This window comes from Mustela lutreola, chromosome 10 (genome assembly GCF_030435805.1).
Source record: "Mustela lutreola isolate mMusLut2 chromosome 10, mMusLut2.pri, whole genome shotgun sequence".
NCBI classification, from domain to species: Eukaryota; Metazoa; Chordata; class Mammalia; order Carnivora; family Mustelidae; genus Mustela; species Mustela lutreola.
Genome location: NC_081299.1, coordinates 82,333,883 through 82,478,061, shown reverse-complemented (window position 1 = coordinate 82,478,061; position 144,179 = coordinate 82,333,883).

The following is a 144,179-nucleotide window of genomic DNA, read 5'->3' as shown; positions in this document are numbered from 1 at the left end:
CAAATCCAATGAGACAATTGGGAGAATGAATTCTCTCTCAAAGTTTCCCTTCAAGTTTAAACATTTTAGACAAGATTCAATAAAAAAATGTTAATCTAAATTTGTGCCAGCAAAGCCCATATAAATCAGCACAAGCACTGAAAAAGTGAGGAGGCACTGTTTTTTATTGGATCCATAAATCTAAGAATTTATCACTTAACAATTTTAAGTGTTTAGTTATTTTTAAAAATAATTAGTGTAAGAAGAGACAGGGAATTGAGCTCAAAGGTCTAAGAGCCTTATTCAAATCCCAAAAGCAAGAAGTATTGGGGGAAAGCATATCACCTAAATAAAATTGGCCAAAAATCTCCAATTCCAAACCCAACAAATAAATGCCTTATTTTCAGGGGGTTTGGTTTCGATTTTGCCTCCTATATATGTGTCCTAATTTCCAGTGATTGTCATGGCAAGAAGAAGATGCTTTGAAATCCATTATTTTTTCAATTGGAACACTCAGAGAAATATTTTCAATTTGGCAAGGAGGTTGGCAGAAAGGCATAAAAAGGGAACTTTGAGGTAATATAATTTAGAAATTTCTCCTCACTAATGAATGTTTTGATCAAACTAATTTGGATTTATATACATAGAATTGCCATCTGACCTCTAATAACAAGCCAAGAATAGTATATATCGATATAAATTATATTCTTCCCTGCACATAAACCTTAGCATTGCATGTTTTATTTTATTCCAGATACCACCTCTTATTTGCTTCCATGGAAAGCTACCTAAAGTGTGGCACAGAAAGCACATTACATATCTAGAAATTCAGGTTCTAAAGTATATTACATATCTAGAAATTTAGGTTCTAAAGTATATTTTGCCATCAGAATCTCTGTCCTTGGAACTCCCAGTGTGGACTGCAGGACAGCAGCCTTGACCTCACATGAAAGCTTGTGAGAAATGCCAAGTTTCAGGTTTCACCCACATCTACAGAATCTATCAGAATCTGCGTTTTAACTAGATTGCCACATATGCATGTGTACATCAAAGTGTGAGCGGTGATGTTCTATATCATTTCAGTGCACTGATCCTTTTTGCATTATGTTTTCCTTGTTGATAAAATGAAACAGTTAGACTGAATAGTTATGAAGGTCTGTCCTAACTTATGATTTATAGCAAATGCAAGCTAGAAAACTTCCTTTCTTGGGTATTCTTTTGCATTTCCTGTATATCTTCCAAGTTCAGCACCATCCACATATGGAGACTGAGAGTAAATGAACATTTGCTTCCTCTAAGTTTACTTCATAGAAACAAATCAAGCCAAATGTTTAGTTTTATCTTACCCCAAAATAGAGCATGTTAAAGAATAAAGGGAAAAGAGAAAGAGAAGTATTAATGTATTTTGAACTTTAATAAACACTTTAGTTTCATTAAACTATATTACAGATGAGAAAGCAGTCTCAAAGTCTTAAGTAACTTGTCCTGGGTACAAACTCAAGTGTCACAATCAGGATTTAAGCTTCAGGATCTCTCAAGCCTGGTCAAGGGTATTAAGGAGGGCATGGATTGCATGGAGCACTGGGTGTTATACGCAAACAATGTATCTTGGAACATTGCTTCAAAAACTAATGATGTACTGTATGGTGACTAACATAACACAATAAAAAAAAATAAAGTAGGGAATCTAAGTAAATAAATAAATAAATAAATTTTATGCTTAAAAAAAAAAAAAAGTACCCTGAAAAGCAGAGCTGCTTAATAATGTGCTGACAAATTCAGTAGTATAAACAGCTTTTATTATTTCTAATTTTGTAAACTCTACTGAAGTCTTATAAATTCCAAATAACAAAAATGACACCGAAATTACCTATCTATTCTGCTTTGCCTTCCTCCAAATCATACTCTCTAATGATACATTGATAAATCTAGATACATTGATAAATCATATTTTTTATCAAGGTATAGTTGACACACAAGATTACATTTGTTTCAAGTGTACAACTTGTATATATTATGCTATATTCACCAAAAATGTCACCAGACAATGCTATTACAATATCATTGACTATATTCTCTATGCTGTACCTTTATCGCTGTGACATATTCATCCCATAAATGGAAATCTGTACCTCCCTCACATTTACTTATTTTGTGCCCCACAGCACACACATACAGCTACCTTCCCTCTGCCAGCCACCAGTTTGTTCTCTGTATTTAAGAATCTGGCTTTTGTTTGTTTGTATCCTTTTTTAGATTCCATATTTAAATGAAACCATATGCTATTTCTTTCTCTCTCTGAGTTATTTCACTTAGCATAAAACCCTCTAGGCCTTTCCATGTTGTCCAAATGGCAAGATCTCATTCTTTATTATGGCTGAGTAATATTCCATTATGTATAGTATATACCACATTTTCTTTATCCATTCATCTATCAAATGGACACAGATTACTTCCATATCTTGGCTATTGTCAATAATGCTTATAGGGATGTATATATCCTTTTGAATTAGTATTTTCATTTTCTTTGGGTAAATATCCAGTAGTGGAATTACTGGGTCTATTTTTAATTTTTTGAGGAACCTCCATACTGTTTCCCAGAGTGACTGCACCAATTTACAAAGAATGTAAATTGGTGCAGTCACTCTGGGAAACAGTATTTGGGGTTCCTTTTTCTCCTCATCTTTGTCAACATTTGTTATTTCTTGTCTTCTGATTTTAGCCATTCTGAGAGGTGTAAGGGGATAGCTCATTGTTTGCATTTCCCTCATGATAAGTGATGTTGAGCATCTTGCCATGTGGTTGGTTAGCTATCTGTATGTCTTTGGAAAAATATCTATTCGTGTCCTCTGCTCATTTTTAAAATTGGATTGTTTGGGTTTTTTGCTGTTGAGTTGTATAAGATCTTTATATATTTTGGATATGAATCCCTTACCAAATATATCATTTACAAATATCTTCTCCTACTCAGTATGTTGCCTTTTGGTTTTGTTAATGATTTCCTTTGCTATGCAAAAGCTTTGTATTTTGGTATAGTCCCAGTAGTTTATTTTTGCTTTTCCTACCCATGTCTGAGGAAACTTCATAAATCTATTGCCAAGGCCAATTTCAAAGAATTTACTGCTTACCTTTCCTTTCTTTCTAGGAGTTTTATGGTTTTTGATCTCACATTTAGGTGTTTATTCCATTTTGAGTTTGTTCATGTATGGCGTGAGAAAGTGGTCCAATTTCATTGTTTTGCATGTGGCTGTCCAGTTTTTCTAATAAAACTTTTTAAAAAGACTATTTTCCCCCATTTGGACTTCCCCAGGAAGTCCAAAGCTTTCTTTGCTATAGACAACTATATAGGATGGGTTTATTTCTGGGCTCCCTATTATATTCTATTGATCTATGTGTCATTTTTATGCAAGTACCATTCTATTGTGATACTGTATATTTGTAGAATATCTTGAAATTTGGGATAGTAACACTTTCAGTTTTGTTCTTCTTTTTCAAGATCGCTTTGGCTATTCAGAGTCATTCGAGTTGCCATACAAATTTTAGGATTGCTTTTTTTATTTGTGTGAAAAATGCTGTTGGTATTTCAATAGGGATTACATTAAATCTGTGATTGCTTTGGGCAGTATAGACATTTTAATAATTTTTTTCTTCTAATCCATAAGCATGGAATATCTTTCCATTTTTTTGTGTCATCTTCAGTTTCTCTCATCAATGTTTTATTGTTTTCAGAGTATAGGTCCTTTACTTCCTTAGTTAAGTTTATTCTTAGGGTTTTTATTTTTTGTGTAATTATAAATCAGATTGTTTCTTAATTTCACTTCTGCTCCATTATTAGTGTACAGAAAGCAATGGATTTCTATATATTGATTTTTGTGTTCTGTGACCTTACTGAATTTACTTTTTAGTTCAAGCAGATTTTTGTTGGAGTCTTTAGGTTTTCTAGATAGAGTATCATGTCATCTGCAAATAGTAAAAGTTTTACTTCTTGTTTACCAATTTTGATGCTTTCTAAAAATGCTATTGTTTTCTAATTTTAATTCCAGTATAGTTAACATACAGTGTTAATTAATTTCAGATGCACAATTTAGTACAATCTGACAATTCTAAACATTGCTCAGTGCTCATCATGGAGATGTATACTCTTTAATCTCCATCACCTATTCCACCCTTCCTTTTATTTCTTTTTTCTGATCACTGTGCCTAGGATTTCTGGTACTATGTTGTATAATAGTGGTGAGAGTGGACATCCTTGTCCTGTTCCTGATCTCAGGGAAAAACCTTTTAGTTTTTCACCGTTTAATATTATGTTAGCTGTGGAGTTTTTCATATGTGGCCTTTATACATTGAGGTATGTTCCCTCTAACCCTACTTTGTTGAAAGTTTGGTGTGTTTTTTTTTTGTTGTTGTTGTTTTTTGTTTCTTTTTTTAATCATGAATGGATGTTGTACTTAGGTGCTTTCTCTGCAACTGTTGAAATGATCCTATGGTTTTTATCCTTTCTGTTGTTAATGTGATGCATCACATTCATTAATTTTTAAATATTGAACCACCCTTACATCCTAGGAATAAATCCTGGTTCATTGTGGTGAATGATTTTTTTAAAAATATATTGTTGAGTTTAGTTTGCTCATATTTTGCTGAGGATTTTTGCATCTTGTTCATCAGTGATATTGGCCTATAGTTTTGTTTTTGTTGTTGTTGTTTTGTTTTGTTTATAGTGTATCTGGTTTTGGTATCAGGGTAATGCTGGCCTTATAGAATGAATTTGGAAACTTTCCTTCCTCTTCTATTTTTTGGAATAGTTTGAGAAGAATAGGTATTAAGTCTTCTTTAAATGTTTGGTAGAGTATACCTGTGAAGATGACTGGTCCTGGACTTTTGCTTGTTGGGAGTTTTTGATTACTGATTCAATTTCATTGCTGATAATCAATCTGATCAAATTTTCTGGTTCTTCCTTATTCAGTTTTGGGACGTTATGTTTCTAAAAATATATCAATTTTTCAGGGTTGTTCAACTTTTTGGCAACTTTCTGGCATATGCTTTTCCATAACATTTTCTTTTTCTTTTTCTTTTTTTTTTTTTTCATCATGACGAGTGTATTCTTTAATCCCCATCACCATTTCACCCGTCTAGTAACCTCAGTTTAGTTTGTTCTCTCAGGTTAAGAGTCCGTTTCTTGGTTTGTCACACTCTCTTTTTTTTCTTTGCTCATTGTTTTGTTTCTTAAATTCCACATATCAGTGAAATTATATGGTATTTGTTGTTCCCTAACTTATTTCACTTAGCAGTATACCCTCAAGGTTCATCTGTGTTGTTGCAAATGGCAAGATTTCATTCTTCTTTATGGTTGAATAATATTCCATTATATAATATATATACATCACCTCTTTATCCATTCATCTAGTAGTGGGTACTTGGGCTGCTTCCATAGTTTGGCTGTTGTAAATAATGCTGCTATATAGTGGTGCATATATCCCTTTGAATTAGTGTTTTTGTATTCCTTGGGTAAATACCTAGTAGTGTGATTACTGACTCATGAGGTAGTGCTACTTTTAATTTTTTGAGGAAACTCCATACTGTTTTCCACAGTAGCTGCATCCATTTGTATTCCTACCAACACTAGTTTTGTTTGTTTGTTTTTTGTCTTTTGTTTTAGCCATTCTGAGAGGTAGGAGGTGATATCTCATTGTAGTTTTGATTTGCATTTCCCTGATGATGACTGATGTTGAGTATCTTTTCATTTGTCTGTTGGTTATCTGTATGTCTTCTTTGGAGAAATGTCTGTTCATGTCTGCATATATTTTCTTACAGTCCTTTGTATCTCTGTGGTATTTGTTGTTATTGTCCCATGTTCATTTCTGATTTTTTTGAGTCTCCTTTCTTTCTTCCTTTCTTTTTTTTTTTTTTTTTAAGTGCATCTGGCTAAGTCTTATCAATTTTGTTGATCTTTTAAAAAAACTAGCTCCTGGTTTCATTGATCTGTTCTAACAATTTTTAGTTTCTATTTCATTTATTTCTGCTCTCATCTCCATTGTTTCCCTCCTTCTACTGGTTTGGGTTTTTGTTGTTGTTGTTGTTGTTTTCCCTAGCTCCGTTAAGTGTTTATTTGAGATTTTTCTTGTTTCTTGAGGTAGGCCTGTATTAATGTAAACCTCTCTCTTAGAGCAGTTTTTGCTGTATTCCAAAGATTTTGGACCATTGAGTTTTCATTTTCATTTGTCTCTGTGTATTATTTGCTTCCTCTTTTGATTTCTTGGTTGACCATTCATTGTTTAGTAACATGTTATGTAACCTCCATTTACTTGTGTTTTGTCCAGATTTTCCCTTGTGGTTGAATTGTAGTTTCATAGCATTGTGGTAAAAGAAAAAATAAATAAATAAAAGGCATGGTAAGACTGCAGTCTTTTTTAATTGTTAGACTTGTTTTGTGGCCCAATATGTGATCTAGTCTGGATAATGTTCCATGTGCACATGAAAAGGATGTGTATTCTGCTGCTTTAGGGTGGAATGTTCTAAATATATGTTAGATCCCATCTGGTCCAATGGGTCATTCACAGCCACTGTTTTTTGATTTTCTGTTCAGATGATCTACCCCTTGACGTAAGTAGGGTGCTAAAGTCCCCTACTATTATTATTTTTACTATGGATTACCTCCATTTTTTCTGTTAATACATGTTTTATGTATTTGGGTGCTCCAATGTTGGGTGCATAAATATTTACAGTTGTTATATCTTCTTGTTGGATTGTTCCCTTTATGATTAGTCTCTTGTTAATAGTCTTTTTTTTTTTTTTTTAAGTCCATTTCTCCCATATAAGTATTGCTACCCTGGCTTTCTTTTCACTTCTCTTTACTTTTCCATTTGCGTGTGTCTTTAAGTGTGAAATGAGCCTCTTATAGGCAGCATATAGATGATTCTTGCTTTTTTATGCATTCTGCCACCCTATGTCTTTTGATTGGAGCATTTCATCAACTTACATATAAAGTAATTATTGATAGGTAGTTACTTACTGCCATTGTTTGTTTTATGGTTGTTTTTGTAGTTCTTTTGTAGTTCTGTTTCTTCTTGCTCTCTTTCTTTCTTGCTCTTTCTTCTTCACTTGCTCTTATCTCTTACGTTTTGCTGGCTTTCTTTATTGATATACTTATATTTCTTTAGTTTTTGCATATCTCTTACTGTTTTTGTGTGTGTGTGTTTACCATTAAGTTTCTGTATAACATCATGTGCATATAACAATCTATAATAAGTTGATGGTCACTTAAGTTTGAACCCATTCTAAAAGCACTAAATTTTATTCCTTTCTCTACCACATTTTAGATATAGGGTGTCATACTTTATATCCTTTTATTTTGTGAATCCCTGGACTGATTTTTATAGATATACTTAATTTTACACTGCTTTTCTGCTTCTTACTTTTCTTGCTCCTACTTTTGCTCTTCTATTCAAAGAATCACTTATAACACTTGTGAGGCAGTTTAGCAATGATGAAACCTTTGACTTTTTTTTCCCCTGGGAAACTCATTCTCTCCTATTGAGTGATAGCTTATTAGATAAAGTGTCCTTGGCCACAGGTTTTTTTTTTTTCTTTCAGCACTTTGAATATATTGTGTCACTCTCCCGTGGGCTGAAGGTGTATGCTGAAAAACCAACCCATGACCTTATTGGGGTTTCTCTTGTACGTATCTGTTTTTTTTACTTTTGCTGCTTTTAAAATTCTCTCTTTATCACAACTTTTTGCCATTTTAGTTATTATGTGTCTTGTTGTGGACCAGTGTTGGTTGATTTTGTTGGGGTCTGTTTCTTAGATCTGGATTTCTGTTAACTTCCCAAGATTCAGGAAATTTTCACCTATTATTTCTTCAAATAAATTTGCTGCCTCCTTTTCTCTTTCTTCTGAGGATCCCTGTAATATGAATGTCATTATGCTTGATGCTTTGCTGAGTTCCCTTTAATCTATTCTCATTTTCTCTTAATCTTTTTCCTTTCATTTGTTCAGTTTTATTGTTTTTATTACTCTGTCCTCCAGGTTGTTGATCTTGTTCTTCTGCTTCTTCTATTCTACTATTTATTTCCTTGCATATTTTTAATCTCAATTATTGAGGTCTTCAGCTCTGATTTTTTTGTTTAATGTTTCCTATCTCTTTGTTGAGATCCTCCACTCTTCTCAAGTTGAGTATCTTTAAATTCTCTATCAGGTATATTACTTATCTCCATTTTGTTTAACTCTCTTGCTTTGATTTTGTCCTGTTCTTTCATGTGGGACATATTCCTCTGTATCATTATGTCTAACTCTGTATCTGCTGCTGTATATCAGGAAAACCAGTTACATTTCCTGTTCTGGCAAGTAGTGACCTATGAATAAGAGTTCCTATGGTGCCCTTTCTCCTGTTCGACAGAACCGGACACATCAGAAGTGTTTCCTACTGTTGTGTGTCCTACTGTTCCTGATCTGCATTTGCCTTCAGTGTAGTTAGCTGTAATGGCCCTCTTTGCCTGCTTGGGCTGAGTTTGCCAGAGTTGTGATGGCACCAAACTGGGGCATTATCTCCCTGTTTTGTCACCTGGGAGACTTTCATTGGTGGGCAGGGCCTGCAGTCAGAACAGATTTCTGCCTCCAGCCCACTCTGATCCCAAAGTCAAACTGATGTATGTGGTTATCTTCCCTTCTTTCTAAGTCAGAAGTCACTTTGTAGTGGTGCTGACTCTTTCAGGGCTGCTTGCACAATGCCACATTTTGGCACCACTTTGCATGGACTTTTGGTAAGGGCAGGTTGGAGAGGGTGAGTCCACAGAAGAATGCAGGGTGGGCACACTCTTATCATGTGAGGTGGAAAGTCTTTACAGTGTGCTGGTTCCTGTATGTGCCCTTTAGGTTAGGGAATTGAGGGGCAGGAGGAAGAGCATCTTCCACCTTTTTTGTTCTTAGAGAAGTCTTCTATTGATCCTTGTCCCTCTAGCACATGTTTGGGGACTAGTAAATTTATCTCCATATACACCAGGCATTTTTCAAACTCCTGCTTTTTTTGCTATATCTCAGTGGGGTTGTTTGTTATGCTGTCTCTTTAAGATCAGGGACTCCGTTTCCTCCCATACTTTGGGTCTTCCAGCACCAAAGCCACTGGTTAAAGTTCTAGGTGTTAAGCCCCACTGATTGTAAAAACTCAGGATGTTAAGTCCCTCTAGTTTTCAAAGCCGCATGTTATTGGGATGTGTCTTCCCAGTGTGGGTATCCTGTGCCTGGGTCACCCAGTGTGGAGTCTGCTCTTTTCCTTTCTCTGTGCTTGTGGCATCCCTCCCTCTCTCCCATAGACAGTCTTGCAGGTTATGATAACATTTCTGCCCTTGGTTCCTGATAACATTTCTGCCCTTCCTACTATTTTTTTTTAAAGAGTTTATTTGTTTGACAGAGAGAGATCACAAGTAGGCAGAGAGACATGCAGAGAGAAAAGAAGGAAAGCAGGCTCCCCGCGAAGCAGAGAGCCCCATGCGGGGCTCGATCCCAGGACTCTGGGATCATGACCTGAGCCCAAGGCAGAGACTTTAACCTACTGAGCACCCAGGCGCCCCCTTACTATTTTTAATATGGCCTCTTCTCTGTTTAGCTGTGGAGAGTTCTGCTAAACTTTGGATCAATTCCTGCGTTATTTACCCTGATGTGGGTGTTACTAGGTGTTCCATGGGAAAAGGTGAGCTTAGGGTCCTCCTTTTTCACCATCTTCATAATTCTAGTTTCATGTATATTCTGTCTCTTTGTTGAAGTTCTCATTGAGTTCGTTCAGTTTTCCCAAGGGTTTGTGACATCTTTATGACTATTACCTCAAACATATATTAGGTATATTACTTATCTCGGGATCATTATGATCTTTTTCTGAGATTTGGTCCTATTCCTTTATCTGGAACATATTTCACTGTTCCCTAATTGTACTTGACTTTCTGTGCTTGTTTCCAAAATAGCTACTTCTTTTTGTCTTGAAAGTGTTACCTTATGTAGGTGATGATTCTTCTCATTCACTTGTGCCCTAGTTATTGGTTATGTCTTAAATTTTTGTGATGGTCTAAACTGTCTGATTTATTATTGATAGCCCCCCCCCCCATTTTTGACTTTGTGCAAGACCTGTCTGTGATCCAAGAGAAGGAATCTCATTTAGCACTTCATTGAGGCTAATGGAAATCAGACCTTCAGGTGGCAGCTTCTTAAGTATGCAAATATATTCAGTCTTGTGGGGCCACAATGCCAAATGCTACTGACCTCCTGATTGGGAAATTTGGAGGTGTGATCTGGGCAACCATTGTGACAAATGGGGTTGTAGATGAGTATACAAGCTACTTTCTGGAAGGTCTCATTAAGCTGCAGCAAAGCCAATTGACTGCATAAGGATAATGCCCCCTGCTTACATTCCCTATCTATGTAATGCCCTAGAGGTGGTAGCTGGCCAAAAAAATGTCTTTCTGATTGTTATAGTCTCTTGGAGCTCATGTCCACCAGGCCTGGGAAAACAGAGTTTCCCTTTTGTGGTTTGCTTGCATCCACTTGTTTTAGCAGGGGAGTTGTAGAGGTAGGGATCAGGGCACATTCACCGGCTGCAGTAGGAAAATGCCTGGACTGTGCATGCTTGTAAGCTTCATCAGTGCTGCAGGAGAGTCCCCGGTATGCGCATGAATGCAGGCCCCAGGATGGGGATGGATATATGCTGTGACTACTCATGTTAGCCAGCCCCAGCCAGGGAGGAGAGGATTGATAAAATCACCCACATCCTCTGGCTTCAGCAAGGCAGCAGGAAGGTGCCATACACAAGCCTGTCTGTTTGTACTAATAGGGTAAGAGGAGAACACATAAATGGCTTCTGCCAGCATTTCCATGGGGGTATGGATGAGGATGCTTATCTGGGATACTCATGATTTTTATCCTTCATGTTGTTAGTGTGTTATATTGCATTGCTTGATTTGCCAATATTGAACTGTACTTGATTGTGGTGCACAATTCTTCTAGTGTGGTTTGATATTTTGCTGAGGGATTTGCATTTATGTTCAGTGATACTGGCCTATAGTTTTCTTTTTTATAGTATCTTTGCTATTGTTATCAGGATAATACTGACCTCACAGAATTGACTTGGAAGCTTTTCTTCCTTTTGGGGGGGGCGGGGAATACTGTGAAGAGAAGAGGTATTAACTCTTTTTTTTTTTTTTAAGTTTTTAATTCCAGTTACTTAACATAGTGTTATATTAGTTTCAGTGTACAATATGGTAATTCAACACTTCTGTGTGTCAGCCGATGTTCATCACAAGTATACTCCTTAATCCCCATCACCACTCCCCTCAGGTAACCATCAGTTTCATTCTATAATTAAGAGTATGCTTCTTGATTTCTCTCTCTCTCTCTCTCTCTCTCTCTCTCCCTCTCTTATTTTTTCCCTTTGCTTGTTTGTTTTGTTTCTTAAATTCCACATGTGAATGAAATCATATGGTATTTGTCTTTCCCTGACTGACTTATTTGCTTAGCATTGTACTCATTAGGTTTGTCCATGTCAAAACAAATTACAAAATACCATGTTGTATGGCTGAATAATATTCTACCATATATATGATCTTTTTATTTTGTGAGTTCTCTTAACTAATGCATTAAATATAGTTGAATTTACTATTTTTGTCTTTTAATCTTCACACTAGCTTTATAGGTGATTGTTCTACATTTATTGTATGTTTTCTTTTACTCATGAATTTTTTCACCTTCCTAATATTCTTCTAATTATGACCTTTTCTTTTCCATTATAGGAAGTTTCTTTTACACTCCTAAAAAAAAAAAAAAGATTTTGTTTATTTATTTGACAGAGACAGACAGAGAGAGAACACACAAACAGGGGGAGCAGGAGGCAGAGTGAGAAGGAGAAGGCGACTCCTCCCTGAGCAGACAGCCTGTGTCAAGCTCTCAGTTTCAAGTTTCTCAATTCTTTCTTGGCTGTACTCAATCTGCTGAGTTTATTTTAGTTATTACATATTTCATTCCCCAAATCCCTACATTAAAAAAACACAACTTTTTCCTTGACTTATACTCCTCTTTTGTTCACATTATCTTTTTCTTTATAGATGTATTTTTTCTTTATTTCTCTGAGAATTTTGAACATATACTTTTTAATGTCTCATTGAGAGATTTATACTCTTGGTAATCAGTTTTATCATGTATTGGATTTATTGACTATTAGTTTAATTTTCATTCATAAAATATTAATTGCAAGATAAAAGAAAAATTTTCTTGTGTTTATTTTGTCATTTTCCTTTCTATTCCATGCACTGCTCCAGATATGATTCTTTTTTTTATAGTTGCCTCTCTTTAGGTTATCCAAGTCCAGTCAGAAACAAGTCTTGTATTGGCAGTTCAGAATGACGATTCTGAGAGTTACAACCACTCAAGTATCCAAGACAATATATGGTATGAGTGATATCCAGCTATCTGTACTTCCTCCTGCCATGCTACCTAGCAATACACTATAGGATTTGGCCACTGAGAATGATTTTGGCTTTTTAAATTTTTTTCTTATTCTGACTCCTGACTTGAATATGGAAAATTTAGGTCCCATTTCCTGAAGAGACTGAACTCTTAGCTATCTCTTTATGTTTTTATCTTGTAGCATAGTTATCTCCAGCTCACTGATGTTTCTTTCCAGTTATTGGGTCATAAGAGATGTTCATCTTTTTTTTTTCCAAGAGCAACAATAACTCTCTAAATATAACTTATAGATATTATTGCTATATGTTTATGTCTGGGAGAAGGTAGTTTTATGCCAAAGCTTATAGCCCAATTTTGATCAGAATACCACCTCTCTAGTAATCTGAGCTTTTATCCCAAGGAGCAGAATGGCACCACAATTAGAATCATTTGAGAATTAATTCCTTTTTTTTGTCTGATCAGTCATGTTTAAACAAAAAAGTGTATACATTTTTCAGAAATCTTGGAAACTAGTGTGTCAAGAGTCATTGTTAACAAAACATTGAGTGCCTTCCACTCAATCACAATTTGTCGATGTCTAACTTGAGACAAAGTAAGCCAAACCAACTTTAACTCAAATTATGAGAATAGAAAAATTCATTTTCTTTCCCCCCAATTAGCTTTTTATTCCACCTTTCTTCACTTACCGCTTCCATGTCTACTATTTCTCTGGCTCAGATATTCCAAGCTATTATCTTCTCTTTGTTTCTTTTACTTTAGGAAACTGGAATAGATCTAATATTGGTAATTTGAATTTTTTGACTTATTGATAGGGCATATTTTAATGAGTGAATTTCAGACTTTGCATTAACTTACTTGATTAGGGAAAAGTTTGTAGCTAATAAGAAATCAAAGATTTTGTATTCTGTCAAGGAATATTAGTTAGTAAGCAAGTAAAGCTGTACTGTGTTCATTCAGGGCAGAAAGTTCTTAATGTCACATTAGACCAATTTATTAGACAAGCCATGAAAACACAGCATGGTAGAGGGAAGACTAGAAGGAATAGACTATGATCTGTATGCCTTAGATCAGGAGTCAAAAAATTATGCTTGAGCAAAGTTCACAACAGCCAAACTGTGGGAAGAGCTGAGTTGCCCTTCAACACAAATGAATAAAGAAGAGGTGGCCCTTATCTAAAATGGAATATTACTCAGCCATCAGAAAGGATGAACACCCATCTGCATTGACATGGATGGAACTAGAGGGGATTATGCTAAGTGAGATAAGTCAAGCAGAGAAAGGCAATTATCATATGGTTTCACTTGCTTGTGGAACATAAGGTGTAGTAGGGAGAACATTAGGAGAAGGAAGGGGAAAATAAAGTGGGGGCAATCAAAGGGGGAGAGGAACCATGAGAGACTATGGACTATGGGAAACAAATTGAGGGTATTAGAGGGGAGGAGGTGGGAGGATGGGCTAGCCTGGTGATGGGTTGTATTGGAAGGCATGTATTGTGTGGGGCACTGGGTGTTATACACAAACAATGAATCATGGAACACTATAATTAATGGTGTACTGTATGTTGAGTAACATACTAACATAACATAATAAAAGAAAAAGAAAAAGGAAAAAAAAAGAAAATTATGCTTTCTGGTCAAATCCAGTCCAATATCTGATTTTGTATATAAAGTTTAATTACGCCATTTTACATATAGTCTATGGCTATTTTCACAACAACAGAGTTGAGAATTTTTTACAGACTGTATGACCTACAAAGTGGAAAATAATTACTGTACAGCTCTTTATGGAAAATGGCTACTGACCCTACCCTAGATGGTTTCCCTACTTTGTTAAGAAGAAAAATTAGTACCTGGCCTAGCCACCAAAGAGAGGGCTGAGGGTCTTGCATAGAAGAATGTCCATTTTATACCAGCTTCTGAAAGTTATGGGTCTCACCTGCCCTAATTCTGACTTCCCAATCTTCCCTCTCTATAAGAGCATACCCACTTCCCCACAAAATTCTTTTTTTTCCCTCCAACCAGCTCCTCTTACCCTCCATATCAAGATCTTATGCCCAGTTGCGTACATTATATCATACTTTCCTTTCATTCATCATTTAATTATATTGCGCTCTAAAAACTTTTCATGTGCCACATACTTTTTTTTCATGTGCAGTCAGCCAGTCTCCCCCCGATAGGTCCTGTACTTACTGTATTTCTCTAGTTTCACAGCTTTTTAAATTCACTCATTCATCAATTCTTTCAAACGAAACAACATATTACTGCAGCATCTACTGTGTGCACCATGAATACTTCAAAGCACAAGGGAACAAAAGTGTACAGAAAGAAAGAAGTCCAGAAAAAGAGACAAACAGGTGAACTAGCACATATGATAAACTATTACAACTGGGTTTCATTTTGGAATGAAAATGTGGGACCAATTCTACCTTGGAAGAAGTGAGGAAATGTGTGAACAACAAAATCTGTGAAGATGCTTTTTTTGCTAATAAAAATGTTACAGTGAATGTCCTAAAAGTCCTGAGGAAACTAAAATTTTTATGATTTGGTGTAGTAAAATCCACACAAAATTCTGAGATAAGACTGTATCCCAAATATGCTTTAAAGTAGTTATAAAAGACAAGTGAGTCAACATGAAATTAATTAAATATAAATAGAACATGATTGATCTCCTGCCCTTAGGAATTCATTAGCTCTTACTGATTGGGTTTGAATAAATCAGAATATATAGCATTCCCTTTAGTGGAGGTGGTGCTGAAGTTAGGGCTCAAACAGCAGCTGACAAAAGAATTTTCCAATTAAAAAAAAAAAAACCCAAAACCCAAAAAGGAATTGTGGATAAAATAGAAAGGCAAATAGCTGGATAAGAAGTCTATGTTGGTTTCTGACAATAACAAAGAGAAAAAGATGAAGAGATAAGGAAAAGAAAGAGGGAGGATGAGAGATATAGCCTTCCAACTCATTTGGGAAATCTACTGGAAGATCAGCATTTTTATTTTTATTTTTATTTTTTTTTTTGTTTTGTTTTTTTTTTTGTTTTTTTTTTTGTTTTTTTTTTTTTTTAAAGATTTTATTTATTTATTTGACAGAGAGAAATCACAAGTAGACGGAGAGGCAGGCAGGCAGAGAGAGAGAGAGGGAAGCAGGCTCCCTGCTGAGCAGAGAGCCCGATGTGGGGCTCGATCCCAGGACCCTGAGATCATGACCTGAGCCGAAGGCAGCGGCTTAACCCACTGAGCCACCCAGGTGCCCCAGATCAGCATTTTTAAATAACAGTTCTCAGTTTGAAAAAGGAGACACAAACTATCTTCATTTTGAATTGATGAAGGCAATCAGAATTGCCAACCTGGTCTATCCACTTGGCCAGGAGCCAAATCAACTCTCTTCTCCAGCGGGTGGGGGGAAGAAAAAGGCTCTCCCTCTGGAGGCAGCTCTAGCAGAGCAGGGTTGATAAAATCTAGTTACAATGGACACTTTTTTTTTTTTTTAAAAATAAGATTAAAGCTGAGATTTGAGGAATGGGTTGCTTTGCAAAAACATAAATTCCTGATCCCAGAAAGTTTTCAAATAGGACTAAAACTATTTGCAATGTTGTAGCTTCTTCCCCCTCCCCCTCTTATATCTGGAGGAAGGCTACTACTTAGATAATGTTTTAGGTTTTTTTAACTCCATGTCTTTATATAATGGCTGCGTTTTAAGAGCCTATGAAAACCTGTAAGCCAGAATCTAGTGCATAAAAGGTATTCAGTATGGGTCTGCAAAAGTAAGTGATATACTGACAGTTGGTAGACAGAAGGAAGGGAGAAATAAGGAGGGACAGAAAGTACCCAGTTGGTCATTTCAACAAAGTGAGATCAATATGATCTAAATCAAACAGGTCTGCCTTGAATGGATGTGTATTTAATAGTGTGTAACTTTGAGGAAAATTTCTTAACCTCTCAGAGTTTTAATTTCTCATTTGTAAAATTGGAATAATAGTTACCTATCCCATTGGGGTGATTTGAGGAATAAGTGAATTGCATATAAAGTGTGTGTCATACTTCATAGTAATACCTTAAGGTATTCATTGGATGCCTACTGAATGTGTACTATCACTTGTTGACATTCTTGTCATTCCTGTTATCCATATCAAATGTGGTATTTGGAAGAATTCTGGAACTGTGAAGTTGTTATGTTCTGAATTCTGTCAACCAGCATGAGAGCTATGAGGACATCTCTAAGCAGAAGTCAGTATAGAAGTGTACACATCTAAGTAATTTTAAATGCAGTTAAATTCTATTACAAAAACTAGGTGGTGTCCCCTATCATATTTTCTTATTTTAACCACTTGAAGTTGTGGGATTTTAAGATGACTTAGAGCCAGGGAAGACTATTTTCTTTTGTTATTATTGGTATCTCTTCAGTCTGTTGGCAACTAAGGAAAGCAGTAAGTAAGCTCAGAGATGTCTGTGTGGAAAGATTTAAACCATATCAATTTCAAAAGTTTTCTATTGTAAGAAAATATTGCTTCTCTTAAAAAGATCAAGATAAATCAGATTAAGTTATTTAAATAGAAATAAACCTATAAAGGTTACTAAGGTGTTGATAATCTTTTATAATAGTTAGACAAAGAGGGGATATCTCTTATATTTAAAAAGGAGACTTACAGAGCCAGAATTTATTAAAGTAAAGAATACTAACCTAATGAAAAACCAAATGTGACACTCCCTGGAAGATATGTGACCTTTCCAAAGCTCTACAAGGGTACAAACTCTATGAAAATAGGTTTCTTAGCTCAGGCTCCTGCAGGATGTTTCCTTAGTCCCTGAACACTATCAATATCTCTTTCCTTTTCCTAGCAATCCACAAGGAAAGCTTTTGATTTTGTCAAAGATTTTTTTTTTAAACATCTGAATAGAAATATAAGCATTTATTCTCCAAATACCCTCCCTCATTGGGTTCAGGGTCACCCCTAAAGGTGTTAATTACTCCCCCACTTCAAGACTGATAGGCTCTGCCGGGTGCCATTGAGAAGGGAGGAAAGCTACTAACATAAGGATAGTCTGATGGACTCCCGTGGAACTGTCCAAACCTACTGTGACTGAAGTGAGAAATGGTTGTGAGGATGTGACACTGGGTCTCACAAATTTTTGCTACTGGACCCTCTGGGGTAGGGCGGCAGGATTTTTAGGAACAAACCTTTCTGCACTGAGGATATGCTATACATATATCTAGATAGGTAGAAAGGACTTTGAGTGCTTTGGGGCCCACCCATGAAACATGACCTACCACATCTTAATTAGCTTGGAAGGTAGAGGGGCAGAAAGGAGTATGTGCTCATTTGGCTACTGAAATGATAAAGCCAAAGTAGGCATTATGGAAACTGCCTCTGTGCATTCGCTTTTGCACTCTCTCCTTCATAAGGTTTACCTAACAAAATGTCCTGTGCCCCTCAACACATTGCTAAAACTCCTTTATAAGCTGCTTCTATTCACTAGAATTTTATTCTGCACTTTAAGACCATATGTGTGTTCCAGACAAATTTCTAGAACGCTCAGATCAAGCCTATACCGTGTTTGTCTTCTACAGTTTGAGTTTGTCTGTCCCTCTTCCTGGAATCCTTTCTGCTCATATCCTTATCCAAAGTCTTCTTTGTTTTATTCTAGGTATCTAGAGACATCTCTCTTGCAAAACCCTTGTTTGATTATTCTGTCTTGCAAAACCTTCCTAAATACAGTCTTCTATTTTGTGGTACTTTTCACTTTCAATATTACAGATATTTATGTGTCTATTTTATCTCCTCTCTTAGATAATAAAATGCTCAACATAAGGATCCAAATCTCATTAATCTGGTATGCCTCACACCATTTAGCATATGACATGGCTTATAGTAGATATTCAATAAATATATATTGGCTAAATAAACAAAGATTGAATTGCAACCTGCTTTTAAATATGAATTTTGGAAATCTCGTGTGTGCTTTCAACACAACCTTGTGCAGTATTAGATGAATGCCACGCATTTTTATATGTTTATTAAACTCCATTTCTGCTCCCTCATAGTACACTTTTAAACTATATGTCTAGTCTTCATTACAGTTACATTGGACATTGTGACTGAGTTTTGAATGCAAGGGTGTGGACCACTTCTAGGACTGCTTCCTACACCTTCAGCAGGGTCCTCAGTGCTCTCAGTCTTCCCTCTATTTAGAAAGTCAGCAGAGGATGCTACTACCCCAGTGAGTATGGAAAGATTATAGATAGCAGGCTTCTTTCATTCTTTCTCTGACCCACACTAGACTGGATCATGAAGACTAAACTTTGATAGGACACTAGTATTGTGGTTATTTATTATAGCCCTCAGCCTACTCTAACCAATACACTTGGATATTTCTTAAGTGATCTTACTAACTCTAGCTAGATACACTTGGATATTTCTTAAGTGATCTTACTAACTCTAGCTAGATATACTAATGCTATATTTCTTTGAATGTAAGACATCATTGAATGTATGACACATCATTATATTTTTCTACTAAGAAAGAATAAGGGGAGCCTGAGTGGCTCAGTTGGTTAAGGATCTGACTCTTGATTTGGGCTCAGGTCATGATCTCAGGGTCATGAGACTGAGCCTTGTGTTGGGCTCCACACTGAGCACTGATCCTGCTTAAGATTCTCTCTCCCTTTCCCCCCTGTGCTCCCCTTGGCCTGTGCTTATGCTGTCTCTCTCTCTCCTCTCTCTCTTTTTTTTTAAGAGACTAAGAAAGAACAAATGCTACCAGTCAAGCTATGACAACCTTTCCCAATTTTAGAGGAGGAAATTGTGCAAAAAAAGTGAATCTTAGAATCAATGTAATAGGTGACAATAATTCACATGTAAAATAGTTGTATAATTCATGAAGTGCTTTAATGAAACCTTCAATCTGTTTTGCAACATGCATTCATTAGTACCTTCTTTTATGCTTAGCATTGCTTGGTCCTGAAAATAAAACATAGTCTTTGCCTTCATAGTTTATAATTTAGTAAGACAGACTCATAATTAAAAACAATTAAAATTCAGTTTATTAAACAATTAGAATGTAGCTAATATATATCATACAGACTGTGTACTAAATGCTATGAGTTCCGCTTATTTTGAGGCTTATGTCAGTCCCATGGGATCAGTACTATTTCAACTATTTTATCATGTTGCCCAGTAAGTGTGCTAATGGAAGTGAGTCTACACAATTCAACAATAGCCCTGTAAAGGGAGTAACAAAGTATATGCTTGATGTGAGCTGGGCAAGCAGGTACAACTCAAGGGTCAAGGGCCATGTTACAGAGAAGATGAGGTTTTATCTATGCTTTGAAACTGAAAAGTGTCCAGAGGGGCAAGTCAAACATTCCAGGATGAAGCAAGAGTGTGTTCAAAGCAAAGAAGTAATGAATGTTTGCAAAATACTATATTGTCTAGGGAATGGGAGTTAAGGAAGATGAGTCTGGAGAGAGTGTGGTGGATAGTCCACCAAGAGTTCCATGTCTGAGGCTAGTGTTTAAGCTAATTCATAAAGATGATAGGGATTTTAGGGAGGAGCTGCTGTGGGTATACATATTACCAAAATAAGGTCAAAATGGCAATTTAAAAATTCTTTAGAATGTCTACATTTATAGACATTTAGTTCAAATTAACAAAGAAATAGGATCTTTTGTGTCTCAGTATCATTCAATCAACAAGAACAAAAGATAAATAGTGAGATCCATTAAGATGGCAAAAACATCAAGAACATTTGTCACTGAAATTCATTTGAATTGATTTCATATTACAAATGCATAAAAAGATACTTTTCTATTCTTTTTGCAGTTTTGTGAGTTATTACCTTAAAAAGAAGACTTTACAGCAATCACTCATAAATCCATTCAGTTCACTTATTACCTCCAGAATATTTTCTTTTAAAAAATATTACTAGGAGCAATTTTAACCAGCCCAAGTTTCAAGCTTTAAAAGGCAGCTATTTTACATACATAGTAAGTACTTTTTCTGAAAATTCTTGTGTTATAGATTCATAATTCACAGTGGGCGACCCCTGTTAATATGCACTCACAGCTGCATGCAGCCCTAGGAACCATTATTATATTAAGAATAATGTAAAGACACTTAAACTTATTCTGTATCATCATGCATATTACCAAGTGTGTGCCATTATGAATAACAGTCACAGCATACAGCATAATGGTATGTTAAAGAAGACGTTGTGGTGTAAACTAAATGCATATTAAGAATACACAAAACTCTGTTGAATTTTAATCATCCTTATTCATAGGACATAGAGTTCTAATGATCCTCAAAAAGCATGTGATTTAAATAAGCCATCTTTATTCCATTCCATTTAAGCCCTTGGTGTGAGTTAATCAGCTTGGGTGGACTCATTCCTAGTGATAAAAGTGAAGAAATCTTTGCTCACACATAGAGAAATGTGTGGCACATAGTGAACAAATAAAGTGAGTCATCTCTAATCTACCTCACTAAGGACACCCTACTTTGGGACCTAATCATAAAATTGAATCAATTTAAAAGGAACTCACTAATTGATCTCTCCTTTTGAATGCTAATCTCCAAAGGATTTACATGTGAAAGAATTATGACTAAATAAGAATTTTGCCAAAGGTACTGTTAAAGTGCAAAGGAGAGAGATTTATTGTTATTCTAATAGTTAAGAAATAACATTGGCAATAACAATTAAGAAAACTCACCATTGAACTCCACTCAGTTATTGCAACACGTTTATTTCCTCCAATTTGATGAGTGTAGTTCTGCAGAGGAAAATACCTGACCTATTCCCAGGAATCTCATGATCCCTCCCAAATTTCTTCCAAATCTGATTACAAGAATATGAATTTCCAATGAGTAGATTTGAGGTTTTATGTTTTACTTTCTCTTTTTCATTTTTTTTTATAAACATGTATTTTTATCCCCAGGGGTACAGGTCTGTGAATCGCCAGGTTTACACACTTCACAGCACTCACCAAAGCACATACCCTCCCCAATGTCCATAACCCCACCCCCCTTCTCCCAACCCCCCTCCCCCCAGCAACCCTCAGTTTGTTTTGTAAGATTAAGAGTCACTTATGGTTTGTCTCCCTCCCAATTCCATCTTGTTTCATTGATTCTTCTCCTACCCTCTTAAGCCCCCATGTTGCATCATCACTTCCTCATATCAGGGAGATCATATGATAGTTGTCTTTCTCTGCTTGACTTATTTCGCTAAGCATGATATGCTCTAGTTCCATTCATGTTGTCGCAAATGGCAAGATTTCATTTCTTTTGATGGCTGCATAGTATTCCATGGTGTATATATACCACATCTTCTTGATCCATTCATCTGTTGATGGACATCTAGGTTCTTTCCATAGTTTGGCTATTGTGGACATTGCTGCTATAAACATTCGGGTGCATGTGCCCCTTTGGACCACTACATTTGTATCTTTAGGGTAAATACCCAGTAGTGCAATTGCTGGGTCATAGGGCAGTTCTATTTTCAACATTTTGAGGAACCTCCATGCTATTTTCCAGAGTGGCTGCACCAGCTTGCATTCCCACCAACAGTGTAGGAGGGTTCCCCTTTCTCCGCATCCTCGCCAACATCTATCATTTCCTGACTTGTTTTAAAACATTTCTTCATGGTGATTTGTTTTCAGAGGGGTGACACGGCACATGAACAATATTAATATTGACACAATATTAAAATCCCCTAGAGGCCACTGACTAGCCATAGTAGACTATAGTGGCTATGCTTTTGTCTGCTTCTTCTGGCATATACCACTTTCTTTTGCAAATGTTCACCTTCTGATCCCACTTGGGGTTATTAATCCCAGTGTCCTGCTCTTACCTGGTCAATAGTGGGTCTAAACCTTCCCAAACTAATGGTGCACGTTGGGGTTTAGTCATTAAAGTAAGGATAGGAAGCTGAATCAAAGAGGGCCAGAAAGTCTTCTCCAAAGGTTCTGGCTGGAGCTAACATAAAGAACAACTGTTATCCACTAGAAATGCTGAAATAGTGTTTCCAGCTTCATAGCAAGTATGAGATTTTCAATTGCCATTTTGCCCACCTTGTGCAAAGGTCTAATTACTAAAATAATGCCAAATAGGAAGAAATTACAAGAGAAAGAGTTATGCCAATCTCATTTTAGTTCCTGATCATTGGCTTGAATGAAGTCAGCTACATCTCTGGACTGCCCATGGATATGAGCCAATGAATGTTCTTTTATCCTTAAGGTATTTTAAGCTAGGTTCCTATGAGTTGAAAGAAAGAAAGAATCCTAAATATAGATAGCTTTCTCTGCACCCACTCACAATTTTTTTTTTAAACACCAGCTCAAATTTCCCTGGGAAAAGACCCTGTTTCCAATTTTTAGTCATGGTGCTTCATGATTCCAACTACAAATACAAGCATGGCTACCTAGAGCATCAAATTCCTTTGAACCACAGTGACTGGTTCAATAATGAGACTGTATACCAATCAGAGCTCATGAGGCAGAATGTATCTTTTTAAAAAAATTCTCAATCTGTTCTTTACTTGATACGAACATCAGAGAAAGTGAGCATTGAGTTTAGGGGGACTGCCATGGTAGGCCTAATTATGAAGGCAGTACATCAGAAAGTAGAGCAGAAAAATGGTGAGAGAGAGAGAAAGAATAAACACTGTTTTATTTGAGATCCTAAGATCACAACCTGTTTTAGAAGCTATATCCTGCTTTTAGATTTTTAATCTTTTTTTTTTTAATTTAAATCAGCTTGGGGGCGCCTGGGTGGCTCAGTGGGTTAAGCCGCTGCCTTCGGCTCAGGTCATGATCTCAGGGTCCTGGGATCGAGTCCCGCATCGGGCTCTCTGCTCAGCAGGGAGCCTGCTTCCCTCTCTCTCTCTCTGCCTGCCTCTCCATCTACTTGTGATTTCTCTCTGTCAAATAAATAAATAAAATCTTTAAAAAAAAAAAAAATAAAAAAAATAAATAAATAAATCAGCTTGAAGTTTTGGGGTTTTTTTTCAGTTGTAATTGTTCATTGATCATTTGCATGTGCTAACAATTATTTTATAAGTAGGTTACATAGTTGGTAGTATAAGTACTGTAGATTTCCCTTGATTTTTATTTTTATCTCTTTATTGGTATAATGAAATTATTCTGTGGCCTCTTCTCTAGTCTCAGAGACACTTGGGGACATGATCCTGAAGTCCCCCTATACCACTAATGAAAGAAATTTTAGGAGTATTCTTATACCAGATCCAAGATAAATGAGAATTTAATCAAGAACTATATACTGAACCAAGAACCTATTGTCAAGATTGTCAAATAATGAACAAGTTTTCTTGGTAGGACTCAGCTTAGTCCTAGAGAATGAAAGTAAGAATTATAAGTTTGATTGGTCATAAAGCTTAGAAAGACTCTGAGCTGATGGCTTCCCTAAGCCGAAATTGTCTATATCTACTCATTTTCACTACATTCCAAGTGCAGAATGAGGAGGACCTCCGAAGCTGTTCCCGAGAGACATGGTACCTTTATTCTCCTGATCCATCCATGCTGTTATTATTATATCCAGTATGCTTTCCTAAGCTTAAACAATGCTCAGGGAAGCCTAAGGTGTCTTCTGTGTTTGTCAATCCAATATCAAAATCAATGCTGCAATTAGCTCCTATGCTAGAAGCCTGATAAATAGAATTATGAAAAGAAAGGTCTTTGAAAATATGTCATAGATTTCAAGAAAAAAAATTCAAGTAGAGCTTCAGTGTGCATGTATTTCTGTGTGCATGTGTATTGCAACTAACTCCCTAGTAGTGTTGATTATTCTAAACATTCTCTTTTCCATAATGCTCTCCTTCATATATTCCTCCTTATTAAATAATGTTTTCGATGGAATCGTATCTTATTCAAAAGCCTCAATTTCCATATATATTTTTTCTGCCTCCTAAATTTATAACTCCAACCCAAGATCCTTTTTGTACCCCACATATGTGTTTCCACTGTACCTCTCCAACTGGAGGTCTTTGTCAGCATCCAAAATTCAACATTTCCTAACTCAGCCCCTGAAGCAACATGATATAAAAATAACAAAAGATGTCATATTTCAATTCAAACAAACCTATATTTAAATCTCACCACTATCACTCAGTAGCTGTGTGAATTTAGCAAATTATTTAACTTCTCTGTGCCTCAGGTTTGTTGCCTATAAAATGTAGATAAAAATACCTATCTCCCAGTATTGAAAATATTTAAATGAGTCCTCTAAGTATTAGGGCAAAGGTTTACGTTCTACTCTTCTTATTTCTGTGGATGTAAAATTCCAATGCCTCTTCCTAGAATAAAAAAGAAAAATGAGGTCCACGGCCTCCATCTCTCCACCCTTCACTTATGTCTTCCCAAAACAGGAGAAGCAGCACTCTGGTGAATTCAGAAGGACTTGAAGGAGGCTCAAGTCAGTAACTTAAAGGTTCTTTGTCTTTCAGAACTGTCTGCCTTTAGAAAGAGTTCTTGATCTGTTCCCAGGCCTGTAATAAATGCCTATAATTGTCCAGTTGCCCCAGTGGATAAATCTGTTTGATTTAGGTGGAAAAATATGGGCTAACCCACCTGGCCATAAATTTGGTTTCCCTGTGACTAACTACTATGTTGTATCTTTCAATGGTTTGCAAGTTTGAAAGAGAAATAAGAATGTTATTTCTTGGCTCACTAAACCCCAACAGTATGGAAAGTGCCCAACACATTCTGGCACACATGAGGAGCTCAAAAAGTGTCAATGTCCTTTCTCTATAAGTATCTGCTACTGCTGCCCACATTCTCTATTTCAGACCCTCATGCTAGAGACTTGGTGACTTTCAGATATTCTCTCTTATTTCCACATCTAATTGTTCACCAAGTGGCCTATTCTACTGTACTGATTTGTCTTGAATCTATCTTGTTCAATCTCTCCTCACTTCCATGGCCTTGGTTCATAAGCTAATTATTTCCTAGATTAGTTCAATAAATGGGGAACTGACTTGGTGCCCGCCTTCTGTCTCCCCTCCTGCAAACACATCCATCATAATGCAACTAGAATGATCTACAAGCTACATGCCTCTAAAAAAGTACTAAATGTATTCCAATTTTCCTTTCCAGTATTATGTTTTATTACTTCCCACCATCCCAGTACACACTGTTCACATGCATACACTCCAGATACTTTCCAGGATACTCATCAGGATACTTGCCCCAGTTCCTCACTGCCCATAACCATGGGGGTAAATCAGGGTAATTCTAGGGATTGCTCATATAAACCTAATGAAAAAGGCAAGCTTGTATTACCAGAGTTTATTCATTAATAGCAGAAGAATTGCAATTTGGGAAATCCATGCTACAGTAATCTATAGGTGAGTCCATTAAGGGCTTAGGGTGGGCTATTTTTTTTTTTAAAGATCTTATTTATTCAGTAGAGACATAGCAAGAGAGGGAACACAAGCAGGGGGAATGGGAGAGGGAGAAACAGCCTTCCTGCTGAGCAGGGAGCCTAATGCAGGGCTTGATCCCAGGACCCTGGGATCATGACCTGAGCTGAAGGCAGATGCTTAACGACTGAGTCACCCAGGCACCCCATAGAATAGGCTAATTTTATGGGCAAGTAGTACAAAGGGGAATATCTAGCCAGAGTCTTAGCAGTAGGTTCATTGGCTTGAGGATCAGAGGATCTTGGCAAGTGTTTACCGGTCAGGAGATAAGTCTCAGCCTTCTGTAAATCAGACATTTATGAGAAACATTCTTTCAGTTAAGTTTGGTTTTTCTGACAGTGCACATGTGAGATTATCCATTACATATCCTCCAGTTCCATTTTAGATTAAAATTATTTCATACTCAGCAGGTATACACTGAGCTGTATTCTCCAACTCGGCATATATCAGTAATAAAAATGATATTTGGTTCTCCATCTGCTACTCCATTGTCTTATTTGACAATTTGTACCAAACCCAAGGCAGAGAACAGAGATACAGCAATTGGTGACTTTTCCAAATGCTCCAACACTTATGTGTCCAAAACATGTACCTGTCTTCCATCCTTTACATTCTCTGTCTTACCTTCAACACCTAGTTCAAATATTTCCACCTTTGCAAAGTCTGTCCTATCAATCAAAGGTATTAGATTTATTAGTAGAGCTAGTTACTTACCTTTCTGTCTTTGGATTAAAAACAATAGATCTTAGACACACTGAGTCAAAATAAGGACAAAAGTACCCATGCTATTAGTGGTAAAAACTGATTTAGGAAATTCAGTGGTGCCTCTTAGAATTACCCCCCTATACAAACACACTTAGGCACACACCAGTTACCAAAATAGAAAAGAGTTAAGTTCCCTCATCCTAGCCCAGAGCTCTGTCTATTGAGAGACTGACCTTATGGAAACTAAAAACAAAGCTTGTCGTTTCCAAAGGCAACTGTCGTAGAAATCAGGTGTGTGGATCATACATGAATAAAACAGCAATGCTTAATAAATGTTTGATTAATGCCTAATAAAAAGTGAGACCTAGTGAATGTCAGGCTCTTATCAATCTTACCAATGAGTTAACTCCATTAAGGGAGAGAAGAGGGAAGAAACTCCCTCTCCACAACTTCTTCAGGAGCCCTTAAGTTTTAGAGAACATTACTTCCTGCATAGGTAAAGATGGAAATTAGGGAAAGAAGAATTGTCTCTCCTTTTATTCCTGTGATACTGTGATATATAATAAGAAATATTATTGTTCTTTGTCCCATCCCTGGCACAGAGCTCCTAAAACCCTTGGAGTATCCTGGATGAGAGCTATAAATGTGTCTTTTTTTTTAACATTGATTAGGTGACCTTTGGAAAGCCCTTAGGTAACCTAGGGATAGGAACTGGTTGCCAGAGGAACCAATCATGTGGTTAGGGGTTTAGAATTTCAGTGTCCTCTCCATCCTCCTGAGAGCAGTGCATAGCTGGGGATTCAGTTAAATCACTAATGGCCTAAGATTTATTAAGTCATGCCTATGGAAGGGGCCTCCTTTAAAAACCCAAAAGGAGAGGGTTCAGAGAGCTTCTGTGTTGGCAAGCATGTGGAGGTTTGGGAGAATGGTACAACCTTCCCACATACCTTGTCTTAATCATCTCTTTCATCTGGCTGTTACTGAGTTACATCTTTTTATAATAACCTGGTAGATGTAAATAAATGCAAGCTTCTCTAGCTGTGAGCTCCTCTGGCAAATTAAACCAAAGAAGGGAGTCCTAGGAACCTATGTAGAGCCGGTTGGTTGGTCAGAAGACAGACAACAATCTGGAATTTGGCCTCTGAAGGAGAAGTAGAGCTGAGCCCCTAACCTGTGGCACTAACTCAGTGCCAACTATCTCTAATAATTCTAATATTAGAATTGAGATCAAATGTAGGACACCTGGATGGTATAGGAGCATTATTTGATGGTGTGAAAAGAAACATAATTCCCCATCCTTATTTTCTTAACCCTATACTCCTCTGAGCTTCCCAAGAAATTTAGTCATTCCTTTATTAATAGACTTATTTTACTATATATGTATCTATTTATGTATATGCTTGGAATAGTGTGCTTTTTTTAAATACAAGTATTCGTCTATGTTCCAATGCCTGGAACATAGTAGGTTCTCAATAAATATTTACTAGCTGGCTAGATGAAGTGGAATCATAGAGTCTGATAAATAGATATGGATCTTAGACATCATCTACCTCACTTTCACATCCAAAGCCAAGAATCCTTCATACAACATTGGCTGTGTACTCAGAGTTTGAGCACTTCTGTAAATAAGAACTCAACTTTATGAGTTATAGCTAGACAGAGAAGATTAAAAATCACCTTTATGCATTCAAAAGGACACAATATCACTTCCTTGGTATTGTTAAAAAGGCATAAGTTTAAGCCCAGTCATGAGAAAATATCAGATGTACACATACTGAGAAACAGTCTACAAAATAACTGACTAATACTTTTCAAAAGTGTCAAAATCATGAAAGACAAAGACTGAGGAACTGCCACAAACTGGTGGGGACTAAAGAAACAGGACAGCGTACTACAATGTGGGATCCTAGAACAAAATAAGAATATTATTGGGAGAATTGGGGGAAGTTAAGAAATGGCAAATAGTATAAAATATGGTATGGAGTTGAGTTAATAGTATTAACCCATACAATTTTCTGGCTTTGATAACTGGATAATGGTTATTTGAGGTGTTAACATTAAGTGAAGAGAATTCATTCTAAAATGAATTCAATATAAAAAGAATCACTATTATAACACATATGAGTATGGATTTACAAAGGGGTAGATTCTTACCAATCCTTTGGCCTACTTCACACAATAATGACAGCCATAAAATTATATCTGGGGCATAATGACATTTTCAAGTATCAGGGCCAATGAGAAATAGCTGAATGTTGATGGTAAAGCAGCAAACAGTATACAAATATCTTTCAATATTTCATTGTCACTCATGAATCTGTCTCCTCACATGGCTCCAAACACCAGATGTAAAACAGCTCTCTAATCTTTGGGATTAATTCATTGTTGTGAAAAGGCAGGCAGCAGGGTGGTACAGACATTAGAAGGGGGCATGCAGAGATCTTCAGTCTTTCTGCTCATCTTTCTCAAGAGCCCAGTGTCCTTACTTCTTACCTACCAGACTTTTGCATAAGTTACACTTAAACGTCCTTACATAGAGTCTGTGTTATCTCTATCCATTTAATAGATTTCATGAAGACAGAATGTATTTCACATAGAAAATAAGATGGGGCCTCTTGTCATTTGTCAAGTTGTGACATATGTGGGCTCACGCAAGGGAAGTTAATAGATGTGGTGCTTGGTGCTAAGTCTCTATTTCTCACAATATCCAGAAATGAAAAATAGAACATCAGTAAACTTCTGAGTAATGTTAGCTATTTCATTTTTATTAGAGTTTAGGGTAATGATAAATCTAATGAAAACAATTATATTCTATCCAGATTATTACATGTGAAGCTTTTTCAAATCTTTACTAAGAGCCTGTTATGTCCCTGGTAGGACCCTCTTACCCACTAGTCCATATCCTTTCAGCCTCAGTTGTACATTTCTCTGCCCACAGCTCAGTAATTGTCTCTGTATGGACCCTGACCAGCTTAAAGGAGAAGCAGATCAATAGCACGTGGCTTCAGGCCTGCATGTCCTGGCCTTCTGCTTTGGGGTTCCTGGGGGTTGATTGTAGGAAACATTTTAGTATTGACACTCGTACAACTTATGGGTTAATCCCCCATGTGTGATACCTTTGACTAAGGAGAGATGGGAACTAATGGATACTACCACTAATGTTAGGTGCTGAGACACATTGCATGTTGTTTCTCAGATGTCTGACAGGATCTGATCATCCAGTCCCCCATAGCGGAGACCAACTCCGTACCACATCATCAAAGTAGCTCTCTCTTCTTCCTTGCTTCAGACTCTGCACCTGGAGTTACATTTTGAATTAACTGTAAGTCCTAGACTGTATGTTCTAGGGAACCCAAGTGAAAATGGCATCCTTGCAAATTGCAATTAAAGTATCACCTAGGGGGAGGAGGAGTCAAAAACTAGCAACAGAAGAGTAAATCAAAACTTCTAAGAGAACACATACTAGAGTCTGGAAATTTTTTCCAAAAAAGTCTATCACTGAGACTTATGTATTAATAAACACATTTTTAGGTTACATGTATTCTGTGGGCCAACCAAGAATAACAAAGAAGACTAATACCACTATGATGAGGAAAACAACCTTGTCCTCAGCTATGGGATATATGCTCTTCCCCAAATCAACTGACTAAAATAATGCCTCTTTCCCTGCTTCCATACACTTGTCCTCAGCTATGGGATATATGCTCTTCCCCAAATCAACTGACTAAAATAATGCTTCTTTCCCTGCTTCCATACACTTGTCTCTGTCTGCATATTCAGAGATTGCAAAAGGCAATAAATATCACCAGAAAAAGAGGAGTACACTCACTGGTATACAGCATCTTCAGATGGATAGGTGCCTGACAAAAGTGTTATTTACTAATGTAAAGTTGCTGGCCACAAAAGAATTCTTGAGATGTCTTTGGTGCAAAAACGTAATTTTATTAAGTCCTGTGGGCAGTAAGAGCTGCAGTGAGGTCATGAGAAGTGGTCCCTTATATACTTTCAAGTTGGGAGGGGTTAGGGATAATGTACGTCTCAAACGAATTTTGGAAGCAAGGTTTCCAGGACCTTGAGGGGGTTAGCTATTGTCAGGAAAGGGTCATTTATTACTGTCTAATAAAACCTGAGTTATGAGACCCTTCAGATATATATTGGTGGGTCATATGCTTGAGGATGATTGCCAACATATACCTTACGGGGGAGGTGGTGATAAAGGGAATTTCCAAAGGAATTTTTATATGTTAAAGTAGATTCACAAGGTCCTGGGGATTGGACTAAGATTTCCTTTTGACCTTAGCAAAGTATCAACATGGAAGCAGCTGATTTCCTAGAGAAATGTCACTCTGCCTGTTTCGAGGACTTGTTGATAGGCTCTAAGTAGTGGGTAAATTTAATAATTTTTCTTTTGCCCTTATTTCCCATATCATTTACTGTGAGGGGACATGAAATGGGATGGGAGAAGTCATGCTGGTAGCGAGCAGTCTTCCCTATTCTAACTTTGTGTTAAGAATCACTGCAGAGGCACCTGGGTGGCTCAGTCATTGGGTGTCTGCCTTTGGCTTGGATCATGATCCCAGGGTCCTGGGTTTGAGCCCCACATTGGGCTCCCTGCTTAGTGGGAGGCCTGCTTCTCCCTCTTTCACTCCCCCTGCTTGTGTACCCTCTCTTGCTATGTTTCTGTCAAATAAATAAAATCTTTAAAAAAAAAAAAAAAGTATCACTGCAGATTCCTCTGTCTCACAAGCATGGGTAGAGAGCCTGACTACAGAAAAATATCCATCTTGGCCAAACAGGTCCACCCTGGATGACAAAGTTGCTAGAAACTGAATGTAGGGACTGTACAAACCACACTGCTTTTGGGACCTAAATCCCAAAGTAGAAATTTCCCAATGACTAGAAGACATGGAGAGTTGTGAGAAACCTGTTTCCCAAGTCTACAAACATGAGACCTAGAGAGTTTTCTTCCCATCCAAGAAAGAGTAGACATCAAAAGGCAATGCCCAAGGAAGAGTATTTAAATACTCAGAAAAATGCATGCAGAAAACAGACCACTTTAGAAAAGCATCTATTTAGTGTTCTCAAATAGTTGCAAGATGGCAAAATTCTCATGACATTGGTTCCAAAAGCATAATGAGAATACAGTGAGCTAAAGCAAAAGACAAAAATGATACTAGATAAAAGCAGAAAGTGTTTTTCACGAGTCCTAAAATATATTATAATTTTTTTAAAATTAGGCAATAAAAAGCCAAGTTGACATTACATAAAATCAAATCTTTGATGACCTGGTCCAACTCAAATTACTCTCCTAGAATACAAAAAGTGACTATGATAAATATATAGGATAAAGCACTGAGATACAATCTGACATGTAGATTACCTAAAGAAAAGAATTTGAAACTTTAAAACCCTTGAGGAGGTAGTGCAAATTAGTGGCTGAGGGCTTAGAACTTGGAGTGAGCCATTTGAGGTTCAAATTTCCTACTTACTAGTTTATATTAGTTACTAAAGCCCTATTTACTAGGGCTTGGGAAAGTTGATTAACATCCTGAGCCTCAATTTGCTTATCTTTGAGATGAGGATAATACCAGCTATTGTATGATTTAATTAGATAATGAATGCCATTTATTTAATACCAGCATTTTAAATACTCAGTATATAACTGTTATCAATACCATCATCATCATTAAACACATGAGGCAAAGATGTGTTTAAAGAAATTTTCTCCAAGTGTAAAGAAGTGTGTAAATTGAAAGAGCTCACTATGTTCTAGTTATGGTTAATAAAAAGGTGCATACCTGGCTGTAGACAGACTAGTAAAGCTAAATATGAGATCATGAAAAAAACCCTACAAATATCAAAGCTTCTGACTCAGAACAATAATCTTGGCCTTCAACTTTACTTACAATGTTAAACACTTAAAGATCCTGAAGCAGAACAACATTCTCAAATTTACACAAATCTCTCTAGAAAAAGTTACTTAACCATGTTCTTGCTTGCTATGAGATAATCAAAAGAGATCAAGAACAGGAAAGTTTTAGTGTTAAAACCAATTAGCATATCTGCAAATATGCTTAAAATATTTATAAGGACACACACCATACTTTTACATCCTAAGATTTCACTGGGAGGAGAAATAGAATGATGAGAAATTCCTCAGTACATAAGAAGTACCATCTCTGCTTAATTCTTGATTTTAGTAAAGAAATAAGTATTATGTATTTGATAAACTACAAGTAACCAGAGATGGAAGTTAGAACAGAATATGTACTTGTCATGTTATTAAAGAAAAACAACTCTTAGTCAAAAGACTGAAAAATAGAAACTAGAAAGCACAAAACAAGCTGGAAAAGTAAAATATTAAATGACTAAATGAAACAGGATATATGTTATTAACAGAAAGATTTTAAAATAAAAATTAAGATATATTGAGAAAATGCCAAAAACATAAGAGAAAAGGAGAAAAGAAACTGGTATCACAGTACAACTATGAAACATAAGACAAAGCCAAAACAGAACATTAACTTGAATAGATATATAAAGAAAGGTTATTTGACGATCTAAGAAGAAAATGACAAATACAATTGTAGAACTTCACAAGTCCTTGTCAATCTGTACGGTTGCCAGAATTATGACATACATGGTTCAAATAATATAACAGGATTTATTAAGTAATAAGATATTTTTAAAAATAAAAATTTTCAAAATCCATAGAACATTCCTACAGAACACTACATACTTACTGAAACTACAAAAGAAAATCAACAAAATTCAAATATAGCAGTCTTTTTTATTGTGTTACAAACATAACATGAAATCTAGCCTATTTACACCTTTGTAAGTATGCAATACAGTATTCACTGTATGTGCATTGTACAACACATCTCTAGAACGTTCTCATCCTGCTAAACTGAATCCTATACCAATTGCATAGCATCTCCCCATTTCCCCTTCCCACCAGTACCTGGAAAACCACTATGCTATTCTGTTTTATAAATTTGACTATTCTAGATCACGCATAAATGGAATCATGCAGTATTTGTCCTTCTGTAACTGAGTTATTTTGCTTAAAATAGTGTCCTCAATATTCATTGATGTGCTAGCATATGAGGGAATTTCCTTCTTTTTTTAAGGTTGAAGGATAATACATGAAATAATTTTTAAAAACGGATGAATTGTATGTTTATATTACATTTTCTTTATTTATTCACCAATGACCCATTCATATTGTTTCTATTTCTTGGCTATTTTGAATAATGCTGCAATCAACATGGAAGTACAAGTATCTTTTTGAAGTCCTGTTTTTAATTTTTTTTGATAAATACCCCAAAGTGAAATTGCTGAATTACATGGTAGTCCTATTTTTAAGTTTTTGAGGAACGTCCATTCTGTTTTTCATCATGTTTGCACCAATTTACATTTCCACCAACAGGGCACAAAGGCTCCCTTTTCCCTACTCCTCACCTATATTTGTGCTCTTGTCTCTTTGATGATTACCTATTCTGAAAAGTGTGATATGATATCTCATTGTGATTTTGATTTGCATTTCCCTGATGAGGAGGGATGTTGAACATCTATTCATGTCCCTGCTGACTATTTGTATGTTTTCCTTGGATAGAGGACTATGCAAGTGCTTTGCCCTTTTTTAAACTGGGTTGCTTTTAAGGTTTTTTTTTTTTTTAATTACTTTTCAATTGGAGGAGTTCCTTATATACTTTAGACATTAACCTCATATATATATATATATATACGGTTTGCAAATATATTTCCCATTCTACATACTGCTTTTCACTTTTTTTCTTTTGATGTGCAGGAGCTTTTCAATTTGATGTAGTCCCACTTAGCTGTTTTTTGTTTTTGTTGCTTGTGCTTTTGGTATTATAGCTAGAAATCTGAGGCAAGTCCAGTGTCAAGAAGCTTTCCCATGGTGTTTTTCTCCAAGTTTTAGAGTTTCAGATCTTATATTTAAGCATTTAATTTATTTTGGGTGATTCTGTGTGAGATAATTTCATTCCTTTACATGTGGCTATCAAGTTTTCCTACCACTATTTGTTGAAGAGCATATTATTTCTCCATTCTGTAGTCTTGGCAGCCTTGTCAAATATCATGTGACTGTAGATGCATGGTTTTATTTCTGGGATTCCTTTTTTGTTCCTTGTTCTATACATCTGTCTTTAGGTATCATAATATTTTGATTCTCATAGTTTTATACATATTTCAGAGTGAAGAAATTTGAGGCCTCCAATACTGTTCTTTCTCAAGGTTTTCTGGGGGGAGGGTTGTTTTTGTTTTTGGCTATTCAGGTCTTTTGTGATTCTATGTGAATTTTAGGATTTATTTTCTATATCTGCAAAAAAGATGCCATTGGGATTTTGATAGAGATTCTACCATATCTTTAGATTGCTTTGTATAGCATGATCATTTTCATAATTTCACCGTATTAAGTCTTTCACAATCAATGACACAGGATGTCTCCATTATTTGTGTTTAACTACTTTCACCAGTATCTTAGTTTTCAATATAGCTGTCTTTCAACTGTTTGTTAAGTTCATTAGGAATTTTGCTCTTTTTGATGCCACTATAAATTGGGATTATCTTCTATATTTTCTCTTTGGATTATTTATTTTTAGTGTATAGAGATGCAACTGATATTGGTATATTGATTTTATATGATGCAATTTTGCTGGAAACTTTTATTTGTTTTAGCAGGCTTCTTTGTGGAATCTTCAGGATTTTCTACATATAAATCATGTCATTCACGAACAGATTTAATTTTACTTCTTAGTTTCTGATTTGGATGCCTTGTATTTCTTTTTCTGGCTTAAACACTCAATCTAGGACTTCTAGTACTATGTTGAATATAAGTGGTAAAAGTGAGCACCCTTCTCTCTCTTTTTTTCTTCTTATAATAGTAGGTCAGTTTCAGGTGTACAACATAGGGGTTCCAGAATTATATACATTTCAAAATGCTCACTATGATAAGTATAGTTGCCATTCATAAAAAAAAAAAAAACACAATAAACAACAAAAAGTTATTAGCACATTATTAACTAATTCCCTATGCTGTACTTTGAATCACATGATTTATTTATTTTATAACTAGAAGTTTGTGCCTTTTAATCCACTTCAACTACTTTACTTAACCTCTACATCCATCCCCTCTAGCAACCACCAGTTTGTTCTCTATATTTATGAGCTTTAAAATATTTTATGTTTGCTCACTTGTTTTTTAGATTCCATATAGAATGAAATCATATGGCATTCCTCCTTCTCTGTAGGGCTTATTTCATTTAACATAATACCCTCAAAGTCCACCCATGTTGTTACAAAGGGCAAGATCCCATTTCTTTTTGTGGCTGAGTAATACACCAGATCTTCTTTATCCATTCATCTCTCAATGTACAATTGGGCTGCTTCCATATCTTGGCTCTTGTAAGTAATGCTATAATTTGGGGAGCATAGCTTCTTTTTGAATTAATTTTCCTTTTTTATGGGTAAATATGCAGTACTGGAACTGCTGGGATTCATGGTATTTTTTATTAACATATTATGTATTATTTGTTTCAGGGGTACAGGTCTGCAGTTCATCAGTCTTACAAAATTCACAGCACTCACCATAGCATTTACCCCCAACCCAGTGTCCATCACCCATCCACCCTATCCTTCCCACCCCCTTCTCTCCAGCAAACTTCTGTTGTTTCCTGAGATTAAGAGACTTATGGTTTATCTCCCTCTCTGGTTTCATCTTGTTTCATTTTTCCCTCCCTTCCCCTATGATCCTCCATCTTGTCTCTCAAATTCATCATATCAGTGAGATCATATGATAGTTGTCTTTCTCTGATTAACTTATTTCGCTTAGCATAGTACCTTCTAGTTCCATCCATGTTGCAAATAGCAAGATTTCAGGTTTTGATGGCTGCATAGTATTCCACTATGTGTGTGTGTACATATATATATGGATGAAGAAGACATGATATACATATATATGATGTAAGAAGATGTGATATATATGTATATCATGTCTTCTTCATCCAGTCATCTGTTGATGGACATCTAGGCTCTTTCCATAGTTTGGCTTTGTGGACATTGCTGCTATAAAAATTGGGGTGCACATGCCCCTCACTATATTTTTATCTTTAGGGTAAATACCCAGTAAAGCAATTGCTAGGTCATAGGGTAGCTCTAGTTTTCAACTTTTTGAGGACCCTCCTTACTGTTTTCCAGTGTGGCTGTACCAGCTCTCTTTCCCACTAACAGGGTAGGAGTGTTCCCCTTTCTCTATATCCTTTCCAATACCTGTTGTTTCCTGACTTAATTTTAGCCATTCTGAGTAATGTGAAGTGGTATCTCACTATGGTTTTGATTTGTACTCCCCTAATACATGATATTTCTATTTTTATTTTTTGAGAAACCTCCATACTATTTGGAGGTTCCCAGAAGAGCACAAAGATTGTTTTTTCTGCACATGCTCACATTTCCTATTTCTTGTTGTTTTTGATACTAACCATTCTGACTGGCATGAAGTAATATCTCATTGTGGTTTTGATTTGCACTTCGCTGATAATTAGTGATGTTGAATATCTTTTCATGTATCTGTTGGCTATCTGTATTTCTTCTTTGCTAAATTGTTCAGGTCTACCAATTTTTCAATCAGATTAGAATTTGGGGGGGCATTGAGTTGCATAAATTCTTTATACATATTGGCTATTAAGCCCTTATGGTATATATGATTTTCAAATATCTTTTATCATTCAGTGAGTTGCTTTTTCATTTTGTTGATGGTTTCCTTTGTTGCAAAAAAGCTGATTAGTTTGATGTAGTCTCAATTGTTTATTTTTGCTTCTGTTTCCTATGACTGATAAGACATAGCCAGAAAAATATTAAGGTTAATGTCTACGTGATCACTACCTACATTTTCTTTAGGAGCTTTATGGCTTCAGGTCTCACATTTAGATCTTTAATCCATTTTTAAAGAGTTTAAAGTGTTTGTTTTTAATTTTAATTTCAGTATGGTTAACATACAGTGCATTGTTAGTTTCATGTGTACAATATACTGGTAGAACAATTCTACACATTACTTAGTACTCATCATGTAAGTGTACCCTTAATCTCCTTCACCTATTTCACCCATATCTCAACCCATAATCCCCCTAATAACCATCAATTTGTTCTCTATACTTAAGAGTCTTTTTTGGTTTAACTCCTTTTTCTTTTGTTCATTGATTTTGTTTCTTCAATTACACATATAAATGAAATCACATAGTATTTGCCTTTTTCTGAATGACTGACTTCACTTAGTGTTATATCCTCTAAATCCAACCCTGTGGTTACAAATGGCAAGATTTTTTTTTTTTTTTATGCCGAGTAATTTTCCATTGTGTATATATACAACATCTTCTTTATCCATTTTATCTATTAATGAGCACTGGGTTACTTCCATATCTGTTATTGTATTTAGTATTGTAATAAACATAGGAGTATGTATATCTTTTTGAATTAGTGTTTTTGTATTCTTTATGTAAATACCTAGCAGTGGAATTACTGGATCCTATGATAGTTCAATTTTTAATTTTCTGAAAAATCTCCATACTCTTCTTGCTAAAGGCTGAACCAGTTTGCATTTCCACCAATAGTGAAAGAGGATTTTTGTCCCATTCTCCCCAACACTTGTTTTCTTATATTTTTGATTTTAGATATTCTGACAGGTATGAGGAGGTATCTCAGTGTGATTTTGATTTGCATTTCCCTGATGATCAGTGATGTTTAGCATATTTTCATGTGCCTCTTGGCAATACATATGTCTTCTTTGGAGAAATGTATGTTCATGTCTTCTATTTTTATTTTTATTTATTTATTTTAATTTTATTTATTTATTTATTTATTTTTATTGAATTTTTTATTTTTTATAAACATATTTTTATCCCCAGGGGTACAGGTCTGTGAATCACCAGGTTTACACACTTCACAGCACTCACCAAAGCACATACCCTCCCCAATGTCCATAATCCCACCCCTTTCTCCCAACCCCCCTCCCCCCAGCAACCCTCAGTTTGTTTTGTGAGATTAAGAGTCACTTATGGTTTGTCTCCCTCCCAATTCCATCTTGTTTCATTGATTCTTCTCCTACCCTCTTAAGCCCCCATGTTGCATCACCACTTCCTCATATCAGGGAGTTCATATGATAGTTGTCTTTCTCTGCTTGACTTATTTCGCTAAGCATGATTCGCTCTATTTCCATCTATGTTGTCGCAAATGGCAAGATTTCATTTCTTTTGATGGCTGCATAGTATTCCATGGTGTATATATACCACATCTTCTTGATCCATTCATCTGTTGATGGACATCTAGGTTCTTTCCATAGTTTGGCTATTGTGGACATTGCTGCTATAAACATTCGGGTGCACGTGCCCCTTTGGATCACTACGTTTGTATCTTTAGGGTAAATACCCAATAGTGCAATTGCTGGGTCATAGGGCAGTTCTATTTTCAACATTTTGAGGAACCTCCATGCTGTTTTCCAGAGTGGCTGCACCAGCTTGCATTCCCACCAACAGTGTAGGAGGGTTCCCCTTTCTCCGCATCCTCGCCAGCATCTGTCATTTCCTGACTTGTTTATTTTAGTCATTCTGACTGGTGTGAGGTGATATCTCATTGTGGTTTTGATTAGTATTTCCCTGATGCCGAGTGATATGGAGCACTTTTTCATGTGTCTGTTGGCCATCTGGATGTCTTCTTTGCAGAAATGTCTGTTCATGTCCTCTGCCCATTTCTTGATTGGATTATTTGTTCTTTGGGTGTTGAGTTTGCTAAGTTCTTTATAGATTCTGGACACTAGTCCTTTATCTGATATGTCGTTTGCAAATATCTTCTCCCATTCTGTCAGTTGTCTTTTGATTTTGTTAACTGTTTCCTTTGCTGTGCAAAAGCTTTTGATCTTGATGAAATCCCAATAGTTCATTTTTGCCCTTGCTTCCCTTGCCTTTTGCGTTGTTCCTAGGAAGATGTTGCTGCAGCTGAGGTCGAAGAGGTTGCTGCCTGTGTTCTCCTCAAGGATTTTGATGGATTCCTTTCGCACATTGAGGTCCTTCATCCATTTTGAGTCTATTTTCATGTGTGGTGTAAGGAAATGGTCCAATTTCATTTTTCTGCATGTGGCTGTCCAATTTTCCCAGCATCATTTATTGAAGAGGCTGTCTTTTTTCCATTGTACATTCTTTCCTGCTTTGTCGAAGATTAGTTGACCGTAGAGTTGAGGGTCTATTTTTGGGCTCTCTATTCTGTTCCATTGATCTATGTGTCTGTTTTTGTGCCAGCACCATGCTGTCTTGATGATGACAGCTTTGTAATAGAGCTTGAAGTCTGGAATTGTGATGCCACCAACATTGGCTTTCTTTTTCAATATCCCTTTGGCTATTCGAGGTCTTTTCTGGTTCCATATAAATTTTAGCATTATTTGTTCCATTTCTTTGAAAAAGATGGATGGTACTTTGATAGGAATTGCATTAAATGTGTAGATTGCTTTAGGTAGCATAGACATTTTCACAATATTTATTCTTCCAATCTAGGAGCATGGAACATTTTTCCATTTCTTTGTGTCTTCCTCAATTTCTTTCATTAGTACTTTATAGTTTTCTGTGTATAGATTCTGTGCCTCTTTGGTTAGGTTTATTCCTAGGTATCTTATGGTTTTGGGTGCAATTGTAAATGGGATTGACTCTTTAATTTCTCTTTCTTCTGTCTTGCTGTTGGTGTAGAGAAATGCAACTGATTTCTGTCATTGATTTTATATCCTGACACTTTACTGAATTCCTGTATAAGTTCTAGCAGTTTTGGAGTGGAGTCTATTGGGTTTTCCACATATAGTATCATATCATCTGCGAAGAGTGATAGTTTGACTTCTTCTTTGCCGATTCGGATGCCTTTAATTTCCTTTTGTTGTCTGATTGCTGAGGCTAGGAACTCTAGTACTATGTTGAATAGCAGTGGTGATAATGGACATCCCTGCCGTGTTCCTGACCTTAGCGGAAAAGCTTTCAGTTTTTCTCCATTGAGAATGATATTTGCGGTGGGTTTTTCATAGATGGCTTTGATGATATTGAGGTATGTTCTCTCTATCCCTACACTTTGAAGAGTTTGGATCAGGAAGGGATGCTGTACTTTGTCAAATGCTTTTTCAGCATCTATTGAGAGTATCATATGGTTCTTGTTCTTTCTTTTATTGATGTGTTGTATCACATTGACTGATTTGCAGATGTTGAACCAACCTTGCAGCCCTGGAATAAATCCCACTTGGTCGTGGTGAATAATCCTTTTAATGTACTGTTGAATCCTATTGGCTAGTATTTTGTTGAGTATTTTCGCATCGGTGTTCATCAAGGATATTGGTCTATAGCTCTCTTTTTTGATGGGATCCTTGTCTGGTGATGCTGGCCTCATAAAATGAGTTTGGAAGTTTTCCTTCCATTTCTATTTTTTGGAACAGTTTCAGGAGAATAGGAATTAGTTCTTCTTTAAATGTTTGGTAGAATTCCCCCGGGAAGCCGTCTGGCCCTGGGCTTTTGTTTGTTTGGAGATTTTTAATGACTGTTTCAATCTTCTTACTGGTTATGGGTCTGTTCAGGCTTTCTATTTCTTCCTGGTTCAGTTGTGGTAGTTTATATGTTTCTAGGAATGCATCCATTTCTTCCAGATTGTCAAATATATTGGCGTAGAGTTGCTCATAGTATGTTCTTATAATAGTTTGTATTTCTTTGGTGTTAGTTGTGATCTCTCCTCTTTCGTTCATGATTTTATTTATTTGGGTCCTTTCTCTTCTTTTTGATAAGTCGGGCCAGGGGTTTATCAATTTTATTAATTCTTTCAAAAACCAGCTCCTAGTTTTGTTGGGGTTCCCTCGGAGGGGTGGAGGCGACCGGACCAGCCGGAGGCCCCTTCCCGGGGCTGAGCGGGATGGCGAGTGTCGCGAACCCGGACGCACCAATGGACGACACCAGGCTCGGGGGATCTGTCGAAGCAGGATCTCACTTTATTGTGTGGGGGTACACCTTATATAGAGCAGCAGAAGGGAAGTGAGGACAGAGGGGGAAGAACCAATAAGATCGGGCGAGAGGAGGAAGTGCCATAGGTTTCAGGAACCAAAACTGTGAAATTGGCGCCTTGTTGGCCGGAAGAGACGGCAAGCCGGCGCCATCTTTATTCTGGGCCACACCCTGTGGAGGCATCTCTAGTTATGTGCCTTATATTTCCCCCTTTTGTTTTTGTAGGCATGACTTCTGTCTTAGGTTGCCAGTGACAAGACAACAGGCTTACCCGTCATTGAGGGTCATACAGCATAGGTATGTCCTCTGTCTTAGGTTGCTCTGTGTCTCTCATTGGTCTTACCCTTCACTGAATATCATGCTGCTACGGGGGGGCATCTCCTTTAAGGCCTTTCTTAGGTTGCCCCAACCGATATGGGGTCTTACCCGTCATTGGCCAATAAAGATTAATGATAGATTTCTTCATCATGGGTGGCCAGTCTCTGGTAATGTACTTGAACATTCATTAACTGAATGGCTTCCATCCTTTTTTGTATAAATTGAGTTAGCTTATTGATAAGGCAGGAGCCAAAGGAAACGACAAGGAGCAGAATAAAGAGGGGGCCCAGAAGAGGGGGGAAGTATGGGAGAAGGCCACCGAAGCCGGTCCCGAACGGACTGTTCCACATCTCGCGATGCCTCTTTTCCAGGTCTTCTTGTAGTTTTCTAATTTTATCTTGAACTATGCCCGATTTGTTGGCATAGAAGCAGCATTCCTCCTGCAAAAACAAGCAGATGCCTCCCTTTTCGGCAGTTATTACTGCAGAAAACATCGTCAATGCGTCCAAGATCTAGGTTAGAGGGATTATCATCAAGGGGTGGCGCCCAAAGACAGGAGGTATTAGGGGAGAGGGGGGAAATATATATGTTGGGTCGGGGCGGTAGAAGCTGACATGATGAGGGGAGTAGGGATAATGAGATATTGTTGACTAAAATGGCCTGGGCCAGAAGAGGCCCATTCTTAAGGCATAGCCAGCAGTTCTGGGCAAGAGAGGGGTTGGAGGAGTTTATGAGAGCGAAGACAGTGTTTAGAATACTTTCGGTTTCGGGGTCAAGCTGTAGTACTCCCTGGTTCTCAGGTAAGATTAGGAGGTGATAGACAGGAGATTCTTGGCTCTTGATCATAATTTCAATCCTGCACAATACAATTGCATTGCGGGTTTGATCTTGGGGCCCGCCCCCATCAGATACTCCTATGGGCGCCACGGAGTTGAAGCAGACATCCTGCCCTGGGGTGCCATAACAAGGGGATGGCATCGAGTTGCTGCCGGCCCCCGTATCGCTGGGTGAGTTTGTCCCCTGCTTTGTGTACCAGTATGTTTTGTAATATCGACTGTAGATCTGTGGGTCAGATAGGGAGAAAAGGTTCCTCAGAGAGTTGTGGGCTCTCTGGGTCTGGGTTATTGTTGTTTTCTGGGGCTGGGAGGTATTTGATGTCTTGTGCGGGCACCCAAATAGGCTTCTTTTCTTCCGGGGGGAATATGCATCCAAACCCTCTACCTGTAGTGAGGAGGGGGTCAGGTCCCCTCCAATACCCAGTCAGGGGGGTCTTTCCATCTGACCGATATTGAGGTATAAGGGGTTATGGCGGACCAGTGTCTTTGGAATGCTGTCAAATGATCGTATTTTGAAAAATTTAAAATATTAGGGGTGAACAGTGCCCTTTTGAGTTGATCATGTGGGGGAAGGGATTCCCCCTTTTGTTTTTGTAATTGGTCTTTGAGGGTACGGTTTTGTCTTTCCACAATGGCTTGTCCTCGAGGGTTATAAGGAATGCCGGTGGAGTGGGAGATGTTCCATAAAGGTTGTGCTAGTAAAGCAAGGACCATTATCAGTTTTAATTTGTTTGGGGAGTCCTAGAGTGGCAAAACATTGTAAGAAATGGCTGACAGCATGTTTAGTCTTTTCGCCGGCATGGGCAGTTGCCCAGAAAGCATGTGAACATGTGTCAACGGACACGAAAACAAATTTAAGTTTACCAAAGGAGGGGTAATGGGTTACATCTGTTTGCCAGAGGTGATTGGGGTGTAGCCCCCTAGGATTGCACCCCGGCCCCTGGAGTGGGGGAACTTGTAGGAAAGGTTGGCAGGATTTGCAGGTTCAAATGATTTTTTTGAGATTTTTAATGGGTACCTGGGGGAAGCATTGATGGAGTCCCCTCCAATTGGTGTGTGTAAGTTTATGGAAGTGAGCAGCCTCTTCTACAGAGTATTTGGCTGGTTCTTTGTTTTAGGAGGGTTCGGGTTTGGATCATAAGTGGGGTGATGGGGTTAGAATCTAGTTTGATGTGAGCGTCGATTAGGTTGGGTAGGAGGTTTACCACATAGAGGCTGTCAGAAAATAAATTGAGGGGACCCTTAATGGTGGAAAGGGCTAGGACCACAGCATAAAGCTCTTTAAATTGTGTGGACCCCTGGACCAGGTGGATGAGAGATTTCTGAGGGGTAGGGGTTCTATCAGTATCAGAGTGAGGGGGGAAGATCACTACTGAAGCTCCTACTTTTCCTCCATCTGTAAAGGCTGTATGAAAGGATGGATCTGCTTGGGTGATGAATAGCATGGGGATCTTCCACTGCAGCTTACTGAAGGAATTCATCCATTTATAAGGCCCATAATGGCAATCTATATTTCCGGAGAATCCTTCTAAGGCTATGGCCACCCTAGCATTATTGCGTTGGAGCCATGTGAAGTCCTGAGTTCGGTAGGGAATAACAATGCTACTTGGATCCTGTCCAAATAAACGGAGCGAATTGTTTCTCCCTTTCGTGATGCAGTCAGCGAGTTGGTCAGTCGCCGCGTATACTCGCGGGGTGCCCCCCACTGAAAGGTGGATCCATTGAATGGGTTCTCCTTGTTGGGCTAATAGCGCTGTCATTAGGGATTCCCCAGGGAAAACATATAGAATTAAGGGTACGGAGGGAGTGAATCGCTTTAAGGTAGATTTATCAGTGGCCCGTTGGACCTCATTGAGTGTTTGGATATGTTCTGTGTTTAGAATGATATCAGATGAAAGATTTGAGCCCTTGAGTAGGTCAAATAGAGGGGTGAGTTTCTCAGTAGAAATAGAGATCGATGGCCTCATCCAATTTATTTCACCAAGTAGTTTTTGTAACTGAGGTAGGGTGTACGAGGGTTGAATCTTTAATTGGGGTCTGATCGGGGACACTTGTATCCAAGGAGAGTAAGGATCCAAGGATTTTAAAAGGGGGGATCCTTTGGACTTTTTCAGGAGCCACCTTGAAATTGTGGTGGGTTAAAATAGAGAGGCACTCGGTAGTGAGGAGGTCAAGCTGAGAGCGGTCAGGCGCTCCTAGGATAATATCATCCATATAGATGTAAAATAGAATGTCTGGGTTTCTGAAAAATGATGTAAAAATCTGGGCTAATATGTTCTGGCAGATTGATGGGCTATTAGCCATCCCCTGGGGGAGGACCGTCCATTCAAACCTCTGATCTGGCCCGGAGAAATTAAGAGCGGGCAGGGAAAAGGCGAACTTTTCCATATCATCAGGGTGGAGGGGAATGGAGAAGAAACAATCCTTTATATCAATGGTGGTAATAAAATGGTTGGATGGAATGGCTGGAATCCATGGAAGTCCCCTTTGGGGGGTTTCAAAGGGGACCATTTTATTGTTGACCTGTCGCAGGTCCTGTAGTAATCTCCATGTACCATTGGGTTTTTTGATAACGAAAATGGGTGAGTTCCAAGGGCTAAGGGACTGGCGTATATGTCCTAGGTTGAGCTGTTGCTGCACTAAGATATGGAGTTGTTGTAGTTTGTGGGAAGGGAGAGGCCACTGCTCCACCCAAATGGGAGGTCCCTCTTTCCAGGTAATCTTAGGGACCTGGGGCAGGGCAGTGGCCTTTAGGATTGGGGGGACTGATACCTTTGCCTAATGCTCTCAAGATAGGGGTCCTCTCGGTAATTAGGATGGGAGTCCCTTCCTTCCTGGAACTGCTGTTGGTATTCTTCCTCATCTAGTACATCATCAAAGAAGGCCTTATGGTCAGTAGTAATGAAGGCCTCCGTTGCCCCTAGAATATCTTGACCAAGTAGGTTAGCGGTGAGGCCAGGGGCCACTAGGGGGCGAATCTGTCCTCTGCTGCCATCTGGATCTACCCAACATAACGGGTTAGCAGTCTCATAAGAGCTGGACTGGCCTCCTACCCCCAGTAGGGGAGGGCCGGGGACAAGTTTCCAAGAAGGGGGGACTTCCTCTTGCCTGAGGACAGTGCGTTCAGCACCTGTATCAATGAGGCATTTAAAGGACTTGTCTCTGATGGTAAGACGCATTTTGGGGCGGAGGCCTGGGACCAAAGGAACTGTCCAATGAGCCTTGACAGGTGTTTTCCCCTTGTTTAACCGGGCTGGGGATTGCCCCGATTGGAGTTTAAAGGTTTGCCTTGGATATCAAACTTAGATCTACAATCCTTGGCCCAATGGAACCCCTTCCTACATTTAGGACATGGTGTTCGGGGCATATCAACAGGTTGTGGGGAGCTTGGTTTGCGCCCCAGGGGGCAGTTTCTCTTAAAATGCCCCTCTTGCCCACAGCCAAAGCACAGGCGAGGAAGGTTGGCCTGATGGGGCTGCAATGATGCCTGCTGCATTACACACACTAGCGTCTCAAGGCTGTCCTGTTGATGCTCTCTTAAGGCTGCTGCCATAGCTCGCGCCTGATGCGATGTGGACCCAATGTCTTTTGTAGCAATAACCCAGCGGTCCATAGATCTTTCTTTTAGGCCAGCACAGGCCATCTTATAATCTTGGGTCATTCCTTCCCATACTGCCATTCTGACGAAATGGTCTCTGAGATCCCCAGGGGGCATCTTTTTCTTAACGGATTTCTCCACCCGATCAATGAAAGAGGGCAAATCTTCGTTAGTTTTTTGGTGTAACCCTGCTATTGGTGACTCAGAAGGCCCCTCCTCAAGTTTGCTCCAAGCCGCGAGCCCAGCGGCTCGGATCTGGTCCTGGTAAGTGTGTGTGTGTGGGGGGGGGGATGGCTGCCTGTTGGGTTCCGGAGGCATACTGGCCATCAGTCCCAGCAAGCATTCCCATAGTTATAGGGATGGCTGGATTGGCTTGGGCATTTCTTTCTGCAATCTGCTGACATTCCTCTTTATATAAGGCTGTCCACTTTATATATAGGGCCCCCGGAAGAACGGCCCTAGCTAGTGACCGCCAGTCAGCCGCCGTACATGGGGAATGGGCCAGACCTCGGAGGATGGTTTCTGTCCAGGGGGCGTTGGGCCCATCCTCCAACACTGCCTTTTTGAGCTCCTTAAGGTCCCCAGGCTCCCATGGGTACCATGGAGCTGGACGGTTGCCTCCTGGGTTAACATTAACAGGGAAGAGAGAACAACTGGAGGGCTCAGGGGAGGTATGCTCTGGAGGGGGGGGCAATAAGGAGGCGGAGGAGAGGGCGCTGATGGTTGAATAAAGGGGTTAGTGGAAGGAAGGCGCGCAGGGGGGCCCTCAGCCAGAGATCTGGGTTGGAGGTCCGGGGGCCAAGGAGCCGCGTCAAAGGGGTCTAGCGAGGGGTAGAACCTCTTTGGTTTAACAGGGGGGTCGTTTTTAGAAGAGGACTGCCCCATAACTTATGGGGGTACACTCACCCGTTGACCGATTGGCCCGTCAGCGAGAAGAGCGAGGTTCCTCACACGGGGCACCAGTTGTTGGGGTTCTCTCGGAGGGGTGGAGGCGACCGGACCAGCCGGAGGCCCCTTCCCGGGGCTGAGCGGGATGGCGAGTGTCGCGAACCCAGACGCACCAACGGATGACACCAGGCTCGGGGGATCTGTCGAAGCAGGATCTCACTTTATTGTGCGGGAGTACACCTTATATAGAGCAGCAGAAGGGAAGTGAGGACAGAGGGGGAAGAGCCAATAAGATCAGGCGAGAGGAGGAAGTGCCATAGGTTTCAGGAACCAAAACTGTGAAATTGGCGCCTTGTTGGCCGGAAGAGACGGCAAGCCGGCGCCATCTTTATTCTGGGCCGCACCCTGTGGAGGCACCTCTTGTTATGTGCCTCATATGGTTTCGTTGATTTGTTCTATTGTTTTTTTGGTTTCTATTTCATTGATTTCTGCTCTGATCTTTATGATTTCTCTTCTCCTGTTGGGCTTAGGGTTTCTTTCTTGTTCTTTCTCCAGCTCCTTTAGGTGTAGGGTTAGGTTGTGTACCTAAGACCTTTCTTGTTTCTTGAGAAAGGCTTGTATCGCTATATATTTCCCTCTCAGGACTGCCTTTGTTGTGTCCCACAGAATTTGAACCGTTGTATTTTCATTATCATTTGTTTCCATGATTTTTTTCAATTCTTCTTTAATTTCCCGGTTGACCCATTCATTCTTTAGAAGGATACTGTTTAGTCTCCATGTATTTGGGTTCTTTTCAAACTTCCTTTTGTGGTTGAGTTCTAGCTTTAGAGCATTGTGGTCTGAAAATATGCAGGGAATGATCCCAATCTTTTGATACCAGTTGAGTCCTGATTTAGGACCTAGGATGTGATCTATTCTGGAGTATGTTCCATGTGCACTAGAGAAGAATGTGTATTCTGTTGCTTTGGGATGAAATGTTCTGAATATATCTGTGATGTCCATCTGGTCCAGTGTGTCATTTAAGGCCTTTATTTCCTTGCTGATCTTTTGCTTGGATGATCTGTCCATTTCAGTGAGGGGAGTGTTAAAGTCCCCTACTATTATTGTATTATTGTTGATGAGTTTCTTTGATTTTGTTATTAATTGGTTTATATAGTTGGCTACTCCCACGTTGGGGGCATAGATATTTAAAATTGTTAGATCTTCTTGTTGGACAGACCCTTTGAGTATGATATAGTGTTTTTCCTCATCTCTTATTATAGTCTTTGGCTTAAAATCTAATTGATCTGATATAAGGATTGCCACTCCTGCTTTCTTCTGATGTCCATTAGCATGGTAAATTCTTTTCCACCCCCTCACTTTAAATCTCGAGGTGTCTTCGGGCTTAAAATGAGTTTCTTGGAGGCAACATATAGATGGGTTTTGTTTTTTATCCATTCTGATACCCTGTGTCTTTTGACAGGGGCATTTAGCCCATTAACATTCAGGGTAACTATTGAGAGATACAAATTTAGTGCCATTGTATTGCCTGTAAGGTGACTGTTACTGTATATGGTCTCTGTTCCTTTCTGATCTACCACTTGTAGGCTCTCTCTTTGCTTAGAGGACCCCTTTCAATATTTCCTGTAGAGCTGGTTTGGTGTTTGCAAATTCTTTCAGTTTTTGTTTGTCCCAGAAGCTTTTAATCTCTCCTTCTATTTTCAATGATAGCCTAGCTGGATATAGTATTCTTGGCTGCATGTTTTTCTCATTTAGTGCTCTGAAAATATCATGCCAGCTCTTTCTGGCCTGCCAGGTCTCTGTGGATAAGTCTGCTGCCAATCTAATATTTTTACCATTGTATGTTACAGACTTCTTTTCCCGGGCTGCTTTCAGGATTTTCTCTTTGTCACTGAGACTTGTAAATTTTACTATTAGGTGACGGGGTGTGGGCCTATTGATTTTGAGGGGTGTTCTCTGAACCTCATGAATTTTGATGCTCGTTCCCTTTGCCATATTGGGGAAATTCTCCCCAATAATTCTCTCCAGTATACCTTCTGCTCCCCTCTCTCTTTCTTCTTCTTCTGGAATCCCAATTATTCTAATGTTGTTTCGTCTTATGGTGTCACTTATCTCTTGAATTCTCCCCTCGTGGTCCAATAGCTGTTTGTCCCTCTTTTGCTCAGCTTCTTTATTCTCTGTCATTTGGTCTTCTATATCACTAATTCTTTCGTCTGCCTCATTTATCCTAGCAGTGAGAGCCTCCATTTTTGATTGCACCTCATTAATAGCTTTTTTGATTTCAACTTGGTTAGATTTTAGTTCTTATATTTCTCCAAAAAGGGCTTTTATATCTCTCGAGAGGGTTTCTCTAATATCTTCCATGCCTTTTTCGAGCCTGGCTAGATCCTTGAGAATTGTCATTCTGAACTCTAGATCTGACATATTACCAATGTCTGTATTGATTAGGTCCCTAGCCTTCGGTACTGCCTCTTGTTCTTTTTTTTGTGTTGAATTTTTCCTTCTTGTCATTTTGTCCAGATAAGAGTATATGAAGGAGCAAGTAAAATACTAAAAGGGTGGCAACAACCCCAGGAAAATATGCTTTAACCAAATTAGAAGAGATCCAAAATCGTGAGGGGGGAGAAAGGGGATAAAAAGAGGTTCAAAAAGGAAGAAAGAAAAAAAAAAGAAAAAAAAAAAAAAAGAAAAGAGAAAAAAAACAAAAAATGAAAAAGAAAAAAATTAAATTAACTGCAAGACTAAAAAAAATCACAGGGAAAAAGCCATGAGTTCTGTGCTTTGCTTTCTCCTCCTCTGGAATTCTGCTGCTCTCCTTGGTATTGAAACCGCACTCCTTGGTAGGTGAACTTGGTCTCGGCTGGATTTCTTGTTGATCTTCTGCGGGAGGGGCCTGGTGTAGTGATTCTCAAGTGTCTTTGCCCCAGGCAGAATTGCACCGCCCTTATCAGGGGCCGGGGTGAGTAATCCGCTCGGGTTTGCTTTCAGGAGCTTTTGTTCCCTGAGCGCTTTCCGTAGACTTCCGGAGGACGGGAATACAAGTGGCGGCCTCCTGGTCTCCGGCCCGGAGGAGCCGAGAGCCCAGGGCCCCACTCCTCAGTGCGCCCTCAGAGAACAGCGCCAGTTACTACTGTCTGCCTGACCTCCAGCCGTGCTCCGAGCTCACTGAGCCTGCGACCGGTTCAAGGTTACACCGAGCTGTGAGCTCTGTCTCTGTAGCCGGCTTTCCCGTTCCAGTACCCGCAAGCTCTGCGACACTCAGACACCCCCGATCCTTCTGTGACCCTGCTGGACCTGAGGCCACACTGACCCCTCGTGCGCTTCGCTCCGGTTTAGCCTCTGGAGCGATGTCCCTCAGCGGAACAGACTTTTAAAAATCCTGATTTTGTGCGCCGTTGCTCCGCCACTTGCCGGGAGCCGGCCCCTCCCCCTGGGGTCTATCTTCCCGTCGCTTTGGATTCACTTCTCTGCCGGTCCTACCTTTCAGAAAGTGGTTGTTTTTCTGTTTCCAGAATTGCTGTTCTTCTTCTCTTCGATCTGCCGATGGATTTTCAGGTGTTTGCAATCTTTAGATAAGCTATCTAGCTGATCTCTGGCTAGCTGAAGTAGTCTCAGCCTGCTACTTCTCCGCCATCTTAACTCCTCCCCCCTATTTATTATTTTTTAAAGGTTTTATTTATTTGACAGAGATCACAAGTAGGCAGAGAGGCAGACAGAGAGAGAGGAAGGGAAGCAGGCTCACCACTGAGCAGAAAGCCTGATGCAGGACTCAATCCCAGGACCCTGGGATCATGACCTGAGCTGAAGGCAGAATCTAACCCACTGAGCCAGGTTTTCTGCCTATTTTTAAATTAGATTGATTTTTGTGTGTATGTTGAGTTACAGAAATTCTTTATATATTTTGGATACTAACTCTTTATCAGATATGTCATTTGCAATATATTCTCTCATTCAGTAGACTCTCTTTTAGTTTTGTAGATTGTTTCCTTTGCTGCACAGAAACTTTTTACTTTGATTTAGTCCCAATAGTTTATTCTTGCTTTTGCTTCCATTGCTTCTGGAGACACATCCGGAAAAATGTTGCTTTAGTCTATGTCAGAGATAGCTGCTTATGCTCTTTTCTAGGATTTTGATGTTTTAAGTGTCTCACATAGGTCCTTAATCCATTTTGCATTTATATTTGTGTATGGTGTAAGACAGTCGTCTAATTTCATTCTTTTGCATGTAGATATCTAGTTTTTCTCAACACCATTTATTGAAGAGAAAGTCCTTTTCCTATGGCATATACATTCCTCCTTTGTTGAAGATTATTTAACCATATAATTGTGAGTTTATTTTAGGGTTGTCATTCTGTCCATTGGTCTATGGGTCTGTTTTTGTGCTTTTACCATATTCTCTTAGTTAATGCAACTTTGTAGTATATCTTGAAATCTGGATTGTGATACCTCTGGTTGTATTTTCCTTTTCCAAGATTCCTTTGGTTATTTGAGGTCTTTTGTGGTTCCACATAAATTTTAGGATTATTTCTTCCAGGTCGTTGAAAAATGCTGTTGGTATTTTGATGGGGATTGCATAAATCTGTTGATTACTTTGGGTAGTATGGATTAGCATTGGTTCTTCCAAACTATGACCATGGAATATCCTTCTATGTGTGTCATCTTTATTTTTTTTTATTTCTTTTATATGGTTTTTAGACTATAAACTTTTTATAGTTTTTAGTTTTTAGTCTTAAACCAACTTTGTTATTTTATGTATTTTATACTTTTTTGGTACAATTATAAATGAAACTTTTTTCTTAATTTCTCTTTCTTTTTTAAATTTAAATTCAATTAGTAACATATAGTACATCATTAGTTTTTGGCGTAGTGTTCAGTGATTCATCAGTTGTATATAACACCCAGTGCTCACTACATCACGTGCCCTCCTTAGTGTCCATTACCTAGTTACCACATCCTCCCACCCACCTTTCCTTCCACACCCTCAATTTGTTTTCCAGAGTCAAGAGTCTGTCATGGTTTGTCTGTCTCTCTGATTTCTTCCCATTCAGTTTTCCTCTTTCTGCCACTTCATTATTAGTCTATACAAATCAACAAATTTCTCTATATTGATTTTGTATCCTGCTATAATACTGAATTCATTTATCAGCTCTAGTAGTTTTCTGGTGGTGTCTTTAGGTTTCCTATGTCATGTCATCTGCAAATAATGACAGTTTTAATTTTTCCTTACCAATTTGGATGCATTTTATTTCTTCTCTGATTGCTATGGCTAGAACTCCTGATATTATGTTGAATAAAAGTGATGGAAGAGGACATCCTTTTCTTTTCCTGATCTTAGGGGAAATTTATATGGCCTTTATTAAGCTGAGGTGTGTTCCCTCTAAACCTACCTTGTTGAGAGTTTTTATTGTGAAAAGATGTACTTTATCAAATGATTTTTCTACATCTATTGAAATGATCATATGATTTTTGTCCTTTCTCCTGTTGATGTGATGTGTCATGTTGATTTGTGAGAATTAAACCAGCCTTGCATCAAGGAATAAACCCCACTTATGACTGATGACCGAATGACTGATGATGAATGATGAATGATGAATTTAGCAAACATTTTTAATGTTTGCTAAATTTTGTTGAGGATTTTTACATCTATGCTCATCAGAGATATTGGCCTGTTCTCTATTTTTGTGTTGTCTTTACCTGGTTTTGGTATCAGGGTAACACTGGCCTCATAGAGTGAATTTGCAATTTTTCCCTTCACATATTTTTTGAGTAGTTTAAGAACAATAGGTATTAATGCTTCTTTAAATGTTTGGTACAATTTGGCTGTGAAGCCATCTGGCTCTGAACTTCTGTTTGTTGAGAATTTTTTGGACTACTGATTCAATCTCCTTGCTGGTAAATGTGTTTCTAAGAATTTATCCATTTCTGTTATGTTGTCTAATCTGTTGATATACAGTTTTCATATTATTCTTATGCAATTGTATTTCTGTGGTGGTGGTTGTTAACTTCTATTTCATTTATGATTTTGCTTGAATCCTTTCTCATTCTCTTTCTCTGATGAATATGGCTAGAGATTTGTCAATTTCATTGATCTTTTCAAAGAACCAAATCCTAGTTTCATTGACCTGTTTTATTGTTTTTTTTTCTTAGTTTCTATATCATTTATTTCTGTCCTAATATTTATTATTTCCTTTCTTCTTCTGGTTGGGATTTTGATTGTTCTTTTTTAGCTCCTTTAGAGTGTAGGGTTAGCTTGTTTGAGATTTTTCCTGCTTTTGGTGTAGGCTTGTTTTGCTATAAACTTGGCTCTTAGAACCACTATTACTGCATCCAAAAGGTTTTGGACCATTGTGTTTTCATTTTCAATTGTTTCCATATAATTTTAGATTTCTTGTTTGATTTCTTGGTTGGCCAAGTTATTGTTTAGTAGTATTTTATTTAACCTCCATGTATTTATTCTCTTTCCATATTTTTTTTCTTGTGGTTGATTTATAGTTTCATAGTGTTGTGGTAAGAAGAGAAGCATGATATCACTTTGCTATTTCTGAATTTGCTGAGGTTTAGTTTGTGGCCTACTAGGTGACCTGTTCTGAAGAATGTTCCATGATCTCTTGAAAAGAATGTGTATTCTGCTGTTTTTAAGATGGAAAGTTTTGATATATCTGTTAAATCCATCTGAACTAATGTGTCATTCAAAGCTACTAGTTCCTTGTTGATTTTCTGTTTGGATGATTTGTCCATTGGTGTAAGTGGGGGTGTTAAAGTCCCCTACTATTATTATATTATGATTGATTATCTCCTTTATGTTTGTTATTAGCTGTCTTACATTTTTGGGTGCTTAATTATTTAAAACTGTTATATCCTCTTGTTGGATTTTTCTCCTTTATTATTATAAAATCTTTTTTTTTAATTTTATTTATTTTATTTGACAGAGAGAGAGATCACAAGTAGGCAGAGAGGCAAGCAGAGACAGAGGGGGAAGTAGGCTCCCTGCTGAGCAGAAAGCCCGATGCGGGGCTCGATCCCAGGACCCTGAGATCATGACCTGAGCCGAAGGCAGCAGCCTAATCCACTGAGCCACCCAGGCGCCCCTCTCCTTTATTATTATATAGTGTCCTTCCTTGCCTCTTACAGTCTTTGTTTTAAAGTCTGTTTTATCCAATGTAAGTATTATTTCCGTTCTAATTTTCATTATTTCCTTCTAACTACTACTTTGGAATTTTGGGTTTTTTTCTAGCTCCTTTATGTATACGTTCATTTTGTTTGAGATTTTTCTTGCTTCTTGAGATAGGTCTGTATTACTATAAACTTCCCTCTTACAGCAATTTTTCCTGCCTCTCAAAGATTTTGGACCATTGGATTTTCATGTCCCCATGTATTACTTTATTTCCCCTTTGATTTGGTTGATTCATTTATTGTTTAATAGCATGTTATTCAATAGCATTTATTGTTTAATAGTATTTTAAGGATTTTTCCTTTTGGTTGATTTCTAGTTTCATAGTGCTGTGGCCAGAAAAGACGTGTGACTTCAGTCTTTTTGAATTTTTAGAGATTTTTTGTGGCCTAATATGTGATCTATTCTGGAGAATGTTCCATGCACACTTGGAAAGAATGGGTATTCTGCTCTTTTTGGATGGACATTCTGAATGTATCACTTAGATCCACCTGGTCCAATGTGTCATTCAAAGCCAGTTTGTTCACTGTTGATGTTTGTTTGTTTGTTTTGTTTGTTTGGGTGATCTATTCATTGATACAAGTGTGGTGTTAAAGTTTCCTACTATTATTGTATTACTATTGATTACTTCTTTTATGTAAGTTATTAACTGTTTTATGTATTTGGATGCTCCCATGTTGGGTGCATAAATATTTACATTTGTTATATCCTCATGTTGGATTATCTCTTTTATTATTATTATTTATTAAAGTAATTATTGGTAAGATTTATTGTCATTTTATTCCTTGTTTATTGTTATTTTTGCAGTTCTCTGTTACTTTCTTTTCTTGCTCTCTCATGGTTTGCTGGCTTTCTTTAGTGATATATTCAGATTCTTTTTATTTTTTGCATATCAATGACTGGTTTTTGATTCTTGGTTACTAGTAGGTTTGAATATAACATCTTATGCATATAACAGTCTATATTAAATTGATGGTCACTTACATTTGTATCTAATCTTTACCCTTCTCCCCTCACATTTTAGGTATATGGTGTCATATTTTACATTCTTTTACTTGGTGAATCCCTCCCTTCTTCTATGATCCTCTACACTATTTCTTATGTTCCACATATGATTGAAACCATATGATAATTATCTTTCTCTGATTGTATTTCTCTGAAATAAGTGGCTATTTCACTTATTTCTCTGGTTGACATAGCATAATACTCTCTAGTTCTATCCATGTTGATATAAATGGTAGGTATTCATCCTTTCTGATGGCTGAGTAATACTGCATTATACATATGAACGACATCTTTATCCATTCATCTGTTTAAGGATATCTCATCTCTTTCCACAGTTTGACTATTGTGGATATTGTTGCTATGAACATTGGGGTACAGGTGTCCCTTATTTTTGCTACTACTGTATCCAATAATGAAATTGCTGGGTCATAGGGTAACTCTATTTTTAACTTCTTGAGGAACCTCCATACTGTTTTCTAGAGTAGCTATACCAGTTTGTATTCCCAGCAACATTGTAAGAGGATTCCCCATCCACATCCTCGCCAGCATATGTTATTCCTTCTCTTGTTAATGAATTGAATATGTAGATTGCTCTGAGCAGCATAAACATTTTAACAATGTATATTCTTCCAATTCATGAACATGGAATTTTTTTTTTTTCATCTCTTTGTGTCCTCAATTTATTTCATAAGGGTTCTGTAGTTTTTAGAGTACCAATTTGGTTAGGTTTATTCCTAGGTATCTTATGGGTTTTGGTGCAATTGTAAATGGGATCGATTCCTTAATTTCTTTTTCTTCAGCCACATTGTTAGTGTATAGAAATGCAACTGATTTCTGTGCATTGATTTTGTTCCCTGCTATGTTGCTGAATTGCTGTGTAAGTTCTAGAAATTTTGGGGTAGCATCTTTTGGCTTTTCCACATAAAGTATTATGTCATCTGTGAAGAGCAAGTTTGACTTTTCCAATTTGAGTGACTTTTATTTTGTTTTGTTGTCTGATTGCTGAAGTTAGAACTTCTATGTGTTGAACAATAATGGTGAAAGTGGACATCTGTGTCATGTTGCTGAGCTTAAGGGAAAAGGTCTCAGTTTATCCCCATTGAGAATGATATTCACTGTGGGCTTTTAATAGATAGCTTTTATGATATTGAAATACATTCCCTCTATCCCTACATTTGAAGAGTTTTAATCAAGAAAGGATGCTGTATTTTGTCAAATGCTCTCTCTGCATCAGTTGAGAAGATCATATGGTTATTGTCTTTTCTTTTATTAATATGATCTATCATATTGATTGATTTGTGAATGTTGAATCACCCTTATGTCCCAGGAATAAACCCCACTTGGTTGGGGTGAATAATCTTTTAATGTACTGTTGGATCCCATTGGCTAGTATCTTGGTGAGTATTTTGGCATCTGTGTTTATCAAGGATATTGGTCTGTAATTCTTTTTGATGGGCTCTTTGCCTGGTTTGGGATCAAGGTAATGCTGACCTCGTAGAATGAATTTGGAAGTTTTCCTTCTATTTCTATTTTTGAAATACCTTTAAGAAGATAGGTATTAGTTTTTCTTTAAATGTTTGGTATGATTCCCTTGGGAAGCCATCTGGCCCTGGACTCTGGTTTTTTGGGGAGGTTTTTGCAATCTTTGTTTTAAAGTCTATTTCATCCAATGTGAGTATTGCTATTCCAGCCTTCTTTTGACACCATTTTCATGATAAATGTTTATTCATCCCCTCACTTGCAATCTGCAGGTATCTTTAGATCTAAAATATTTCTCTTCTAAGCAGCATATAGATAGGTCTTCCCACCCCCCACTCTGTCACCCTATGTCTTGTTTTTGGAGCATTTAGTCCATTTACATTAAAGTAATTATTGACAGATATGTAAATATTGCCATTTTGTAAACTTGTTTTGTTTGTAGCAGTTTCTATAGGTTTTCTCTGATCCTTTCTCCTCTTTCTCTTTCGTGGTTTATTGGCTATCTTTAGTGATATACTTGGATTCCTTTCTCTGTATTCTTTGCATTAGTGGGGTTTTTCATTTTTTTTTCCATTATTTTATTTTATTTTTTTTATTAGTGGTTTTGATTTGTGGCTACCATTAGGTTTATATACAATATCTTCTGCATTATAGCAGTCTATATTATGTTGATGGTAGCTTAAGTTTTGTCCCATTCTTTTTCCTCTCTCTCCCATGTTTTAGGTATATGGTGTCATATTTTACATCCTTTAGTTTTATAAATACCTTGGCTTTTACAAAAATGTTATTTTTATTGCTTCTGTGTTTTTTTATTTTTCATTCTCTCACTTATGTTCTTCTTTTCCACTCAGACTCCCCTTTGATATTTCTTGTGAGATTGGCTTAACGGTCAAGAACTCCTCTACTTTTTCTTTGTCTGAGAAACCCTTTATCTTTGGGATCCTTTATCTCTAGACTCCTAACACATAAAAATGGACACAGAAAGTCAGCCAAAAGGAGACAGAGAAACATCTCCTAAATGAAATGACCAAATAACTGCAAGTGACCAAAACAAAATTAATATAGTGATATGCCTGATAGAAACTTTAAAGTAGGGACACCTGGGTGGCTCAGTCAGTTAAGCATCTGCCTTTGGCTCAGGACATTATCCCAGGGTCCTGGGATTGAGTCCCAAATCAGATTCCCTGCTCAGCAGGAAGCCTGTTTCTTCTTCTGCCTGTTGCTCCCCCTGTTGTACGCGTGCTCGCTCTCTCTCTCTGACAAATAAAACAAATAAAATATTTTAAAAACAAGAAAATTTAAAGTAATGATCATAAACATACTCATGAGACTGGAGAAAAGAGTGGAGGACACTAGTGAGACCCTTAACAGAGATTTAAAAATCAGTAACACAATAAGTGAAATTAAAAATGCACTTGATATAATGAGATCAATAACACAATAAATAAAATTAAAAATACACTAAATATAATAAGTAGAAGGCTATATGAAGCAGAGAAATGAGTTAATGGCCTGGAAATCAGAGTAATGGAATATAACCAAATTAAGCAAAGGGGAGAAAAAAAATGTGCAAATTGGGAATAGTCTTAGGTAATTCAGTGAACCTGTCAAGCATAATAACTTCCACATTACAGGGATTTCAGGAGAGAGATAAGGGGAAGGAAACAGATATCCAGATCCTGGAGGCAAAGAAATTCCCCAAATATTCACCCCATGGAGGTCAATGCCAAGACACATAGTAATTAAAATGGCAGAAAGTAGTGATAAAAATTTTTTTTAAGCAGCAGAAGAAATAGTTACCTACAAGGGAAACCCCACAGGGTTATCAGCAATTTTTTCTGCCTAAACTTTGCAGACCAGAAAATGGTGGCATGTTGTATTCAAAATGCTGAAAGGGAAAAATCTGCAGCCAAGAATACTCTATCCAAAAGGCTATCATTCAAGATGGTATTGTATGTATTGCCATTTTGTTATTTGTTTTGTGGCTGTTTTTTGGTTGGCTGGTTGGTTTTTTATTTCTTTCTTTTAATCCTTTTCCTTTCTTCTCTTATTCTCTTTCTTTATGTTTAATGACTTACAGTTTTATGTGTGACTATCTTCCTCTTCTTTTGTGAACTATTGATTTAGGGTTTGTGGTTACAATGGAGTTTATATCTAACATCCTAAATATATTGCAATCCATATTAATTTAATGGTCACCTAAGTTTGAACACATTCTAAAAGCCATATTTTATACCTTTGTGTTTTATGTATTCTTTTTCTAATTTTATAGATACAATTAATTTCACTTCTTTTTTGTTTTACTCTTCAAATCAGCTTTATAATTGATCTACTACTTTTACTGTATGTTTCTTTTTACCAGTGAAGTTTTTTTTTCTTTCATAATTTCTTATGTCTAGTTATGGCCTTTTCACTCAAAGAAGTCCCTTTAACATTTCTTACAAGGCCAGTTTCATGATAATGAGCTCATTTGTTTGTCTGGGAAACTCAATTTCTCTTTCAGTTTTGAATGATAATCATGTTGGGTAGAGTATTCTTGGTTGAAGGATTTTTTTTTCTTTCAGTACTTTGAATTTATCATGCCACTGTCTTTTGTCTTGCAAAGTTTCATTGAAAAATCAGCCGATAGCCTAATGGAATTTCCCTTGTATGTAACGGTTTGCTTTTCTCTTGCTGCTTTTAAGATTGCCTCTTTCTTTCTTCCTTTTTTTCTTTTAATATTTTATTTATTTGACAGACAGAGATCACAAGTAGGCAGAGGCAGGCAGAGAGAGAGAGGGGAAAGCAGGTTCCCTGCTGAGCTGAAAGCCTGACCTGGAGCTCGATCCCAGGACCCTGAGATCATGACCTTAGCCAAAGGCAAAAGCTTAACCCTCTGAGCCACCCAGGTATCCCTTCTTTTTAATTTTTCTTATTTTAACTACTGTGTTGTAGTATAGACCCCTTTAGTTCATACTGTGTTGGTACTTCTGTGTTTCCTGGCCTGGATGTCTGTTTTCTTCTTTAGATTAGGGAAGTTCTCAGCTATTATTTCCTCAGGCAAGTTTTCTGCCCCCTTCTCTCTCTCTCATCTCCTTCTGGAACACCTATATTGCAAATGTTGTTTTTTTGCTATTATCACAAAGGTCACTTAATCTATTCTCATTTTCTAAATTCTTTTTTCTTTTTGATGTCCAACCTCATTGCTTCCTATTATGCTGTCTTCTAGAGCCTTAATCCATTCTTCTGCCATCCTCTGTTCTACTGTTGTTTCCCTCAAGTGTATTTTTCATATAAATTTATTCCTTAGCTCTGACTGCTCCTTTTCAATATTTCCTATCTCTTTGTTGAAGTTCTCACCAAGTTCATCCACTGTCTTCTCAAGCCTGGTATCTTTAGGACCATTACTCTGAACTATCTTTATAAATGCAGACTGAATTTCATTTAGCTTTTCTGCTGTGGTTTTGTCTTGGTCTTTCTTTTGGAACATATTCTTCTGTCTACTAATTTTGTCTTACTCTCTGTGTTTGTTTTATACATACTTGGTAGGCAGCTATTTCTCCTGGTCTTGAAAATAGTGACCTTATGAAAAAGGAATTTTGTGGAGCCCTGTAGTTCAATTCCCCTTGATCACCAGAACCAGATGCACCAGGGTTTTCACCTGCATGGGATGCTTGTGTCCTGTTGTAGTTGAGTGGGAACTGCTGTGGACATGCTATTGGTGGGTGCTGGCCCTCAGCCCAGATTCATACAGTGACCTGCCTCATCTGCTGTGGTGGCACTTGTGGGGAGGGCTTGTCCTTTGTATAACTGGTTTAGCACTGCTCTAGCCCCTGTTGTTTTGCTGGTGGGTATGTCTAGTCTTCTTGCCTGACCCCAAGGTCAGTTATCTGCAATGACCTTGCTCCATGCATGCACCTGTGTAGATTTAGCACCCCTCCCCCCCACCATGAGTCACTTTGGAGGGACAGCTATCAAAGCTGGGACTGCCCATCAGGTGTCATGGGGTGATAGATGTTTTGTGGGGATGCTGGTTCTGACCAAGAATATCACCATATGTGATTGGTAAGAAATATTTTGAAATAGTCCTTGCTGGGGTGGGTGGGTTGAGTGGAATGGGCCTGAGGGAAAATAGTAGGGCAGGGCAAGTGATGCTAGCAAGGTAGATGGAGTTTCAAAATGGGATCCTGCAAGCATCTGTCTAGCTAGACTGAAAAACAAAATGCAAGAAAAATGGTTCTTGGCAACACGTCTGTTTCTATAAAAACGGGTACCTAATACCTGCAGATACCTGCCCCTCTGGCACATGCCCTAAATCAATAAATCTTCATGTATTACCCAACTGCTTTTCTTTTCTTTCTTTTTCTTTTTTTACAATTTTTTTACATAACAATAACACATAAACATTAATTTATTTGGCAGTTTGTAGAAGAACATTGGCTTAGAAATTAGATATATTATAATGGAATGTGGTAAATTTTATATAAACTGACAAGCATAAATTCTTAAAAAATTATATAATTTGTGTATAATGTTTAATTTAGAGTAGACATTTGTTTTTGAATTATTCTCACTAAGTTAGCAATTCCCAGTAAGTTTAAAACATGCTTTACATTTTTATTTTTTAAATTTATTTTTTATTTATTTTCAGCATAACAGTATTCATTATTTTTGCACCACACCCAGTGCTCCATGCAATCCATGCCCTCTATAATACCCACCACCTGGTACCCCAACCTCCCACCCCCCACCCCTTCAAACCCCTCAGATTGTTTTTCAGAGTCCATAGTCTCTCATGGTTCACCTCCCCTTCCAATTTCCCCCAACTCCCTTCTCCTCTCTAAGATGCCCTTCAACAGATGAATGGATAAGGAAGATGTGGTCCATATACACTATGGAGTATTATGCCTCCATCAGAAAGGATGAATACCCAACTTTTGTAGCAACATAGACGGGACTGGAAGAGATTATGCTGAGTGAAATAAGTCAAGCAGAGAGAGTCAATTATCATATGGTTTCACTTATTTGTGAAGCATAACAAATACTAGCTGCTTTTCAAACTACTACTTCTGTGCTGTGTCTCAGGCCTAGTGAAAAAGTGTGCTGGCCCTTTAAGAGCAAATCCCTGGTTTCCTGTGGTCCTCTAGCTCTCAGAAAATTAAGCCCCATTGATTTTTAAAACTCCCAGAGTTAAGTACCCATGATTTTCAAAGGTAGACATTATGAGGACTTGTCTTCCTAGTTCTGTACCCCAGGGCCAGAGACCCTGGTGTGGAACTTGATCCCTCATTCATTCTTGTGATTCTCCTGCTTGCTTGCAGTGCCAGGGTTTTGGTTCCCAGCTATGTCTCCTCCATACCTACCCTTTTTGATGCAGGATTCTTCATGACTTTAGCTGCTGAAGATCTGCTCTGTCAGTCTCAAATCATATTCAGAGTGAGTTGCAATACATATATAGTTATTGCCTTGGTGTTTCCCATGGGAGGAGGTAAGCTCAGGATCCTCCTACTCTGTCATTTTCTCTTGCCCCCTCTGTGGTACCTTTGTTATCTTCCTTGTGTTGTTCTTGATCTTAGAAGAAGAGCTTTTAGTTTTTTACCATTGAGTATGATGTTAGTTGTAGCTTTCTTATATGGCTTTTATTACATTGAGATAATATCCTTCTATTCTCCTTTGTCGGGTGTTTTTATCATAAAAAGGTGTTAAATTTTGTCAAAAGCTTTTTTCTGAATCTTTTGACATCATCATGTGATTTTTTCCCTTCATTCTGTTAATGTGTGTATCACATTGATTTTTATATGTTGAGTCATCCTTGCATTCCAGGGATAAACCAACTTGCTCATTATATAAGATACTTTTAGTGTGCTGTTGAATTCAATTTGCTATTGTTTTGTTGAGGATTTTTACATCTATATTCATAAGGGATATTAGTCTATAGTTTTCTTCTTTGTTTGTCTCTGGTGTCAGTACAGTGTTGGCCTGATAAAATGAGTTGCAAGTGTTTTTTTCCTCAATTTTTGGAACAGTGTGAAAAATATAGGTACTCATTCTTTAAATGTTGGTAGAATACATCAGTGAAGACATCTGATCATTATATTTCCTTTGTTGGAGAGCTTTTGATTAGTGACTCAATCTTTGTAGGAGTTATAGATCTGCTCAGATTATTTATTTCTTCCTGATTCAGATAGTATGGCTCTAAGAATTTATCCATTTTTTAACTGGGCTACACAATTTATTATCATATAATTGTTCATAGTAGTTTTTTGAACCCTTTTTTTTTTTTTAATTTCAGTGGCGCCAGTTACCATTTCTCCTCTTTCACTTCTGTTTTAGTTCTTTCTCATTTTTAATTAGTCTAGTGAAGAATTTGTCAATTTTGTGAATCTTTTTTAAAAACCAACTCTTTTTTTTATTGATTTATATTCTCTATTTCATTTATTTCTGCTCTTTCTAAATTTTTCTTCCTTCTGCTAATTTGGGTTTTAGTTTGTTCTTTTTCTATTCCTTGAGTTATTACATTAGATTGAGTTATATACATATGTATATACATAAACCTATATATACATGTATATGTATATACATATATATACACATCTATGTATATATATACATATATATACATAAGTTTATGTATATATATGTATATACATATATATATCACACACACACGTGTGTGTATATAAATATATATACAGGCATTTAACACTCTAAACTTGCCTCTTGGTACTACTTTATCTGTGTCATAAAGTTTGGTTCATTGTATATTCATTTTTATTTGTCTCAAGATATTTTCTAATTTCCTTTTGGATTTCTTCTTTGACCCATTGATCGTAAAAGAATATGTTGAATTTCTATTTCTGGATTTTCAGCATTTCCTTCTTTGGTTGATTTCTAGCTTCATTCCATTGTGGTCAGGAAAGATACTTGGTATGAGTTCAATCCCCTTAAATTTGTTAATACTCATTTTGTCACATATCATGTGATCTATCCTGGAAAATTTTCCATGTGCACTGAGAAGAATGTGTATTCTGTCTCTGTTAGGTGAAATATTCTGTATATGTCTGTTAGGTTCATTTGATCTAAAGTATAATATAAGTCCACATTTACTTTCTGTCTGAAAGTAGGGTATTGCTGAAAGTGGGGTATCAAAATCCATTATTATTGTGTTGTCTATTTCTCCCTTCAGTTCTCTTGGTGTTTTCTTCATATATGTAGGTGCTCTGGTATTGGGTGGGTATATATTTATAATTGTTACATCTTTATGTTGAATTGACCCTTTGTAATTACCCAATGTACTTCTTTGTCTCTTGTGACACTTTTTGGCTTACAGCCTTTTTGTCTGATATATGTATGGCTGATCCTGATCTCTTTTGGTTAATATTTGCATGGAATGTCTTTTTCTATGCTTTCACTTTCAGCATGTGTGTCCTTAAATCTAAAGTGAGTTTTTCTCTCTCTGCCTGCCTCTCTACCTACTTGTGATCTGTCTCTATGTCAAATAAATAAATAAAATCTTTAAAAAAAAAAATAAAGTGAGTTTTTTTAATAAACAGCCATAATTGGATCATGCATTTTTGTTCATTTAGCATCTCTATATCTTTTGATTAGTGAGTTCAAATCATTTAGAATTAAAGTAATTACTAACTGGGAAAGATTTATTATTGCCATTTTGTTAATCGTTTTCTTTCTGTACTACAGCTTTTTTTTGGTCTTTCTTTCTTTATGTCTTCCTTTGTTTTTCATTGATTATTTGTGGCAACATACTCTGATTCTTCTCTTATTTTCCCTTGTGTATCTTCTATAGACATTTTCTTTGTGGTCACTGTAAGTTTATGTAAAATATCTCCTATCTATAACACTTTAAGGTGATAATAGCTTAAATTCAAATATAACTTTTTTTATTTTACAAATTTAATTTTAAAAATTTGTGCCTGTTTTGCTATGAGCACATATTATTTTAGTTATTAAACCATAAAATTGTGTGCATTTTAAAAGTAAATTAGTAAAGTGTTATACAGCCATATGAGTAATCTTTGAGAAGGCAAATTGCATGAGTAGGAAACAGGCCATTTTTGTGGCCCCTGTTCCCCTACAGAAAGTTCCAGAAGTAATTTTATGTCTCAAGTAGAAGCTAAAGGGGAAGTGAGAAACTTGAAATGTTTCTACTTGTGCTAACAAAGAGGAGAGGTCCAGAGATAAGTAGGTAGATGAGGGGGAAAAAAACAAAGAAAGGAAACTTCTCTGTTTACTTGTACTGACAGAGGAGATGATAGTAGGGTATTGTTTCTGGAAGTCCACATCCATAAGATGAATGATCCTTTAGAATTGTAGGATTTGATCACGCTTCTAAGAACTAGTCACTTCACTTTGGTTAAAATGACTGGAGTTCCACAAGCTAGAATGCAAACAAAAGGCATTTCACTAGTCCCAGCTTCCAAATTCTCTAGCATTTCATTCAATCCAATTGCTGTTACATATGTAGCAGTTTCAATTATTTACATACAGAATATGAAAAATGAGTAAACATGATGATTATTATACATTTTATAGTTTAATCACAAAGTTTACCAAAATTTCTACTTTCTGTGAAATATAGTCCCACAAAAATTCCATCAGAAACAAATACACAAAATAAAACAATTTTTTAAAGACTCATATTTATAGTCCCTTATATGGGTATCTTGAAAGTTGCTCTATACACGCTCATCTCTTTAGGATGATTTATCAGATCTAAGTTCCATGCATATAACAGCCTATTATATGCATTTGTCAAATAGTGTTATTTTCCCAATCTTATATATGAGGAGTATATGACATATGAGGATTATATGCCATAGCTCTTAAAATTGAGAATCATAGATATTTTTCATTATGAAATTACACAAGAAATTTGAGAAATAGGCCATGACTTTCTGTTAGCTATTTCATGCAGAATATCTAAAATCCAGGTGAACTTGTATTAATCTTTTCAACCTAAATAAACTAAATAAAAGATGTGGCAGAGAAATAAAACATTCACACAGTCAAATGCTTTATAATAATTTAGTTTAAGGCAAGTTTCAGTATAATGTTTCAACTCCTCAGGAACCCAAAGCTAATTAAAAAAACAAAAAACAAAAAAACATGAGACATGCATTACATGACAATAGAGAAAAAACCAGCAAGGTTTTAGCCTGGGAAATTAAGGAGACAGCATACAAGAAGATATTTTCAATTAACACCATATATGTTTCTTCAATCTCATGACCTGTCTGAAATTAATGAAACGTTTTCTACATCCTGCCTCAATTTGTATGAATCAGTCCATAGTGTAAGAAAGAATAGAGTGAACAAATGTTTCTCTCTGGTTATTGGTACTGACATAAATATCACAAAGTCACAAAATTAGAAACACAAGAAAATAACATAAATCACACCAAACATTGCTGTGGGGATTACACACACACACACACACACACACACACACACACACACACACAAGCTGAATCAGGTGGATTAAATAAAAAGCTTATTTAAAAGACCATCTTTCACCCAGATCAAATTATCATAATGACTATGATTAAATCTTTTTTTTCCAAATAACTTCCTTGCACTCTTATCCCAAAATATAATTCCTATTACAGACTTCTCATATCCCCAGTTGGGGGGGGGACTATTGATCACTGTTTTTGTTCAATTCTAACTGTAACTGGGAAGGTACTTGCATTGAGTCAAAATCCCATGTCCACTGCATATGCACAAAAATCAGAGAGGGTTATTAACAATAAGATTCTCCTCTAGTAATCTCTGTAGATGCTTTGATCACACCTTCTGTGTTTTTACAACAAAATCTGTCTTAGTCACATCTTTTAACACTTGTAGGGGGGGGGAGGTGGAGAGAGATGACAAAAATTGAATTTGAAGTTGATTTTATGCAGTCTATTGAATTTGAGCCAAAAAAAAAAAAAAAATCAAAAACCCAAAACCCTTTACCTGATAAATCAATTCAGAAAAATAATCTTATTTTTAAAACCCTCACCTTTAACAGAATAAAATATTATTTTTCTTTTTATCCAACTTATATTTCTGGTATAATTCATCATAAAGATTTTATGGACAGCTTTGAAAAGAATTTTCCTTATATATATTTAAGCATTGAATAAGAGTGATCATTTCATTGCTGCAGCATGAGCTTTACTGGTCATGAGGCTCATAGTGCTTGACCCTATTCTTGTGACACAATTATATGTGATAGTAAACCACATTGTGAGATGTATAGGAAAATAAAACATAAATAGAGGGCCAAAGAAAAATGGAAAGTTTCAACTGATGTTTGAAAGAAGATAGAACCTTTGAAATGGAGACATAAACAAAGTCTAGTAAGAGCTATTAAGAGGTGAAGATGGGCGAGTTCTTGTATGATCTTGAAGACTCCACACCCTTTTAGACTGAGTTCACACAAAGAACAAACCTTGAGAAAACTCTTATACTCCCTCCTTTTTTCTTATGTTTACCACCCACCCTTACCACCCTCCAACAGTTCAATTTTTTTTCTCAATACAAGCTCTAGTCCATCCATTCCCTTCCACCCCAACTCCAAAATATTTCATTTTCCTTGGTTAATAATTCTTTTCCACTTCTTTTAGTGCTCTTTCTACTTAGCAATCAATAGCACCCTTCCTTTTTTCCTTCCTTCCTTCCCTCTTTCTTTCTTTCTTTCTTTCTTTCTTTCTTTCTTTCTTTCTCTTTCTTTCTTTTTTTTTGGCACCCTTTCTTTTTATGCCAACAATGTAAACAAACTTCCCCAATTCCTGACTTATTTTCATCATAATTTCTCATGATCTGATTGCACCTTCTACCAATCTATAACCATCATTGCCAATGACCTCTTCTGTTTGCCAAGTCCCGTGAATTTCTATCAGTCAGTATCATTGTTCTTTCTGGACTATATGTAATATTCTATGTGGTAAATATTTGACACACCTATTTGATACATATTTGAGACTCTACGGGAAACATTCCTCTTCCTTGGTATTTTAATTTCATTATCTTCCACCAACACTATAAATAACACATCTCTGTGTCTTTCTCCTCTTTTTAATAAAAATATTGATAATGATCATAAAATTTAAAATGAATATTTTGTAGAATTTTAGTAAGTATATGTAATATATTGTTATTTATTTGCCTTACTTGACCTTTAAATGCTCTTTCTCCCCATTACTTCCTTACAGAGCTTAAATGTTTTTAGGATTTCATCCATTAAACTGTTGAGATTAGATTGCAAAACTACCTATCCAGTGCAGATCACCTATGTCTATTCTACTTTCTTCTTTCAACTATTTTCAAGACACTTCCCCTTGGAAATTTGGTGACAAGCTCAAATTCAAAATATTCAAATTAAACATATTGTATCCTTCTACCTGATGTGCTCCACCTGCAGGAAAGAGAGAATGGAGGATAGGCAATAATCTTCTACTACCTTATTCTATCTCTAGATTTGAAATTTCCAGTGCAATAATGGGTGATATAACAAAGGCAAATCAGGAAAGAAAAAGCCCCATCTGCTTCTTCCCAATCCATTTTTCTTCATTCCTGCCCTGAGACAAGGGCCATTAAGCACAGAACAACATGCTGTGTGGATGAACAGGTCCCAAATAGCTGAGATTAATCCAACGCAAGTGGGCTTGATCCTCAAAATAAACAAATTAACTTGGTAAACAGAGTTTGGGAAGGATGGCTTAAGAGGCAGATATCCCTAGAATTGGCGCTTAACAAATTAAATGGAGTTTCTAAAGTGAATGGAGAGGTTTCAAGTGGATTGAATCATCAGAAAAAAACCTTAAGCTTAGAGCATAGTGGCTTGTTTGATTCAAGCCCACTAGGAGTATCACCCAGGCAAAAATCAGAACAAAGTGCAGTGAAGATCTGCTACCAAAACAAGTGCTATGAGAATGTAGGCACACATATACACTTAGAATTTTTTTTTTCCTGGTGATAATAAGGGACCTATAAGGAATACTGAACTATAGAAATCTACCTAGCCAGTTTGGGGCAGGGAGTCAGATTTCCTGGCCAAGAAACAGGCTCTAATGGCTCTAATGCCAAGAGAAGGATCCAACAAATTATTTCTCATAGGTGTCTCTGCTTCCATAATATATTGTTATTATTCTATTCAGAAATGCAGAATATGATCAGTATATATGGATAAGTCTGCAGTTTCCTTACTTTGTCCTCCCTAAATCCATCCATCTATTTTTCCTTCCTTCCTTTCTTCCTTCCTTCATCCTTTTCTTCTTTCTTTCTTTCTATTTTATTTGACTGTAGTTGATATACAATGTTACATTAGTTTCAGGTATACAAAAGTGACTCAATACCTCTATACCTTATTCAACACTTCTGTAACATCTGTCATGATGCAATGCTACATAAATACCATTGACTATATTTCCCATACTCCACATTTCCCATGATTTATTCATTTCATAAGTATAAACCTGTACCTCTCATTCTCTTTCATCTACTTTGCTAATCTCCCAACTACCTCCACTCTGGCAACCATCAGCTTGTTCTCTGTATTTAAGGTCTCATTCTGCTTTTTTGTTTATTCATTTGTTTTTTAGATTCCATATATAGGTGAAAAAATATGTTATTTCTCTTTCTGACATATTTCAGTTAGTATAGTACCCTCTAGAACTATGTTGTCACAAGAGGCAAGATCTCTTCTTTTTTATGGGCTGAGTGATATCTCATTGTATATGTATACATCTTTATTTGACAATGGACACTTAGGTTTCTTTCATAGCTCAGATGTTGTAAATAATGCTGCAATAAACAGGGGTGCATGGATCTTTCTGAATTAGTGTTTTCATTTATTTGGGTGAATATTCAGTATCAGAGTTACTGTATCATTAAATTTCTATTTTTAATTTTTTTAGAATACTCCATACCGTTTTCCACAATGGCTGTACCAATTTGCTTTCCCACCAACAGTGTACAAGGGTTCCTTTTTCTCTACATCCCTGCCAACACTTTTTATTTCTTGTTTCTCTTTTTGATTCAAGCCAGTCTGACAAGTATGAAGAGATATATTACTGTGCTTTTGATTTACATTTCCCTAATGATTAGTGATGTCAAGCATCTTATTTTTCTGTTGACCTTCTGTATATCTTCTTTGGGAAAATGTCTGTTTATGTTTGCTGCCCATTTTTAAGTCAGAATATTTTAAGTCAGATTTGTCTGTGTGTGTGTGTGTGTTAAGTTGTAGAAGTTCTCTATATATTTTGGATACTAAACCTTTATCAGATGTGTCATTTGCAAATATCTTCTTCCATTCAGTACGTTGCCTTTTTGCTTTGTTGATGATTCCCTTCACTGTGCAAGAATTTTTTATTTTGATGTAGTCCCATTTCTAACACAATGAGGAAGACTCTGGGGAGGCATATGGTTGTTATGTGACCCACCTTACTCATCATAGTTGAGGGAAAACTGCAGTAGACAAACCATAATACACATAGTTGTATATACATATACATATATACATATATATACACATAAACATATACATATATACATAGATGTCAAACACACACAATTTAAAAATGGTACTATAGGCTCCATGAGGAAGTAGAGCTAATGTATCTGTAATCTGCATTTAGCACAGTGTTCCATATATAATGGTCATTTAATGAACAATGTTTTGGGTATCTAGACATTTTCAAAGGAGATATAGCACAAGTAGTTATGAAAGCAGTGAAATAGGAATGTGGAGACTGTGTTGGAACATTAAATAGTAGCTGCATGATGGATGGGTGGTGGGATTTGTGAAGGGAAGTAGGAAGAGAAGAGGTTCCAATTTCTAGACGCTATCACCTTAGTAAGGGAATTAACAATTATAAAACATGGACTACAATATGCTAAACTGTGAAAGGTTTCTTAATCTCTGTTACTCCAAGTTCATTATCTCAAGCTGTGTCTGTATTATGCTTTATACTGAAAAAAAAGCCTATGCTATTGTGTTCAGAAACATTAACAGAGGAACTTAGACCATAGCCTATCTGCAACCACTCTTTGAAGTAGTGGGAGAAAATACCATATGGACAGATTGGGAAGGAAAAGATAAAGAGGAAAATAAAGAAAGCCAAACCCCTGTGGCCAGTGGAAATAAATAAAGGCCAAATTCAAAGAGCTCTGGGCCTGAAGAGTCATCCTGGGGCTTAATACTTCCAAGGTACGTTTCTCCTACACAAGGTTAGTAGATGGTCAGGGAGCTCTGGAGCACAGAAAAACAGTCAGAAGTCTAGGTTTAAAGTTATCTACTCTATTGTTAGTGTATAAGAAAGCAACTGATTTCTGTACATTGATTTTGTATCCTGCCACATTACTAGTAGTTTGGGGGTGGAGTCTTTTGGGTTTTGCATATAAAATATCATGTCATCTGTGAAAAGAGAGAGCTTGACTTCTTCTTTGCCAATTTGAATGCCTTTTATTTCCTTTTTTTGTCTGATTGCTGTTCCTAGGGCTTCTAGTACTATGTTGAACAACAGTGCTGAGAGTGGGTATCCTTGTTGTGCAAGTGGGTATTTTTTGAAACAGTATCAGGAGAATAGTATTATTTCTTCTTTGAATGTTTGCTAGAATTCCCCACTGAATCTGTCAGGTCCCGGGCTCTTATTTTGGGGGAAGTTTTTGATCACATCTCTAATCTCATTACTAGATATTGGTCTATTCAGGTTGTCAGTTTCTTCCTGTTTTCAGTATTGGAAGCTTATAGGTTTCCAGGAACACATCCATTTCTTCTAGGTTGCTTAATCTATTGGCATATAACTGTCGATAATAATTTCTGATAATTGTTTCTATTTCCTTGGTGTTAGTCATAATTGCTCCCCTTTCATTCATAACTTTATTAATTTTGGTCCTCTCTCTTCTCTTTTGGATTAGTTTGGCCACTGATTTATCAATCTTATTGATTCTTTCAAAGAACCAGCTTCTAGTTTTGTTGATGTGTCCTACTGTATCTTTAGTTTATAACTCATTGATCTCTGCTCTAATCTTGATTATTTCCCCTCTTGTGCATGGGGTTGGCTTAAAAAATTGTGCTTCAAAACCCTCTTCCACTGTTGATGGCAATACAAATTGGTGCAGCCACTTTGGAAAACAGTGTGGAGATTCCTTAAGAAACATAAAAATAGAGCTTCCCTATGACCATGCAATTGCACTACTGGGTAATTACCCCAAAGATACAGATGTAGTGAAAAGAAGGGCCATATGTACCCCAATATTCATAGCAACAATGTCCACAATCACCAAACTGTGAAAGGAGCCAAGGTGCCCTTCAACAGATGAATGGGTAAAGAAGATATTGTCCAATATACAATGGAATATTATACCTCCATCAGAAAGGATGAATACCCAACTTTTGTATCACCATGGATGGGACTGGTGGAGATTATATGCTGAGTGAAATAAGTCAAGCAGAGAAAGTTAATTGCCATATGGTTTCTCTTACTTGTGGAGCATAAAGAATAACATCGAGGACGTTAGAAGAAGGAAAGGAAAAGTGAATTGGGGGCAATCAGAGGGGGAGACAAACTATGAAAGACTGTGTACTCTGAGAAACAAACTGAGGGTTTTGAAAGGGAGGGGGTGAGGGAATGGGTGAGCCTGGTGGTGGGTATTAAGGAGGGCACATACTGCATGGAGCACTGGGTGTGTTGCATAAAAAATGAATCTTGGAACACTGAAAAAATAAAGAAAAAAGTTATCTACTGTACTGTGGAAGCAATAGGGTAAAGAGGGAGAATGAAGTAAAGTGGACTGGAACAGAACCTATATTCAGGTTCTGCACACACACACAGGAAATGCACCTTCAAAAATAGAAAAAGTTATACAAGCACAGGAGCCCAGGAACAAAGAATGTTCCAGGATATAAGAAATGATTAAGTATCAAAGACATCCACAGGAAACTACAGAGGAACAGGGACTGAGAACAGTCAAGATAAAGTTTGTTGGTATTACCCTGTCTATCTCTGGCACAAGAAAAAAATCAAGGATAGAAAGTGTAGGTGGAGTCAGGTACAGGTTTTATGGGAAACCACAGGTCTTGCACAGAGAGTTATAATTCTCTTGGCTTCTTGAGGGACTATGGATAAATATATGCCAGAATCTTAACTCACATTTTAAAAATGCTTCGTTTGTTCCTGGTAATCATAGAATTGATGTAGCTTATCTTAAACCTGAACCTATAAGTCCCTCTACAGTGGAACCCCCAAATTTTCCCTTCCTCTTCTTACATTTTTTACTCTTACAGAAATTCTTGACTGCATCCACTACTTACATTTTGGAAAAGTAACTTGTACTTTTCTGCTCTAAGCCTGTGATCTCAGTGACTTCCCCAAACTGTCTTCCATTTTAGCTCCCCTCATCCTCTGAGGTCTGGCTCACTTCAACCCCTTCACGAGGTATTTAGCACAAAACCTAGGAACACATGAGTTCCACAGTCTGACTGACTTCCATCCTGGTTCCACTGCTTACTAGACACATGACATTATCTTTATCAAGATGCTTAATATCACTGTACCTCAGTTTCTTCCTGTGTAAGATGGGAATAATAGCACCTTCCTCTCAGGGTTGTAAGACTTATGCAAGACAAAAGGTGTAAAGCATACAGAACAGTGACTAACATATAATAAGCTTTCAATAAATGTCCTTAATAATCATGAGGCATTCTTTAATCGCCCTATTTGGAAGTTATCTTCCTATTGCATTGTTTAAAGCAATACGGTTTGGTCTACTTTGGTCATTAAGTTTTACTACTTGGGATTTTCAAATATCCTTCCCTTTGCCTATGTTTGCTTTCTTTTTAATTGTATTACAAGGTCTTTGAGGAGAGACACTGTCTCATAATTCCTTTTGTGCCTTAGTACATAGAATAATCCTTTGCAATACATAAATGGTTAAAAATACTTAAATGATCTAAGTCACCTGTAAAAATCCAAAGTCAAACATTATTAGGGGACTCGCCTAAATAGAATATCTATATACAAAGACTCTTGAACATCTAAGAATATTGTTAAAAATGTTCAGATGTATAATGTAATTAACTTTCACAAAACTAACAACTAGTAGAACTTGTGTGTGTACATATATGATATATATATCTGATAGATATATATACATATGTATGTATATGTGTGTGTGTATGTGTGTGTATCAGATCACTGAACCACTAAGAGCTGACCACAGTCCAGAAAATCAGAGAAACAAACTTTAAGTCTTGTTTTCCTCTTGATACTTCCTATAAGTACTACTTGAATTAATCTTTATTAAGAGAGACAATATCTGTTAGCAGACTTTATTCCACCATTGAAAGTTTATGACTGAAAACAATAATTTCATAAAAAATCAGGTGGAACACAAAAATAGTATTGGGTGCTATCATAATGAAGCCATTTTTTTTTCTTTTTAAAGCCAGCACAGGATTGGATATGAGAGAAAAGTAGTGGGCAGCCCTATATTATCTACTCTCACTGTCAAGGAACTTGAGGGTCTGAGGGGTCAGGAATGGCTTCAAGACTTTGGGGTCCAAAGTCCTATTGATCTGTGAAGAAGAAGAAAGCCCAGATCTTCAGAAGCTGTCTTTCCTCTCTACTTCCCAATGCAGTAGTTTGAATCTTTAGAGCAACTATGCACATTACATAGATTGGGAAACTGAGACTGAGAGTTAAATAATGTACCCAAACACATTTTGGTAAAGATTATACTTAAAATTGTCAGATTCAAAACCCATTCTCTTTCCCCTGAACAGCCACATTCTGTTCCCCTAAAATCATGGGCTTTTCCCTTGCACAATATCACTAGTAATATAAGAGATACTTGAGTTGTCAGAGTTTGGATATGCCACATTCACATTCTTGTGAAATATAATCTAAATTGAAGGTAATAACTGTAAAAATCTTTACTCTTGGTATCCACATGCCTGACACTGAGTATAGTTAGAAGTGCTCTTCATACTTTAGGAACATTGTCTAATTAATCCTCATAGTCTGTGAGGAAAGTATGTATTATCTCCATTTTACAGATCAGGAAGTTCAGACTCATAGTTAGAAGATGGAGAGCCAGAAATTGCTATGTAGCTACTGGTCCCACAACCTGTTCTTAAACAAAGGTATTCTGCAAACACAGCCAGGGGAATCTGACTACAGGTTCTGTGAAATGGAACAATTTCTATCCTTCTCTTCCTGTTGTGTTAGAATTATTGTCCACAAATATCTCTAGTTCACCAACCTATGTGCTTGATGGCTAAACTGAATGAATGACCTTTTTCCCTTTATTTAAGAGAACTTCTATTTTCCCCAAGGATTTTCAAAGAAAGAAAGAAAGAAAGGGAGAGAGAGAGGGTAATCACAATTTAGTTCTGGATTAAGGTGATCAGAGTTATCTAGAGAAAATTTACATGAGTGGAAAGTGCTACAGACCTTAGCTATGTCTTTGCTGGGGTCTATAAATTCAGTGCAGATTACCATTTCAGGTTAAATATTGAGGCAAGCAGCAAAATCCGAAATCAAGAAACAAGCTGCCAAGAAGGCTCACCTCTACTTAATCATTTACAATGATTTTCATGGCATTGCCCAGAGCTTTATACGCAGACCCCATAATATTTTTTGCTTTACTCAGTCTCTTATCTGTTGCATTTATAATGCTATATCACTGTAATTACTGGGTGACAACATCCTGGGAAAATAGATGAAAAGGAAAATTTTCTTTACTCCCCAATATTGCTGGAAGTAGTTATACCTTTGTACATGCAAAGTATCCATGCAGTAGGAGACATTCAGTACAATGGAATATAGTAACAGAATGCAAACTCAAAATCAAGGTACTAGGGACGCCTGGGTGGCTCAGTTGGTTAAGCGGCTGCCTTCAGCTCAGGTCATGATCCCAGCGTCCTGGGATCGAGTCCCACATCGGGCTCCTTGCTTGGCGGGGAGCCTGCTTCTCCCTCTGCCTCTGCCTGCCACTCTGTCTGCCTGTGCTTGCTCTCGCTTCTATCTCTATGACAAATAAATAAATAAAATCTTAAAAAAAAAAATCAAGGTACTAATGGCGAATTAAATAATTGTTCAAACATAACATCACCAATAAGGGGACCTTGGGTAACCTCTTGATGCCATGCTCTGAAGATACAAGCGTCATCCACATAGTACTCCTAACGAAAATGTACATAAAATTTAAGTCTGGTACCTCTTGACGTCATGCTCTGAAGATACCCATCACCTACATAGTATTCCTAACCAAAATGTACATAAAATTTGACTCTCATTTATAGGGGAACAGTTAGACTAATAATACCAGGATTCAAGAAAAATGCCAGTATTATGAAAGATGAAAATAAACATATAGATATACAAATAATTAAATAATGACTAGGCAATTTAGATTTTAAAAAATCTAGAGAAATGAAAACTAAATATGTGATCCTTAAGTATATCCTAGATTTTTTTGTAGAATCATTTTATTTTATTTAACATCTGTCACCATACAAAATTATTACAGTATTATTGACTATATATCCTATGTTGTATTTTTCCTTTCTGTGAATTGTTTATTTTATAACCAGAAATTTGTACCTCTTAATCCCACTTCACTTACCCTCCCATCCCAAATATTTGTCAACCACTCATTTGTTCTCTATCTTGATAAGTCAGTTTCTTTTCTTGTTATTTGTTTTATCATATGCTTGGTTTTTTAGGTTCCACGTATAAGTGAAATTACATGGTATTTGTCATTCATTATCTTACCTTTTTCACTTAGCATACTCCCTCTCTGTCCATCTATGTTGTCACAGTGGCAAGATCACATTCTCTTTTATTGCTGAGTAATATGTTATTGTGTACATGTATATCACATCTTCATTCATCTACTGATGGACACTTAAGTTTTTTCCATATCTTGTCTATGGTAAATAGTATTGCAATAAACATAAAGGTGCAAAAAACAAAAAACAAAACCGTAAGGGTACAAATATCTTTTCAAATTAGTGTTTGTTTGTTTGTTTGTTTTTACCCAGAAGTGGAATTATTGTATTAGATACTTCAATTTTTAGTTTTTCAAGGAACCTCCTTATTGTTTTTTTGTAATGGCTGTACCAATATACATTCTTATCAACAGTGCGTGAAGGTACCCTTTTCTTCACATCCTCGCCAATGCTTGTTATTTCTGGTCTTTTTGATATGAACCATTCCGACTGGTTAAAGATGACATCTCATTCTGGTTTTTGTTTCTGTTTTCATGCTCATTAATATCAAGCATCTTTTCATGTGCCTTTTGGCCATCTGTATGTCTTCTTTGGGAAAATGTCATTGAGATCCCCTGCCAATTTTTAATTGGATTATTTTGTTTAATTTTTGGGTTGAGTTATAGGAGTTCTTTATATCCTTTGAATATTAGGGCATTATGGGATATATCATATGCAAATACCTTCTCATGTCTCAGTAGGTTGCCTTTTATTTTGTTGCTGATTTTCTTTGCTGTGCAAAAGCTTTTATGTTTGATGTAATCCCAATTGTTTATTTTTGCTTTTGTTTTCCTTGCCTGAGGAGACATATCCAGAAAAATACTGCTAAGATTATGTCCAAGAGATTATGGCCTATGTTTTCATTTAGCAGATTATGATTTCATGTCTTACATTTACATCTTTGATCCATTTTGAGTTTATATTTGTTTATTGTATAAAAAAGTGGCTCAGTTTCATTCTTTTGCATGTAGCTGTCCAGTTTTCCCAGAACCATTTATTGAAAAGACTGTCTTTTCCCCATTGTGTACTCTTGCCTCTTTTGTCATAGATTAATGGACAATATAGGTGTAGGTTTATTTCTGGGCTCTCTATTCATTTCTATTGTATCTATTTTTCATTTGTATCTATTCATTTCTATGTATCTACTTTTGTGCCAGTATCATACGGTTTTGATTATTATAGCTTTGTAGTATATCTTGAAATCTGAGGTTGTGATACCTCCAGCTTTGTTGTTTCTCAAGATTGCCTTGGATCTTCGGGGTGTTTTTTGTGCTTCCATACAAATTTTAGGGTTTTTTGTTTGTTTGTTTCTTTCTTTTTTGGTTCTAGTTCTATGAAAAATCCTATTGGTATTTGGATAATAATTGAATTGTATCTGTATTCATATACAGAATCACACTTTTAATCTGAATTCTTTCAGTCCATGAGCATGTATATCTTTCCATTGTGTCTTGGATTTCCCTCAGTCATTTCTTATAGTTTTCAGAGTATAAGTCTTTTATCCTCTTTCATTAAATTTATTTCTAGGTATTTTTTATTTGATGTAATATAAATCAGATTGTTTTAAAAATTTTCCTTTCCAGTATATCACTAGCATATAGAAACACAATAGGATTTCTGTATATTCATTTTGTATTCTGTAAATTTACTGAATTCATGTATTAATTGTAATTTTTTTATGGAGTCTTTGCAGTTTTATACATGACAGTATCCTGTCATCTGGAAATAGAGTTTTACTTCTTCCTTACCAACATGGATACATTTTATTACTTTTTCTTATCTGATTGCTATAGCTAGGACTTCCAGTATTGTTGAATAAAGTGGTTAAGTGGTTAAGAGTGAACATCCTTGACTTGTTCTTGATCTTAGACCAAAGCTTTCAATTATTTATTACTGAGTATAATGTTAGCTGTGGCTTTGTCATATGTGGCCTTTATTATGTTGACATACGATCTTTCCATACTTACTTTGTTGAGAGTTTTTATTTTACTCGATGTTGAGTTTTGTCAAATGCTTTTTCTGTATCTAATGAGACGACCATATGATTTTTATCCTTCATTTTGTTAATTTGGTGTATTGCATTGACTGTTTTGCATATATTGAACCATCCTTACATCCCTGGAATAAATTCCACTTGCTTTTTAAAAAAGGAATGAGTCTTTTAATGCATTTCTGAATTCAGTTTGCTAATATTTAGCTAAGGATTATTGAATCTGTGTTCATTCAGGATAAAGGTCTATAATTTTCTTGCAGCATATATTCTATATCTGATTTGGTATTAGAGTAATGCTGACTTTATATTATGACTTTAAAAGCATTTGTTCCTTCTCTATTTTTTTTTTCCAAATAGTTTGAGAAGGATACGTATCTTTTAAATGTGTGGTAGAATTCACCTGTGAAGCCATCAGTCCTAAACTTTTGTTGTTGAAAGCTTTTTAATTACTACTTCAAATTTGTTACTAGTAATTTGTCTTTTCAGATTTTTTATTTCTTCCTGATTCCATTTTAGGAGGTTGTATTTGTTTCTAAGAATTTATTCATTTCTTCTAAGTTGTTCAATATTTTGGCTTATAATTTTTGTAGTAGTCTCATAATTTTTATATTTCTGGGTCAGTTGTAACCTCCTTTTCATCTAATTTTATCTACTTGAGTCCTCTTTTTTTCTTGATTAGTTGGGATAAAGTTTTATGAATTTTATTTATATTTTCAAGGAATCAGCTATTAGTCTCTTTGATCTTTTTGTGGTTTTTCATCCTCATTTTATTTGTTTGCATTCTTTAAAATTTAAATTCAATATAATTAACATATACTGTATTAATAATATCAGAGGTAGAATTTAGTGATTCATCACCTGGCATACAACTCCCAGTACTCATTCCATCAAGTGCCCTCCTTAATTCCCATCACCCAGTTACTCCTCCTCCCATCTACCTTCTCTCCACAAACCCTCATTGTTTCCTAAAGTTAAGATTCCTTTATGGTTTGCTCCCTCTCTGTTTTTGTCTTATTTTTCCTTTCTTCCCCTATGTTCATCTGTTTTGTTTCTTAAATTCCACATATGAGTGAAATCATATGGTATCTGTCCTTCTCTGACTTATTTCGCTTAGCGTAATACCCTGTAGTTCCATCCATGCCATCAGAAATGGCAAGTCTTCATTCTTTTTGGTGGCTGAGTAATATTCCACTGTATATACCAAATCTTTATAGATGCATCTGTTGATGGGATCTTTCCATATTTTGGCTATTGAGGGCATTGCTGCTATAAACATTGAAGTACATGTCCCATTTCAGATCACTATGTTTGTATCCTTTGGATAAGTACCTAGTAATAGTGTATCCTTTGGATAAATACCTAGTAGTCATATGCTTATGGTTCAGCAATAGCACTCTTTTTTTTTTTTATATAACTTTTTGAGGAATCTCCATACTGTTTTTATTTCTATTCTGATCTTTGTTGTTTTCTTCCTTCTACTAACTTGGGCTATTTATTCTTTATTAGTTCCTGTAAGTGTAAGAATAGATTCCTTGACATTTTCCTTATTCTTGAAGCAGAACTTTGTTACTATACTGATAGTATCACTTACATCTTAGAACTGCTTTTACTGAACCCCATGAATTTTGAACTGTAGTGTTTCCATTTTAAATTATCTCCAGGTATTCTTTATGTCTTTTTTGATTTCTTCATTGACCCATGAGTTGTTTAGTAACATGTTATTTAGCCTCCATATGTTTGAGTTTCTTTCAGGTTTTTTTGTTTTGTTTTGTTTTATTGATTTCTTGTTTCATGCCATTGTGGTTGGAAAAGACAATCAGTGTGATTTCAAGCTCTTAAATTTTGAAATTTATTTCGTGGTCTATCATATCACCTATCCTAGAGAATACTGCAAAAAAAAAAAATGGAAAAAAAATATGTATTCTGCTGTTTTTAGGTGGAGTGTTCTATATATATCCACTTGTCTAATGTGTCATTCAAAGCCACTACTTCCTTATTGATTTTCTGCCTGGATGATCTATCCATTGATTTAAGTGGGGTGTTAAATTCCCCTACTATTATTGTATTACTGTCCATTTCTCCCTTTATGACTGTAATATTTGCTTATTATATACTTAGGTGCTTTTATGTTGCATGCATAGACATTTACAATATTATATCCTTTTCTTGGATTGATCCCTATTGTTATATAATGACTTTTTTTTCTTTTGTTAGAGTCTATGCTTTAAAGTCTTTTATTTGATAAGAGTATTGCTACCCAGTTCTTTTCACTTCCATTTGCATGAATATGTCTTTCCATTCCTTCACTTTGTCTGTATGTCTTTAGGTCCAAGGTGAATCTCTAATAAACAGCATACAGATGGGTCATGTCTTTGTATTCATTTAGTTACCTTGTGTTTTTCTTTTTTTCTTTCTTTTTTTTCTTATTACAGATTTTTATTTATTTATTTGACAGAGAGATCACAAGTAGGCAGAGAGGCAGGCAGAGAGAGAGAGAGAAGAGGAAGCAGGCTCCCCACAGAGCAGAGAGCCTGATGCAAGACTTGATCCCAGGACCCTGAGATTATGACCTGAGCCAAAGGCAGAGGTTTAACCCACTGAGCCACCCAGGCACCCACCTTGTGTTTTTCTATTAGAGCTTTTAATCCATTTATATTTAAATAATTATTGGTAAGTATGTACTTATTACCATTTTTAAATTGTATTTTGGTAGTTTTTTTGGTTCTGTTTCTCCTCTTGCTCTCTTCTTTTGTGGTTTAATGGATTTCTTTAGTGTTATACTTGGATAATTTTCTTTTGTGTGTGTATGGATCTATTATAGATTTTTGATTTGTGGTTATCATGAGGATTATATGTATTATTCTATGTATATAGCAGTGTATAATGAGTTGATGGTTACTTAACTTTTAACACAAAAGCACTAAATATTGCTTTCTCTGTTTTATGTCTATAATATCACATCTTACATCTTTTTCTTTTGTGAATACCATGACTAACTTTTGTAGTTAGAATTGATTTTATTATTTTTGTGTTTTAACTTCCTAGTTTTATAAATGATTGATTGGCTATAGTTAATATATTTTAACATTCTCAAATAAAATATTTTCTTTTCATAATTACTTCTAGTTATGGCCTTTTTGTTCAACTTAAAATATCCCTTTAACATTTTTTGTAAGACTGATTTAGTGGTGATAAACTCCTTTAAATTTTGTTTGTCTGGGAAAAGCTTTATCTCTCCTTCAATTCTGAATGATTATCTTTTTGGGGAGAGTATTCTTAGTTGTAGGATTTTATTGCCCCCAGCACTTGGAATATATGAAAAAAAAAATACACATACATATACACACACATACACACACACACACACACACACACACACACCACTCTGGCCTGCAAAAATTTTGCTAAAAACTCATCTGATATCCTATGGGTTTTCCCTTGTATGTAACTATATACTTTACTCTTACTTTTAAGATACACTCTTTATGTTTAAAATTGCCATTTAATTATTATGTGTCTTGGTGTATATCTCCTTTGGTTCAACTTGTTTGGGGCTCTCTTTGATTACTGGATCTAGATATCTGTTTTCTTTCCTATTTTTGAGAAGTTTTCAAATAATATTTCTTCAAATAATTTTTCTGCCCCCTTGTTTTCTCTTCTACTTCTGGGACCTACATAAATCAAATGTTCTTATGCTTAATAATGTCACAGAAGTACCTTAACTCACCCTCATTTTTTATTTTTATTTTTGCTGTTCAGCTTGGTTACTTTCCTTTCCTTGTCTCCTAGATCCCTGATCCATTCTTCTGCATCCTCTAATTGCTTTTGATTCTCTCTAATGCATTTTTCATTTCAGTTACTATATTCTTCAGCTATGACTGGTTCTTTTTATATTTTCTGTCTCTTTGTTGAAGTCCTTATTGAGTTCATCCAGTCTTGCCTCAAGTCTGAAGAGTATCTTTATGACTTACTTTGAACTCTTTATGAGGCAAATTGCTTCTGTCTGTTTCATTTAATTCTACTCTAGTTTTTGTCTTGTTCTTTCATTTGGATCAGATTTCTCTGTCTAATTTTGTCTGACTATCTAATTTTATGTTTCTGTAGGACAGCTACATTTTCCAAGGGTCTTGTGTTTAAGGGTTTCTATGATGATCTGTAGGGCAGAACCCCCTTGTTATGCAGGGCTACTCTTGCATTGTTGTGGGTTATGTTGTTGTGGCTGAGACTAACACTATGGGTGCACTGGTGGCAGGGCTTATACCATGTGTGTCTGGCTTTGAGGCCTAATTGCAGTTAATGGGGGTGTGCTTGTAGGCAATTTCTTCCCCGCTACCTCAGTCTCAGGCCTAACAGGACTAGCACCCAGTCTAGCTGTCTACAATGAGGTGCTGAGATTGCTGTGGGAATGCTGGTGGGCAGAGTTTCTATCCCTCCTCCCCTGAGAAGAAGTCATTTTTGAGGGGTGCTGGTCTCATGTTGGGCTGCCTATTAGGTATGGCAGTGTGGAGCTACTTTTGAGGGATTCCTGCTTGGATGGGCACTTTGAATGAAGTGGGTCCACAGGGGAATGCTAGGGCAGGGTACATGATACTATGAAGTTACATGATGAGTTTCAGAACTCTCCACAAAGCCTCAGGTTATCTAGACTGAAAAATGGGAAGGGAAATAGCATTACCAAAACTTTTGTTCTTGAAGAAAGCTCTTGAATATCTCTGTCCTTCCAGCACATATCCTAAAATTAACCACTACATCCTCACATATATCCCTCGTACTTTTCAAACTGCCTTTGATGCTGTGTCTCAGGTCAACTTATTTAGCACACTGTCTCTTTAAATGTGGAGATTTGGTTTCTTAGAGCCTTCTTGCTCTCCTGGAATTAAGCATATTGATTTTCAAAGCCACACATTGTGAAGACTCAGATTCTCAGTGTGAGTCACCAGGATCAGGGGGTGCCCAGTTTGAGGTCTGATGCCCTCACTCCTCAAGCTTGTCCATCCCTCTCTTGGGTAATTAGACTGGGGGTTTGTTTCCTGATCACATCTCTGTCCCTCCTGTTATTTTCAATGTGGCCTTCTCTCTACAACTAGCTATGGCAGACTTCAAATCTTCAGATTGTTTGCAGAGTGAGTTGCAATGTGTGTAGTTGCTTTAAGTGTATCTGTGGGAAGATGTGAGCTCTGGAGTCTCCTACTCTGCCATCTTCCCTCTCTTCACTCCATCTTAGAATTTTTAAATAAAAGATAAAATCTAAGTACAGAGTGTGTATTAGATAATAGTGCTATATCAGAGTTTAATTTCCTGAATGTGATCACTAAAATTTATTTATGAAATAAGAGACCATTCTACTCTTACAAGGTTAATGCAGAGACATATATATATATGTTTAAGGAAAAATGGTAAAAAAATGTTTTTTATTGAACTAGAGAAGTTGAAATTCTAATGTTAATTGATAAATCAGCAGCCTTGGTCCATTGTGTTGGAGTAATGTATTTCATTTAACTCATTTATTCGATAAATTATATCAAGTGTCCATCATACATTAGATACTGTGCCAGACTGAAAATATAATAATCCATTGGATTTAAATTCTGCCCTCAAGGAGCTTACTTTATAGTTCACTTTACAGAACATCAGTGTCTGACACCATGTTTCTTTATACTATGTTCTGTAACAATTTTAATTAACACTTTTTCTCATGAGACAAAATTCCTTTTTTTTTTAATTTTTAAATAAATATATAACATATTATTAGCCCCAGGGGTACAGGTCTGTGAATCACCAGGTCTACACACTTCACAGCATCCACCATAGCACATACCCCCACCCCAATGTCCATAATCCCACCACCCTCTCCCTACCTCCTAACCCCCAGCAACCCTCAGTTTGTATTGTGAGATTAAGAGTCTCTTATGCTTTGTCTCCCTCCCAATCCCATCTTCTTTCATTTATTCTTTTCCTACCCCTGAAACCCCCCACGTTGTATCTCCACTTCCTCATATCAGGAAGATCATATGATAGTTTTCTTTCTCTGATCGACTTATTTTGCTAAGCATAATACCCTCTAGTTCCATCCACATCATCACAAATGGCAGGGTTTCATTTCTGTTGATGGCTGCATAGTATTCCATTGTATATATATACCACTTCTTTATCCATTCATCTGTTGATGGACATCTAGGTTCCTTCCATAGTTTGGCTATTGTGGACATTGCTGCTAAAACATTCAGGTGCACATTCCCCTTCAGATCACTATGTTTGTATCTTTAGGGTAAATACCTAGTAGTGCAATTGCTGGGTCATAGAGTAGCTCTATTTTCAACTTTTTGAGGAATCTCCATGCTGTATTCCAGAGTGGTTGCACCAGCTTGCATTCCCACCAACAATGTAGGAAGGTTCCCCTTTCTCCGCATCCTCACCAGCATCTTTCATTTCCTGACTTGTTAACTTTAGCCATTCTGACTGGTGTGAGGTAGTATCTCATTGTGGTTTTGATTTGTATTTCCCTGATGCCGAGTGATGTGGAGAATTTTTTCATATGTCTGTTGGCCATCTAGTTATCTTCTTTGCAGAAATATCTGTTCATGTCCTCTGCCCATTTCTTGATTGGATTATTTGTTCTTTGGGTGTTGAGTTTGCTGAACTCTTTACAGATTTTGGATAATAGCCCTTTATCTGATATGTCATTTGCAAATATCTTTTCCCATTCTGTCAGTTGTCTTTTGGTTTTGTTGACTGTTTCCTTTGCTGTGCCAAAGCTTTTGATCTTGATAAAGTCTCAATAGTTCATTTTTGCCCTTGCTTCCCTTTGGCAATGTTCCTAGGAAGATGTTGCTATGGCTGAGGTCAAAGAGGTTGCTGCCTGTGTTCTCCTCAGAGATTTTGATGGATTCCTTTCTCATATGGAGGCCCTTCATCCGTTTTGAGTCTATTTTCATGTGTGGTGTAAGGAAATGATCCAATTTCATTTTTCTGCATGTGGCTCTCCAATTTTCCCAACACCAATTGTTGAAGAGGATACTTTTTTCCATTGAACATTATTTCCTGCTTTGTCAAAGATTAGTTGACCATAGAGTTGAGGGTCTTTTTCTGGGCTCTCTATTCTGTTTGATTTATGTGTCTGTTTTTGTGCCAGTACCATACTGTCTTGATGATGACGGCTTTGTAATACAGCTTGAAGTCTGGAATTGTGATGCCACCAACATTGGCTTTCTTTTTCAATATTCCTTTATCTATTCAAGGTTTTTCTGGTTCCATATAAATTTTAGGATTATTTATTCCATTTCTTTGAAATAAATGGATGGGATTTTGATAGGGATTGCATTAAATGTGTAGATTGCTTTAGGTAGCATAGACATTTTCACAATCTTTGTTCTTCCAATCCATGAGCATGGAACATTTTCTCCATTTCTTTGTGTCTTTCTCACTTTCTTTCATGAGTACCTTATAGTTTTCTATATAGATTCTTTGCCTCTTTGGTTAGGTTGATTCCTAGGTACCTTATGGTTTGGGGTGCAATTGTAAATGGGATTGACTCCTTAATTTCTCTGTCTTCTGTCTTGTTGGTGTAAAGAAATGTAACTGATTTCTGTGCATTGATTTTATATCCTGACACTTTACTGTATTCCTCTACAAGTTCTAGCAGTTTGGGAGACCCAAAGACACCTCCAGATCTAAAGTGAGAGGGTGGAACACAATTTACCATGCTAAGGGACATCAGAAGAAATCCAGGGTGCCAATCCTTATATCAGATCAATTAGATTTTAAGGCAAAGGCTATAATAAGAGATGAGGGAGGACAATATATCATACTCAAATGGTCTGTACAACAAGAAGATCTAATCATTTTAAATATCTATGCCCCTAACATGGGAGAAGTCAACTATATAAACCAATTAATAACAAAATCAAAGAAACACATAGACAATAAAACAATAATAGTAGGGGACTTTAACACTCCCCTCACTGAAATGGACAGATCATCCGAGCAAAAGATCAACAAGGATATAAAGGTCTTAAATGACAACTGGACCAGATGACATCACAGATATATTCAGACCATTTCATTCCAAAGCAACAGAATACACATTCTTCTTGTGTGCACATGGAACATTCTCCAGAATAGATAACATCCTGGGTCCTAAATCAGGTCTCAACCGGTATCAAAAGATTGGGATCATTCCCTGCATATTTTCAGACCACAATGCTTTGAAGCTAGAACTCAATCACAAGAGGAAATTTGGATAGAACCCAAATACATGGAGACTAAACAGCATCCTTCTAAAGAACGAATGGGTCAACCAGGAAATTAAAGAAGAATTGAAAAAAATCATGGAAACAAATGATAATGAAAACACAAAAGTTCAAAATCTGTGGGACACAGCAAAGGCAGTTGTAAGAGGAAAATATATAGCGGTACAAGCCTCAAATACACAACCTAACCCTACACCTAAAGGAGCTGGAGAAAGGACAAGAAAGAAACCCTAAACCCAGCAGGAGAAGAGAAATCATAAAGATCAGAGCAGAAATCAATGAAATAGAAACCAAAAAAATAATAGAACAAATCAACAAAACTAGGAGCTGGTTCTTTGAAAGAATTAATAAGACTGATAAACCCCTGGCCACACTTATCAAAAAGAAAAGAGAAAGGACCCAAATAAATAAAATCATGAATGAAAGAGGAAAGATCACAACTATCACCAAAGAAATACAGACAATTATAAGAACATACTATGAGCAACTCTACACCAACAAATTTGACAATCTGGACACCCCAGAAGAAAGGAAAACTTAACCAGGAAGAAATAGAAAACCCAAACAGACCTATAACCAGTAAGGAGATTGAAACAGTCATCAAAAATCTCCAAACAAACAAAAGCCCAGGGCCAGACAGCTTCCCAGAGGAATTCTACCAAACATTTAAAGAAGAATTAATTCTTATTCTCCTAAAACTGTTCCAAAAAATAGAAATGGAAGGAAAACTTCCAAACTCATTTTATGAGGCCAGCATCACTTTGATCCCAAAACCAGACAAGGATCTCTTCAAAAAAGAGAACTACAGGGCGCCTGGGTGGCTCAGTGGGTTAAGCCGCTGCCTTTGGCTCAGGTCATGATCTCAGGGTCCTGGGATTGAGTCCCGCATTGGGCTCTCTGCTCAGCAGGGAGTCTGCTTCCTCTTCTCTCTCTCTTTGCCTGCCTCTCTGCCTACTTGTGATCTCTCTCTGTCAAATAAATAAATAAAATCTTAAAAAAAAAAGAGAGAGAGAACTACAGACCAATATCCTTGATGAACACAGATGCGAAAATTCTCACCAAAATACTAGCCAATAGGATCCAACAGTACATTAAAATGATTATTCAGCATGACCAAGTGGGATTTATTCCTGGGCAGCAAGGTTGGTTCAACATCCATAAATCAATCAATGTGATACAATACATTAATAAAAGAAAGAACAAGAACCATATGATACTCTCAATAGATGCTGAAAAAGCATTTGACAAGGTACAACATCCCTTCCTGATCAAAACTCTTCAAAGTGTAGGGATAGAGGGCACATACCTCAATATCATCAAAGCCACCTATGAAAACCCACCGCAAATATCATTCTCAATGGAGAAAAACTGAAAGCTTTTCCGCTAAGTTCAGGAACATGGCAGGGGCATCCTTTATCGCCACTGCTGTTCAACATAGTACTAGTCCCAGCCTCAGCAATCAGACAACAAAAAGAAATTAAAGGCATCCAAATTGGCAAAGAGGAAGTCAAACTATCACTCTTTGCAGATGATATGATACTATATATGGAAAACCCAAAAGACTTCATGAGACAAAATTCTAATGAGACCAAATTCTAAGATTAAAGGAGGTGTTGGCAATGGCTTAACACAGTCATACATCAGAGATACTGAAGGTTGGGTTTTAGAGCACCACAATAAAATGAATATCCCAATAAAGCGAGTCAAATGAATTTTTTTGATTTTTCCAGTGCACATAAAATGTTTATACTGTAGTTTGTTAAGTGTGTAATAGCTTCATGTCTACAAAAATGTACACAGCTTTATTTAAAAGAGCTTATTTTAAATAGTTAAGAACACTTTATTGCAAAAAAAAAAAATGCTATCATGCGAGATTTCAGTGAGGTGTAATGTTATACTGGTGAGGGGTCTTGCCTCAGTGTTGTTGCCTGCTGACTGACCAGGGTGATGGTTACCCAATATTGGGTGGTTTGTCAATTTTTAAAACTAGGCAGTGATAAAGTTTTCTGCATCTTTTGACTCTTCCTTTCACAAGGAAATTTCTCTGTAACATGTGATGCTGTTGGATAGCATTCTACACACCATAGAACTTTAAAAATTAAAGTCAATTCTCTCAAACCTTGCTGCTGCTTTTTCAACTAAGTTTATGTAACAGTAGAAATCCTTCACTGGTGTTTTCAATCATCTTCACAGAATCTTCACCAAGAGTAGATTCCATCTCAAGAAGTCATTTTCTTTGCTCATCTGTTAAAAATAACTTTGCATCCATTTATGTTTTATCATTAGATTTCAGCAACTGAGTCACATCTTTAGCCCACATTTCTACTTCTTGTTCTCTTTCTCTTTCTATCACATCTACAGTTACTCCCTCCACTGAAGCCTCAAACCCCTTGAAGTCATTTATGAGGGTTAGAATTACCTTCTTTCAAACCCCTGTCCTTGTTGACATTTTGATCTGTTTCCGTGAATCACAAATGTTAATAGCATCTAGAATGGTAAATCTTTTTCAGAAGGTTTTAAATTTTGCTTTGCCCAGATCTGTCAGAAGGTATCACTATCCATAGCAGCTGTAGCCTTACAAAGTGTATTTCTTAAATAAGAAGACTTGAAAATCAAAATTACTGCTCGATCCATGGGCTGTAAAATGGATATTGTGTTAGCATGAAAACATGACTCTTGTTATACTTCTCCATCAGAGCTCTTGGGTGGCCAGGTGCATTGTCAGTAAGAGGTAATATTGTGAAAGAAATATTTTTTTTCTAAGCAGGAGGTCTCAACAGTGGCCTTAAAATATTCAGTAAACCAGTTGTAAACAAATGTGCTGTCATCCAATCTTTATTCTTCCATTTAGAAAGCATGACAGAGTAGATTTAGCATAATTCTAAGGGCCCTCGGGTGTTCAGAGTGGTAAATAAGCACTGGCTTCAACTGAAGTCACTGTGTTAGCCCCTAACAAAAGTCAGCCATTCCTTTGAAACTTGGAAGCCAGGCACTGACTTTTCCTTATTGGCTAGTTTTCTAGCTTCTTCTTTTAGTCTCTATTTCATTTATTTCTGATCTAACCTATTTCCTTTCTTCTACTAGCTATAGGCTCTGATTTTTCTTCATCTTCTAGCTTTAGAGGTAAGATTAGATTGATATTTTTCAGGTTTCTTAATATATATCACTATGAACTTCCCTTTAATGATTTCAATTCTTATACTTTTTTGACACTTGTTTTGTGGCCTAATATGTGATCTATCTTAGAAAATATTTCATGTGCACTTGAAAATAATGTGTTTTCTTGGTTTTGGATGAAGTGTTCTGTATACATTTGTTCGGTCCATCTGGTCTAATGCGTCATTCAAAGTTATAGTTTTCTTTTTTATTTTCTCTCTGGATGATCAATTCAGTGATGTAAGTATGGTGTTAAAATCCCCTTTGCTTACTATATTACTCTCCATTTCTCCTTTTATGTCTGCTAACATTTGCTTTATGTATATAGGTGCTCTTATGTTGCTTGTATAGGCATTTATAATTGTTAATCCTCTTACTGGATTGATCCCTTTTTCATTATGGAGTGGCCTTCTTTCTATCTTGTTAAAGTTCTTGTTTTAACATCTATTTACTCTATAAAGCATTGCTACAGTCTTTGTTTTATAGTCAATTTTGTTTGACATAAGCATTGATACTTGCCTTTTCTTTTTCACTTCTGTTTGCAAAGTACATGTTTGCCCATCCCTTCACTTTCAGTCTGTATATCTTTAGTTCTTGAAGCAAGTCTCTTGTTGGCAGAATATATATGGACCTTGTTTTTATATTTTATAAATATAAAATGTTTTCATATTTTATATTTTATAAAAATATAAAATATATTTTATATTTTATAAAAATATAAAATATATTTTATATTTTTAGTTACTCTATGTTTTGATTGGAGCACTTAGTGCATTTGCATTTAAAGAAATTATTGATATACTTGAACTTATTGACATTTTGTTAGTTGTTTTTTGATTATTGTAATTCTGCTTTATTCCTTTCTTTTCTTATTCTCTTCTCCCATGGCTTGACAGCTTTCTTTTGTGTTATGCTTAGATTCCTTTCTCTTTAGTTTTTGTGTATGTATTATAGGTTTTTGATTTCTAGTTAAGTTGCGTTCATACATAACATTTTATGTGTATATCAGTCTTTAGTGAGCTGATGGTTGCTTAAGTTTGAACACAGTCTAAAAGCATTAAATTATGCCCCAAACACACATTTTATGTATATGTTGCCATAGTTTATATCTTTTTATCCAGCCTAATTTTTATAGATATAAATGATTTATTATTTTTGACTTTTAACTTCCATACTGGATTTATAAATGATTAATCTACTATTTTAATTATACTATATATGTATAGTATATATGTATAGTATATAATATAATATAATATAATATATAATATATATATTTAACTGACTATATATGTGGAATTTTTTTCTTTCATAATTTTCTTCCCTTTTTTCTTTCCACTTAAAGAACTCCCTTTAGTTAATTTCTTGTAATACTGGTTTCATGGTGATAAATCCCTTTAACTTTTGTTGGCTGGGAAACTAATTCCCCTTCTATTTGAATGATAATCTTGCTAGGTAAAGTATTCTTGGTTGTAGGGTTGTAGGTTTGGTGTGGTTTGGTTTTTTAGCCTTTGACTATATCATGCCATTCCCTTGTAGCCTGCAAAGTTGCCACTGAAAAAATTTGCTGATATCCTTATGGGTTTTCCCTTGAATTAGCTGTTTTCTTTTCTCTTGCTGCTTTTAAAATTTTCTTTATCATTTTGTTTGCCATTTTAGATATTATGTATCTTGATGTGGACTTCCTAGGGTTCATTCCATTAGGGTTTTTCTGTGCTTCCTAGACGTGGATGTCAGTTTCTTCTCCAGTATAGGGAAGTTCTCCACCATTATTTCTTTAGATAATTTTCCTGTCCCTTTTTCTTGTGCATACCCTATAGAGCAAATATTATGCTTGATGATGTTGCTGAGTTCTCTAAACCTAATTGCATAGTTTTTTGTTTTGTTTTGTTTTTTCTGTTCAGCTCGGTTGCTATTTACCCTGTGTTCCATATTGATGATTTGTTCTCCTGCATCCTCTAAGCTATTTTTGATTCCCTCTAATGTTGGTTGGTTTTTTTTTTTTTTTTAATTTCAGTTATTCTCCTACACCTTCTGGTCTTGAAAACAGTAGCCCTGTGTAGAAGAGTTTCTCTGTGCCCTCTAGCACAACCACTTTGTCACCAAACCTAGGCACTCCAGAGATGTCTCCTATGTGCTAGGTGTGCAATCCTATTTTGGCAAAGTTGCAATTTTTTAAGCCCACCTGTTTGTTGTGACCAAATTTGCCTCCTGTGGGTACCCTGGGGAGGGTTTGCTCTCTGTGCTATTAAGAGGTTTGGCTGTGGTTGCCATGGGCTTTTTGGTAGGTTGGGCTAGCACACAGCCTTGCTAACTACAATTCTCTTTCTGTTTTAACAGCAGGAGGCACACCAAAGGTAGTCCTAGCTCCTTGAAGAGCCTGCTAAATGGCCTGGCTGCAGGAACTGTGAATGCACTAATGTGTGTGGTTATTTCTCCCGCCCCTTACTCAGGACAAGAGTCACTTTGGAGTGGTCCAGCCTCTGCTGGGGCATCCTGCAGGGTGCAACAGAGCAGAAGCTATATTGGAGCAATGTCAGCCAAGGTGAGCAGGTTGGATATGAAAAGCATGCAAGCGAGGGTACATGGTGCTAGCAAAATAGATAGAGAGTGTTAGCAGTGGCTCCCACAAGCCTCTGGCCATCTAGGTTTGGTGAGGGAAAGAAAAATGGGAAAGAAAAAACCCACCAGCACTTTTGTTCCTAGAGAAATCTAAAAATCGGTACCCCTCAAGCCTATGTTCTGAGATTAGTCAGTCAATCTTCATGCACACCCCAGGTCTTTTTCAAACTGTTGCTTCTGTGTTGAGTGTTGGGTCAAGGTGTTTATTACTCTCTTTAAGGGCATGGACTCAGCTGCCTATTGACCTCTTGGTTACCTGGAGTTAAGCTCACTGATTTTTAAAGTGTCCTGAGTTATGCCCCTCTGATTTTAAAAGCTACAAGTAAGTCCCTCTGGTTTTCAAAGCCAGATGTAATGGGGACTCATGTTCCCAATATGGGTCTCATGTGTTAGGAATGCCTAGTGTGGTGTCTGATCCTCTTGCTTCTCCATGCTTGTAATGTCCCTATCATTTGTAGTTAGTCTTACTGGGGGTTTGGTTCCTAATTGTGTCCCCATCTCTCCTACCCTTTTCAACATGTCCTTCTCTCTATGATTAGCTGTGAAATATCTGTTTTGTCAGTCTGCAAGTTATTTCCAGAGTTAGTTGTATATTTGTTATCCTGGTGTGTTTGTGGGATGAGGTGAACTAAGCATCCTCTTGCTCTACCATCTTCCCTGAAATCCAAGACAGATTTATTTTTAATCTCTTGAATTCCTTTTTAAAAATCTTCCATTTCTCTTCTTATGTTCATATTTCTCCCTCAATCTATGAGCACGTTAAGAAGGCACAATTTAAAGTCCTAGTTTGCTAACTGCATTGTCTTTGCCACTTCTGGATCTGTTTGATTTCGCTCATTTTTATTCTGGCCATGGGTCATATTTTTTGTCTGTTTCTTTATATAGTAGGTAAGTTTTTATTAGTATCTAGACATTGGACATATTATTTCATTGCATGTTTTTTCCCCTTTTCTAAAAGCTGGAATTAAGAGTGTTTAGTAGACACTTCAGTTACAGAGATCAGCTTGATCATTTTGAAACTTTTTTTATTTTGTTAGGGCAGGTATAAATAGCTTGTACTATATGCCTGGTTTAGCCCTGCTCTTAAGTATTGATCTTTCTGGTTCCCTACTGAATGTTTTAGGTGTTCAAAGAGATGTGTCTACTAAACCTAGTCAGAGCTTGAATATTTTGCAGCCCTGTTTGAGGTCTGAGAACTATTTGTCTCAGATAGTCTGTAGTTTTTTGCTTCTTCTAGCAGAATTTTATCATGTGTATATGTAATTTAGTAGTCCAGCAAAGACACAGTGGATTCCCATGCTGATTTCTGAAGCTTCTTACTTTAGAAAGCTCTTTACTTGCCTGTATGCTGCCACTACTTCAGCAAATCTAGGGCTGTTGTAGAGATAATCTCATCTGTTTTCTTTTCCTCACCTCTGGTTGAGGCCACAGACCTGATATGCCCATTACCCAGTGTCTAAAAAACATTTTTCAACATATTTTTTCCAGTTTTCTAGTTCTTTACTGTGGACAAGAATCTCAGGTAGTAAATACATTGTCGTGGCCAGACATAGAAATAATTGAAATTTTTAAGGAAAAAAATTTAGGAATTTTTAAAATAAGGCTTTGGGAGTTAACCTACTTAAATCCAATTTTCTTTACCTTATAGAACTCAATGAAAATTCATATTCAGAATGATGATCTAGAACCACTGCAATATTCTAAATTATCAAATAACCTTCATTAAGAATATTATAGCAACTTTTTGAGAGAGTAAAATTTCATAAAAATTTGTTAGGGCTAAAATAATTAATTTTTGATTCTTTGAGTTCACTAGAAAATTACATTCATGTGCATATTCCATTACCTGAGTAATCTGGTAAATTAAGTGTTTTATTACATTATATTTGTTACTAACATTTGATCATTTATATTTCCCGTGTTTATCATGTGTATGTTTTATTTTTCATTTACCCATAGCTGTGTGTGAATATTAAAATATATTTTTCATGTCTTCATTAAATTGTTTTGGGGACAAATTCTGATTTATCTTTCTGCATTGCAGGGCAAGAAGCACTACTTAAAAGGGTCTCATTTATTTCCCCAAGTAGATAATTGTCCATAGTGAATTTCCTGAAAAAGAGTTGTACCTGGACATGAAAAAGAAGAAAGCTCAAATCATGCCAAAATGAAAAATTGAATCAGTTCCTGAGTAGGCTAAAATGGCCTTCTCAGACCTCAATACAGCACTTGGCACTTGGCCTACTTTTTTCCTTAAGATTTTTGTTTCTGGTTCCCAGTTTGTCATTTCTATAATGGGCTTTTAAATGACTTTTTTCTTCAGAAAGGTAGCATTTATCATGGTAGTAGAAAGAGCCCTGGGATGGTACTTGGGAGAACTGGGTTATGGCCTTGCTGCTTCTATGCTTCTATGAGCTATGTGATTTGGGGCAAATTATTTACCTTGTCTGAAGTTTGGAATAGAATGGGAACTTCTTTTCATTCTATTTTTCTTTTGCTTATTTGTTTTGGCAGTGGTTTTTTAAGATGGAGCATACTATATCTAAAAGAATATTTAATGAAAGTTCCATGTGTAAGAGATGAGAGTAGACCTTCCCCAACTGATGGGAAATCTTGCAGGCTTCCCAACTCATCCTCTCCCACTGCCAGTGAGGGTGCCTAAAAGCAGTAGGGCTCTCAACAGAAAAGTGTTATAAATACAGGACTATATGAACAACCTTTAATTATACCATTCTTTGCTTTTGTGTTTCTGTGACATTTGCTCCACTCCATACCTTTCAACCATGACAGCCCAAAAGACAAATTTCCTCCTCTAAAAAAGTATTATCGTGTCATAGAAAAAAAAAATTTGAGTAGTCTTGTCTCTACTTCCTCTTTGGGGAAGGATCATGAATAAGAAAATTTTTTCCTTTATTTTTTCCCAGATTTATTGAGATATAATTGACAGCCCTGTAGAAGTTTAAGGTGAATATCATGATGACTCAACTTACATATATCATAAAATGATTACCACAACAAGTATAGTTAACATGTCATCTCATATAGATATAAAAAAATCTTTTTTCCTTGTGATGAGAATTCATACAATTTTCTCTCTTAATTACTTTCATGTATATCATACAACAGTGTTAACTATAGTCATCATGTTGAATATTATATCCCCAACATGTATTTATTTTATAAATGTAAATTTGTACCTTTTGACTACCTTCATCCAATTCTTATCAAGGCCAGCCTCTGATAACCACAAGCCTGATCTCTTTTTCTGTGAGACTGTGTGTGTGTGTGTGTGTGTGTTTTAAGATACAAAGGAGATCATATCTTGTCTTTCTCTGCCTGACTTATCTCACTTAGTATAATGCACTCAGGATACATACACATTGAAAAAAATGGCAGGATCTCCTTATTTTTATAATATCCCATTGTATGTATATGCCATGACTTCTTCTTTAATCATTTATCTATTAATGGACACTTAGGTTGTTTTCATACTTTACTGTTGTAAATAATGCTGCTATGAACATGAGGTACAAATGTTTCTTCATCACAGTCATTTTATTTCCTTTGGATACATTTGCAGAAGTAATATTGCTAATGATGTGGATAGCTAACTTGTAATTTTTTGAGGGATCTTTATACCGTTCTTGATAGTGGCTGTACCAATTTACACTCCCACCAAACATATACAAGAGTTTCATTTTCTCCACATTCTTGTCAGCATTTTAAATCTCTTCTCTTGGGGCGCCTGGGTGGCTCAGTGGGTTAGGCCGCTGCCTTCGGCTCAGGTCATGATCCCAGGGTCCTGGGATCAAGCCCCGCATCGGGCTCTCTGCTCAACCGCGAGCCTGCTTCCTCCTCTCTCTCTGCCTGCTTGTGATCTCTGTCTGTCAAATAAATAAATAAAATCTTTAAAAAAAAAAAAAAAAAAAAATCTCTTCTCTTTTTGATGTTGATATTCTAACAGGTGTGAAGTTATATCTCCTGTGGTTTGACTTGCATTTGCCTATTGCTTAGTAATGTCAAGGATTTTTTCATGTATATATATTAAGCATTTTTATATCTTCTTTGGACAAGTGTCTGTTCAGATACTTTGTCCATTTTTAAATTGGATTGTTTTTTGCTGTTGAGGTATATGACTTCCCTATATATTTTGGATATTAACCCTTTATTGGATATATAATGTGCAAATATTCTTTCACATTCTATAGGTTGTCTTTCATAATGTTGATTGATTCTTTTGCTCTGCAGAATCTTGTTGGCTTGGTGTAGTCCCCCTTATTTTTTATTTTGTTGTTTGTGCTTTAAGTGTCATGTCCAAAAAATGATTGCCAAGACACATGTCAAGGTGCTTATTTCCTGTTTTCTTCTGGGGATTTTATGGTTTCCAGACTTATATTTAAGTCTTTTTGGATTTTTTAAAAGATTTTGTTTACTTATTTGACAGAGATCACAAGTAGGCAGAGAGTCAGGCAGAGAGAGAGAGGAGGAAGCAGGCTCCCTGCTGAGCAGAGAGCCTGATGTGGGGCTCCATCCCAGGACCCTGAGATCATGACCTGAGCCGAATGCAGTGGCTTAACCCACTGAGCCACCCAGGCCCCCATAAATATTTACAGATTCTTGAGTTAATTTTTATGAGTGGAGTAAGATAAAGGTGTAGTTTTATTCTTTTACATGTGGTTATCTAGTTTATCCAGTGCCATTTATTGAGGAGAATGTCTTTTCTCCACTGAATATTAGCTTCTTTGCCAAATACCAGTTGGTGGTATATTCTTGAGTTTATTTCTGGGATGTTGATTCTTTTTTTTTTTTTTTAAGATTTTATTTATTTATTTGACAGAGATCACAAGTAGGCAGAGAGGCAGGCAGAGAGAGAGAGAGGAGGAAGCAGGCTCCCTGCAGAGCAGAGAGCCCCATGTGGGGCTTGATCCCAGGACCCTGGGACCATGACCTGAGCTGAAGGCAGAGGCTTTAACCCACTGAGCCACCCATGTGCCCCTGGGATGTTGATTCTATATTGATCTATGTGTCTATTTTTATTCCACTTCCATGTTTTGCTTACAATAGCAGTATAGAATAACTTGAAGTCAGGAAGTGTGATGCCTCTTGCTTTGTTCTTTCTCAAGATTACTTTGACTATTTGGGGTCTCTTGTGTTTCCATATAAATGTTAGTATCTGTTCTTTCTACCTCTGTAAAAATTACCATTGGAATCTTACAAAAATTGCATTGAATCCATATATGGCATTTGGTAATATTGACATTTTAAAAATATTAATTCTTCCAAACCATGAATGTAAGATACCATCCTATTTATTTGTATTTTCAATTTTTTCATCAATGTCTTGAATTTTCCAAAGTAGAGATCTTTCATGTTCTGGTTAAATTTATACCTAACTTTTTTTCTTCATTTGTTTTTGATGCTATTATAAATGGGAGTCTCTTTTTTTAATGTTTTATTTTTAAATTCCAGGTAGTTTACACAGTGTAACATTAGTTTCAGGTATACAATATAGTGACTCAACACTTGCATACAATTCCTGGTACTCATCACAAGTGCACTCCTTAATGCCTGTCATCTCAGAATAGAAAAAATACTAATTCACAGGGACATATGTACCCCAACGCTTATAGCAGCATTATCTACAACAGCCAAATTTTGGAAGCAGGCCAAGTGTTCATTAACTGATAAATGCATAAGGAAAATGTGTGTGTGTGTGTGTGTGTGTGTGTGTGTGTGTGTGTGTGTGTGTTCTTTGGGTAAGTATCTAGTAGTGCAGTTGCTGGATCGTAGGGTAGTTCTATTTTTAACTTTTTGAGGAACCTCCATACTGTTTTCCAGAGTGCCTGTGCCAGTTTGCATCCCCACCAACAGTACAAGAGTGTTTCCTTTTCTCCACATTCTCACTAACACTTGTTGTTTCTTATGAGGTGATATCTCAGTGTAGTTTTGATTTGTATTTCCCTACTGATGAGTGATGTTGAGTATCTATTCATGTGTCTGTTGGCCATCTGTTTGTCTTCTTTGGAAAATGTCTACTCATGTTTTCTGCCCATTTTTAAATTGGATTATTTGGTTTGGGGATGTTGTGTTTGTTGAGTTCTTCATATATTTAAGATACTAACTCTTTAGCAGATGTGTCATTTGCAAATATCTTCTCCCATTTGACAGGCTGCCTTTGAGTTTTGTTGACTGTTTCCTTCACTGTGCAGAAGCTTTTTATTTTTATATAGTCCCAGTAGTTTATTTCTGCTTTTGTTTCTCTTGCCCCAGGAAACATATCTAGAAAGAAGTTGATACAGTTGATGTCAAAGAGGTTACTACCTATGTTCTCCTATAGGATCTTTATGGTTTCAGGCCTCACAATTAGGTCTTTAATCTATTTTGAATTTATTTTTGTGTTTCGTGTAAGAAAATTGTGCAGCTTCATTCTTTTGTATGTTGTTGTCCAGTGTCCCCAATACCATTTGCTGAAGAGACTGTCTTTTTCACATTGGATATTCTTTCCTGCTTTTTTGGAGATTAATCTACTTCATTAATTTACTTCATTAATTAAGATTAATTAATGTAGTTGTGGATTCATTTCTGAGTCTTCTTTTCTGTTCTTTTGATCTACATGTCCATTTTTGTACCAGTACCATACTGTTTTGATCACTATAGCTTGAAGTCCAGAATTTTGATGCCTCTAGCTTTGCTTTTCTTTTTCAAGGTTGACTTGACTATTCAGGGTCTTTTGTGGTTCCATATACGTTAGGATTGTTTGTTATAGCTCTGTGAAAAATGTAACTTGTTGGGTATCTCAGTGACTCAGTTGGTTAAGGGTCTGACTCTTGATCTCAGGATAGTAAGTTCAAGCCCAGGATGGAGGCTGCTATTTAAAAGTTAATTTAAAATAAAATTAAATACAAATAAATAAATAAAATAGAAATGCAATGTGTTTCTGTATATTGATTTTGTATTTTGTGTTTTACTGAATTCATTTATCAATTCTAATAGGTTTTTTGGTGGAATCTTTGGGATTTTCTACAGATCATGTCATCAGCAAATACTGACAGTTTTACTTCCTCCTTACCAATTTGGATGCCTTTTACTTCTTTTTCGTGTGTCTGATTTCTGTGATTAGTGCTTTTAGTACTGTGTGATGAGAATGAACATCTTTGTCTTCTTCCTAACCTTAGAGGGAAAGCTATGAGTTTTTCATCTGAGTATGAGGTTAGCTGTAGAGTTTTCATATATAACTTTTATCTCATTGAGTTATCTTTCCTCAGCCCCATTTTGTTGAGAGTTTTTATCATGAATGGATGTTGAATCTTGTCAAATGCTTTTTCTGCATCTTCAGATGTCCTTCAATTTTTATCTTTCATTTTGATGGTGTGGCGTATGAGGTTGATTTACTCACAAATATTGAATCATCCTTACATCCCTGGAATAAATCCCACTTGGTCATGGTGAATGATCTTTTTACGTATCTTATGCAATTTGGAAACATTTTATTGAGGATTTTTTGCTTGTATGTTCATCAAGAATATTGGCCTGTAGTTTTTTTTTTTTTTTTGTGGTGTCTTTTTCTTATTTTAGTATCAGAACAATACTGGCCTCATAGAATGTATTTGGAAGCTTTCCTTTCTTTTCTATTTTTTGGAATATTTTGAAAAAAAGAGGTATTAACTCTTCTTTAAATGTATGGTAGAAATCATTTGTGTATGTATCTAGTCCTGGCCTTTTTTTTTTTTTTTTCAGTATTCTTTTATTTACTGATTCAATTTTGTTACTTATAATTGTTCTGTTCAGATTTTCTACTTCTTCCTGATTCAGTTTTGGGAGATTATATATTCCTAGTAATTTATCCATTTCTTCAAGGTTTTCTAGTTTCTTGACATATAATTTTTCAAAGCATTCTCTTATAATACTTTGTATTTCTGTGGTATCAGTTGTTATTTCTGTTCTTCATTTCTGATTTTATCTGTTTAAATCCTCTCTCATTTTTTCCTAATGAGTCTGGCTCAGTGTTAGTCAATTTCATTTATAATTTCAAAGAACCAGATCTTGATTTCATCAATTTTTTTGTTTGTTTGTTTTTTAGCATCTGCATCATTTATTTATTTTCTGATCTTTATTATTTCCTTTCTTCTCACTTTGGATGTTGTTTTGTTCTTCGATTCTAGTTCCTTTAGGCATAAGGCTATATTGTTTAAGTTTTTTCTTGCTTCTTGAGGTAAGTCTGTATTGCTATATACTTCCTTCTTAAAACTGCTTTTGCTGGGTCCCATAGATTTGGGACTGTTGTATTTTCATTTTCATTAGTTTCTATGTATTTTTTAATTTCTTATTTTCTTGTATTATTGATGCATTCACTGTTTTGAATCATGTTGTTTAGTCTCCATATATTTATGTGTTTTTTTTCCAATTCTTCTTTTTTTTTCTTGTGATTTATTTCTACTTGCATACTGTTTTGGTCAAAAAGATGCATGGTATGATTTCAATCTTCTTAAATTTATTGAGACTTGTTTCATAACCTAATATGTGATCTCTCCTGGACACTTGAAAAGAATGTGTGTTTTGGGGGTGCCTGGGAGGCTCATTTGGTTAAGCATCTGTCTCTTGGTTTCACCTCAGATCATGATCTCAGGGTCATGAGATTGAGCCCCACATCAGGCTCTCTGTGTCTGCTATGTCTACTCTCCTTCCCCTTTTGTGCCTCCAAATAAAATAAATAAATAAAATCTTTAAAGAAAAGAATGTGTATTCTGTTGGTTTTGGAGGGAATGTTTGTATATATCTTTTATGGTCATCTAGTCCAAGGTGTCATTCAAAGACATTGTTTCCTTATTGATTTTCTATCTGGATGATCTGTCCATTGCTCAAAGTGGAGTATTAATGTCCCTTAATATTATTATATTATTGCCCACTTCTCTTTTTTTATGTCTGTTAATATCTGCTTTATGAATTTAGATGGTCCAGTGTTGGGTGCATAGATATAAACAATTGTTATATTCTCTTGATCCTATTATCATTATGTAATGCCATTTGTCTTTTGTTACAATCTGTTTTAAAGTCTATTTTGTCTCAGATAGGTATTGCTTCCGAGGCTTTTTCTTCACTTCCATTTCTATAGTGAATATTTTTCCATCCCTTCACTTTCAGTCCGTGTATGTCTTGAGGTCTGCGATATATCTTTTGTAGGAAGTATATAGAGAGGTCTTTTTTTTTTTAAATCCATTCCACCACTGTATGTCATTTAATTAAAGTTTATAGGTCATTTATAATTAAGTAATTATTGGTAGTTATGTTTTTCCCTTTTTTACATTTATTTTCTGTTTTTTGGGTTTTTTTGTTGTTGTTGTTTTTTTTTTTTTTTTTTTTTTTTTTTAGTTCTTTATCCCTTCTTTTGTTATCTTTGCAATCAGTAAGAATCTATACTGGGTTTTGGGGGTTTTCTTTCTTTTAATGTTTTGTGTATCCATCATAGGTTTTGGGTTTGTGGTTACCATAAAGTCATATATAACATCCTAAGTAAATAGTGGTCCATATTAACTTGATGTCATTTAAGTTTAAACACATTCCTAAAAAAGAACAAACAAAAACAGGAAAAGAAAAACCTTCTTTTTTACTTTTTTCCTCTTTTCTTCCCTTTTTATTCTCTTGTCCACATTTTATGTATATGTTGTCATATTTTACATATTTTTGTTTACATTTTTCTTATGTCTAATTGTGGTTGTTTCTTTTCCACTTAAAGAAGTCCTTTTAACATGTCTTTAACAAGGCTGGTTTATTGTCACTATATATTATATATATATATATATATATATATATATATATATATATATATATATATGACTTATATGGTGGCAGTGAACTCCTTTATCTTTACTTTGTCTGGGAAACTTTTTATCTCTTCCTCAAATTAAAATGATAACCTCACCAGATAGAGTATTCTTGATTATAGATTTTTTTTTTTTCCCTTTCAGCACCACCAATAAATCATGCCACTCTCTTCTGGCTTCCAGAGTTTCTGCTGATAAATCAGTTAATAGTCTTTTTTAAAAAAATGATTTTATTTATATGTGTGAGAGAATGAGAGAGAGAGAAAGAGCACGAGAGGATAGACGGTCAGAGGGAGAAGCAGACTCCCCACTGAGCAGGGAGCCCATGTGGGTCTTTATCCTGGGACCCCAAGATCATGACCTGAGCTGAAGGCAGTTGCTCAACAAACTGTGCCACCAAGGCACCCAAACAGCTAGTAGTCTTATAGGTTTTCACTTGTAGGTAATTTTTTTTTAATCTTTTGTGATTTTGAAGATTCTCTCTTTATATTTAAACTTTGACATTTTACTTGTTATATGTCAAGGTATGGATCTCTTTGGGTTCATCTTGTTTGGAACTCTCTATACTTCTTGAACTCAGATATTTATTTCCTTCCTTAGAGTAGGGAAGTTTTCAGTTATTATTTCTTCAAATAAGTTTACTACAGCTGTCTCTCTTCTTCTAAGACCCTATAATACAAATGTTTGTTCAATTTATGTTGTCCAAGACATCTTCTAATTTATCCTCATAAAAAAAAAAAAATCTTTTCTCTTTTGCTCTTCAGCTTATGTGCTTTCCATTATCCTGTGTCTCAGATTACTAATGCATTCTTCTGCATCTTCTAATCTACTAGTGATTTCATCTAGTGTATGTGTTTTTCAATTCATTTATTGTATTCTTCAGCTCTGATTGGTTCATTTTAATATTTCTGATCCCTTTATTGAAGGTCTCACTGAGTTCTTCCATTCTTTCCTACAGTCCAGTGAGTATTTTTATGATCATTACTTTAACTTCTTTATCAGGCATGTTGCTTATCTCTGTTTCATCTAGTTCTTTTTTTGAGTTTTTTTTCCTTGATCTTTCTTTCAGAACATATTTCTCTGTCTACTCATTTTGCATGATTTTCTGTTTGTTTCTATGGATTAGGCAGAATGGCTACTTCTAAACTTGAAGGAATGTTCTTGCATATGGTGTCAACGATGTGGATTATATATGTTTGCTGACTTTTGCTGGCTAGCTGGAGCCGTGTCTATATATGCTAGTTACTCTTTTAAACTATGGGTTTTTTTTAAATACAAAGAATAAGGAAAAAAGAATAAAAGAAAAAAGAAAAATAATAAAAGAAGAAAAAAAGAGGAAAAAAAAAGAAAAAAAGGGAAGTAAAAAGAAGAAGAGAAGAAAAAGAACAAGAAGGAAAAGGGCTCTTTCTTGGCTCAGTCAATAGAACATGAGACTCTTGATCACAGGGTCATGAATTCAAGCTCCATGTGTGGCATAGAGTTTACTTAAAATAAAAATTAATTAATTAATTTAAAATTTGAGAAAAGAGAGAACAAAACAAAACAAAACCTAAATCCTACAAAATAAATAAATAAAAATGTAAAATACACACACACACATGCACACCCAATCATAGCATGTTTTCTGTGCCGAGCACCACAGGGTTGCTGGTGTGGGCTGAGAACCCTGGGCTCACTGTGAGGTTGCAAGCCCCTTGTGGTCTGGTCTTTTAAGATGAAGGGCGAGAAAATATCTTGCAGTTCCTCAGCCCTTTTAAACTGCAGCTTTATTTCTTGTTTTAGTGTAGCTAAGGCAGGTATGGATCTATGGATCCTGGAGGTGGCAAACTTTCTATGCCAATCTAAGCTGCTAGTTATATCAGGAATCATTAATTATGGCATACACCCTGACCCAGTTTGGGCTTTTGAAGTGGAGGGGTAGAGAGTGATTCCATAGCTCTTCTACCCTTCTAAGCTGTGGCTTCTTCTCCTGTGTTCCAGTGCAATTAGGGCTGATATGGGCTTGTGGACCCTACACTCACTTAAGTTGAAAGCTCATGAGAGGACTGGACACACCCATTATGGTTTCCATACCCTGCTACAGTCTAGGCTTTTAAGGTGGGGTGGGAATATAAACCATTTTATTTTCCATTGCCTCTGACCAAGACAGTTTTCCCATAGCTCCTCCACCACTTGGCAGAGTTCTAATATCACCTTTTTTAAATATATGAGTTTCTTTTAAACTGTGACTTTTTTTCAATGCGCAAGGACAGAAGGATCTGTTTCCTCTTCCCCAGTACAATTCCTGCCCATTGCTGTTCACAGTTTTGGGGGTGGGTCTTCCCTTTGTTATCATGTCTGCCTTTCTTACCATTCTTTTGTCATACTCTCTCTTTGGTGTTCAGTATCTGTTCAGTCAGCCATCCGTTCTTCAGGAGGAATTTTTTTGTTAGTAGTGTAATTTGGTGTGTCTTATAGAGGAAGTGAGTTCAGTCTTCTGATGTAACCAAATCTCTATTTCATTTATTTCTGCTCTAATCTTTATTTTTCTTTCCTTCTGCTAACTTTGGGCTCAGTTAGTTCTTTTTTCTAGTTCCTTAAGGTATAGAGTTAGGTTGCTTATTTGATATCTTTCTTGTTTCTTAATGTGGGTATTTTTTGCTATAGATTTCCCTCTGATAATTGCTATTGCTGTGCTCCATAAGTTTTGTTATGTTGTGCTTCCATTTTTTTGTTTTCAAATATTTTTTTTATTTACCCTTTAATTTAATCTTTGATCCATTGTCTTTTAGGGAGAGTGTTGTTTAAGTTCCATGTATTCATATAATTTCCAGTTTTTCTCTTGTTGATTTTTAGTTTCATACCATTGTGGTCAGAGAAGATACTTAGTATGATTCAATCTTCTTGAATTTCCTAAGACTTGTTTTGTGGCCTAACATAAGGTCTATCCTATGAATTGTTCCATGTGCACTTGAGAAGAATGTATTCTGCTGTTGTTGGAGAGAATATTCTGTATATGGCTACTAGGTCCATTTGGTTTATAGTGTTATTCAAACTGCTCTTTCCTTACTGATTCTCTGTCTGCATAACCTGTTCATTGTTGAGAGTGGAACATTTAAAGCTCCCATCATTGTTTTACCATTTATTTCTCCTTTAATCTCTGTTATTTTTTGCTTTATACCCTTAGATGCTCCAATGTTGGGTGCATAAATATTTACAATTATTATATGTTTTTAAAGGATTGATCCACTTTTCATTATACAATGACTTTCTTTGTCTTTTTTACCATTTTAGTTTAAGATCTATTTTGTCTACTATAAGTATATCTACTTCTGCTTTGTTTTGGTTGACATTGGCTTGAAATACCTTTTCCCATCTCTTCATTTCAGCCAATTCAAGTTAAAGTGAATCTCATATAGGCAGATATTGTGGGATCTTGTTCTTTTACCCCTTTAGCCATTCTATGTCTTTGACTGGAAAATTTAATCCATTTATGTTTAAGGTAATTATTGTTAGGAAAGGATTTATTATTTCTATGTTGTTAATTGTTTCCTGGATGTTTTATAGTTTAATTGTTCCATGTTTCTTGTTCTGCTATGTTTTATGTTTTGATGACTTTTGATCAGTAGGCTTTGGTTTATTTATCATATTCTTTTGTGTGATTACTTCCGGTTTTTTCCTTGTAGTTACCATGAGGCATACAAAAAGTATCTTAAAATTCTAACAACCTATTTTCAGCTGTTAACAACCTTACTTCAATAGCATTCCCAAACACTTTTGTGTCTCCCTTCACAATATAAGTTATTGATGGCAGAGCTTTCATATTTTTTATATTGTGTAATCAATAACAGATTATTCTAGCTATGGTTATTTTTACTACCTTTATTTTTTTACTTTTAAACTTCATTTGTAAGTTAATTACGTGCCTCTATTACCATATTACAGAAGCTAACTTTGACTAGATATTTAGCATTGTCAGTGAATTTTATTCTACTTTCTTGTGACTTTATGATGTTAATTAAAGTTTTATTGAGCTTCTCATTTTGTTCATGAATTGTTTCCCCAATTTTGTTTAGTAGTCTGTGTGTACTTGTAGTTCACTAAGCTACTTTAAGAGGGGTATTCTGAAATATTTGTGTAACAATTCATAGATCTCCATTTCTTTTTTTTTTCTTTTTTTTTACTTATTTGACAGGAGAGAGAGAGAGAGAGCAAGAGAAGGAACACAAGCAGGATGGGGTGAGGGGAGAAGAAGTCTTCCCGCTAAGTAGGGAGCCAGATGTAGGGCCCAATCCTGGGACGCTGGGATCACAAGCCAAAGGAAGATACTTAATGACTGAGCCACCCAGGAGCCCCTAGATCTCCATTTCTTTAGGATCAGTTAGTGGAGCTTTATTAATTTTCTTTGGTGTTGTCATATTTACCTAATTTTTCAAGATCCTTGATTTCTTAAATTTGTATCTATGCATTTATGTAAGCAATTTTCTCTTCCAGACTTTACAGGTTTATTTGGCAGAAAAAGTTCTTTACCAGTCAGTTGTTTCGTTTTTTTTTTTTTTTTTTTGACATATCTGCAGTAATGGCCTGGGTAGGTATGTCTTGATATCAGTGGGGTTTTTTGGTTTGTTTGTTTGTGTGTTTTGTTTTGTTTTCCATGACCACTGCCAGAAATCTGAGCTTAGGTGGCTTGCTCTGGGCTGAGAACAGTTGGATAGGACAGATGCCTTGGTTTCTTCCTTAAGCAAGGCTGCAGGATGTGCTCTGTGGTGGCCTGTGTCCTCTCGTCAGACATGCTAGATGGCCAGGTCTATGTACTATACTCAGTAGCAGATGATGTTATGAATTAGATTCTCTGCCCTGGGCATGTCGGAGGGATATCAGGATGGGCCCCAGGCCTGCACAGCTCATTGTTTTGAAACCTGAATCGGCAAAACTGTGCACTGAATTTCCAGACCAGATGGGGCCACTAGTTTTGATCTGTACATGGGGAAAGCCACAGGCTGTGTTCTGTGTTCAAGTGCCACTATAAGCAAGGCCATTAGATAGACTACATAGTTCCTCATGTATTCTGGTTAGCATGAGCCCCAACAAAGCATGAGAACTGGCTACAAGGCCAGCAAAACTTATTGTCTATGGTCTTAAATCAAGCTAGTTCCCTAACCAAACAAGGTCACTGGCTTTGCTCTGTAGATGATCAGCCTTATTTGCCATACTCTCAACTCAAGTTTCCAACTGTTCAGTTGCTAACTGTTTCCAACTGTTCAGCCCAATCATTTTGGGGAGGTGGAGCTGTGAACTACACTCAGTAATAGGCTGGACTATCACTCAGCTCCTCTGCTGTGCAGGGACAAGTCAAGTTGTAGGGAGAGCAATGTTCTTTTTTTGAGGATCTGAATCAGCCAAATCTGTAGACTAACAATTTCCCTAATCAGTCACCATCTTGGCTCTGCAGATGAACAAAATTGCTGGTTAGGACTGCTACTTGTGTGTGCAGGTAGGAACATGTTCTGCCAAGATCCAGATCCTGGCTGCTGCAAGTCCTCCATTTCTCCTTCATAATCAGATTGCTATTGGCCAAGACACACAGATTCCCCTGGAATCTCTGTGGGGCCAGACCCGAGTGGAGGTTCCCAAGAATGACTCACAGTGCTGAGGGAGCTGAATGCCCACCCTGGGCCCTCTTTTTCCACTGAAGGAATAATAAGCAGGGGAGACTAGAGGATGCTGATAATGTACATGGGTTTTAATCATGGTAAATTCAAATATGCAGAAAGAGAATCTTAAAATATTAAGAGCCTGGTTAACACCAGGACTCTTGGAAAGGAGCAGAACTGCAAGTTACTCCCCAGTCTTGACAGGTTCTCCACAGAACAGAATCTATATAGATTAGGAAATTAATCTGAGCATGAAGGCTGAACCTGAGTTGTTTGAGTTTAATCCCATCACTTGATTGATTTAGAGCATGTGAGCTAATTCCAACCAATAAGACAAATGGAAAGGTTTGCTAGAATAGTAAAAGATAGTTTTCCTTTACTCTAAAAGAGCCATCCTTAATTTTGTCCAATTTAGTTCCATTGTTACTGGCAGCCATCCAGCTGCCATGCTGGGAAGGAGCTAAATCAATTTGAGCTAAGTTTTTATTACTTGCAGACAAAAGTATACTAAAAAAATCCAAAGTACTTATACAAAATTATTTATATTTCAGGTTATTACTAGGTTTTTATGGTAAAAGGGAGGGCTTCTGAAAGATAAAGCAGTGCTATAATAAAACTATTAGAGTCAGACAAACTTATATGTTAGTTTTGACTCCAACACTTACAAACTCTGTGGTCTTCGGCAAGCTACTAAATATCTCTGAATGTCAGTTTCCTCATCTGTAAGATATCTACCCTATTTCAAATGAAGATAAGTACGTTTAGACAAAAATCAGGGATTCTTATTAAAGAAGTACAGAGCAATGTTGACAAATTTTGCCATTTGATGCTTTCCCTAGAAATGCTTATCTCTACTCATAATTCAGTCAGAAAGGCACAGACACTTCTGTCAGGTGAAAATCTAAACACCATGCACTAATTTAAGTATTTTTCTAGCAGGACAGGATTTTGTGAAGGTGCAAGGTGACTTTGAATAGAGTGCTGTAGTCACAATGTTCTCTAAATTGCATAGTATGAAAAAGTAAAGGATATTTCAGACAAAATAAATCATGCTGGTGCATTTCAATACTGCTGCATAATTAACATTCAAGGGGCATTCATTAGGTGATTATGTTATCCCTGTGAAATATTACTTGGTTAAAAATATAATTCTGAAACTGTAATATATAATCTGAATGTTTGGGCAGATGGAATTACTTTCCTCTAGGACCTCAAGGTACTTGGCAAACATTTATTCACCTCTGCTCTGGTTCTATAAGTCAGGTCAGGTTTTGTTTTATGGATGAGAAAACTAAGACCAATGGAGTATTTGAGAGACTCAATCATAACAGTCCTTCTTACTTCTAACACTGAGAGGGAGAAGATTTTATAAAGCTATTCACATTCATTTTTTTAAATCAATCTACCTTCCTATGCTTGATTCAGGTGTTATAGAACTACATAGGTACAAAAAATACCTTTCTAAAGTATCAGAGTTCAGATCCTATTATGGGCTGAAATGTGTCCCCCTAAAATTCAATGTTGATGTTCTAACTCTTAGTCCTTCAGACTGTGACTCTATCTGGAGACAGGGCCTTTAAAGAGGTAATTTAATTTTAACTTCATTTTTTTATGAGGTCATTAGGATGGGCTCTAACCCAATATGACTGGTATCCTTATAAGAAGAGGAGATTAGGAAACAGACTTTACAGAGATGTAAAACAGACTTTTACAGATGTAAAGCAGGAGAAGGTAAAAACATCTACAAGCCAAGAAGAGAGGTCAGCCAAGAAACTAACCCCACCAAAAATTTGATCTCAAACTTCTAGGATCCAGAACTGTGACTAAATAATTTTCTGTTGCTTAAAACACCTGATCTATGGTATTTTGTTATGGCATCCCTAGCACACTAACACTCTGGAAGTTTGCATCCTGAAGCAGAAAGAGTTGTATATTGTAAATCTTGACTTCTCCTTAGATTCTTGTAGTCTGAAGTAGTAATTCCAAAGTCCTCACATTTGCTTTGATTCAGGCAGGAGTCTAGCACATTGGATCTCCTTTTTGAAGCCAAGCAAGACTTAAATGTTGAACTAACCAGTTCAGACTCTAGTCAACTTCTGCCTTGGTGTTCTCACCACCAAATCAGGCTGCCCCCTTTGACTTGCAATTGTAGGAAGTCTCTGGGATGTAGTTTCCACTATGGGACCTATGACCCTGACTTTGTAAGGGCATGTTGGTTTACTATTGGGTCTCAGTTTCTTTATCTATACAATGAGTGAGATAACTTTGACAACAGCTAAGATATATTCTGGCTCTTATATTTCAGTGCTAATACACAGATAGTGATGGTTTAAGGGAAAGAAAAAAAATCTGGCAAAATATGGTCCATGATCCAAATCTAGCCACTGCCTCTTTTTATACAGGTCATTTTAAAAATCAAAAGAAAGGAGAGAAGATGGTGAAGTAGGAGGATTCTGAGCTCCTCTACAGAAACCCCAGGCAGCTGCTATATCTATATAACTAATGCTGAGAGTGACCTGAAGATTGACAGAACAAACCTTTCACAGTTAGTTATAGAAAGCCACATCAAAAAGGATAAGAGGGACAGAGATATCGTTGGGAATCAAACCCCCAGCATGACTAATTACAAACAGGAGCATCATCACAAGCACAGAAAAGCAAGAGGATCAGAACCCACACCAGGCATGTCCAGCACTGGGGACCCACACTGAGAAGATGAGTTTCCACAACGTCGTATTGAAAACCAGAGGGACTTAACTCTGGAAACTTTAAAAAGCAGCTGATTTAACTCCAGGAAAGCCAACGGGAAATAGGAAAATTAGTGCCTATTGTTAAAGAGCCAGCATACAAAATAACCTGGCCCAAGACATAGCACAGAAGCAGCAGTTTGAAAGACACCTGGCATATAGTGATGCAGATTTATTTACTAATCTTAGGATGTATGTTAGAATAGCAGGGATGTGCAGAAGCTTTTTCAGAAACAAAGTGCTGAAGGTACTTTGTTTCTGGCAGGTACCATTTCTCTTTCCCTTCCCCAGCCTAGTTAGCTAGATGCTCACAGGGGCCAGCACTAACATTCTCCATCTACTTTGCTAACACAGTGGGCCCTTCATTCACCTGTAGACTCACACCATCCAACTACCCACCTCAGCATGTATACCTCAAAAGCAGCTCCTGCCCTGCCATCTCTACCAGATAGGCCTCACTAAACCAGTGCCACTCCAAAATGACTCCTTTCCTGTGGAAAGGGGACTATAACCCTACACCCTAGCACACTCACAGTTGCTATACCCGGGCCTCATAGCTTGCTATGCAGAAAATAAGTCCTGTCCTTGAGTGTGATTAAGCAATGGCAGAGAAGGAATTACAGACAGCCAGGATGAGTGTTGGTCCACCTACAAATGAACCTGTGACAGCCACAGACAAATGTCTCAAAAGTGTGGGGAACAAACCCCATTCACTATGTTCAGAGCAGATAAAGCAAGTCATTGCAACCAGCTGGACTGAAAGCAATCAAAACTTAGTCACAGCAGAAAGCCCACCTAGCCCACATGGGGCATACCCCGTAGAACCTGTTTCTGGTGACCATGGGGAATAGTATTTTGAGGCACACAGAACCTCTTCTAAAGAAGGCCACTATTGCAAGGCCAGAAGATAGCATACCTAATGTATATAAACAAACACAGTGAGCTAGACAAAATGAGGAGATAGACAAAACTGCAGAAAAAGAGCTAGATGCAACAAGGGTAAGCAATATATGTGATAAAGTTTTCAAAGCAGGACACCTGGGTGGCTCAGCTGGTTTAGCATCTGACTCTCAATTTTGGCTCCGGTCATGATCTCGGGATTGTGAGATCAAGCCCTGTGTCAGGGTCTGAGCTGGTCATGGAGTCTGCTTAAGATTTACTCTTTCCCTCTCCCTCTTCCCCCACCCCCCACTCATATGTTCTTTCTCTCGCTTAAAAATAATTTCAAGGGGTACCTGGGTGGCTTAGTGGCTTAGGCCTCTGCCTTCAGCTCAGATCATGATCTCAGGGTCCTAGAATCACGCCTTGCATCAGTCTCTCTACTCCGTAGAGAGACTGTTTCCCACCCCCGCCTACTTGTGATCTCTGTCAAATAAATAAAAAAATATATATTTAAAAAAAATTTCAGAGTAATGGTCTTAAAGATACTCATGGAACTTGAGGAAAGAGTGAAAGAACTTGGAGAACTGCACAAAGAAAATATAAAAGAGAACTAGTCGGAGCTGAAAATACAATAACTGAAGTGAAAAAAATACACTATAAGAAATAAAGAGCAGATAAGAGAATGCAAAAGATAGACCAGTGATCTGGAAGACTGGGTAATGGAAAGCCACCAAGGTGAATAATGAAAAGAAAAAAGAATAATAAAAACTGAGATTAGGTTAAGGGAACTCTGTGACATCATCAAGCATAACATTCACATTACAGGGGTTTTAGAAGAAGAAGAAGGAGAGAGAGAAGGGGGTAAAAAGTTATCCAAAGAAATAATGGCTGAAAAATTCCCTAACCTGGGGGAGGAAACTGACATCCAGATCTAAGAAGCACAGAAAATCCTGAACAAGATTAACTCAAGGAGGTCCACCAAGATACATAATGATTAAAATGACAAAGTGTAATAATAAGGATAGTTTTAAAAACAGAAAAGAAAATAGTTACATACAGGGGAAATCCCATAAAACTATCAGGTGATCTTTTATCATAAAATTTTCAGGCCAAAAGGGAGTGGCATGATATATTCAAAGCTGAAAGTGGGGGAGGGGAGGAGAAAAAAGGGGAGGGGGGAAAGCCTACAACCAAGGAAGCTCTACCCAGCAAGGTTATCATTCTGAATTGAAGGGTAGAGTTTCCCAGACAAAAGGTAAAGGAGTCTGTCACTGCTAAGCCAGCCTACAAGAAGTGCTAAAGGGACTTCTTTCTTTAAGTGGAAAGAAAAGGTCATAAATAGAAGTAAGAAAGTTAGGAAGGGAAAAGTTTTGGTAGGTAAAAGCAAACATATGGTAAAGGTAGAAGCTTAACCATTTACAAAGCCCTTTTGGAGATTAAAACACAAAAGTAGTAAAATCATTTATAACTACATATATTAGTCAAGGGGAACACAAAATTAAAAGATGTAAAATGTAATGTCAAATGCATAAAACATGGAGGGGGAATAAAATTTAGTACTTTATATGTGTTTAAACAACCATCAACTTAATATAGACTGCTGTACACATATGTTATATACAAACTCAATGGTAACCACAAATCAAAAGCCTCTAATAGATACACAAATAAAGAGAAAGGAATCCAAGCATAACACTTAAAGAAAGCTATGAAATCACAAGGGAAAAGAGCAAGAGAAGAAGAAGGGAACAGAAAACTACAGAAACAACCAGAAAAAAATTAACAAAATGGCAATGTACATACTTGTAAATAATTACTTTAAATATATATAGACAAATCAAAAGAGGTATGGTGACTGAATAGATAAACAAACCCCAAACATATGCTACCTATAGAACACTCAAGACTAAAAGATACATACAGACTGAAAGTGAGGGGATGGAAAAACATACACTTCAGAAATGGAAGCAAAAACAAGCCAGGGTAACAATGCTTATATCAAACAAAGTAGATTTTAAAATAAAGACTGTAGCAGGAGACAAAAAAATGGCTCTACACAATGAAAGAGGGATCAATCCAACAAAAGTAGGTAACAGTTATAAGTATTTATGCACCCAACATAGAAGCATCTAAATATATAAGGCAAACATTAACAGATATAAAGAGAGAAATGAACAGTAATACAATAATAGTAGGGGTTTAACACCCCACTCACATCAAAGGATGATCGTCCAGACAGAAAAATCAATAAGAAAACAGTGGCTTTTAATGACACATTAGACTAGATGGACTTAACATATACAGAACATTTCATCTAAAAACAGAAGAATACAAATTCTTTTTCAAGTGCATATGGAATATTCTCCAAGATAGATCAATAATAGGCCATAAAACAAGTCTCAAAAATTTAAGAAGATTGAAATAATATCAAGCACAATGGTATGTTACTAGAAATCAATTAAAAGGAAAAACTGAGGGGGGAAAAAAAAAACCCACAAACAGATGGAGACTAATCAACATCGGTCGTTGAAGAAATCAAAGAGGAAATGAAAAGATACATGGAGATAAGTGAAAATAAAGGCAAACAGTCCAAGATCTTTGTACTTTGAACATTAAAAGCAGTTCTAAGAGGGAAGTTTATAGCAATATGGGCATGCCCCAAGAAATGAGAAAAATCTCAAACAATCTAATCATACTACAAAAGGAACTGAGTAAGAAGAACAATGCCAAAGGACATAGGAAGAAAATAATAAAGATTAGAGTAGAAATAAATACAGACCGAACAAAAACAAAACAGTAGAACAGATCACTGATACTAAGGGCTAATTCTTTGAAAAGATAAAAGTGTTAAGCCCTTAGCAAGAGTATTTAAAAAAAAAAAAAGAGAGAGAGAACTCAAAGTTAAAAATAGAGGAGAAATAACAATTGACACCACAGAAATCCAAAGAATTATGAGGGTATTATGAAAAATTATATGCCAACAAATTCAGCAATCTAGAAGATACGGATAAGTTCCTAGAAACATACAATCTCCCAAACTAAATCAGAAAGAAATAGAAAACATACAATCTCCCAAAACTAAATCAGAAAGAAATAGAAAACATACAATCTCCCAAACCTAAATAAGAAAGAAATAGAAAATTTGAACATACTTGTTACTAGTAACAAAAATTGAATCAGTAATAAAAACTTCCAACAAATGTAAGTTCAGGATCAGATGGCTTCACAGGTGAATTCTATCAAACAATTAAGGAAGAATTAATTCCTATCCTTCTCAACCTATTCCAAAAATTAGAAAAGGAAAACTTCCAATACATTCTGGAGGCATAGTGCCAAAACCAGATAGACACTACAAAAAAAACTTCACACCAATATTTCTGGTGAACTTGAATGCAAAAATCCTCAACAAAATATTAGCAAACTAAATTTACTGATACAACAATCAAGTTGGATTTATGCCAGGTATACAAGGGTGGCTCAACATTCACAAATCAATCAATATGATAAATCACATTAACAAGAGGAAAGATAAAAATCAGAAGAATAGGGACACCTGGGTGGCTCAGTTGGTTAAGCAGCTGCCTTCGGCTCAGGTCATGATCCCAGTGTCCTGGGATCGAGTCCCGCATTGGGCTCCTTGCTCGGCGGGGAGCCTGCTTCTCCCTCTGCCTCTGCCTGCCATTCTGTCTGCCTGTGCTCGCTCTCTCCCCCTCTCTCTCTGATAAATAAATAAAATCTTTAAAAAAAAAAATCAGAAGAATATCTCAGTAGATTCAGTATAATCATTTGGTAAAGTATGTGTTCATGACAAAAACTTTCAATGAAGTGGGTTTAGAGGAAACATACCTCAATAATAAATGACATATATGGAAAACTCACAGTTAGCTTCATACTCAAAGGTGAAAAACTGAGAGCTTTTCTTCTAAGATCCAGGAACAAGACAAGGATGTCCACTCTCACCACTTTTATTAACATAGTACTGGAAGTCTTAGCTGCAATGATCAGATAAGTAAAAGAAATAAAAGACATACCAAATAATAAGGAAGAAGTAAAATGGTTACTAGGTGCAGATGATGTAATACTGTATGTAGAAAACTAAAGACTCCACCAAAAAACAAAACAAAATAAAACAAAACAAAAAAACCTATTAGAACTAACACATAAATACAGTAAAGTTGCAGGATACAAAATTCATATACAGAAATTTCTTACATTTCTATACCCTAATAAAAATATCAGAAAGAGAAAATAAGAAAACAATCCCATTTTCAATTGTACCAAATATAATAAATTACCTAGAAATAAAGTTAACCAAGGGTGTGAAAGATCTATACTTTGAAAACTATAAGACCTGAAGAAAGCAATTGAAGATGATGCAAGCAAATGGAATGATAAGCCATGCTCATAGATTGGAAGATTTAATGTCATTAAAATATCCATTTTACCCAAAGCAATCAAAAGATTCAGTACAATCCCTATCAAAATACCAGCAGCATTTTTTTTTTACAGAACTAGAATGAAAACTCCTAAAATTTGTATTGAACCACAAAAGATCTCAAATAACTAAAACAATCTTGAAAAAGAATAAATTTGGAAATATCACAACTCCAGATTTAAAACTATACTACAAATCTATAGTAATCACAACAGTATGGTACTGGCACAAAAATAGACACATAGATCAGTGGAACAGGATAGAGTGCCCAGAAATCCATGCATATATAGCCAATTAATCTATGGCAAAGAAGAGAAGAATATAGGGAAAAGACAGTCTATTCAATAAATGGTTTTGGAAAAATCGCACAGCTACATGCAAAAGAATGAAACTGAGAATTTCTTATACCATGCACAAAAATAAACTCAAAATGGATTAAAGACCTAAATGTGAGACCTGAAACCACAACACTCTTAGAAGAAAACCCAAGCAATGATCTTGGACATCAGCCTTAGCAAAGTATTTATGAATGTGTCCCTCAGGCAAGAGAAATAAAAGCAAAAATAAATATTGGAATTACACTAAAATAAAAGGCTTTTGCTCAGCAAAGAAAATTGTTAACAAAATGAAAAAGCAACCTACCAAATGGGGAAAGATATTTGTAAATAATATATCTTATAAGGGGTTAAATATATACATATGTATGTATATAAATATGTATATATATATGCATTAGTTTATATATATAAACTAATGCAACTCGACACCAGTAAAAGATCCAATTAAGAAATGGGCAGAGGACCTAAATAGACATTTTCCAAAGAAGACATAGAAATGGCCAACAGACACATGAGATGATGCTTAGCATCACTGGTCATCAGGAAAATACAATTAAAACTACAATGAGATATCCTCTCACACCTGAGAGAATGGCTAGTATCAAAACAATAAGATAATAAATACTGTCAAGGATGTGGAGAAAAAGAAACCATTCTGTACTGTTTCTGGAAATGGATATTGGTGCAACCACGTTGGAAAATAGTGTGGAAGTTCCTCAAAAAATTAATAATGGAAATACTATGTGATCAGGTAATTCCACTACTGGATATTTATCAAAAAACAAAAACAAAAACAAAGAAACACTAATTTGAGAGGTACCTGGGTGGCTCAGTCCATTGAGTGTCTGTCTTTGGCTCAGGTCATGATCCCAGGGTCCTGGGATAGATCCCTGCATCAGGCTCTCTCCTCAGCAGGGAGCCTGTTTCTCCCTCTCCCTCTGCCTTTTCCCCCTACTCATGCATGCACTCTCTCCCTCTCTCTCTGTCTCTCAAATAAATAAATAATTTTTTAAAAAATGTAATTTGAAAAAATACATGCACTCTATTTATTGCAACATTATTTACAACAGCTAACATACGGAAACAACCCAAATGTCTATTTGATAGATGAATGAATAAAGAAGATGTGGTTTGTATATATGGATAGATTATTACTCAGTCATAAAAAAGAACAAGACCTTGCCATTTGCCACAGCACTGATGGACCTAGAGGGTATTATGCTGAGTGAAATAAGTCCAAGAAAAACAAATACCATATGATTTCACTTATATGTGGAATCTTAAAATAATGAACAAACAAAAATCAAAAAGACTCTTAAATATAGAGGAAAAAAACTGATACTTACCAGAGGGGAATTGGGTAGGCAGTGCACAAAATATATGAAGGCTATTAAGGGGTACAAACTTCCAGTGATATATAAGTCACAGAGATGAAAAGTACAGCATAGATAATATGGTCAACATCATGATAATCTTGTATGGTGAGCATTGAGTACTGTACACAATTGTCAAATTAATATGTTGTACACCTGAATCTAATACAATCTTGTATTTTAATTATACTTCAATCATAAATGAAAAATAGCAAAAGAAATTTGTTACTGGAATTTAAAATAAAATTTAAAAATTTTTAAAAACTAAAAAAAAATTAAAAGGATAATATATCAAGAGCTTTATAATATGCCATGTATTCTTCTAAATCTTTGCTTTTAGTAATTCATTTAATCTTCATGGCAATCTGTAAAGTAGGCACTAATATCCATTTTATAGATAAGCAAAATGAAGTAGTCAAAGATCATAAAACTCAAAAATTTCAATTCTGCTAGAATTCACATTCAGGGAATCTTAGCCCAGAGCTTGTGCTCTAAACCTGCCTCCCTGCATTGAAAAGTGTTCAACACTATGAGAGTAGTAAAAAAGTGCCAAAAGAGAGGTACTGGCGACACATTCTGGAGCATTCCTTGAAAAAAAAGATCTCTGTGTTCAAAGAGGCCCGGGAAGGCTTTGTAGAAGGAATAAGTCACATTCCTACCAGGATGACAGGGTATACTAACTGAACCCCAATTAAGCGAACTGTCACCTCACTCCAAAATTCCATTTTTCTCATTAAAAGACCTATATTACAAAAAATTGTATTTAATTATGATTATATACCAACTGAGTTATATTGATTAATAATATTCAATTATTATTTTAAAAATTTGTGGACATCTATTTTCTCTATATGAGTGCCTATATAATATCCTATATTTTAGCTCTTGGCCCACAAAATAAAATATTTACTATCTGCTCCTTTACAGAAAAAGTTTGCTGATCTCTGCTCTAGAATATCAAGGTGTGAGAATAAGTTTGGGTAACTGGGAAGATAATTGTAAGTATTAATGTTAACCTTTCTCTTTTTTATCAGTAAGCTGTTATCAGTAAAATTAGGTATGCTTCAGCCAACATGGTGTTTGTTATATTTAATATTTTAATATAACATTTTAAGTTTTAGAGGTGATTATTAGTTTGAATGACAGAAATAAAATGTCTTTTGAATTATGACAAAATGAAGTAAATGCGTGTGCAAAGAAGCATCATACTGTGACTATTTTAAGGTATTTCTATCTTGTTCCTGTGGCTATAGACCATTCAATGACAACCAATAGTATTCCTAGACATAAAAGTTAAGACAAGATAAATCGTAATGCAAGGTAGATATGCTCACTACATCCTCCATTTGGATTGTTGATATAGTTTTGTTTATCTGGTTACAGTCATATGGAAATTTTCCCACTATACATACTCTTTGCTTACATAAAAACATTGCCATTATATGTGTGGAATTAAATGTGAATTAGAAACTGAGCATGAGTAATTTCTATAACTTTAGCTAGATACTTGTGTTTTTAAAAAATCATGTGTGGTCCAATGAGCTGAGAATTTTTAGCCCTGAGTTCTATTTCAGATTGACCTAGGCTCATCAAAACATTCAAAATCTGTTCAACAGAAATGCTAATACATCACTACTCCTCCAAGTATTGAAAACCGGGTTCAGAATTTTTACGCAACTGTACTATTTTAATGATTCTACTCTCACCACATTTGGTAGTGCATAAAACACCTCAAGAGGCATACTCTGGCAAAATTCAAAATCCAGTGCATTCTATCATCTCTTCAAACTCAACATGGGTGAAACTCAGTATTCTACTGCCTTGCCAAACTAATAAATTCCCCTCCTATCTTCTGTATTTCTAAAAATTGTATAAAAATCCACCCAGGAATAAAACCTCAGACTCTTTTATTCTTTTTCCTCTATTGCTTCAACAACTAATCAGTCACTAAAATTGTAAACATTTATCAGGGACCTAATACATGTTTGACCTCTAAGTGAGTCACATATATATTATTTTTAGTTCTCAAAATAGCCTTGCAAAGTAGTTTTTATAATTGGATTTAAAACATTTCAGTCACAGAGATTAAATAAATGGTATGTGTGTATCTACAGAGTACTAGATTCTAGATTAAAACCCAGTTATTCTGATGCCAACACCTTATCTTCTGTAGTATTACTAATTTTTTCCTTCACACATTCTCTACTCTTCTGTTTTTTCCATTCCTGACACCTCCAGTGACAAGCTCAGGTGCCAAGCGTTTCCCTCTCATGTGCCTTCCAGGCTCCAGTTTCTCTCCATTGAATCATCTGTCCCCTCTCGCTGCTACTCATCTTTCAGTAGTATGAATGGGGAGGGGAGATCACTTTAAAATCTTCCCTAATTGACTTCCCTTTTGAACCTTTATTGTTCTGGGATTAGTTTAATATTAGTCTAATATAAGGACTGATTTGTCCTTGTATGCATAATTTTGTCATCTCTCTTCTATTAGAGTCAAAGATTTTAGCAGGCAAGAATTTATACCTAATACATATTACTAAACATATGAAAGATCCTAAATTTTATGCTCCCTACAGGAATTTTTGGTTATTTTTTTTCCTTTCTGAAAGTCAACAAGGCATTAAAGGAAATACAGTAGCAGAAGGAATTGATATGAGAAAACTTTTTATAAATGTGTGTTTGCCTGGCATAAGAAGACAATTCGGCTTCTCCTAGGGAGACCTGTGCATCATTTTGAATAGCATTCAAATAACTATCTTTGCTTAATCTCTCTTCTCATTGCTGTCTTTGTTAAAGTCAGGGGACCAGGGAGTTCAAGGTGAGATTTTACTGGTGTAAAAAGCAATTCTCTGTCCCCTCTTGTATTTTCAAAGATCATTTTATATTGTCTAAACATCTCAAAATAGCACTGCCCTTTTTTTGCTGTGGCATTGCACTGTGAACTCCTATTCAATTTGTTATCCACCATCCTCCCCAAATCTCGGTCAGCATGACAGCTTCCTGAGTAATACCCCCGTAATTTGAATCTGTGCTGAGAGTTATTTTCTCTCGGGTGCATATATTATCTTGCATGTCTTTATATTAGACCTCATCTCACTTTTGTTCAACCAGTGATCTGAATTATCTGTATCCTGCTGGGTTTGTAATATGTCATCGTGTTTTATCTCCCCTACCTGCAAGCTTTGTGCTACTTGCAAATTTGGTCAATATCACACTGACCTTCTATTCAAGGTCAATTGTAGAAAGGGCTAGATGGCAATAATGGGCTCAGGCTCGTACCCTGATGGAACACACAGGACCCACATCCCACTCCTGTGCTACCCCTATGATAACCACTCTTTGTATTCTCTTTGTAAACCTTCCCAGATTATCCACCAACTCTTATTGTTCTCCAGACAATACTTCTCTAATCTCTCAGTAAGTTGTGTGTGATCAGGGGTCAAATGCCCTGGGGAAAGTAGAAAAGCATCAAAACTATTACAAGAACCAAAGTGAAATGGACAAAGTGGAATACAATGTCCAAACTGTTTTTAACCTCTCAATACAGGTATTATAAGAATGAACACCATTTAGGTCATTGTTAAGGCCATTTCATGTGTTGGTTGCTTTAACTCTACTCTTCGGCTTTTAAAATTCAGGATCTGTACTTTCTTCTCTTAGAGGCCATCATGGGATTAACTTGACGCTGAATGCTTATGTTACTCCTCAGATGTGTTTATATGCTGTGTTTATCACTTTATCTCAGGTGTATTCCAATTTCCAAATCCAATTCAAATGCTCTTTCTTTCCCTGTGTATTTGGACTCTGAAGATGGTAGCACTACATGCAACTTGGAATTCCTTGATTGGGAAGCAGAGCTCTAGCCTGTCCTCAGTGGCTGGAGGGGTTAAAGACAACAGGCTGTGATTGGGTATTGCTGTGGCCTCCGTTCCATTCACCATCTTCCTTCTTCTCCCCTGTCATGGGGACATTGAGTGTTTTTTTGCCATGAAGGTGAACTTTGTAGTAATTTTTTTGAATTGTATTTTATTTTTGTCCTTGTTTTATTCAGATTAATTGATATACAGTACTATATAAATTTAAGGTATGCAGGATAATGAGTGACTTGACTTACATATATTGTGAAATGATTATCACAGTTTAGTTAACATCCAGTAACTCCTATAGATACAAAAATGTAAAAAAGGGAAAAAAGAGTATTTTTCCTTATGATAAGAAATTTTGAGATTTACTCCCTTAGCAGTTTTCCAATATACTATATGGAAGTTTTAGCTATAGTCATCATATTGTACATTAATCTCTAGGATTTATTTATCTTAAAACCAGAAGTTTGTATCTTTTGACCACCTTCCCCCCATTCCCCCAAACTTCCATCCCCCATTTCTGGTAACCACAAATCTGATTTCTTTTTCTATGTGTTTACGGTTTTAGGGAGGAGATACATAACTGATATTCCACACATAAGTGATATCATACAGTATCTGTCTTTCTTATTTTACTTAGCATAATACCCTCAAGGTCCATCCATGTTGCCACAAATGGTGGGATTTCCCTTTCTTTTATACTCTGTTAATATTCCTCTGCATGGGCATGTTGTGTGTGTGCGTGTGTATCACATCTTCTTGATCCATTCTTCTGTTGATGGACACTTAACTTGTTTCCATGTCTTGGCTACTGTAAATAATAACATTTATAAATATGAGAATGCAGATATCTCTTCAACATAGTGTTTTTGTTTCCTCACATATTTTCTTGGTAGAGGAATTACTGGATTGTATGTAATTTCTATTTTTAATTTTTGAGGCATTTCTATACTATTTTCCCTAATGGCCGTACAATTTACATTCCTCCCAATAGTGCACAGGGATTCCATTTTTCCCACATTGTCATCAGCATTTGTTAATCTCTTGTGTTTTAGATAATGGCCATTTTAACAGATGTGAAGTGGTATCTCATTGTGGTTTTGATTTGCATTTACCTGCTGATTCGTGATGTTGAGCACCTTTACACATACTAGTTGGCCATTTGAATATCTTCTTTGGACAAATATCTATTCAGATACTTTGGCTTTTTTAAAATTGAATTTTTTAAATATTGAGTAGTGATTTTATAGTATTTTTAGTATTTTGTAGCATTTTTAATTTCTATGGATATTAACATTGCTGATCTATAAATTTTGACAGAAGAAATGAAATGGCTCTTATTTCAATCTTTATTCTCTATTTAAAATCCACATCTCTGGCATTTCCACACCCTTTTCCTTAGACTTTTTAAATAATTGTTTTTGACAACATTCATTTGAGGTGCAGTTTTATCAGTGTACCTGTTATATCTAGAGAAGTTGAGGAATTTCTCAACAAACGGTATAAAATTTCAACTCACTCTACTGTGGAACTTGAAACAACCTGGAATCAGTGCCTGTTTACTATGAAGAAGTTTTCTGCTCCACTTTAGACTATAGAAATCACAGGCTAAAAACCTCAGTGTATGTCCAACTAGCCTATACTCTAATACAGAACTTGGGAGAGTGCTTCTGGCATCTAGTAGAGACCAGAGGTGCTGCTAAACATCCTATAATACACAGGACAACCCTATATCCCAAAATGTCAGCAATGAGAAACCTTGGTCTAATGTCTTTACAACATTACACTACTAAAAACAAATAAAAAACACTCAGCAAGACAATTGAACTGAATCTACAAATCTCAGTGCTATAGTTCTCAGTGTCTCCCACTAAACTCACAGTATTTTACCTAATTTTCCACTCCACCCCACTGTAATTGCCTATTACATCCCGTTCCTACTCCCTGTGGAAAAAAAATAGATGCCACCACTCCACATAGTCATAACCCTTTCTTAGCACTAAAGACTCATTAAGAGTCTCTTAATTTCCATTTCTGTAGATCTAGAGCCTTTTACAAAAATCATTTCTTTCCCCTTTCTCTCTTCTGGATCCCATTGAAGGTTTTAGGGGGTCACCCTTGGAAGTTCCCTAACCTGTAGCTGCTCCAAAGCTATTCAACTAATGAATATCAAATAAGGGGTAGAGGGGGCTGGTTGGTGAGAAAAGAGGGAGGAGGAGAAGAATGAGGAGGAGAGGGAAGGGAAGTCCTGCTGGATCAGATAGAGCATTTCATTTCATTCCTACCCAGCAATTAATTCACGGATTTTTTTTTCTTTTCTAACCAAGTGCAGCATACATCAAGTCACCCACCTGGTTTTCTCACACCTTCACTGTGGTTCTGTTCTCCAATTAATTTTCTACCTCATGCAGATAAAGACACCAAGTATCTGATTAGTGGTACTGGTGTCACTTTCCTTGTTGCTGCCAAACAATCACAGCCAGTACTCTCCAAGGAGTTTAGCATCCTGCACTATGGTCTCATGTCCCAGCAGCTACCCCAGAAGGGGGAGGGGGGCAACCTGTGATTCAGATCCAGGAGGGGTGGATAGTAGCATGAGGGAAGATGCTGTTCTCCTACTCCCTCTTCCTGGGATCTACAGCCGTTCCTTCCTTTCTCCTGTCAACATAAGACTTCTGCTTCCTGTCATCTTTTAACAGCCACTGACATCTCCCACTGTGATATAGCCTTGGATTTCTCACAGTCTTCTCTAAATATTATTTTCAAATTTAACTAAATGCCAGAAAGAATTTTGATGGGTGTCTAGATCCATGTGTGAAAAGAGTATCACTAAAAGTTATTGTACATTCTTAAGCTGGGATCAGAGCCTAAGTTTTCTTTGGTCCAGGAAATGGGGGATCATTGATTTCATATTCTCAATAAGGGTATCTGATTTCTTCACCAAGCAAACTTTCTTCTTCCCTGCAGTTCAGATTTTAGAAAACTGGTGATTAACAAAACTAATCTCTCCTTCCATTCTGTACTATTACTGCATACAGGTTATATACCTACAAATATATAGAGAGTAGCACCTTAGAAGATAGACAGATGATAGATAGATAGATAGATAGATAGATAGATAGATGATAGATAGATAATAGATTTTTTTAAAGATTTTATTTATTTATTTGACAGAGATCACAAGTAGGCAGAGAGGCAGGCAGAGAGAGAGGAGGAAGCAGGCTCCCCATGGAGCAGAGAGCCCAATGCAGGGCTCCATCCCAGGACCCTAGGATCATGACCTGAGCCGAAGGCAGAGGCTTTAACCCACTGAGGCACCCAGGCGCCCCGATAATAGATTTTTTTTATATATTTGCCGACTTCTCTATGAATTAGAGCATTAGATTGATTTGATTTGGTGAGCATATGAGTGTCTGCTTTGTGCCAGGCACTATGCAAAGGTGAGCCAGAAACACTGGAATACAATCCACCAATTACTGAGGGCTATCAAAAAATCAGGCACTATACTATGTCTTTTATAAACATGCTATCATTAAACCTTATAATAACCTTTTGAAGAAGGATTTCTTCCTTTTTTAAATGAAAGGACCCCTCGCTTTCTCAAGGAGAGTTATCAGAAGGTGATTCATTAAGAATATTGTCAAAGCTGAGTCTTAAATACTTGTATGCTTTGGAATCTCTGTCCACAAACTCTGATGTGCAGTAACATTTTATTTTTTTTAGGAATTCAACTTAATTTCTAACTTTCTTGCCCATTCTGCCAGATGACGGAAACTTCCTCTCTATCAGTTCAGGAATGAAGTCACCTTCTGGGAATGTTCATAGTGTCTAGACTTTAGAGAGGTGGAGAGGGTAGCTGGTATCCATGGGGGCATTCATCTTCATACCTGCTCCAAAGGTTGAGTACATGCAGGTCACAGCCAGGTAGGTCATCCTTCATGTCCAGTAAAAGGCCATATCCAATCTAGCAACTTCCTCTGGCAATGGCCTTCCTGCTGCTGCACTATGGGAAACTATGCGTCCTAAAGTCCTATGGCACTTTCCTTCATGTGACCATTCTGAGATACTACAGCTCCTTGGGACTGGAGGCTCCTGTGGCCTCTTGGGCTGAGACGGACCTTACAGCTGCTCCCTGCAGGGTGAGACACAGCCTCCTAGGCTCTCAGGCACACACACACATACACCTTTCTAAGAGATCTGCTCCCCCCATCCATCTTTCCTTTTCCTGGGACCCTCCCCCACTGCTTTCTCACTCTTCATGTCTGCTCCACTCCATCCTTCCCAAATAGAAGAGAACTCATCTCTGGTGGCTTCATCTGTGACAGGGGGAAAACTGCTTTTATGCTTTATTATTTTCTCAAACCCATGGCTTCTCTTCCCCTTAGGGGCTAAGGCTTTTAAAAATCAAAAGGCAAGAATGGACTTCTTTGTCTTTTATTTTCTGCTTTTCCTGAGACAGTAATGCCTGAGATAACTTATTCTTGAGAACAAATGGCCCAGCTGACTGAATAAGGAAAAGTCATGGAGTAAAATAGGAGAAGAGAGAGGCTATATTCAATATTTTAAGAGTAAGAATTATTCAGGTAAACAAGGAAGGGATCCCAGGATCCCAGGCTGATGGAACATGATGTATAAAAGATCATTGAGGGGCACATGGGTGTCTCAGTCCATTGAGCAGCAGCTCTTAATTTTGGCTGAGATCATGATTTCAAAGTCGTGAGATAGAGCCCTGCATCAGACTCCCAGCTCAGCAGGAGAGTCTGCTTGAGGTTCTTCTGTATGTCCCCACCCCTACTCATGTGCGTGCATTCTCTCTCTCTCTCTTTCTCTCTCAGAATAAATAAATAAATATTTAGAAAAAGATCACCAGAAAACACATTGCAGATGGTTTAGAATAGATCAAAGTTACCTGTAAGATAAGGGATGAGAGATGGGCTGGAAAGTAGGGGAAGAGTCAGGGAGCAGTTGTGAGGTTTCTAATTCAAGGTGAGAGATATTTTCAAAGGCTTTTAAGAGAGGTGGTTATTATGGACTGAATGTCTGTGACACGCCTCCCTCCAAAGTTCTTACCTTGAAGCCCTAAACCCTACTGTAATAGTATTAGGGTCTGCCACGGCAGTTGGGAGGGTATATGATTTGGATGAGATCCTGAGAGTGGAGTCCCGTGATGGGATTAGCACTCTTAGAAAGCCAGGAAGAGAGAGCTCACTTGAATCTGACCACGCTGACTGCCGATCTTAGACTTACAGCCACCACATCTGTTTAAGTCATTCAGTTTGAAGAATTTTGTTACGGTAGCCTGAGCTGATGAATGAATTTGTGTTTTAGGACGATTGTCCGGGCACCAGGAGAACAGCCACCAGGCCTCAACCTCTTCTGGGTTTCCCGCGATCCTAGTACTGACGCACAGAACAGGGGGTCCGCAGCTACACTGAACAGAACGGAGTTTCACAGATTAGAAACACTGCCAGAAACAGTCCTGTTACATATGCTAACTGGATTCCTCAAAAGTAACACAGGCATGCAGGCTTGAGAGTGGCATACCAGAGGGAAACTTTGGTACTTACTCCTTTAAATTCTGTGTTGTATTTATCTTCTTCAGAAATGTCTGTGGAATATTTTAGACTCTTTTAATTTAAATGGTGGTTATTATCTCCAATTTGACTTCTCAAGTTAAAGGAATTAAAATGAATCAAATATCTAATCAGAGTATGTTTTGTTTTAAACTGAATTTGAGTGTCTAAGTGCTTAGATGAGTCAATGAGAGATTTCTCTCGTGTCCAGCCCTAATTTTTAATTAAAAAACAAAACCATGATTAGTTGCTTACCACATGTATTTAATTCAGAAAAGTTGTAGATAGAATTATAAAAGGATTACTGAGGAGAGATCCTATGTCCCTATATGGGTTGGAGTTGATATAAGCCTCAATTTTCTTTTCTTTTTTCTTTTCTTTTCTTTCTTTCTCGTTGAGATTTGCTTTCATTATTCAACTTATAATACTCTTATCTGAAAGAGTTAGTCTGGGAAAATGGGCAGAATCAAAGTGTTCTTCCTAGAAAGAGGGGTGATTTTTACATTTCAGTGAACTGGACGTTTTATTGAGGGCTTACTGCAGCAGTGGGAAAGGAGTAACTAACTGATCTAGGCCAGCAAACTCTAAAAGCCACTAGCGGAGGAGTTTGTGACTCAGGGTGACTTCCTTGGCAGCTGCTTGTTTTGTATGATTTCAAAAAAGGGTAACTCATCTTGCCTCCAGATTGACGCTTCAAACAGTCTGATTTTAGGCCAGGTACACAAAATTACAACTTTTGGATAGGAATACTTTTACCTCTACAGTTGAAACAAGGCAAAAATGCAAATGATATGAAATTTTCTGGAAAAACAAAGTACACTTAAATGTATACTACAGTGCTTATGAGTGATGTCAGTCAGATCTTTTGGTGAGGGCAGATTGATAGGAGGAAGAAAAGGGAGTAGAGGCATGGGGTAGTTTAGTTAATAGAAAGGCCAAAGATAAGCATGTTTGTTGTTCATTTGCTTCAATCTCAAAAATAATTAGGTAGATAAAGACATCTTTTTCACCAGTGTGTTGGGACGTGATCAACTATTTGAAGCAAAGGGAACTATATTCCTTCCCTGCCCCTGTAATAAAATAGGGAATTTATGTTGCAGATTTAAACCACTGGCTGCAACACTGTATTTAGCCCAGTTCTCTGGCCTAGTATCACAACTCACTTGGTTCAGTTAAGAGAGGCTGTAATTTGTCACCTTTAATAAATACCAAGGTATACGGACAATTAGATTTTTAATAAACATTAAACCAGAATCAAGATTATATCACCAAAATAACATGATTTTCACTCATAACTCAATATGTCCTCTTGAAAGGAGAAAAAAAAAAAAAAAAAAGGAGACCTAGAACTAGGCTGCCCAGAACTGGACTGCTCCCAGTCTGACTCTTGCCTTGACACCCTATGATCAGGGTACAACCATTAGAGGGTGGTCCATATAAAGGCTATTTACAATATGAGTTGAAGCAGAAAAAATTGGAAAGCCAGTGATTTCGTGTCACCAAAATCAAAAGCAATCTATTCTCAGAGTCCAGATTGTTTTTCTCAAGGCAGCCAGGCCCAAAGCAAGGTCAAACAGAGACCCTCAGAGGCCCATGTCCACCACTTGACCTAGTTAATAAATGTGGAGGAAAAGCAAAAGGTGACATTATACTTAAGACTTGAAAGACTGCCTGGCTTTTCCTCTGGCTTTGATGAATTGCATAGATATTTTCCTTAATCAAGTTCCAGGGTCTGAAAAAAGCAACTTAAAGCAAACAGAGTCTGAGGACCGGCTAACAGATTAATGGAAAGGTTGAAGAGTTGAGAGAGGGTAGCATGAGATAAAGTGAATAAATAACTAAAATGTAACTGCTGGGCTCTCTCTAATAGCCTCCTGGGCTGTATGATGGCTCTCAGTTGATTGGGTACTAGGACATTGCAAATACATGGGAATTTAATTACACCTAAAAGAAGGGCTCTAAAAGGCTATGTTCTGAGAATTTTTAATGTTCTTGCAATATGGCTTTAAAACCACATGTGGTGTTCCCAAATAAATTGGATACACAGTGTCTACTGTGTTTTCATGATGTGTTAGCACAATAGCCATATCAAAAAGGAAGTGGAATGAGCTTGGCATTATTTACTCTTAATTAGCAGAGTTGATTCACTTTAATTGTGCTTTCTTTTCTGAGATTTGAAAGCATTTTTTAAAAATCAAATTCAGTCTAGAACATTGCCCTGCACTGCTATTGATGTAGGAAAGACAATGTCAGGGTTTGAAGCTGACGGCCAAGAAAGAATTCTTGAGACATCTTTGGTGCAGAGAGGTGATTTTATTAATCACCAGGACAGAACTCAGGGGCAGAAAGAGCAGCAAGGGGGTCTTGAGGAGTGGCTCATTACATACTTTCATGTTGGGAGGGGATTAGGGAGAGCATAAGTCTCGGGAATTTTGAAGCAAGGTTTCTAGGACCTTGAGCGAGCTAGCTATTGTTGGGAAGAGGTCATTTATTCCTGTCTAATAAAACCTTAGTCATGAGGGGCGCCTGGGTGGCTCCATTGTTGATAAGCATCTGCAGCAGCTCAGGTCATGATCCCAGGGTCCTGCGACTGATCTCTGCACCGGGCTCCCTGATCAGCAAGAAGCTCGTATTCACTCTCTCTCTCTGTGTCTATGTCAAATAAATAAATAAAATCTTTAAAAAAAAAAAAAAAACTCTTAGTCATGAGACCCTTCAGATGTATCTCAGTGGGCCATATGCTTGGGGGATGATTGCCAACACATACCTTGGGGGGCTTTAGAGATAAAAGAAGCTTCCAAAGGAACGTTTGTATGTTAAAGTAGACTTACAGGATCCTGGTGACTGGGGTGGAGGGAAAGGAGGAGGGGTGTCAGTCTAGGATTGCCTTTTGCCCTTAGCAAAATATTAACATCGAGGCAGTTGAGTCTCTAGAGGAATGTCACTCCATCTGTTTCAAGGGAATGTAGTAAGGAAATTTAATAATTATTCTTCTGTCTTAGTTTCCTACATCAACCATTAAGCTCAATGCTTATAGTTTGAAAACCTACCCTTCTCTCCCCTTTTTTTTAATCCAATACTATTGCCTTCAGCTTGGGGTATCTCTCTAGGACTTCTCATTTCCTCAAAAAATCACTGAGTAGCATTGGAGGGTTATATCTCTAAATTCTGTGAATAATCTGGGCTGAAGTTCCTCCATGTTGGAACCCTTGAACTTTTCTCTCCCTCAGTCTTAATTCCCTCTTGCATATGTTGAATCTAATATTTTCTGGTAAGATTCATTTTCTTTGAGTGGACAATAAAATAAAATAATAAAAAGAGGCTAAAATTAGTTTAATGATTCTTTTTTGTATCTCTCACAGGTAGACCCAAAGCATTGGTTCTTCTCATTGCTTTCTTAACCTTTTGGTAAATAAAACCATTGAAAGAACAAGTCAAAGATTAATGTCATAATGTTTTCTTTAAATACATCTTTCTTTTTCTAGGCCATAAGCAACTTGAAGGTCAAGATGATACTCTGTAATTTTCCTTCCTGTCTCTGAGTCATGGACTTAGCACAATAACCAGTGCAGAAGAGATTCTCAGTGTTGAATTTCTATATTTTATACAGTTAAGTGTGAGGTAAAATATTTGGGTGATAGTCCCAGTTATTCAGATTCTGATTCTAATTTCTCCATGACCTTGTCCAGGAGCCTAAAGGTTATCCTAGACTATTGAGAATTTCTAACTCAGAGCACTGAAACAAAGAATGGTCTCTTTTCCTCAAAGTCATTTATTCATGACGTTTTAGTAAATATGTGTTTTCTGGATTCTTATTCATGTATGAATAAAAAGCTCAGAACTGGCGCACAGAAAGACCTCATAATCCCTAGCATTCTGTGTTATGGGCAGCAGAAATATTTGTTTGATCTTTTTCATCCTTCCTAGAGCAGTCATTCTTTCTTCTAATGGTGCCCCAGTATTGGCAGCTAAGGTTAGACAAATCTACAAAATGAGGCTAGGTATTGTTCTCTAAGGATTCTTCCATTTCTAAAAGTCTACACATCCATAAGAACTTGAAAACTTTTCTACTGCTCAAGAAATGCTAAGACTTCCTGCTAATGGGAAGCTTCCTTGCTAGGAGCTGGCAATATGTCCCTTACTTTGAGTCTGCACCTCGGTCTGTAAAACACACAGGTGAGTAGAATGTCTTCTCTTGATGACCATCAATTGCCTCAAAGAAAACACATCCAAAACCAAATTCCTTTCTTCTGACTAGCTCAATACCCTTCCTGTATCGTCACCTCAATGACTGGTACCTTCAGCAGCCAGATACTCAAAAGAGAAAATCCAACAGCCATTCCTAATATTCCCATCTCTCTCACTACCGACCCCACTTCCTCTCCAAGGCAGTGAACCATAAGATACAGGTTTTTTATAACTATAATCAGCCCACTTGGATTATTGTTTCACCTGATAAGTGTAAAGACCTCCTAAGTACAATCTTATCTATAGTTACCCTTCATCTTTCAAAACTCATTTGGAGCATCACTTCCTCCAGGCAGGCTTCCCGAACCCAATAGTTTTATTTTGGTGCCCTTTATGGATCCATCTGTCAGGACACCCACCTTCTGCATTGTGAGCATGGGTTACCTATGTCTCTTATGAGTTTGATTAGTGTAGGCATTGTGGCATTTTTAGTCCCAGCATCTGTGAGAATACTTTCAGACTGAATAAATGAGGTGTTTCTTGTTTTAAGATTCTTCTTCCTATAGATTCTTGCTTGTATCAAATCTTTTCTATTAGAAAAGCTCCCTTTCCTTTAACAACAAGAATCTGTGGCCTTAGGCAATGCTAGAATGCCAGCCTGTGAGTGAACTCCTGGCATGCAAACCAGGGGCTGCCTATCTACCAAGCACACCCCTGAATTCTCAGTGTAAAACTGCAAAGAAGAGACTTCAGGCCATAAAGGAGGTCTTCATCTGACAATGTTCACAGGGTTGCCTTATAGAAGAAACAAAGACTCCCCATGGTGTCTTTGCCAGTGTGGGCAGGAGGGAGCAGGAAAGCAAAGATGCAGTAGTAACATGTGGGAATGCAAAGAAAAAGGTCTGGGGAAAATCTCTGGACAGGAAACAGAATGCAGGCAGTTAGCCTCTATGTTTAGTGGGGGCAATGAAGACAGTTTCCAACTTTGCTGGGGACTAGATAAAGAACTGGACAAAGGAAGAGAGATAAAGCTGACCCCCACCCCAGCACACACACACACACACACACACACATACACACGCACACACACACACCCCTGTGCATAGTCCTCACCTGGTATCTTGTGGCCCCAGGTAAGGAACATAAGACTACTTGTATTTGTAGAGACCTCATCTATGAAAGCAACAAACAAAAATGGCCCCTTTCTGAAAAACAGTAGAAATAAATAATGGCAGAAGCCAGGAGGCCCTAGCTGTCGCCTGACCCCCAGAGGGTTGCTGTTCTTGACTACAAATCCTTCTAAGACTCATGCTGCTATTTCTGACTGCCATCAGATAAACATCCACTCCCTACCAATCTCCTGATCAGTATCTTCTGGCAAAGTTGATCCCCCTTGAGACCAATCTCTTTGATCAGAAATTTTGTTTTGTTTCAGCTCATGGAGACAGATCACAGTGAGGCTTTCGAAAGTCAATAAGAAAATGCTAATAGATTTCCTCTCACTGGGGAGGCCCGTACCAGTGTTTTAATCATCTTGTGGCTGCTTAATTAACATTTGTTGGCATTACTTCTGCTCCTGTTAGCAAAATGTAAATATTTAAATGGCATGTATTTTTCATGGAGCAGGAGAACTATAACCACAGAACTTGAGACCGAGATCTGGCCTCATCTTAATCTCAACTCTCATTAAAACACCCTCTTTAGCTTTTGGCAAATGTCTTAATTTCCTAACTTATCTACTTCTGTTTCTTTACCCACGAAAGAGAGAGAATTAAAAGAGTTCTAAGGGTTTTAAGGATTAGTCATTAACTATCCAGAAAAGTTATTTGAAGACAAAAATGGGCAATGCAACACTTGCACCTGTGAGCAAAAGCCTGCACAGAGGGAGAACATGCACAAGTGGAATTATGTAAGGACAGTGTTCATTCCATTCTAGCAGCTCAGGGTGCTACGTATGAAGTACATGAACTCATAGACCAGGAGAGCAAAAGAAAACTCAGGATAATAAAGCAGCTTACTCTAAAACTAAAGCTGCTCACTGACAAGCTATGTATTTCAAATTGAAGCCAATGCCCGGATAAATTTATTCCATATATCTATCTCCCAACTTTTTTGCTTTAACTTCTAAATTCAAACTATTCTTATGGCAAGAAAACACAAATGACAGAAATTAGAATTCCAACAGTCATAGAGCAAGCAGTCCTCAGGGAGGAGCATGGTTCATGTTCAGTCTATGAGAACACAGTATTTACTTATATAATCTTTGATAGAGTACAATGACAAAACCAGAAAATTTGTATTAGTCAACCATTGCCTCTTTTTTCAACCAGGCAAATATTTTATATTTGCATTGTTGATTTTTCTTTTTTCTTTTTATTGAAGAATTGACACACATTGTTACATTAGTTTCAGGTATATAACATAGTGATTTGACAACTCTTTTGTACTATGCTCACCACAAGTGTACGTACCATTTGTCACCACACAATACCATTGCCTATTCCCTGTATGTGACTTATTCATAACTGTAAGATCGCTCCTGCCTCCCCTTCACCCATTTTGCTCATCCCCACCCTAACCTCCTCCTCTCTAGCAAGTACCAGTGTGTTCTCTGTATTGAGTCTGTTTCTGCTTTTTATCGTTGCCGTTTTTTAAAAATCCCAGATATAAGTGAAATTGCATGTTGGACTGAATTTCACTTAGTATAATACCCTCTAGATCCATCCATGTTGTGACAAATGGCAAGAGCTGATTCTTTTTTATGGCTGAGTAATATCTCATTGTGTGTGTGTGTGTATACCCCATCTGTGTTATCTATTCATCGAACAACAGACACTTAGTTGTTTCAATGTCTTGACTATCATTAATAAAGCTGCAATAAAATATGAGAGTGTGTAAGTCTTTTTGAGTTAGTGTTTTTGTTTTCTTTGGGTAAATACCAAGTAGTGGTAATATTGGACCATGCAGTATTTCTATTTTTAATTTTTAAGGAATATCCAAACTGTTTTTTACAATGACTGTACCAATTTGTATTCCTATCAAGAGTACACAAGGCTTCCTTTTTCTCACATCCTCACCAACACTTGTTATTTCACTGTTACTTTGATACTACCAATTCTGACAGGTAGGTGTAAGTTGTCTCATTGTGGTTTGATTTGCATTTTCCTAATGATGAGTCATGTTGAGCATCTTTTCATGTGTCCCTTGGCCACGTTCACATCTTCTTTGGAAAAGTGTCTATTTGGGTCCATTTTTTAATTGGATTGTTTTTCTTTAGCATTGAGTTAGATAAGGTGTTTGTGTAGTTTGGATATTGGCCCTTTAACAAATATATCACTTGCAAATATCTTCTCCCATTCATTAGGTTACCTTTGCATTTTATATTATTTTTTTTAAGATTTTATTTATTTATTTGACAGACAGAAATCACAAGTAGGCAGAGAGGCAGGCAGAGAGAGAGGAGGAAGCAGGCTCCCCACTGAGCAGAGAGCCTGATGAGGGGCTCAATCCCAGGGCCCTGGGATCAAGACCTGAGCCGAAGGCAGAGGCTTTAACACACTAAGCCACCCAGGCACCCCACCTTTGCATTTTATTGATGATTTCCTTTGCTATGCAAAAGCTTTTGATTTTTGGTATAGCTAACAATAGTTTTTTTTGCTTTTGTCTCCCTTGCCTGAGGAGACATACCTAGAAAAATGTTGCTAAAGCCAATGCTAAAGAGATTACTGCCTATGTTTTCTTCTAGGGGTTTTATGGCTTCAGGTCTCACATTTAGTGTTTAATCCATTTTGATTTTATTTTTGCATATGGCTGGAGGAAGTGGTACAGTTTCATTCTTCTGAACAAAGCTGTCCAGTTTTCCTGACACCATTTATTGAGGAGACTTTAGTTTCCTCATTATGTATATTTGCCTCTTTTTGTCATAGATTAATTGACCATATGTGCATAGGTTTACTTCTGGGCTTTCTATCCTGTTCCATTGATCTATGTGTCTGTTTTTGTGCTATATGTGTTTTGATTATTATAGCTTCATAGTATAGTTTGAAATCTGGGATGTGATACCTCTGCTTTGTTCTTTCTTAGGATTGTCTTGGCTATTCAGAGTCTTCTGTGGTTACGTATGAATTTTAGGACTATTTGTTCTCCTGTGAAAGGTGCTATTGGTATGCATTGGATTGGATCTGCTGATTTCTTTGGGTAGTATGGATATTATAACAATATCCATAAACATATTATTTCTTTCTATCATTAGAGCTATCTTCAATTTCTTTCATTAACTGTTTTATAGTTTGCAGAGTACAGATCTTTTACCAACTTGGTTAAGTTTATTCCTAGGTAATTTATTCTTTTTGGTGGAATTACAAATGAGATTGTTTTCTTAATTTCCCTTTCTGCTACTTCATATAATCTACAAATACTGACAGTTTTACTTCTTCCTTATCAATTTGGATGCTTTCTGTTTCTTTTTCTTGTCTGATTGCTATGACTAGGACTTCTAATACCAAGATGAATGAAAATGACTGACATAGACATCCTTGTCATATTCTTGATCTTTGAGGAAAAACTGTTTCTCACCATTGAATATGGCATTAGCTGTAGGATTGTCATTCTGGGACCAATATGTTGAGGTATGTTTCCTCTAAACCCGCTTTGTTAAGTAGATGATGAATTTTGTCAAATACTTTTTCTGCATCTATTGAGATGACCATATGATTATTCTTCATTTTGTTTATGTAGTATATCACCTTGATTAAATTGTGGATATCGAACCACCCTTTTATCCCTGGAATAAATCCCACTTGCTAATGGTAAATGATCCTTTAATGTGTTTTTGAATGCAGTTTGCTTACTTTGTTGAGGATTTTTGGTTCTCTGTTCATTAGGGATATTGATTTGTAGGGTTTTTTTTTTTAATTTGTTTTTTGTAATATTTTTGTCTGCTTTTGCTGTCAGGATAATGCTGGCCTCATAGAATGTATCTGGCAGCTTTCCTTCCCCCTTCCCCTCCCCCTCCTCCGTCTTCTTCTTCTTCTTTTAATAGTTTGAGGAGAACATGTATGAACTCTTCTTTAAATGTTTGGGAGACTTCATCTGTGAATTCATCTGTTCCTGGGCTTCTGCTTCTTGGGAATTTTTATTACTACTTCAATTTCATTACTAGTAATTGGTCTGTTGAGATGTTATACTTCCTCCAGGTTAAGTTTTGGAAGATTGTATGTTTTTAGGAATTTATCCATTTTTTCTAGGTTGTTGGCATATAATTTGTCAATGTGGTCTCATATAAACCTTTGTATTTCTGTGGTGGTGGTGATTACTTCTCTTTCACTCCTGACTTGATTTATTTGAGTCCTCTCTCCTTTTGATGGGTCGGGCTAAAGTTTGTCAATTTTATTAATCTTTTCAAAGAACCAAATTTGGTTTCTTTGATCTTTTGTATTGTTGCTTTTAGTCTCCATTTCATTCATTTTCACTCTAATCTTTATTGCTTCCTGCTATCTATTAACTTTGGGCTTTGTTTATTCTCTTTTTCTAGTTCCTTTAAGTGTCAGATTAGATTTTTATATTTGATATTTTTCTTGTTTCTTGACCTAGGCCTGTATGGTTACAAATTTCTCTCTTTTGTTGTATCCCAAAGATTTTAGACAGTTGTGTTTTCATTTTTATTTGTCTCCATGTATTTTATTTTCTTTCCCCTTTGATTTCTTGGTTGACCTATTGGCAGTTTAGTAGCATTTGATTAACCTCCACATGTTTGTGTTTTTTCCTGTTTTTGTCTTATAATTGGTTTCCTGTTTTATACCATTTGTGATTAGAAAGGATGCTTGATATTATTTCAGTCTACTTAAATTTACTGGGATTTCTTTTGTCTCCTAACATGTGATCTATCCTGGAGAATATTCCATGTGCACTTGAAAAAAGATATTGCTTTTTGGTGGAATATTATATATAATGTGGCCACTCCCTTCTGGACCACAAAGTTTCTGCTGAAAAGATGGCTGAAAGCCTTAGGGGATTTCCCTTGTATATAGCTGTTTCCTTTTCTCTTGCTGTATTTAAAATTCTTTTTATCTTTGACATTTTAATTATTATGTTTCATGGTGTGTATCTCTCTAGGTTCATCTTGTTTGGAGTTTTCTGTGATTCCTGAGACTGGATATCTTTTATTTTCCCCATACTGGGGAATTTTTCAGCTATTATTTTTTCAAGTTAGTTTTCTCTCTTTTCTCTTCTGGGATTCCTATAACATGAATGTTTGTTTGCTTGATGTTGTCCAAAAAAACTCTTAACTTATCCTCTTTTTTAATTAATTTTTTTCTATTTTAAATTTAGCTATGCACTTTCCATTACTCTGTTTTCTAGAACACTGATCCATTTGTCTGCATCCTCTAATCTATTGTTTATTCCCTTCAGTGTATTTTTCATTTCAGTTATTATATTCTTCAACTCTGGTTGCTTTTTTCCAAAAATATATCTTATATTCTATATCTCTGAAGTTATCACTGAACTCATTCATTTTTCTATCCAGTCTGATGAGCATCTTTATCGCCATTACTTTGAATTCTTTACCTGGTAGACTGCTGTTCCATTTAGTTCTTTCTCATTTTGTCTTATTCTTTCATTTTCAGAATATTCCTGTCTCATTTTGCTTGACTTTCTGGGTTTGTTTCTATGAATGAGGCTGAACACCTACTTCTCCTAAACTTAAAGGAATGGTTTTGTGTATGCTCATCCCCCATGTAGACTGTGAGTACTTGCTGACTTTGGCTTGCTGGCTGGCTGAGAGTCTCAGAGCATACAGTGCCGGACCAGAGCTAAATTATAAGTGGGTCAGGGTGATCTTGTGGCTCTTAGCACAGAGGGCACCCTGGCAGGACAGCTGAATCTGAACTAAGTGCAACTCTGGGAGTACTGGGCTCTCCAGAAAAAGGTACCCTGGCAAGACAGCTGTAGCTGAAGTAGATGCAACTCTGAGTATCTTAGGCACTTTGCACAGTGGGCACGCTGATGGGAACCTAGGTAGGCTCAGGCCAGGGTGTCAAGGGCACTGTGCATCTAGGGTTCCTGACATCAGAGCCAAAGAGATATGAGCCAGGAGTGGGTCCCCCAGGGCAGGGTTCCCTTTTTTTTTTTTAACCATCTTTCTATCTCTCTTAGCATTCTTTATGTGGTCTTTCTATCTGTTGTTGTGCAGAAACTGTTCGGTCAGCCCTGAGTTCTTCAGGAGGATTTACTTTATAAGTAGAGGTAGATTTGTTGTATCCATGGAGGAGATGAGTTCAGTAACTTCCCATGTCACCATCTTGGACCCTCCCTTCCCCAGTGTTTTTAAATATCTTGACTTTACCTCAAGGATATTGGTTCTCCTTCAGGGGATTTCAGCCCTTACACCAAGCTCATAAAATGCAGTAGTTTACATGAGCAAAGACTCATTACCAAAAGCTATGGGAAGATGAAAGGCACTAGATAGTGAAGTTGTACACTTCCTCCACTGTCTATAATAGTGAAAAACTACCTTTATTCTAAGTTCACATGTATCTCTTCTTGCAGGTTAAACAAAGCAGTTTCCTAGAGCTTCCATTCTGAACTTAACACCCCCCCCCCAAAAAAAAAGAGTACTAGGTTTTAAACAGGAAGTCGAAGGAAGTTGAAAGAGTACAAAACTAGGATTATATTTCTATCTACATCATTGTAGATAGAAATATAACAGCATGGTGGAATCTGTTTCCAAACCTGTGAAACAGTGACACTATAGAGACCTACAATAGAATCAGGAATTTGCAGGCTTCAGATCAAACGTTCTGTGTTTAATTCCTGGCTGAATCACATACAGCTAACATAACTGGCATGAGTGACTTCTGTTTTCTAGCCAATAGAGCAGGAATGTAATAATCATAGGGAATGCTGTGCAGATGAAATGATTATATATATAAATCACTTAGAACTGATGGGGACCTATAGTTAGTGGTCCATCAAAAGTTAGCTTTATCTAACCAAATATCTTCCAGATATTTATCATTATCTTCCAGACTATCCCTGAGAGTTTTGTGTAAAGCACAAATGAGTATAGAAATTCATTCCAAACTGCAAAGAACTACATGAATGTAAGTTATAATTACTTTTAATAAAAAGTTCAGATCTGAGAGTCTGAGATATCCCAGACTATGTAAAACCATAATAAGTAGCTCTTAGAGAGAGGTACCACACTCCGCACATGGCTTGGAAGAGTCTTCTTTCAGAAGGTGGGAGCTAGATATCAGGAAAGCCCATCTGCTTATTCAGCTCTAATATTGTGTGATAGGAAAGTTCTTTCACCAATCTGTGCCTCAGTCTCGTCTTCTTTCAAGAGTATCATGGCTTTAGCTGCCTCATCCAGTGATTTGTATAGGCAAGGAGGCTACTTGTTCCCAAGGGAACAGGAGTGTTATCTGTACAGAATACCTGCAAGAAGTTCAAGAAGTGGAAGAGAATGAAACTTGGCGAAATGTAAAAGATAAACATGGGAGTCTGCAATGCCAGAGCTGCTTTTCCAGCAGTAGACCTGGGAGGGTTGTGATATACTCAGAAAAAGATCAACAGTTGAGGCAGGATGGAGAATGTTACATAGGAAGGGAAGGAAAAAGAAATAGCAGGTTACCTCTTTTATTGGTAAAAATTTCACCACCAACTGAGGTGAAAAAGAAATGCAACTGTATTTTCTCTCACTGAACTAACTATTGAGCCCCTAGTTTAAAAGTGGTAGAGATACCCTCAAGTAGTTCCCGTTCCAGTCTTTGTGGCTTTCTCACATACACACTACAGGGATTTCCCAAATGCTGCCTTATCAATGAAGCCTTTCCTAATCACACTATATAAAATATCAGCCTCAACCCTATTCCAATCTCCTTCTATGTTGTTCTGCTTTATTTTTTTTCCATTGCATTAATACCACTTGATATACCTCTATATAATTTTTTTTTGTTTGTTTGTTTATCTCTCCCCACTAGAATTGAAGCCTCATGAAGATTGTGTTGAGAATCAAGAACACCTGTGGCAGTACAACTTAGATGACAGTAGACCATAGATGTCAGCATGACTTAGTTGTTTTTTTACTGAAAAACTTTGCCCAGAAAAGCCAAAGCTATAAGCCAATAAATAACTTTATGGTTTACTTCAGAAAATTCCCTTAGAACAATTTATCAAAGACAATGGCCTGCTCACCTGGACAAACAGTTTACTCATCAGTGATGGTTTACTTAGCAAGACTCGCTTCAAGACTGGACTTCTCTGTGATAGGCAATCCTGAAAGATTATAACACAATCTCTGTTAAATTCCATTCCATTCACCACTTTGAAAGGCCTACTTAAACTACTCGAGTTCAGACCCCAAAGTCTTAATACCATTTTAGTTTGACTTCTCTTTATTGAGACACTCTTAAAACTCCATCAAGGTAGTTTACTCCCTTACTGCAGCAAGTTTTAACAAATTTATCTCTGCTTTGCTAACAGGATGCCTGGTGATATTTGGGGGAAAATCAACACTATTTTGTTTAATTCTGTGTTTATAGAAAAATAACAGGAGTTCTGTAAGAATTTATTGAATGAATGAATGAAGGAATGGATGTAGGCCTCCATCCTCCTGTCCCTGCAATTTGTTAAAGGAAGTTTATGAAGGGGCATCTGGTCTGTGGTACAACTTCTCAGTCCAGACTGACACCTATAATGATATTAGTCATGGTAAATCTTTTGACTGTTATGTACCATGCTAGCTGTTTTAAGCGCATTCAACTAAGTGTACTAACCATTTATTCTATTCCCATAAAATACTTTGCACTTCTACTTGGGAACTGGAATCTGCCAATGCCCTGGGCCAAGGGTTGGCTAAGGTTTTCTGTGAAGGGCTACGTAGTAAGTATTTTAGGCTATGCAAGCTATGTGTAAGCTGTAAGGTCTCTGTTGCAACTATTCAACTCTGCCATTTTAACATAAAAGCAACAATAAGTAATATATAAATGAATGGGTATATATTTACAAAACAGACAACTGGCTTGTGGGGCAGTCTGCAGACTCTGCCTTTTTTTTTCCTGAGGATTAAAAGACAGAACTTCTCTATTCTTAAATCCACAAATCTATAGAGGTTGGCTCTCCTATCCCCAAATCTCAATTTACTTTTAGGGGCAGGATACATAATTCTTATTGTGCCCTTCTAACTTTCTAATCTCTTTACTTTTCCTTTAATCATTTCTTTGTCCCAAGTCTTGGGGACAAGAGAATCCTGGCTTTAACAGATGACTTTCTCTTCCAAATCTATTATTTTATCTTTGTATCTCAGCTTTAAGAAATGTCAAGTATTTGACTCTCTTATCTATTGCACTTCAGGAAGAAGAGAGTATACTGGGAGAGTATAAAAGCATAACAATAGCATATTCCAGGAAGAATATCAGCTAATATTTCAAAATATCATTGGCATTTTATCATAACATGATTCCTGGGGAGAAGAGTAGAAGAAAAAGGGATGAGAACTCAGGCAGTGCATCAGTGGGATAGCTGAAGGGATGCACTGTGACAGCACTGAAGGTCCGCAAGGGACTCTGCTTCACATGGGATGAAAGTGAGCCATGATATGGCAGGCCTTTTTCTCACTACCTCAATCTGGTTGGAACCAACAGAAAGGTTTCCTGTCGTTCAAACTAAAGAAAGCCTTTAGGTGTGAGCTTTAGACCAGAAGAGAAATTTGACTCTTTCTGAGTGGTGGTATCTGGAAAAAGGACCAGGTAGGAGCTCTAAAAGATTTTATTTATTTATTTTAGAAATAGAGCAACAGGGGGAGAGAGACAATCTCAAGCAGACTCCACACTGAAGGCAGAGGCCAACTCAGGGCTCAATCCCACAACCCTGAGACCATGACCTGAACCAGAACCAAGAATTAGACATTTAATCAATTGAGCCACCTAGGCTCCCTGGCATATAATTTCTTATAATGTTCTCTTCTACTTCTTTGTATTTCTGTGGTGTCAATTATTTCTCTTCTTTCATTTATGATTTTGCTGATTTGAATCCTGTCTCTCTCTTTCTGAAGCATTTGGCTAAAGGTTTGTCCAGTTTGTTAAACTTTTCAAAGAACTGGCTCCTGGTTTCATTGATCTGTTCTATGGTATCTTTTTAGTTTCTATTTCATTTATTTTTGTTCTGATCTTTATTATTTCCTTCCTTCTACTGGTTTTGGGTTTATTTTATTTTTATTTTTTTAACCTCCTCTACGCTCTGGGTGTAAGGTTAGGTTGTTTGAGATATTTTCTTGTTTCTTGAGGTAGACCTGTATTACTGTAAACTTCCCTTTAAGAACAGTTTTCCCTACATCCTGAAGATTTTTGACCTTGTGTTTTCATTTTCATTCATCTCCCTGTATTTTTTTATTTCCTCTTTGATTTCTAGGTCAACACATTCATTGTTGAGTAGCGTGTTATTTTACCTCTATGTATTGTTCTCCCCCGCCCTTTTTTTTTGGTGGTAGATTTCTAGTATCATAGCATTGTGATCAGAAAAGATGAATGGAATCAGTTTAGTCTTTTTGTATTTGTAGAGATTTTTTTTGTGGCCTAATATGTGATTGCTTCTGGAGAATGCTCCATGTGCACTGGAAAAGAATGTGTATTCTGTTCGTTTTGGGTGGAGGTTCTGAATGTATCTGTTAGGTTCCTCTGGCCCAACGTGTCATTCAAAGCCACAGTTTCCTTGTTGATTTTTGTTTGGATAATTTATCCATTGATGTAAGTGGGGTGCTAAAGTCACCTACCATTGTTATATTACTATTGATTACTTTCTTTATTGATTACTTCCTTTCTGTGTTCCCATGTTGGGTGAATAAATATTTATACAAAGAAGTTCCTTCTTTTTCTTTTGTTATGGTCTTTGCTTTAAAGTTTATTTGGTTCAATATAAGAATTGCTACCCTTGCTTTCTTTTCATTTCCATTTGCATGATAAATGCTTTTCTATCCCTTCACTTTCAATCTGCCTCTGTCCTTAGGTCTGTAATGAGTCTCTTATAAGTAGCTCATAGATGGGTTTCCTTTTTTTTTTAATCTATTCTGTTGCCCTATGTCTTTTGATTTACTTTCAAATTATTTATTGATAGGTATGTACTTACTGACATTTTGTTACTTGTTTTACACTGGTTTTTATAGTTCTCTGTTCTCTTGCTTTCTTTTCTCATGATTCACTGGTTAGAGATATATATAGATTTCTTTTTATTTTTCACATATTTGTTACTGTCTTTTGATTCATGATTACCATTAGGTTTATATACATCATCTAATACATAGAGAAATCTATATTAAGTTGATTGTCTCTTAAGTTTGAACCCATTCTTTACTCCCCTCCCCTTACCTTTTAGTTATAAGGTGTCATACTTTACATCATTTTGTGAATCCCATAACTGATGTTTATAGATATATTTAATTTTACTTCTTTTGTGCTTCCTACTTGTCATTATCATTTCCACCCAAAAAGTCCCCTTTAGGAGCACCTGGGTAACTCAGTCAGTTAAGTGTCTGACTTGATGTCAGCTCAGCTCAGCACTTTTTCTCAAAGTCATGAGTTCAGGCTCCACAATGGACTCCACACTGGGTGTGGAAGCTACTTAAAAATTCCCATAATATTTCTTGTAAGGCTGGTTTAGTGTTCATTAA